The sequence below is a fragment of the Schistocerca americana genome, chromosome 3 (assembly GCF_021461395.2).
Source record: "Schistocerca americana isolate TAMUIC-IGC-003095 chromosome 3, iqSchAmer2.1, whole genome shotgun sequence".
Classification (NCBI taxonomy): Eukaryota; Metazoa; Arthropoda; class Insecta; order Orthoptera; family Acrididae; genus Schistocerca; species Schistocerca americana.
The window spans coordinates 619,801,215-619,945,393 of NC_060121.1; the positions used below are offsets into that span (position 1 = coordinate 619,801,215).

Consider the following 144,179-nt stretch of genomic DNA (forward strand, 5'->3'; position numbering starts at 1 on the left):
GCGATTATGTGGTTACTGTTCAGCGAGAATTTTACATTCGGCTCGAACTTGGTCTATAGGGTTCTGTTCCTGATAGAAAAAATATTCAAGTTTGGATATCAAACTTTAGAGCATCAGTTTCTGCAGTGATGATAAAATCTGCTACCCGACCTGGGACTGCAAAAAGGCAGGAAAATGCGGCGCGTTGGGGAGTGTCTGTTCAGCTTTCCTGGGATTGTCTGACAGGAGTGTAAGAAGTATCCTGTACAGACACCTTCACATGCACCCGCAGAAAGTGATGGTTACGCAAGAATTAAGCGAGGGAGGTTCTGAAATTCACTGAGCTCTGTGTGACGAAATTCATCAGAACGTTCCGTCTGGCGCTATATTGATTTCTTCTGATGCTCACTGCAGTTTCTCAGTTATTGTGAATAAACAAACTCTTCGCTACTGAGCAGCAAAAAACCCCCAGGAACTTCGTCAACGACCATTTCACAGCCGTCGTTCACAGTTTGTGAGCCGTTCCTGAATTTGGTGGGTGGGTTCCGTATTTTCTCGAAGAAGATGGGGTAACGGTAACGGTTAGTTCAAATTGATACTGCCATATGATAGAGACCTTCCTCTGACCTAACTTAAACCAGTTCGAAATGTTCAAATGTGTGTGAATTCTGCTGAAGTCGTCGGTCCCTAGCCTTACACACTACATAAACTAACTTACGATAAGAAGAACACACACACACACGCACACACACACACACACACACACACACACACACACACACACACACACACACACACACACACAGACACACACACACGAGTAAGGACTCGAACCTCCGGCGTGAGGGTAAACTAGTTCGTTGAGGATCATTAAGAGGAAGAAGTCTGGTTCCAGCAAGATGGAGCCACAGCTCACACTTCTAGGTATTCTCTTGAAATTTTGAGAGAGTTGTTTTCTGGACGTCTTTTCTCGTCGCATGTAGATATTGCCTGCCCTGAAGGCCAACTGATTTATTGGCTTGTGTATTTATTCTGTGAGGACACTTAAAGGCTCAGGTTTACCAACATCGCCCCACGCCCCACAACTGTGCAAGGACCTAAGGAGGCAACCACCCACGAAATGGCTGCCATTCCACCGGAAATGACACGAGTAACTACCGACAATTTTCGGGAATGTGTGTCAGCAGTTGAGGACGCCATTTACCAGACATAATTTTTACAACCAACTAATTTAAAATGGTGCAGTATTTGTTCGTTTATAAACATATTCTGAAATATGGGAGGTATTTTTGCGAGACGCTGTAGTAACCATTTTGTACAGACAAAAGATTATGCCGAAAAGAAATTAGACGTCCCGCAAGACTTGTAAGTTATGTGGGTTGCGTGCAAGTCAGGTGAAACGCAGTTCAGGTCTTCGGATACTTCTGAGTATAAAAGAATTTCATTTCATTTGTATGTATATATCGCTTCTACCTAGATAAACAACTATAATGAACTATATGAGACATTGACTGTGGGAAAACCGGAACAGAAGAGAATCCAAGCACCTGAGATGTGGTGCTACAGACGAATGTTGAAAATTAGGTGGACTGATAAGGTAAGGAATGAGGAGGTTCCGCGCAGAACTGGAGAGGAAAGGAACATGTGGAAAACAATGATAAGGAGAAGGGACAGGATGATAGGACATCTGTTAAGACATCAGGGAATGACTTCTATGGTCCTAGAGGGAGCTGTAGAGGGCAAAGGCAGTAGAGGAAGACAGAGGTTGGAATACATACAGCAAATAATGGAGGACGTACGCTGCAAGTGCTACTCTGAGATGAAGAGGTTAGCACAGGAGAGGAATTTGTGGCGAGCCGCATAAAACCAGTCAGAAGACTGAGGACAATAAAGAAAAACGCGATTGAAAGGAACTGTGACTGCGCAACTGTATGTTAAGGAGATTCTGGCGGAGATTCTGCCCCCTGATGCGGTACCTGTGATGCGACAGTATAGTGGTCCCGTTAGCTGCAGGATAATGCTCGCCCACAGATTCTCGTATCTCTATAAATTGAGTGCATGATACTGAGGTACGTCCATGGCCAGCAAGAACACCAGATCCACCCTGTGTGGGTCCGGTGCCAATTCCAACTGTCGTGAAGCAGCTTGCCACAGAGAGGATTATAGGACAGTACTGATTCAAGGAGAGAGTTGGTGCAACGTCGTACTGATAAGCTAGCTCTTATTGCCAAGTACTTCGTAAATTTTACTCGATTTTGCTGCCACCGAAATAACATTGCATTCCTTTCACTAAAATCTTTACGATTTACAATAATCGCCACCTCGAATAAATCACTCGAGCTTTCGATAGCTATCCCCCCCTTCTACATCTACATCTACATGATTACTCTGCAATTCACATTTAAGTGCTTGGCAGAGGGTTCATCGAACCACAATCATACTATCTCTCTACCATTCCACTCCCGAACAGCGCGCGGGAAAAACGAACACCTATACCTTTCTGTTCGAGCTCTGATTTCTCTTATTTTATGTTGATGATCATTCCTACCTATGTAGGTTCGGCTCAACAAAATATTTTCGCATTCGAAAGAGAAAGTTGGTGACTGAAATTTCGTAAATAGATCTCGCCTCGACGAAAAACGCCTTTGCTTTAATGACTTCCATCCCAACTCGCGTATCACATCTGCCACACTCTTTCCCCTATTACGTGATAATACAAAACGAGCTGCCCTTTTTTGCGCCCTCTCGATGTCCTCCGTCAATTCCAACTCGTAAGGATCCCACACCGTTCAGCAATATTCTAGCAGAGGACGAACAAGTGTGGTGTAAGCTGTCTCTTTAGTGGACTTGTTGCATCTTCTAAGTGTCCTGCCAATGAAACGCAACCTTTGGCTCGCCTTCCCCACAATATTATCTCTGTGGTCTTTCCAACTGAAGTTGTTTTTAATTTTAACACCCAGGTACTTAGTTGAATTGACAGCCTTGAGAATTGTACTATTTATCGAGTAATACAATTGCAACGGATTTCTTTTGGAACTCATGTGGATCACGTCACACTTTTCGTTATTTAGAGTCAACCGCCACCTGCCACACCATACAGCAATCTTTTCTAAATCGCTTTGCAACTGATACTGGTCTTCGGATGATCTTACTAGACGTTAAATTACAGCATCATCTGCGAACAACCTAAGAGGACTACTCAGATTGTCACCCAGGTCATTTATATAGATCAGGAACAGCAGAGGTCCCAGGACGCTTCCCTGGGGAACACCTGATATCACTTCAGTTTTACTCTACGATTTTCCGTCTATTACTACGGACTGCGACCTTCCTGACAGGAAATCACGAATCCAGTCGCACAACTGAGACGATACCCCATAGGCCCGCAGCTTGATTAGAAGTCGCTTGTGAGGAACGGTGTCAAAAGTTTTCCGAAATCAGGAGTTAAAATCACTGACTACCGGGGCTGGTAAGGTGTTCTGCTAATATAGATGTCATGGCAGCTTCATTGTGACCCATCCGCGGAAGGCTAGTTGGGTTTCTAAGGCTAGTTGGGTTTCTCCTGTCAGTTCCGTACCGCCGCGGGACCATGTGACGTGAGGTGGCACGAAGGGGCCTGTCCACGTTCCAAGCTGCCATTCCCTTGTCTCCACAAGCGTAAAGTCTTAAGCTTAGCTTTCGCTCAGTGTCCAAAGCCCGCCTTCTTGCCCGACTAAGTGTGTATATATACCTGGTGTCCTTTGTAATTGTTACTGTTTGTTCTAATTTCGGCCGCTTCTTTAATGACAGAATCCTAATGTGAATATTTTTTAGTCACAACTACCGTCTTTTCTGGTTGCCAATTTCTAGGCAATATTCAGCCACGGCCGACTTCTCAAGTTCACTTTTGGGTGTTCCACTATGTTTTTAATTTTTCTTTCAGGCAGTGTAGAAATCAAGTGTAATCACACAACCACTGTTAAACGCATGTGAGAGAGCACAAAGTTAGAGCGAGTTCACTGAAGGCCTCTACGAGGGGGAGGAGATACCTGATGGCTGCCGGTGTGGAAGAGATAGGGAAACCAGTATTAGAATGAGGGAGTTTAATAGAGCCCAGCAAGACTTGCGATCGCAGCAGAAGGGATAGCTAACGTTTAATCGGAATTCCTAAACTCGTGGGAACCAACCGATTATTCAGGTTGATTTCTGAAATATAGATGTAGATATATACCATCGGATGTTCGGAATAATATCATTCAAATAGCCCCGAATAAGCAAGGGCATACAAGCGTGAGAACTATCACACAATCAGCTTGACGATTAATGAAACTATGAATACTCCACAGAAGACTGGAACTGTAAAAACACCAGTGACACAGTTCTGACGATGCTGTTGATAATGCAAAAAGACGGAATATGATATGTTCCTAGGATTTTTCGATCGAGAAAAAGGGCTTGACAGTATGAAATGATACACGATATTCGATATTTTGATTAGAAGTAGGAGGAAGCTATAGGGAAAGACGGGCAGTAAACAACATGTACAAGGATCGATAGGAAAAAATAAGACTGGAAGAGAATGAAAGAAATGCTCAGATTAAGAGGGGTATAAGACAGGAATGCAGTCTTTCGCCTCCTACTGTTCAATTTGTACATCGAAGTAGCAAAGATGGACGTAAAAGAATGGTTCAAAGGAGGGACTGAAATTTAGGGAGAAAGGGTATCACTGTAATATTCGCTGGTGATGTTGCTATCCTGAGTGGAAGGGCAGAAGAATTACACAAGCTGTTGAATGGAATGAACACTCTAATGAGTACAGAATATGACTGAGAGCAAGCGGAAGAAATATTAGAGCTATGAAGAGTAGAAGCAACAAAAGTAGTGATAAACTTATCATAAAATTCGAAGACCGTGAAAGAGACGAAGTTAAAGAAATCTGTTACTCTGCATGTAAAATAACATACCTAGGATAAAGCAAGAAAGAAATAAAAAGTAGACTAGCAGAGGCAAAGAGGCATTCCTGGCCAAAAGGAAGCTACTATTATCAAATATCGGCCTCAGTTCGAAGCATTGCATTTTGAGGTAGTGAATCATAAACTGTGAGAAATTCGGAAAAAAGAGAATCGAAGCGTTTGAAATGTTGTATTACAGAAAGACGTTGGAAATTAGGTGAAATGCTAAGCAATGAAGACATACTCCATAGGAACGGTGGAAGGAGAAACACGCGGGAAAAAAGTGACAAGAAAATGCACAGAATGATAGAACATGTCTTAAGACAGCAGGAAATAATTTTCAGGATGCTAGAGGTACCTGTAGGGCGTAAAAATTGTAGGGGGAAACAGAAATTGGAATAAAGCAACAAATAATTGAGAATGTTGCAAGTTCTATTCTGAAATGACGATATTTGCACAAGAGATGAGTTCATCGCGAGCAGCATCAAACCAAACAACAGATTGAACACCCCCCCCCCCCCCCACAACGCCCGGCCCAAAAAATAAAAGGCTGACCAGGTATTCAATGTCATAGGAGGGCATAGAGCTCCTTTGAAACTGGGCACTCGTTGAAGGAAACTGAAAAATGAGATGCAGATGGCTTGACGGATTAGATTGCTTCTGTAACATTCTAATGCCTTATCAGATCTCTTTGATGGACACACACTCGGCCCTTCACTTTCGTATGACGTTCCAACTTTACTTTGTCCGCTCCAGGCAAGTGCTCTTCCAGTGTATAGAGTGTGACATTCACTCATTTATATGTGGCCATTTCTTGACACCAGGTCACGGGGACGTGAAGAATGAATGTCGGCTTATACTTGATATTACTCAGAATCAGTCTTGAACACAAATTAAGTGCTGTGAAATGCCTTGCCACAGCCTTCTCTTTTCAGATCTTACCATACTTAATGAAAATTCCACTCTCTTCCGCCTCATACATGTGACTCAGATACCTTGCGATCGATACCTCCAATCACATTGAAAGTTGCAACATGTTCATCATCTTCTTTATTCGCTGTTTTTCTGTGTTTATCACTCCATTGGTGCTTGTACCTTACTTCTAAAAATGTTAACTTGTATCTAAACACATCAAAAAAAGATTTGCATCACCTCGCTTCCGAGAGTTCCGCAACTTGTACCGAAAATTGGAATAGAGATCAATATAAACATCATTTCCGCCCTTTTTACTGCGCATGAAAACCACACATTGCATGTTGTACTACCATACAGCGAGACCTTCAGAGGTGGTAGTCCATATTGCTGTACACACAGGTACCTCTAATCCCCAGTAGCACGTCCTCTTGCATTGGTGCATGCCTATATTCGTCGTGGCATACTATCCACAAGTTCATCAAGCAACTGTTGGTCCAGACTGTCCCACTCCTCAACTGCGATTTGGCGTAGATCCCTCAGAGTGGTTGGTAGGTCACGTCTTCAATAAATAGACCTTTACAATCTATCCCAGCCATGTCGATAGGGTTCATGTCTGGAGAACATGCTGGCCACTCTAGTCGAGCGACTTCGTTATCCTGAACGAAGTCATCCACAAGATGTGCACGATGGGGGCGCGAATTGTCGTCCATGAAGACTAATGCCTCGCCAACATGCTACCGATATGGTTGCACTAACGGTCGCAGGATGGCATTCACGTATCATACAGCCGTTACGGCGCCTCCCATGACCACCAGCGGCGTACGTCGGGCCCACATAATGCCACCCAAATACAGCAGGGAACCTTCATCTTACTGCGCTCGTTTGACAGTGTCGCTAAAGCATTCAGCCTGACCGTGTTGCCTCCAAGCACGTCTCCGACTATTGTCTGGTTGAAGTCATATGTGACACTCGTCGGTTAAGAGATCATGATGCCAATCCTCAGCGGTCCATCGGGTATGTTGTAGGGCCTATCTGTACCACGCTGCATGGTATCATGGTTGCAAAGATGGAAAAGATGGACCTAGCCATGGACGTCAAGAGTGAAGCTGCGCATCATGCAGCCTGTTGCGTACATTTTGAGTCGTATCACGACGTCCTGTGTCTGCAAGAAAGCATTATTCAACATGGTGGCGTTGCTGACAGGGTTCCTCCGAGCCGTAATCCGTAGGTAGCAGTCATCCAATGCAGTAGTAGCTCTTGGGTGGCCAGAGCGAAGCACGTCATCGACAGTTTCTGTTCTCTGTATCTCCTCCATGTCCGAACAACGTCGCTTTGGTTTACTCCGAGACGCCTGGGCACTTCCCTTGTTGAGAGAGCCCTTCGGCTGAAAGTAACAATGAGAACGAGATCGAACCACGATATTGACCATCTAGGCATGGTTGAACTATAGATAACACGAGTCGTATATCTCCTTCCTGATGGAATTACTGGAAATGATCGGCTCTCGCACCCCCTTCGTCTAATATTCGCTGCACATGAATGGTTGTTTACAGCTTTGGGTTGGTTTACTGACATCTATGGACAGTCAAAGAGATTGTGTCTGTGATGCAATATCCACAGTGAACGTCTATCTTCAGGAGTTCTGGGAACCAGGGTGATACAAAACTTTTTTGATGTGTGTATATGCCTTTCCACGCTGCCTTAACTTCCATTTCTGAATGGTGGAAGCAAACGTCTTTCTTGCGACGTCGTTCACACATTGTTTTTCGATCCATGCAAGGGTGTTGCGGCTAGTTCTGCAAGAGTTACAGCAATTGATGTACTGACGTGAAGAACTGTTTCCTGTTATTTGCAGTGTACGCACCAGATTCTTCTGTGAATCTTAATGTATGTTCGTCTTGATCTGCGAGCGCCGTCCATTAACCGGAGCAGCGAATCTTGCCGCAACTACCAATCTACCACCGTTAGGTGTGCTGTCCTCTATGGATTCTGGATGACGGTTTGTTGCTGGGAACGTTGTTTTCACATTGAAACCACACTAATCCATACTAGGAAATGCCGGCCGGAGTGGCCGTGCAGTTCTAGGCGCTACAGTCTGGAACCGAGCGACCGCTACGGTCGCAGGTAAATCCTGCCTCGGGCATGGATGTGTGTGATGTCCTTAGGTTAGTTAGGTTTAATTAGTTGTAAGTTCTGCGGGACTGATGACCTCAGAAGTTAAGTCGCATAGTGCTCAGAGCCATACTAGGAAATATTACAAGATTAAACACAGGAAACAGGTTTACTTGTCTCAGGGCAGTTTAATAATTTGGAGCTGTTTTACGACGATAATGCATAGTTAATTTTCAGTACCTCTTACTGTAGTATTATAGGCTTTTCAAACGTGTCTCAAGAAGGGTGATATTTTAAAAACGTGTTGCAGTATGCTTCTTACAATATATTGTCGTCACCGACATTATCAATACACTCCCAAATGCTGAGAGGTCTATCAGCCAGTGTAGTTAATGCTCCTGTTTGCTGGAAGCTTAAACCTGCGCCCAAAATTTAATTTTCCACGGCGCACCATAACCAAGATTACGAGCCTCAATATATAGCGACCAGTCCTGCAACAGTCGGACTGCGGTGGGACGAATTCCAATCGTCTGCCTGATATTCGTTAGGCAATCTCGAGAAACAGCACCCACACCATCAAAGAGACAATAAAAGTTTGTGACGAGTAGGAAATGTTTTGCAGACTTCAAAACGCTGTGTGCTGTCTTGATGTTAATAATGTAAATAGCTTACGATTAGATATGAGAAGTACACACTACTTTATATGTAGGGCAACCGCTGCCGGAATGTTCCATGATTTGAATAAACAAGACTGCTGCGATTGTTACAATTCTTTATTGGAGACCACGACCTCTTTCGCAGATTAAATTTGCGTCTTCAGATGCTTCACTGTATACAAAGGTATAAAAAAAAAACCATCAGAAATGTAGCCATGCCAAGAAACGGACAAATAAAGGCGATAATATCAATATCTACTTACAACATTTATATCCGGGCATTTAAAACGTTTGACTCACGAATGTGCGAGCGTCTATGATAAATGTTTTGGGGGCTAAAGCCATCCCCAAACTAAACAAGAACGTAGTAAGAACGTCAAAGTGAGAAGGTAGTAGTATAAAAATAATTCATAGCAAAAATTGTTGAAATACTTAGCAAAAACGCCGCATTTGTTACGTTAAATGAGAAACAGTTGTCAATAGTGTCGCACTTTAGTTCCATTGTTGATAGGCTGCGGAGGAAACGTTGTTGTTGCCGGCGCAAACTAACCGCTATCTGTAGCGGGACCTACGCGGAAAGCCGCGCATATGCGGTGCCACAAACATTAAGTAATTAGATACCTTGACTGAAATGTTGGGGGCCGGCTGGACAATTTAAACTACCAAACTGCAATAATCGGCAACAATACACTTTGCTTATGAGTCGAGTCGAATAAGTCAGAATTACTGTTACAACTAATTTCAAAAGAATTCCCGATACTATCTAGGGTCCTATACGTTATATGTCAGCACTATCCAACACAGCGTCCTTACAGTTAATAAAATTGTTTTCACAAATGAAAAGCCTCTTACATGAATAAAACAGTGTGTGTTATTTCTGATTACTGCATTGTGATAATTTAAAATGTGCAGCCAGCTTCCAGCAATTCAATCAAGGTATTTAATTACCTAATGTTTGTGATTCCGAACAGGTGTGGCTTTCTTCTAAGGCCCCCCGCCAGATGGCGGTTAGCTGGCGCCGGCAGCAGAGACGCTTCCTCGCAAGGCCGTCTACAATGGAGGTAAAGTGTGACACTGTTGACAACTGTTTCTGTTTTAATGTTAGAAACGCGGTGTTTTTGCCAAGTATTTTAATTATTTTTCTCATAAATTATTTTAATAGCTACTACCCTCTCACCTTGACGTTCCCACTAGGTTCTTTTTTAAGTTGAGGATGGCCTTACCCCCCAATAATTTTATCATAGACGCTCGCATATTCTTGAGTCAGAAATTTTAAATCCCTGGGTATAAATGTTGGGAATAGTTTTATCTGGTTTACATGAACCTTTAATCTTCTGACTCTAAGCAGACATTAATATTATCGCCTTCATTTGTCCGTTTCTTGACATGGCTAAATTACTGATGTATTTTTATGCCTTTGTACACAATGAAGCATCTGAAGACGCAAATTTAATTTGCGAAAGAGGTCGTGTTCTCCAATAAGGAATTCTAGTAATAGCAGTAGTCTTGTTGATTCAAATCACGTATATCAGAAGTGTTGTTCTGCTGATAATACTATTTATTCATTCACTCATCAGTTTCATCAGGGATGGAAGTCGAAACAGCACCAGGCGGTATCTTCCGCGACTTTTCAGAGGCACAACGCAAATCACATTTTGTTACAAAAAATGACATTTATCGAGTTAACGATGTTTATCTTAAAAAATGCGGAAATTAAATGTAAAGCTCTCAAGTTTTTTGTTGAGTGAGTTCGTCGAAACGCCGTGGCGTTTCAGTTGAAAGTAGACTGCAGGAAGGGGAAATTTTTCTGATTGCGGAGAAATCTTTAACGCAGCTGCAAAAAATTCAGTATTGGCACCACTGTTATTTTCTATTTATGTCAATTATCTTCGATTTAAAAGACATACCTCAGATTTGGTCCATTTTACACATTGGAAAAGCAATAAAATCAATCAAACGTGCGCCAGGAAAGATTAAAGATTACGGCACAGGTGGCAAATCTGAATCATGGGTAAGAGTTAATAAGCATGACAAAATCTTCCAAAATTGTTGGGTGTGTTATTGAGCATAATTGAAAAAAACCCTTATAGTTTCTCAGACAGCTAAATTCAGCCACTAAAATGTTAGAAGAGGAAGCAGACCTCCATTATTATTCATTTAAACTGCCTCTAGCTCATAGAGAATAATTCTGCTAGAAAAATCTTTGATTACTTACCCACTGATATTAAATATATGTTAGATAACACAGCTTCTCGGTAACTCCTGCTATTTCGTAGAAACATTTTTGTTTAGAAACGTGTGTATTTTCAGCTTAAGAGTGTTAAATACTTAATTGTATTAATAACATAAATATTCTTTTCTGTTACGTGAACTTATCTTTAAATGGTAAATATGCTGTAAACTGACTCGTTCCTTGTCATTACGATATTTTTACGTTACTAGTATGTAGATCCATGCAAATAAGGGCCTGAGAAACCCTCTCACAACGAATGACATAAGGAAGTTGCAGACTGTCGAATGGTTAAGTGACAAGCGGTAGACGCAGAGGCGCTAGACGCTAGTGCGACATGGAAAGATTCAGCAACATTTTGAAAACTTTCCACTCACACTGGTAGCCACAGCAGTGAAAAAGAGCTGCCAGAAAGAATACAGAGAAGGTAAAAATAGTAATGATTTTAATACAACACTCATGGCTTACTGAGAAACTAAACAATCCTGTCTTATTGAAAGAAGAATGCTGATTCGACGCTGAGGGTGTGAGAAGAGTGCCAGGTAGTGAACTTTTACAGGCTGGTTTATAGGGAGTAGGACTACACTCAGAGATAGGGACTTCTCGCCTCAGACTCTACCAGCGATAATGGGCACCATGGGAGAGTACTGCTGACGCGTCTCGTCCAGGAAATCCCTTGCTGTCTGATGTCCAGTCACCTCTTACCCCTTGCCTGCCTGTACGACAAAGTTAAGTGTCACATTACCGGTAACACTCTGCCCCTGTTTGTTGGGTGTCATGCTTAACGCCATATGTAACGTTCCAAGTAACTAGCAACATTACACGCAGTTTCTGTCATTCTCCCATACGCTGCCCGTCGATGACACTGATGAGATGAGACATCTATAACAAAGTAGCTGTCGCAGAACGCTGGAGCAACGAAGTGTACCTAGCGACTGGAAAAAATTGCAGGCCATTCCCGTTCTCAAGAAGTCCCTTAGGACAAATGCACATAATTAGAGGGATGTATAGTTGACATCAGTTCGTTGTAGAACGATGGAAAATGTTTCATGCTCAAGAATTCGGTTGTTTTTGGAGAACGAAAATCTCCTCTATAAAAATTGACATGGATTCCGCAAACAGAGATCTTGCGAAACTCAGCTTACTCTGTTCTCCATGATATCCACAGCGCTGTAGACAACGGCGCTCAGGTTGATGCCGTGTTTCTTGACACGACTGACAACGTCCAGCACTGGACTGTGAAAATAAGTATTACCTGATTGAGTATCGGACCAAATTTGTGACTGATTTCAAGGCTTCAAAAATGGTTCAAACGGGTCTGAGCACTATGGGACTTAACATCTGAGGTCATCAGTCCCCTAGAACTTAGAACTACTTAAACCTAACCAACCTAAGGACATCACACACATCCATGCCCCAGGCAGGATTCGAACCTGCGACCGTAGTGGTCGCGCGGTTCCAGACTGAAGCGCCTAGAACCGCATGGCCACAACGGCCGGCTTCAAGGCTTCCTTGCTGACATAACTCAACACGTTGCCCTTAACGGAACGATATCGACGGATCTAAAGGCAATTTCCGGAGTGGCTCACGGAGACTTGATAGAACCGTTACTTACTGTTTACAGTGTATATAAATGATCTAGTAGGAAGCGTCAGGAGCTCTTTAAGACTGTTCGCAGCTGATAGGGTTGTCTATAGGAAAGTAGCAACGCCAGACAACAGTACTGATTTGCAGAATGATTTGCAGAGGACTAATGAATGATGAAGATCTCATTTGAACTAAGATTGAAGTACACGCGAGATGCCTAGTTGTTTCCACCAACCCGAGTGGAATGCATGACTGAATAATGATCATCAACCTGCAGTCTTCTGTAGTTCTCCCCTCCGCAGAAAACAGCACATAGGTCGCGAGTTCATTATCTTGAGGCTACAATAAAATGTTAGCAAGGAACTGTTACTGGTTAAATAATTAAATTTTGAACCGGTTTGTTTAAACGGGAAGCTGCTATTTTTCTTAGTAGCAGACTACTGTAAATTTATCGAACACTCTATGAATCAAAAATAATTTGCATTCTTCACACTTTCTCAGTGCATAAAAATAACAATGAACTGTGTGAGTGCATAATTACTATCACACTAGTTCTCAAATACATGTCCCAAAGACCGGAGACTGCTGTTGAGGATATTTGCCTGAAATTTTGATATCATTAATAATAATTTACAATCAGATCTTTTGTAAAACGAAAGTATGTATTTATTTCAACTGAATTTCTTATTTTGGCATAAACATTGTACACAAAACAGTATATTACTATAATTACAATATACACAGTATCTGATTTACAGCTGTAATGTACATAACTATTTCATAGGAAGAATATTACATGTTACAATTTACACACACATGTAAGGTGTGACAACAATATAGGATAGAAGTATATATTTTTATATGTATCATTTTTGTGGACAAGAGACAAGAATTACAATTTTCTATACAAAATTATACACTTTAGCTACAAATATTACTTCAATATTACTTAAATATGTATATATATATATATATATATATATATATATATATATATATATATATATATATATATATGTGTGTGTGTGTGTGTGTGTGTGTGTGTGTGTGTGTTATGTATTACATTACGTTTAATCACTGACACAATTAATGTTATAACTTGTTAATTGCATATCCTGTAATATCTAAATATAACACAGATCGAGTAATTATTTTACATATTAAATATCGTGCACTATCTAGACAATAAATTTAATAAACAATGACGTCACATTACATACTCGAATCATTACTTACACATCCTTCATGACATAGCGCAAAGTATGAAAATAGAGACAAAAGTTATTTATAGTGTTGCATTTATGACACACCCTATACATAAATTTGAAAATGAAATGATATAACACTGAAGGAAAATTTGGGGCTCAAAATTTCCCAAAAGTGTTAGCACTTCTGTGAGTACACACATAACTTCTCACTCGCAGATAGACATAAGTTACATATGACAGTTACGATGTAATGTATTTACACTTTATACTATTTAGAATTCATGTAAGCATAATTTCTTAATTCTGCTGAAGACACTCACTTCTATATGAATTTCATTCTTGTTCATATGAAGTAACCACATACACATTGAGTTAAAATAAATTATTTACTAAATATCAGAATTTATCTGAACAGCTAATGTGAAACCCAGTTGGAACTTCCATTACAAAAGTTTCTTTATTGTCGACAGAAAAGATGAAAATAGATATCCAAATATAACAGACTACTAAATAACATGATAACTTACTGTGCGCTTGTAAATTGTTTATCAGGTTGGGTAAAGAAATTCCAGTTGCTGCATATTAACATTTTTCTGCGATAAGTTTGATGCTTTGAAATATTTTTTAGATTTTAGCTGACACAAGTAATCTGAAACACAATCTAAATCAAAACAAGCTGAAGAAGTCAATGTAATTAGTGAAATTCCTTCACAGTCACACTTGGGAGAAAATTAGTGTTTTCACAGGTATAAATCGAACTTTTTATTTGATATTGAGTAACTATTTACTAACAGTACACAACAAGTATATATTTAAATAATTTGTAACATGTTGCACCTCAAATTTAGAATTTAAAAGTACATCCAGTTGGATGTTCTTCTGTTACACGAAAGACATCAGTATGACTCAGTCATTTGAAAATTGCTATACCTGTACATACAATGTCATTTATTCATAACAGTAATGACTAAATGCATCATATAACTAGCACCATCCTTCGTTGCAGTATTTATAACTAAACTGTTAACTGTTTAACTCTGACACACAAATCGGTAGATAATTAATTAAAGTACCAAATTATGTCAAGATAGCTAAGAAATCAATCATGTACTTCTAATAAAATTTCAGTCTATCATGTATTTCTAGAAGAGTAACTTTCTTCATACCGATATAAAAAAAAACATGAAATGAGCTTTGCTTATCTAACAAATACTGCACTACCATTCATTTAGATAAGAATATTGTTTCGTTTGGAAAAAGAATTTAGAATTTGGAATGAATGTTCATATTATTATCAATTCTCCAAGCATAGCTTGTTATCAACTGATTTTGTTTAATTATGCATAAGAAAACTTCCTTTGGTTTCTTGTGAAGAAATTCCCTAATGAAGTACTGTGAAATAACATAAATAAAAATAAAAATGGGTACTCATATTTGCAACAAACGGTAAGTAAGCATTATTTTCATAGAATGAAAGTCATGATAATGTATAAAAGGATGAGTATGGAGTAAATGATACGATACCGAAAAGAAACTGAGACAACAGGTAATTTTGCCAAGAAATATCGAAACGTCGTTTTGGAAGAGAGATAACTAGCATCCTTTAAGTCCCCCATTACGTCGTTTTAAGGCAACAACAAGTATTCAGTCAAAACATTTACACACTGGACGTAGTACAAAAGATACATTCACTTCTGTGAGTGTGTCCTCAATGATTGTACTAGCAATTGGTGGTGATAAAAGAATAAACCATCTTTCATTCTTATCGCCATAAAATGTATGCACTACATGCTATTTGAATTTAAAAATCAGGGATTTTCAAGATTATTAAAAAATTACAACTGCTGAATTAACAATCATCCACTCTTCATACGATGATAAAGAGAAAGTTATTGGAGCCCTAGATGGTCTGTTAACGAAAAGAAGAAGTTTCTGATTCAGTTGGAACGTTCAATTTAAAAACATTATCCAGGAGGCTTATTTGTCTTAACTGTGTTTAAAACAATGTTTCATAATTCGTAGTGTTGTGGTGCTATAACAATGGAGAGGAACACAATGATGGCTACTCTGTTCTATGATGACATAGAGATGGTTGACGATGATGGCAGTTATCATACAGAGTATTAACATTTACATTACTTAACAAACACTTCTTTATTTATTCAGAAATATGTTGTTTTTCATCTCGTTGTCAGCCGAAAAGTTCTAAAACTTGAAGCAAAGTTAAGAGTCAGATGACAGTCACTTACAAATTAACACCTTATTGAAATACTTAATAAAAGATTTATACGATCACTGTCTAAACAAGATTGTATAGCGAGAACTTGCTAAACTTCATAAAAAAATATGCTCTGAATTATTTGTTGTTATTATGGCGTTATGATGTGTAGAATTCTAAACATGCAATAGTTTCATCTTCTGCTGACAGGGTGCATGTAAATTAAGTGCGTAACTTTGACACGCTAACACGGTTGGTATGTGTTACATACACTGTTATTTGATTGACTTTGGTTATAAGCGAGTTAACATCAGAACAAGCTGATCGCACACGTCTCGATGACACTGTGAAAAATTTCTGCTCTGTGTTTTTCAAGTTTATAGTGATTTTTGTACCTGATTTAGTGTTTCAGATACTTGCTAGTCATTCACTGATGTATTGTATGAAATATTGGGAAAACTGTATACAAAACATAAAACAACAAATTCTGTTTCTGCGTGTTGCCTAGCTACTGTCGTGGGGTGACTGAGGACAAATAATTTCATAGTAGTTTTTATCACTTTCATGGACAACCGAGGTAGGTGATACAACAGTAAATGAATGAAATTTTTTTCCTGTTGGTTCTGCCTTACAATGAGATCACGAGGACTCGGAAAACGTTTTTTACTGAGCTAATGGTTCCGGCTGTGGTATTTGCAGCATGAATCTTAACGTAATAGAGGAATATGTTTGTACACCATCTTTAGAATAACTTGAATAATTCTTCCAGGCGTAGTAAAACTATGTAACTGAAACAAAGTTTTCCTGATTGCCAGAGCTGGCAGTGCGAGAGCAAACTCCTCGCGGGAAATTATCGCTCAAACACGTCCAGTGTCAAGGCGATACAGGCCACATTTTAAATTAATGTCTCCACTCACCAGTACACACGTACTCTACAGCGGCGTTTCTCTTTATATGGGGCGGGTGGCAACTTGTACGAAAACTACACCTTAGCCTAGTTATTGCTGTATGCGTGTCACGTTATAATAAAGATGGTGTTTCGTCTTGGCTTATCTTTTGTTTTGTGATCCCAAGCTTGTCTTGCGGTGTCCTCCATGCCGCTAGGAACATGAACAGCTCAGCGACTCGGACGCCGTCGCTTTTTATGTCCGGGCTGTGACTATCGGCGGCGTACGACTTGCACTTGACGTCCACCGCCGTCACTTAGCGTCGTGTGAGGGGGCCCAGCGGTGGACGCTGCAGCCGGGGCGACGACACATCACCTCCGCTGCGGATGCTGCTGCTGCTGATGTTGGTGATGGTGCTTATCTTTACCGGGTTTGCCCTGGGCATCGCGCCCCCGCCGGCAGCGGGCGCAAAGCCAGCAGCAAACCACAAACAAACATCATTTGAAGAGGATCCTGCGGAACGCCCTGCGGAAGTCCTTGTTGAAGATGGTGTAGATGACGGGGTTGAGCGCTGAGTTGGTGTAGCCGAGCCAGAAAGCGGTGGCGAATGCGCTGTCTGGAATGTCGCAGCCGGGACACAGTGGCAGCAGGATGTACAGGAAGAAGAAGGGCAGCCAGCAGGCGATGAAGGAGCCCATGATGAGGCCCAGGATGAGCGTGGCGCGCTTCTCCTTCTTCCGGGCCAGGCGGCGCTTCTCGCGCTCGGGGTCGCGCGGCTTCTGAGGCGCAACCACCTGCGGAAGACAACAAAAACATTATAAACATGTGCGCACTAAGTCGTATAGAGTGGTCCTAGTTAGGGAAAAATCGTTCTTAGGCAAGTTACCGGAAAGGATAAATAACAAATTACGATGTTGGCCATGCGGTTTGACTAGTGACGTAGTGAACATGCGACAAATAATTTGAACAACATGGAGATGGTGATGTCATATCATTACCGATACTTTGAATAATGAGCAACACATATAGTTTTGATTGCGAGAATTTACTGTATTTGGGAAAAAATAATTGGAATACGATTTAAAAAAACGACACACTAAGAAGTAATTATCCCAATGGGACAAAAATCTGTAGGTGTGACGTACATGTACAGATAAGCGAATGATTACAATTTCAGAAAAAAATGGATGATTTATTCAAAAGAATGAGCTTCACTAAGTGAGCAGTTAAACAACTCGTTGGTCCACCTCCAGCCCTTATGGAATCAGTTACTCGGCTTTGCATTGATTGATAAGAGTTGTTGGATGTCCTCCTGGGAGATATTGTGCCAAATTCTGTCCAACTGGCACGTGATATCGGCAAAATCCTGAGCTGGTTGGAGGCCCCTGCCCATAACACTCCAATCGTTCTCAACTGGAAAGAGATCTAGGTAGGGTTTGACAAGCGAGCAAACAAGCAGTAGAAATCCTGGCCGTGGGTGGGTGGGCATTATCTTGCTGAAATGTAAGCCGAAGACGGATTGCCGTGAAGGACAACAAAACGGGCCGTGGAATATCGTCGACGTACCTCTGTGCTTTAAGGGTGTCGCAGACGGTAACCAAACGGATTTTGCTATTTAAGAAATGGACCCTAGAACATCAGTCCTGGTTGCCGGGGCGTGTGATGGTGGGCATCAGTCAGGTTGGCATCCTGCCCCTGTCTGGGATGCCTCCATTTCTATCTTTGTCCTGGAATCTCGTTAACTGTAGTAGAATTGTATGCAGTGATGTGTCTCACTTCCAATTGAGTCACGATGACCAGAGAACACGTGTCTCTGGTGCGTAGGGAGCAGAGGTAAATCAACGAATTATTGACTTGCTCAATTTACGCAGCTCTTTCGCTTGAATAAATCGTCCAATTTTTTTTTGAAATTGTAATCATTATTTTGTCTGTACATCACATCTACCGATTTTCACCCAATTCGGATAATTCCTTCGTTGAGTGTCTTTCTTTTGTTTGAGTGTATTACGACCTATCAATATGTTTCATTAAATTAAAATACCATGTCACTTTTTCTGCCATTGTTTGAAGACTAGTTTCAGAAACTACTGTAGGCATTTTGAGACAATTTTCACTAACAGATACATTGATTCACAAAGCAGGTTTGTCTACATAATTCGTAGTTGCAGTAATGATGACTGAGTATTTATAGGGTTCTTCCATGACTAAGTTACAAACTTTCAGGGATGCTGGAGAAGAGTAAACTTATCAAGACGTAAGGCACCCTGGACCGGAAACGAACGAGTCGAAAGCTGTAAACGAAAATCGCTCTGATAGATCTTACAATGGACCTCGTCCACTGCAAGCTCTTTGCATTCCATGTTGAGGGAGGCTGCATTATTTACCAAAATATTTGCTCAAAACGTACGCCCTAACCCTCGCAATGCCCGAAGTGTGTGTGGTTGCGATTTTTTAGGAATTGTCAGAGTAATGCCCTTAGTACTCGCACATTATGTTGTTTTATCGGACTTCTAAAGGTGTACAAAGTTTGAAGTAAAGCTGTGCCCCCAACGTCTCCCCTTCTGAAAGTTACCAGTGCGAACCCGTCGCTACCCACACATAAGTAAGAGAAACATTTCCTAAAATGTAAACGAGTCGAGTATCGCGAAAACAAGCACTACAGCTGTGTTGGTCATCATGACACACAATACGAACACAGAAATAACCTGTCGTAAATAAATCATAGGTGGTATCGGAAAATACGCGTTGCCTATGTAGCTCAAGCGGAGACTCGCAAGAACCAACTGTGGAAAAGAAACCGAATCGAGTATCGCAGTACACACTACGAACTAAAAAATAATATTCATCGTAGAAAGAAATCGAGGTTAGAATCGAAAAATGTTTTCCAGCTATGTAGTTTAAGTTGAGATTGCCACACACACATACCGATATATGTATCAGTAGTAACTCGAAACAGCTGTCACAAAAGAATAATATATTTATTGGAAAGAAAACGAAACGAGTGTCATAAAGAAAATCTCCACCACGATAAACAGTCCGTGAGAGTTCGTAAGCTTCCACAGCCAGAGTCATCTGAATAAAATAATTCTGCGTGTTGGGCTGCTTCATTATGAAACACGAGATAAACTCAGCGGTTCCAGTCCAGCGGACGGCGTGTGTTCGCCAGCCAGCAGCACCACTTGACCCGGGTTGCGCAGCATAAACTGTGGTCACGCGAGAACTGCGGTCTGCTGTAACGCTTTGCTGCAGGAAACCACAACCCCTGTATACCAGCTGCCAATTTGCTGTTGCCTACCTATCACATACAGCACTGGCAAAATCCTGCCGATTCACTATTCCCAATCAACACCTACTAGAGTTGTCTTTCAATCACCTACCGCAACAGCGCAGGGAATAGCCTACTGCACAACCATCCCCAAACACAGCACTTCCCTTCAAATTTTACAATGACGTTCCTGATATGTAACGTCAGTAGCCGTCATATAACACAAATAGACAATTTATAGAGTAAGACTTACACCAGTATACGGCAGTCAACCGCCCTGAATAGGGCCGTTACAATCAAGTCAAAACTGGGAAACTCAGTTTACTCAGTTTAGTCTTTTATAATAGTGTGCCCCAACACACAAAATTATTTTATTCAAACGCAGGGCAGAATGTTATACCTTTGAAAACTTTTCAAACATTCATGTCTAGCCACCCCTGCAATAAAATATTAATACACGTGCTTATTCCAGTTTGAAATGACAGTGTTAACTTTTTCTTGCTGCAGTCTTTTTCTGAAATTAGAAAAATTGCTCTGGAAAAGTAAGTTTCTTTTTCCAAACGTTATACGCTATTCGATGGTACATCATGGTCAAGTACCTAGGAATAAACATTCTACTCAAATTTGCTGTAACTGAGAAAATCTTCGAAGGCCGCGGTGGTCTCGCGGTTCTAGGCGCGCAGTCCGGAACCGCGCGACTGCTACGGTCGCAGGTTAGAATCCTGCCTCGGGCATGGATGTGTTTGATGTCCTTAGGTTAGTTAGGTTTAAGTAGTTCTAAGTTATAGGGGACTGATGACCACAGCTGTTAAGTCCCATAGTGCTCAGAACCATTTTTTTTTAGAAAATCTTGTCGGTATGGTATTCAATAGTCAATGTGTTACATTAGTACTCCAATAAATATTAACAATGCGTAAGTGAAATGAAATTAATATAAGGTATTATGAAAACCAGTTACAAGTAAAAACATTTAGAAATAGTAGCTCATGGCACTTAATATAAATTTCCATTTTTAAGACAGCGCAAATACTTACGGCATTAAAGAAACTGAGTTCATTTGCACATATCACATGTTCCATGTTAGAAGACCATCAGTCTCAAGGTACAAGCTGGTGCACTGTCGCAATGCCCTCTTACTACCGCCTCATTTTTATTTATTCAGGATTGTCTGAGGCGTTAGGGTATAACATCCCGCTCAGCTTCTCTAATACTTGACGACTAGTAATTTACTAGATGAAACCCAACGAGACTTCGCCCAGCACCATAATAAAACTTCAACAACAATGTAAATGAAATGAGTGTACGACATTGTTGGACGGGAGGTCCCATGCGGGGAAGTCCGGCCGCCAGGTGCAAGTCTTACTGCTGTCGACACGACACTGGGCGAGTTGCACGCTGGTGACGAGGATGAAGTGAGGACGAGGACAACATAACATCCGGGCCACGAGCGGAGAAAATCTCCAATCCAGCCGGGAATCGAGACTGTGTCCGCTGCACGGAATGCAAACACGTTACCATCCAGCTAAGCAGACGGACTTCAGCTGCAATAAAAGTAACAGGCAGAAGGCGAGTATCACGCGTTTCTCAAATTTTACGTCTTTTGTAATGTTGACTAAGACAGCCATTTCTTTCCTCCGTGCCCACAGCGAGGGTTTCACTTCTAAGTGATGTGGCATTTGGCTTGCAGAAAACTAAGACATGAGCATCTGCGCACACAAGGATGAAGATTGACGGTAGCCACCAAAAATACTTTCTTAAGCAGGTTACAGTCAATGCCATCTCAAAATCCTTCGTGTTCAGATAAGCATATACCGAACGTCTTATTAGAATGGTAATAAGCCAATACGGTAAACACAAAAAATCGGCAACTCCTTGGGAATAAACAGCAATGTTTTTTGAATCACCGGTCTTCTGACTGGTTTGCGCCACATTACTAATTCCTCTCCTAGTCCAACCTTCTCGTCTCACAATAGCACTTGCACCCTACGTCTTCAATTGTTAGTTTGATGTATTCCGTTCTATAACTCCCACTCTTTTGACCCTCTACAGCTTCCTCTGTTTAGCGAAGGTTGTTCTACGCATATCTTATCATCCCGTCCCTTCATCTTGCCAATGTTTTCCAAATGTTTCTCTCTCCGCCAATTCTGCGGAAAACCTCTTTCTTTATCTCACCATTCCACCTAATATTCAACGTTCTTGTGAAACAAGAGATCTCAGACGCTTCGATTCTCTTTTGTTACGGTTTAACCAACTTATCACGTTTCACAAACATACAATGCTGTGCTAGAAACGTACAGTCTAGGAAATTTCTTTCCTAAATTAACGCCTATCTTTAATACAAGTGCACTTCTCTCTTTGCTTGAGCTAGTCTGATTTTCATGTTCTCCTACCTTCGTCCGTCAAGGCTTATAGAGTTATGCAAGAAATTTCAGTTATTAATAAGAAATACGCTATTCAAAAACCATGAAAGGAAAAAGGTTTCTTGGGAAAGGCCTGGATATGTGAGAATATTTCAGCTGGACATCTTGCTTACTCAGGAGATACTGAAATCATATGTAGGATTGTAAGGCGTACCCAGAAGCAGATACAGACTCAGATCACATCTTAGTTGTTATGAAGAACAGATTGGAGTTTAAGAGAAACGGCCAGAGGAATCGTTGTGGAAAGAATTGCGATACTGTAGTACTAAAGAATGATGAAGTACGTCTTACGTTTTCTAAGGCTATAGATAATGCGCTGATTATCACGACAAGTAGTTCAATGGAACAGGAATGAACATCTCTAAAAAGGGCAATTACAGAAGTAGAACAAATACGTAACTGAGACGAAGCAGTGGGTAACAGAAGAAATAATTCAACTGGTAAAGAGTAGAAAAATATTCAGGATGTTACAGGAATACAGGAAAGTGATTCACTAAGTAACGAAATTAAAAAGGCGTGCAGAAAAGCCAAGGAGAATCGACAGCAAGAAAAATGACAAGAAATTGGAAAACAAATTTTCCTTGGAAGTTTACACACTGCGTCTAGAAAAGTCAAAACAGTCTTCTCTGAAATTAAAAGAAAAGGTTTCGACATTAAAAACAGTACAAGAGAAACTGCACTTGAAGTCCTCTAGTGAGGGAGGAGTTGGTAAGTGCTAGGAGAAGAAATAGCAGTCAACAGGAAGCCATAGGCGATTCAGTATTAGATTTTAGGACTGCTTGGGAATAATTGCTATCAAATAAGCTGGAAGGCATTGATAATACTTCTTTGGAATTCCTAACGTAGTAGGGGAAGCGGAAGCCAAACGATTATTCAAGTTGGTTCGTAGAGACCGTGACTCTGGAGATACACCACAAGACCTTCACAAAAACGTCATCCACACAATTGTAAAGATAACAAGATAAGTGAACGATGTAACAAAAATCAGTATTATATTTAATGAATCCAAGTTTCTGAACATCAACAAAAGCAAAACGAGGATAATGGAATGTAGTCGAATTAAGTCGGGTGATGTTGAGGGTATTGGATTAGGAAATGAGACACTTAAAGTAGTATAGGAGTTTTGCTATTTGGGGAGCAAAATAAATGACGATGGTCGAAGTAGAGAGGATATAAAATGTAGACTGGCAATGGCAAGGAAAGCGTTTCTGAAGAAGAGAAATTTGTTAACATCGAGTATAGATTTAAGTGTCAGGAAGTCGTTTCTGAAAGTATTTGTATGGAGTGTAGCCATGTATGGAAGTGAAACATGGACGATAAATAGTTTAGACAAGAAGAGAATAGAAGCTTTCGAAATGTGGTGCTACAGAAGAATGCTGAAGATTAGATGGGTAGATCACATAACTAATGAGGAGGTGTTGAATAAGATTGGGAAGAAGAGAAGTTTGTGGCACAACTTGACTAGAAGAAGGGATCGGTTGGTAGGACATGTTCTGAGGCATCAAGGGATCACCAATTTAGTATTGGAAGGCAGCATGGACGGTAAAAATTGTAGAGGGAGACCAAGAGATGAATACACCGAGCAGATTCAGAAGGATGTAGGTCGTAGTAGGTACTGGGAGATGAAGAAGCTTGCACAGGATAGAGTAGCATGGAGAACTGCATCAAACCAGTCTCAGAACTGAAGACCACAACAACAACAAGTTTCTGACAAGACTGTTATAATGAACAGTGAAAAATAAAATTGAGGATATGTTAGATGACGATCTGTTTGACATTATGAATGATAAAGACACTAGAGAAGCAATTCTGACGGAGTGCTTGATGGCAAAAGAAATTCTTAAGAAAAAGTGGATTCAAGTGTTTGATAATGTAAACTAGTAGGATATATAATATAATATGTCCAAGAACAAACAGGGAATAGTAAGTATGGTAGACAAAGATGAAGTTTTCGGTTTAGAGGTATTCTGTCTGTCACTGGAACGCGAAGGCTTCAGGGACATATTTTCAACAGGCTTGCAGAAGAACTGGGAAAATCCAGTCATAAGCCCCGTGTAGTCAATCCAACTTGAAAGGTTTCGTTGTGGCACACTCATTCTGATCTGTATATAAATTCCTCGCAATAGTTCTGCAACTTGTTATTTACTCGTAGGCTATATCCTCTTACATGTTTTTCGTGTTTTATTAATTCCTTCATTTACAACCGCTGTAATTAGTATTCTGTAAACCAAATATTGACTCCTTTCAAGGCTAAGTAGATGTGATTGGCATGGTTGAACGGATACTGATAGTGATACAAATTAACAATTCAGGGCGCTGGGTGCTGGGCGCAAATACTACTGTGAGATACTGAGTTTGGCACAGGAGAGGACTGTTACTGCCGAAATTACATTCACCAAATACTCCTTTGCCATTGTAGCAGTCTTTTCTTATTATTTTTGTTATAATCATCATTACTATTAAATTTGTGTTGTGGCACTTGACTTACTGTCATTCGCCTTCTTGCTTCACAATACAATGTCGTTAAGTATGAATGACAATCACTTAATTTTCTACATTCTCTTAAATGCTCTTTGTTCATGATCGAAACAATCTTGTGACACAGTACACATTCTGGAAACAGCAGGTTGGTGATTTTATGCAGATAAGCGGCCGAACTATCAGGTGCTGTAGTCAAGCCCAATATGTTTACTGCAACTTTTCTTTGGCTGTCAGGGAATATCGAGTCGTCCACGAGTATTTTCCAGATCTTTTCCTCACCGACACGTTGTTGGATCATTGTAATTCCTCTTGAAATATCTTCATAATAATGCATTTCAGTGCAAAATCTGACCAGGTAGTTTCTCCAGTCTGGTTAATTTTTGCTGGAAAATCCGCTTTTGCATTACAATAGAAGGTACACAGAGATGATATCCACTGAACTACAATTGTCTCGTTCTTCTCTTGTATATATTTAATTATTTCTTCGATATCTTCAACTTGAACGATTTTGGATCTTATGTGTTGATAAATGCTATATTTCTGCTCTGGAATCACATAATGTAGTTGCTTCGTCGAATGTGTGTGAACAGTTGTTTAACTGATTTGCTGAAATTCTCTTGCCTTCAACTTCACCTTCAAAATATGAAAGGCGAGGACGTAAAGTTTAATAGAACGAGAAAATTTTGTTGTAACGCGTGCCAACGTTTCCTTCTTTTTCCATTCATGAAGCATCTGTGTAGATATGGAGCCACTGATCTTCAGGGCTTATGAGACATATTGCTTCCAGTGCAATAGCTCTCGTTATTAATCTAGTGGTTTCAATTTTTTTGGAATTAACCATTGTATCTAGCTGGCATTGCAACTGAAGAAGCAGAATTGACGTAACTGAGGAAATAATTTTTTAGCATCAGCTTTCGGTAGTCGATATTACGATCTTACGTCTTAATATTTTTGAGGAAGCTAATTTGTATTTTCAGCTAAGTACTATTATCGTTTCATTGATTTTTATATTTAGCCATTTAATATGATCGGGTGGATGAATCACTTTCTCACTATCAAGTAGTGCTAACCTTTGGAAACTCACTTCAATTTATTTGAAGAAATTTTTAATACGGCTGCTGGTAAAATTCTTTATTTACCTCACAAGTTTCCGTTGACTGGCCATCATCAGGTTCACAAAAGTATTCACAGCTTCATACTAAGCGAAATATAAAGTCATTAACGTCAAATGATAAAACCATGAATTAGACCATTTATCATGCAATGTAATATAAATTACATCGTCAGTCTATAAAAACGGTGGTAGGTAGAATACGTATTCATATTATAACTACAATAGGCGTGAACAGATTCGTAACAAGAAAATGGCTCTGAGCACTATGGGACTTATCTTCTAAGGTTATTAGTCCCCAGAACTTAGAACTACTTAAACCTAACTAACTTAAGGACATCACACACATCCATGCACGAGGCAAGATTCGAACCTGCGACCTTAGCGGTCGCGCGGTTCCATAGTGTAGCGCCTAGAACCGCTCGGCCACCCCGGACTTACACTTCAAGAGCGTTAACGCCGACTGCTGTTATAACATAAATAAGTACACTGTATAGCAAAGCTTTATATACTGACGATGTAATATATGTTATAATACGGTAACAGTGTCTAATTCAGGGTTGTATCATGTGAAGATAAATATTATATATATTTCACCTAACATTGAGGCTTTAAATAATTTTATGAAACTGATGATAGCAAAGAAAGAATTTTTCCCAGAAGCCCAAGGTGGTAATATATACGAGCTATGGGGCACCATCTCCTGAAAAAATATCGCCTTATAATCTAGTCAGAATTCAAATGTGTCTGGAAGTTTTTCCAAACTGTTGACATTTTTAGTATTCCCCGCAACAACTGCTTCGTTACCATATGTTAAAATTGATCTTTTGTGGTATTTTAGGTGAATTTGAGCACTGTCCTTGAACATCCCCATTTAATACGAGAAAATCTTTTCACTATGCAGCTTTCTCAGCGGTATAATTTATATGGATCTACTGACTTAATCTTTGGCACATGTACACCCCTTTTGTAGAAAGTTGCATCGTTAATACATATCGTTAAACGTACGAGAACGTGAAATAAGTAATGCAACACATTTTTTCCTCGGCCAGTTTCAGTAGAAAAATGCGTCGTTTGTTGTGGGACTTCCTGGAACATTCCCGTTGCAGCCCCTATAGTTTCATGAAGTTCCGACTGGTGGCGGAGCTGTACGTAGCCTTCAAAATGGCGTCTGTAACGGAGATGAGCTCCAGGCGGAGAGCTGGGACTGACTTTCTTTTGGCGGAAAACCAGAACATCGCAGGATTTATATGCAGTGAACAATACCTACGCGAGTCGCTGGGGGAGGCGTCAGTCATCACCACAACAAGATCGCGCCCACTTGTCTGATCTTCCACCTGCCGGACACAAACACTGTTGTGACTCATCTATTACTGGAACGTGCGGACACCCTCATTCGAGGGAATCGACGGATCATAAGCGCACACTTGGCTGCTGAACTGAATGTCTCGGCTCGTAGTGGTGACGCACTCGTCCAGCAGCGGGTTATTCATAGGTTTGCGTCCGCTGGATTCTAAGCTATGTAACAGAAGCCCGTAAAGAGCAACTTCCAACTGTTTGGCGCAGTGAAGGATGCACTCGGCGGGAAGCAAGGCATGGATGATGGGGAGGCTATTGATGCAGCGAGACGTTGGCTGCGACGCTGACCAGTAGAGAGGTACACTACCGGCTATTAAAATTGCTACACCAAGAAGAAATGCAGATGATAAACGTGTATTCATTAGACAAATATATTATACTAGAACTGACATGAGATTGCATTTTGAAGCAAATTTGGGTGCATAGATCCTGAGAAATCAGTACCCAGAACAACTACCTCTGGCTGTAATAACGGCCTTGATGCGCCTGGGCATCGAGTAAAACAGAGCTTGGATGGCGTGTACTGGTAATGCAGCTTCAACACGATACCACAGTTCATCAAGAGAAGTGACTGGCGTATTGTGACGAGCCAGTTGCTCGGATACCATTGACCAGACGTTTTCAGTTGGTGAGAGATCTGGAGAATGTGCTGGCCAGAGCAGCAGTTGTACATTTTCTGTATCCAAAAAGGACAGGACCTGCAACATGTGGTCGTCCATTATACTGCTGAAATGTAGTGTTTCGCAGCGATCGAATGAAGGGTAGAGCCACGGGTCGTAACACATCTGAAATGTAACGTCCACTGTTCAAAGAGCCGTCAGTGCGAACAAGAGGTGACCGAGACGTGTAACCAATGGCACCCCATACCATCACGCCGGGTGATACGCCAGTACGGCGATGACGAATACACGCTTCCAATGTGCGTTCACCGCGATGTCGCCAAACACGGATGCGACCATCATGATGCTGTAAACAGAACCTGGATGCATCCGAAAAAATGACGTTTTGTCGTTCGTGCACCCAGGTTCGTTGTTGAGTACACCATCACAGGCGCTGCTGTCTGTGATGCAGCGTCTAGGGTAACCGCAGTCATGGTCTCCGTGCCGATACTCCATGCTGCTGAAAATGTCGTGGAACTGTTAGTGCAGATGGTTGTTGTCTTGCAAACGTCCCCATCTGTTGACTCAGGGATCGAGACGTGGGTGCACGATCCGTTACAGCCATGCGGTTAAGATGCCTGTCGTCTCGACTGCTAGTGATACGAGGCCGTTGGGATCCAGCACGGCGTTCCGTATTACCCTCCTGAACCCACCAATTCCATATTCTGCTAACAGTCATTGGATCTCGACAAAAAGCGAGCAGCAATGTCGTGGTACGATAAACCGCAATCGCGATAGGCTACAATCCGCCCTTTATCAAAGTTGGAAACGTCATGGTATGCATTTCTCCTCCTTACACGAGGCATCACAACAACGTTTCACCAGGCAACGCCAGTCAACTGCTGTTTGTGTGTGAGAAATCGTTTGGAAACTTTCCTCATGTCAGCACGTTGTAGGTGTCGCCACCGGCGCCAACCTTGTGTGAATGCTCTGAAAAGCTAATCATTTGTATTTCACAGCATCTTCTTCCTGTCGGTTAAATTTCGCGTCTGTAGGAGGTCATCGTGGTGTAGCAATTTTAATCGCCAGTTGCGTATCATCCGGGCATACGGGCCCTTGCATTGCGTTGGCATAAGGCCGTGGCACTCAACGGAGATTATATTAAAAAGTAGGATTTTATAATGAAAAGAGTGGGAAATGGCATGGTGTACTGGAATTCGAATAAAATCAATCAGCTTTCAGAAAAAAAAAATGTATTGCATTACTTATCGAACGCCGCTCGTATTTTTCCGTCACTACTCACGTTTAGACGTGTTCAGTTATGATAGTAAGGTTTTCTTGCGCATTTCGTACAGAACTGAATTGTGTGAACGGCGAACCATTCAACACAACATGGCTAACAGCAAAGTCTGATGGGAAGGCAATACTTCTAGAACAGCCGGTAACACAAACCATATGTAGCCGTGAGGAAGGAGGGACCAGGGGGAAGGGTGTTTGCCCGCTATGCGGCGTCAGCCGCCGCGGGCATCCTACTGCTCTACTCACCTCGACGCCTGGCCTCTTGCCCGCCGCTTTGGACTTGCGGCCGCCGAAGATGGGCTCGCAGAGGCGCAGCTTGAGCGGCTTGACGACGGCGCAGCGGCTGATGACGCCCGAGTCCGAGCTGGAGGGGTCGAACTCGCTGACGAGGTCGGTGTCGATGCCGACGCTGGGCGCCCGGCAGCGCGCCACCACGTCGCCGTTCACCGACAGCGTCGAGCCGCTCAGCCGGCACGCCGACAGCCGCGACACCTGCCGGCCACACGAGGTGCGCGTGTCAGCTAACTGCAGCGTCCCGTCGGCAAGCACTCTCACCGGTACCATAATCCATACTAAGAGTCAACATTTGTGATGGCGAAGAATTCTCGGGCTTCCAGCCGGGTGGCGGTGTCTTCAAACTGCGACGTTTCGACGAGTAACGTACTCGTCATCTTCTGGCGAAGTGCCGAGACTTAGCGGATGGCCGTCCCTTTATACCTGCGGCGTGCCCCCCACCACCTGGCCGCGGGAGGCTGGATCCAGATGAACCGCCGGGCGGGGTGGAGGGGGAAGCGGGTGCGCCGTTCGTGTCTCCGTCAGAGCATTCCGGCCGCTTCTCGTGAGCTGGACGTTTCTTGGTGCGTTCCTGGCGTATTGCGGCTAATGCAGCATTCCAGGCCGCGCTCAGTTCACAAGATTCTCGTAGACCCGTATTTCTATTGATTCTTTAATGACCCTGTCCCAATAGCTCCCGGCTCGGCACAGCACCCTGGCGTTCTCCAAATGAAAGGTGTGGTTTTATTTGATGCTATGTTCCGCTATAGCAGATTTCTCTACCTGTCCAAGTCGGACATGCCTGTTGTGTTCCTCGCACCTTTTCGAGATGCAGCGCTGCGTTTGTCCAATGTACTGCACACCACAATCGCAGGCAATGCTGTATATACCAGGTGTGTTGCGTTTGAGTGGGTCTTTAGCTGAGCCCAGTAGCTCTTTCATCTTCGGCGGTGGTCGGAAGACGGTATTTATGTTTGATTTTCTCAGTAGCCTCCCGATTTTGGCTGATATGGGCCCCAAATATGGAAGAAAGGCGAGTCTCTTGTTAACTTCCTCTTCCTCTTCTTCCTCTTCCTGCAATTTGTCAGCCTGTCTCCTCTTGAAGGCCCTACCAATCTGTGTTTCACTGTACCCGTCGAAACGTCGCAGTTTGAAGAGACCGCCACCCGGCTGGAAGCCCGATAACTCTTCGCCAGCTGTATGCGACGGGAAAGCATACATTAACATTTTTGATGTTTCTATAATGATATTTACACTCTGCAGCGGAGTGTGTGTTGATAAGAAAGATCTTGGTAGCTTAAAACAGTGTGCCGGAGCGAGACTAGATCTCGGAATCGTTGCTTTTACGAGCAATTTGTCTATCAACTTAGCTGTCAAATCATGACCCTGGCTCCTTTCTCAGAACTGTAGTTCCGCCGTACCTCATCTCCTACCTCCCAAGTTTGCCTTGCATGCTAAAACGATTGTGGGTGAATTGTGTAGGATAGCTCAGTCGGTAGAGCAATTGCTCGCAAAAGGCAAGGATCAAAATGTTGAAATGTGTGTGAAATCTTATGGGACTTAGCTGCTAAAGTCATCAGTCCCTAAGCTTACACACTACTTAACCTAAATTATCCTAAGGACAAACACACACACCCATGCCCGAGGGAGGACTCCAACCTCCGCCGGGACCAGCCGCCCGGCAAGGATCCCGACTTCGAATATTGGCATGGCACACAATTTTAATCTGCCAGGAAGATTTTGCGTTTGATACTAATTACTGAAATTACGTCCAGTACTGTAATTTCTGCAGAACGAATCGAGAATGTGGGTGAAAGGTTGAAAATGATGCTGCTGAAACTGATTAGGACGATCTGCAACATAGGAGAGACACCAAGGCGACTTCCAGAAACGCGTCATAATTCCTAAACCAAAGAAGGTGGTAACTCTAAGAAGTGCACAGTACCAAAATTAAGCCCATTACGCATGCATTAAGAATCCTCAACAGATAATTCTTATGGGAGCTGAAGGTGGAGGGTAGAGTGAACAACAGTTTGTATTTACAAAAGGATTAGAAACAAGACAGGCGATTCTGGCACAAAGTCTATTTATAGAAAATAAAGCGGAGAGAAAAATAAACATGTAGGGTGTAATGGGTGTTACCTTAGATGTTTCTATACATGACTGAGTATGGTGTACTGATCAATATTACATCAGTATTAACGTCAATTACAGAATAATAATTATAGCTATTTTTAGGTTGGGAAGAGCAAGGTATTAATGTTTATTTTCCCCTGGGCAGCAAGTCAGCTGTTGCACTAAGTGATTAATGACTCCCTGGGGATAATTAGCCCTTCGGAGAAACCCGCTACCCCTCTCCCCCCAACCCCAACTCCATGTCCCACCCACCTCTCTGGGAAAAGTGATGCGGATCCCAGCGCCATTTTGATACCAAATAAATCGACTAATTGAACTGATCAATTAGTTAACCATTTTTCTCTGGGAAATGCCCATCCCATTGGAGGGCCGCGCTTCTCCCCACCCAACCTTCCTACTGGCGAAAAGCTCACAAATCGGTGGGAAATACCAGATTCCGTACTAAATTTGAATTTTGGCGATAAATTCATATGGTGATTATATAGTATTTCAGAGGACACAACAACAAATTACAATAATATACTCTTTATTTTTAGAAAATCAATTTGCGCATTGCTTTTGTGGAACGATGTAGAGTATCCGCTTTGTTTTATCATCTTTGGAATAGTGGCACAGTCTATGACATCACAGTGCAAAATGACCGACCCAGAACACGAGTTTAGTCTAACATCCCTTCGCCTACTGGCGGGACATTCCAAATTTGGTGGACAAATAAAAAAAAAAATTCTCTGGCTGTGAGTCATGGGAGTTGGGAAGGGATAGCTGCCAGCACTAGACAGTTCCGTCAGTAACTACTACATCCCTAGAGAGGACATATTCGCCATTCGTCCAGCAAAAGAGAATTGCTCCAGCCAGTCTACACAATAGCCATGTGTGGGAAGGATGCGTAATAGGCCTGGAAGCTACCATTCAAGCGCATGGGAGTAGCTTTTTGCTGATCTACAAGTTAATAGCAGGTGGGAGGGACATAACGATGGGTAACAGTATTAGAACAGCGACCTAATGTCCTAGTGCGGCTGCAAATCCCTGTCACTTATGTACAGGAATCCTGTATCATCACCACTGGAGAATGAAACACACCTATACCTACAGTATTTACGAGTTGCAAGTCACATCCTAGTTAACAGAAATATGGGAAATAGGACGTATGATATTTTTTACAAGTGTAGTGCTTATTATCTTACTTGAACACATCATCTCAAGAAGAAAAATTTTACCACTCACCTTCAGTCTAGTCCATGGCCATTTGACGAGTGTATAGTGTACCTGGCCGACTAGTCACAATATTTCTTTGTTAACTGCCACTCATGACGGGCTTAAGCTGCAATGTCCGATCACTGAACCTTTGTGACCACTGCTGCCGATGGCCATGGCACAATGCAAACAAGCAGACGCAACTTGTACTAATAGTTCTAACTGCAATTCCAACACCGACATAGGCTCTCCTGTTTAAAAAAAAACCACTTTACCCAATCAAAAAGGGGACATTGTTTTGTCAATAAACCTCGAATTCATTACTCGAAATGTAGATTCCTTCTTTTATACGACGTATTTTTTAAAAAAATGAAAAAATCGGAATATATACACGTTTCACATCACTAAAGTATCGTTACTTTGTGTAAAAATCCTATACAATACTAGGGCATAGGCTATATTTAATCTAAGTATGATCTCATCAGGTAGAAAATTTCTTATCAGCTTAATATCTGCCACAGCCTGCATTACAGGGCTAGAACATTAAAGTCAATTTTGGCTCATGATGGAGTGCCAAAAGCATAATGTACCTCTATCGCAGGGTGCCTCCTCACCTCGAAACTCTCTGAAACTAACCTCATCATCTACGAGGTAGCAGCACAGAGGAGTTGTAAATAAAAGGTTTATGTAACATAACACTTTATAAATTCGGTAATATAGCTGACTTTATTACGATGATCGTCTGTCTCTGTAGCTGTTACATTGAAATTCCATTAAAAGATCTCCCTCGCTTGCACCCACGCAGTGGCACCTCATTGATCGTGAGAGTCGCTTTGCATGGCGGATGACATTTTTCCTGCAGTCGGTTTACACTCACCAAATAACTGTTACAGACGTTTCCATGACGTCTGTGGAGGGTTTCTAGAGGCTAGGTAGTCACTTCATCTGATACCAAAATGAGTGGTAACTGTCGTCAAATAGCTTAGGGTATCAAACGCTAACTGCGTCCTGCCTCTCCGTTGCCTTGTTATGCTAATGGAAGTAAGTAACTTAGAAATCTGGTTTACTGCTCCCGAACTAATCCTGCTGAGATCCGGCGGTTTGGGGGCAGTGGAATGAGGTTTCACTCTCTTCTCCACCGGCGCGACGCCACTGCCGTCATCTCCGCCGCCTCCAGCGGGATCACTGTAAACAGCTACCACCAAGGCCATCGGGTTGCGAACCTTTGTCTGAAGATCAGGGCTGTACCTATCGTGGCCGACAAACCACCGCTCGCCCTATCGGACAGCTGATACTGATTCTAGACTCACTGAAGTTGTCCCATCCTTTCCACAAGGATTGGGTGATTCAATGTCACTTGGGGGAATTACCACGATGTTGAACAATGTGCTTCGCTTCAACCCTCTTGCAAACCAAAAAGTCCTGAGATTTTTTTAAATTTCCCCGGAAGACTAATCCAGCGAACAAAAGTAAAATACTTGTCTGTTCACCACCCCATCTCAAACGTGTATGAATCTGCAAATCTACGTCTCCCTCAGAATGCAGCGCTGTGGAAGTGTTCCTATTGGCTCCCGCCAAATGGGTGTGTTGGTGCTTCAATAAATCAATCTGGAATCCCCGGAGGTAGTGCAATGTTCTTTTTGAGCAACACTGCTGAGAACCGAGATTTGAAGCTGACTGCAGACGGATTCTACTGCTGGGAACATACATTTCACATACGGACAACAAAGATAAATCAGCTCTCATACGGAGGCATATAAATAGTGTTTTTCTCTCTGACCATATTTGTGAGTGGTTCAAAAATGGTTCAAATGGCTCTGAGCAATATGCGACTTAACATCTGACGTTATCAGTCCCCTGCAACTTAGAACTACTTAAACCTAACTAATCTAAGGACATCACACACGTCCATGCCCGAGGCAGGATTCGAACCTGCGACCGTAGCGTTTGTGAGTGGAATAGGATATGAAATGAGTAGTAGTAGTATAGGGTACCCTCCACCACGCACTACATGGTGGCTTGTGAGGTATGCTTATAGATGTAAAAGTACAGTCCTCCTATTAAGACGTCAGTGTATCCATTTGTAGGCACAGAAACCTCGTGGAAGTATGTGGTCTCTTGCTTATCGAGAGAACAAAAGGTGGAACTTCCACTGGTGATAGTAACTGTGCAGGAAACTTTGCATTAGATTTTAATTTTATCAGTGCAGTCACTTCGCGAGTCTTTTGTGAGAGACTGTAATATGTTTGCCATCAATATTTAGATGGAGCAGTATGGAACTCAGCTATCAAATTGCCTTCCGTCCGAGTATCGCTTACCTGACGTATTCCCACGAGTCCTCCAACATTTGAATACACCTAATTTCGACGAGTAAGAGGTGTCCCACGCCAACTCACATGCCCCTGCTAGTTATCTTGAAATCCCATCACGTTCCGACATCACTGTTCCATTGATCAAACGGCCGTCTACTAATCCACTAGTCACTGACTAGGTAGAGAGCTATCACAAAGTGAAAAACTGCACACGAACGTACGAGAGGAAATTCATAACCATGCAGAGTATACACAGACTGCAGAAAGAAATTCAGCAGCGTCACACCTACAATTAATCGAAACTGAATGACTGTCTATAATGTCCCCCAGTATATAACCTAATCTCCTTTCTCGTATTCCTTCGATTACTGCGCTAGAAATACGACAGTGTAATGGTGCCAGAGTCTTCGTTAACAGCGCAGTCTCTCTCTCTCACATGCTTTCTCTTCTCATTACTTTTCTAACATCCAACGAAGTAGAACTACAAAATAAAAAGTTCCCCTGTTAGAGAACTCGATAATGCTTAACCGCGTTTCTGTCTACTGATAAATCGAAAACAAATACCATCTGCGCTGCGCGTGGTAGCCTCGCGGTCTTAAGCGCCTTCCTACGGTTCGCACGCCTTCCCCGTCGGAGATTCGAGTCCTCCATCAGGCATAGGTGTGTGTGTTGTTCTTACATTAGTTTTAGTTAGATTAAGTAGTGCGTAAGCCTAGGGACCGATGACCTCAGCAGTTTGGTCCCACAGGAACTTACCACAAATTTCCAATTCTGTCTGCTTGTTGACATCAAGCGTGTGTGGTGATCTCTTCGAATAGATACGTTTGGTCCACTGTAGCAGGTTGGAAGACCTGCGTAATGTTTTGTCACCTGTACTGGAGGAAGAGCACTGGCCACAGATTGTCAATCACAACAGAAGGTTCTTGTGTTAGCGACGTTGCAGAGCATTTGCAAACAGGTCTCCGAAAGCGATGACCTGTAGGTGTAATCTTATTTTCCACAGTATTGGAGTAGCAGATGTCTCTATGTTCTGTTTTTGAACAGACCAAGAGCATTGATTCCTCATATTGGTGGCGCATATTGCGTCCAGGTATATCATCACGGTATTGTCCGCCCATGGTATCTGAGTGGTCAGCGCGACAGAATGTTATACCTAACGGCCAGGGTTCGATTCCCGGCTGGGTCAGAGATTTTCTCCGCTCAGGGACTGGGTGTTGTGTTGTCCTTATCATCCTCATTTCATCCTCATCGACACGCAAGTCGCCGAAGTAGCGTCAACTCGAAAGACTTGCACCAGGTGAACGGTCTACCCGACGGGAGGCCCTAGCCACACGGCATCACCGTATTGGCGTCCTAGTTGATGGTCATCCTGACCTCCAAATCTCTGGACCTGCGTCTATCTTTCTTATGACTTACAGTGCATAACCAAATGAGGAACAGGGGGTATACTGCAGGACTTAAACACACAGAGCACAGATAGTGAGCACCCCAAATTTTTGCCGTACACCTCAGTTTTACGTACTTACGACCAAGTTTCGTAATTTAATCAGGTTTTCCGTAACTTAATCGCATTTCACCCAAGTACTCGAGTTCCAAACCATCACTTTCGATATGACTTGTCATATCAACAATACATCTCACTATGTTGCTCTCGTGATGTTATCAGCCTTCTAGGCGCTCAGTCCGGAACCGCGCGACTGCTACGGTCGCAGGTTCGAATCCTGCTTCGGGCATGGATGTGTGTGATGTCCTTAGGTTAGTTAGGTTTAAGTAGTTCTACGTTCTGGGGGACTGATGACCGCAGATGTTAAGTCCCATAGTGGTCAGAGACATTTGAACCATTTTTTTTATTGTTATCAGCCATGACATTGCAGCATGATTCTCAATTTATGTATCACTGTTAAACCACCCCCAACGAAACCATTACTTTGTGAGAGCTATAGACATGTGTACATATCGTGAACCCTATTACACTGTCCCATAACACAAATACTGTTTCCTGAATGAGATTTTCACTCTACAGCGGAGTGTGCGCTGATATGAAACTTCCTGACAGATTAAAACTGTGTGCCGGACAGAGACTCGAACTCGGACCTTTGCCTTTCGCGGGCAAGTGCTCTACCAACTGAGCTACCCAAGCACGACTCACGCCCCGTCCTCAAAGCTTTACTTCTGCCAGTAGCTCGTCTCCTACCTTCCAAACTTGACAGAAGCTCCCCTGCAGACATTGCAGAACTAGCACTCCTGAAAGAAAGGATACTGCGGAGACATGGCTTAGCCACAGCCTGGGGGGTGTTTCCAGAATGAGATTTTCACTCTGCAGACAGGAGACGAGGTACTGGCAGAAGTAAAGCTGTGAGGACGGGGCGTGAGTCGTGCTTGGGCAACTCAGTTGGTAGAGCACTTGCCCGCGAAAGGCAAAGGTCCCTAACTCGAATCTCGGTCCGGCACACAGTTTTAATCTGCCAGGAAGTTTCACAAATACTGTACCTTATTGTATAAATGGGGCATCAGCAGTGAGAAGATGCAAAAATTTCGTTCCTTAGCCAAATCAATTTATAAATTCGCTAAGATTTTATTATGGTTACTCATCTCACCCTTTGTGGTTGAGGGTCACAAAGTATTCTCGCATTCGTGAATCCTTAGCAAAACTCTAAACGGTTTCTCTATGCATCTTGTAACTCTTCTTCTGTCTTTAACCAAACGTCCGTGCAGCATTGGCTCTGATATAGTTCGAAACTGACTAGATACAGTAGGGAACTATACACAGTACGTTAGACGTCTCATGAATGAAATCAGAACGTGCTGAGTTTCACGGAATCAGAACATTTCGAACATACTCCAGACCTACTGCCGGTAAGCCCATCTTCAGACACCACACCAGACATATTGCAGGTGGATCCACCTTCAAACCCTCTCCTGGACGTAACGCGTCATTGATCCACCCCGAACATTATCCCGACCATAACACGTGGTGGATCCACCTTCCAACCTTCTCTCGGCAGTGACATGTGGTAGTTCTACTTCTGTACCCTACCCCTGTTGCCATGATGCATGGTGGATCTACCTTCAAACTCTCCCCAGCCATAACACCTGGTGGATTCACCTCCTACTGTATCCAGGCCATAACGTGTGGTGGATTCGCCTGCAGACCCTGTCCCGACAGTATCCCATGATGGATCTAACTTTGAGCCCTATCCGTGACGTAACGGACGGTGGATCCACCAAGGAGCTGTATTTGACCCTCTCCTGAACCTATCCCGTGCCTTGGGGGTCTCCACGTGAAAGTGATGCAAACACACATACAGAAAAATGGCGCAGCTTCGTTAGGTGTTGGCAACCGTACTACATTTACAAGGAATTTTAGAATAAGTTGCGAGAAGTGATATGAAGATTACATGAGCAGAAGTGACATAAAATTGATGAAATTACGAAAATTGGCGGAAAATAGGTATAATTTACGGGAAAGCCTAAATGCTGGAAAATTAAGGGAGGATGTGGGCGTACTTACTTGTCTGCTTGATGCAGGAAAATTCTTGTAATGGGAACCTGTATATGATAGCAGGACGAATACGAGAAAAAGTTAAAATGGAAGCAATGGGAACCAGGGAAAACAATCGCTTATCGTTGGCAGTCGTCAGACTACTGGAATAGACTGTTTAACTCGGATGACCAACAAATGTGGAGAAATAATTTTATATATGTCGGATGACAAGCCCAGATGTAGCCATAAAGTTATAGGTAAACACGATATAGATTTCTATAACGTGGTCGGACATGTGACAGTGATAAATTTTGTTCTCCTTAACTAAAAAGCATTGTATTACCAGCTTGTATATTGCAGGACTGCAATATACAGCTATAGATGGGATCATATGTTTAACCCTGTGCAAGACTGTTCAAGCGTTTTAAGCTCTGACAAACAGTATTTACAATGTGCTTCTCTGTACTCTCTACCAGTGACAACCATGCGGTGTCAGCTAAAAAATACCATACAAAACAGTTGCTGCATGATTTTTAGCAACATGTTGCAGTATGTCTGTTTTGGTTACGGGATTACATGTAAGTTGACTACTGTGTTGGATGCTTCCATAGAGAAGAGAATCATCTGACATGGATTGGCGTTATAGGCTGGTAGAAAGTGGATGGACTAATCGGTTGCGATGGGAGGGGTTATAACAAGGTGGGATCTAATGGTGATGACAGATTCTAAAGAGAGTGAGTGCGAGAGAGAGAGAGAGTCAGATGTTGTGGTAAGTCATTTATCGCACATTTAGCATTTTTTACAGTGTTCTCTCAAGCTGTAGCAGTTGTGTGGTACAACCTGCATCTGACCCAGATACAACTGCGTAATCTGTATCTGGCTTAGAGCGTTACGTATCTGCAATCGTTAACACCAAACCTCCGCATATCATAGTCAGCAGAGGACTTCCAACCCATGTGTGATGAATCACATCCACCAAAGCGATCGAAAACCTACTTCAGCACTCTCCTCTAGATGAACGAAGATGCAAAGTACTACATTTCCCTGCCACATCTTGGACATCAATCGAGTCGTCAGTTACATCTCTGCAATTATTCTAAGTCATTAACAGGTGTTCGTGAGGTGCTGCAATCCCTATGTATACATTTGCTTGAACAATGCTGTGTGTAGAACAGATTACGTAATTTCACATGCCAAACAATGCTGCTATGAATTTATCTATTTCCTCATAAAACATCGTTGTTTCATGCATTTTTCCGTCGCTGACGATAATTTTATGGGACTGATGTGTGGACAGCATAATTTCCAAATCATAATAGGATGTGAACACTGAGTACTGCAACTTCCGTGAAACTATGTCTTTTTTTTTCCTTAGTGTAGAAAGTAGTAGTTTTATCATCTTAAAATTTCTCGCCATAGTGAGTGGGATAGAAAATTTGCAAACTGAATGTGTGTCGGATGTTGGAAATATATTTCCTGCATTGGGGTATTAACAGCGTTGAACTCCAAGTGACTAATATATTGCAACCACACGGTTTTCACATTATGCATATTTAAGTGCAGTACTGTGTCGCCTTAGGAGTGTGTGTTTATGTTCTATGATAATTTCTATCTTTTGAGTACCTTCTTTGTATAATACCCAAACAATATAACTGAATAGATAGCACAAGTGATTTACATAAAATGTGTAAAACTCTTTCCATGTGGAGTTCCATCATGCAAAACCATATGTTTCTTCTTCTTCGTAGCTGTCTGTTATAGCACCACAATAGTCTAAAAAAAAAAAGGTTCAAATGGCTGTGTGAGCACTATTGGATTAAACATCTGAGGTCTTCAGTCCCTCAGTCCCCTAGACTTAGAACTATTCAAACCTAACAAACCTAAGGTCATCACACACATCCATGCCCGTGGCACGACTCGAATCTGCGACCGTAGCAGCCGCGTGGTTCCGGACTGAAGCGCCTAGACCCGCTCGGCCACCGCGGCCGGCTACTCACAAATGTATCAGACTCATATCTACTATATACCAATAAGGAGTGCTAATATCTTCAGCATGCAAACGTCCAGAGGGATCATGTGTAATTGGGTGTGTGACATGAATAACATTGGTACAGAACACTCTTCGCTGAATAGCGTCAGCCGGTTGTGGCGCTTTGGATCATACGTTATGCTCTGTCTGAAGGCAAAATATCAAAGTGTATTGGTTATGTGGAACTCAACTAGCCTTATTCCTTCGCGAAATGTCTAATGTCATTTGTACAGTTCCCTCCAACTTCTGGTCAGTTCCAAATTAAATTGGAGACAATGTTACAGGGAGGTTTGGTTTAAGACAGATGAACACTTACAAGACGCAAGGAGGGACAACTATGGTTTTGCTCAGGATCCTTGAATGCGAAAATACTTTGTGACCGCCATCAACATAGGGAGAGATGGGTAACCATAATAAAATCTTATGGAATTTAAAAAGCGTTTTGGTTAAAGAACGTAGTTTTTGCACCTCCTCTCTTTTGATGGTTATTTGCTGCACTAATGGTTCAAATGGCTCTGAGCACTATGGGACTTAACATCTATGGTCATCAGTCCCCTAGAACGTAGAACTACTTAAACCTAACTAACCTAAGGACATCACACACATCCATGCCCAAGGCAGGATTCAAATCTGCGACCGTAGCGGTCCCGCGATTCCAGACTGTAGTGCCTAGAACCACTCGGCCACTCAGGGCGGCCCATGTGCACGTGAATATAGCACTCAAAACAATTATTTGGCAATGACACATAAATTGAGAACCATGATGCATAGTCATTGGCTGATAGCACCACGATATCGACGTGATAAGAAGTTTTGTTGACGTGAGAAGTCGACGAGAGCTGTGGTTTGGAACTCGAGTGAGTGGGTAAAATGAGTTTAAATTATAGAATACCTGACGAAATTACGAAAATTGATGGAAAATACGTAAAACTGAGATATATGACCAAAAATTTGGATGAATGAGGATACTTACATGCTCGCCTGGATGTGCGAAAATCTTTCTATTTCTCCACAGGTGCGATTAACAACTGATGGTGCGTACTATCCATGCTATTCCTGCAGAATACCCCTTGTTAACGAGCATTTCGCTCTCATTTAAGTATATATCCGAAAGAGTCAGACTTCAGAAATTGTGAAACGAACCCTGTCGTCCAGGACTGGATGGCACAAAAGGCGCAGATTCACCTAGATATGGGGAAACTCACAGGCGTCTATTGTCTATTGAGACCTAAGCGCTGTAGTGTGCGAGGGAGACAGACGAGAACCTACGCCATAGGGAAACCCAGTAGAAGGCTTTTATGTCCAAGGAGACGTAGCAGTGTTAAATAGGCGGACTTAAGATAGGCCATAAAGGGAAACATTCATGAAAACTAGTTAATTCCGAAGTAGTGCAGGGAATCAAGCCACAGTAATTTTAATCTGCCATCCTCCATAAATTTTTATTCTGATCCCAAATGAAACTTGAATTTTGTCGTATCTGTAATAGTTTAGGATTTACTGTTAAAGTGAAATTAACAAGTTTTGTAACAAAGACCTGAATGCTAAAATCTGAACGCTTTGATCAATCTTAACGATCGACATTTCATATGGAAGCGCATCATTAAAATAACACATTGTAAATATCAAATATGCAACTTAATTTGTTTAAAATAAGTAGTAAATTTAAATTATCAGTATTTTCAGTTAGGCATCAGATCATCATTTTATACAGACAAAACGCATTGAACGATGACAGCATGACACCTTATTGAATCATTAGGCAATGTAATATTTTTTGTAAAATTTAGTGCATAATAGTTACTTTTGTTCTTTATTTATTTATCAGAAAGCACATTGGTGCAAGGCTACTGGCCTGACACTCAAAGTTAAGATGGAAATTGTATTGGTCTTTTGTAAAAGAGTTTAACGTTTATTATGTAATGGGTATTAATGTCGCTTTATTTAGAACGTGAAAGTGATCAAGCTTTGATCATTTAAGTATGTTAAAATGTAAAGTAATGTAGAATAAACCGTAGCCAATCAGATGGACGGCTACAGGAAAGGGAACTGCGCTAGTCAGTTGAGCGAAGATGTTCAGCGCGCGGGAAACGCGGTCGGAGACGGGCACAGGGCATTTCTGGTCGAGATACGAAAGGGGACAGTTCGGATGGAGACGCGAAAACGGACAGTTCGGCTGGAGACACCAAAGTGAACAGTTCGGATGCAGACGCGAAAGCGGACGGTCGGTCTTTAGGCACCTCGGAAGTGAAACGTCTTGGAAAATTTCGCGTTGTGTGGTATCGAGGGACTTGGCGGTGAGCAGCCGTGCGCTTGGTGTGAACTCCAACTTTTCGTGAAGATAAGGAAGTGGAATGTTATATTAACTTTGTACTTCGCAAACTTGCCATCAGCCAGAAAATTTAACCAAATGGTCACAAGTGTCTAATTTAGTGCGTGTAATGCGACATGTGCGGTTCAACCCCTTGACGAGTTTGAGCCAAGACAATTCGACGGAGAGGAACCGCATGTGAGCCCGAACATCTAAGGGATGTTATGCATTGTAAACCATAAAAATGAATGACGCAGTTTTAAGAGATTTGGAGGTGAGGATAATCATCTTCGAGGACACGATGGTTTCTATAGAGAGACAATCAGCAGAAGAAGTTCTTCTTCTTCTTCTTTCGATTTCGGCCATCTTTGGACCACGTTCAACAATTCACTTGCCCGGCTTTTTGATCTTTTTTTCTCTCTTCCCAATATTTCCTCATCATTTTCGAGTGGTTCCTCCTCCGCTCTTCCGACCATTTCCTGTTATTATTCTTTAGTTTCGTTTCTTCTGGAAAACACTTAATTTCGTTCACTATTTGTCTAAACTTTTCCCTGTCCCTGATTGACTCACGGGTGACATTAAAATAGGCCAAATCCTTTTTCACCATCTGTATCCATTTATTGTTGGTTTTTTCGTTCCTGTTACTATGTTCAAACACTTTTCTTGTTAGTCTGTTTCCATCCATCCTCGACAGGTGACCATAAAACGTTAGTCTGCGTTTACGCATTGCCTCACTCACTTTCTCAATAGTTTTGTATATTTCCTTATTACTCTTTAGCTTGTACTCTTCTCCAATCTTTCTCGGTCCTAATATTTTTCTCAAAATTTTCCTTTCTTTCTTTTCCATGTTTTCTATTTCCCCCTTTTTGTTAAGAGTTAGGCACTCCGATGCATACAGGCATTCTGGTCTAATGACAGTTTTATAATTTCTTAATTTAGCTTGAATCGAAATGTTTTTTTTTGTTATATATGTCTTTGGTTTTTTGAAAAGCAAATTCCATTTTCCTTGCTCTCGCCTGGTTTGCACTCTTGTCTAAACCATTCACTTGAATTATTTCACCTAAATACTTAAATTTTTCTACTCTCTTAATATTGCCGTATTTAGTAATAAGATTTTTCTTGTTATTTCTATGATTAGACATATACACGGTTTTTTCAAATGAAATCTGCAGTCCAGCTCTGGCCGAAACTTCTTGTAGTTTCTCCAGGTAGTTCTGAGCTATTTCTTCGTTTTCTGTAACTATTGCCAGATCGTCTGCAAAAGCTAAACAGTCCACTTCTATTTTTTCTTTTTTTGTTCCAATTCTGATGTCATTCTTGGTGCCTTTGAGTTCTTCTTTCCATATTCTCAATATCTTTTCCAGTACGCAGTTGAAGAGGATTGGGGATAAACCATCACCTTGTCTAACACCTGTTTTAATTTCGAACTTCCTTGAAATTTCACCCATAAATTTAACTTTGGCCTTACTGTTTGTTAGCGTCTGTTTGATAATTTGAATTGTTTTCTTATCGACCCCAAATTCTTCCAATACTTTCAGTAATGTTTCTCTATCTACCGAGTCGTATGCTTTTTTGAAATCTACAAATACTATTGCAAATCTCTGGCCTCTTGAGATTCTGTAACGAATTAGTGTTTTCAGGTTAAACATTTGTTCAACACAGGATCTACCTTGTCTAAAACCTGCTTGATATTCACCTATTTTTTTATCCAGAACTGGCTCCACGATTTGAAGTAATTTCCTTGACAAAATTTTGTATCCTACTGGTAGTAGCGAGATCCCTCTATAATTATTAACATTCATCTTATCCCCCTTTTTGTGTAGTGGGTGTATCAGGGCACACTGCCAGTCTTCAGGAATTCTTTCTTCGTCCCAGATCTTCTTAAACATATGTTCCAAAACCTGTGGGAGGTTGGTATCCATTATTTTTAGGATTTCTGGTACTATGGAGTCTTCACCTGGGGCTTTATTGTTTTTTAGACTGTGTATTATGTGTTTTATTTCTTCAGCGTCTGGAGGTTTTGACTCGGTATTAGTATTTCGGTGGTTTTCAAAACTCATTTTATCTTTGGGTGGTTCACAATTTAGTAGATTCTCGAAATATTTTGCTAATATTTCACAATTAGTCTTGTTTGTCAAACCTAGCTTGTTCTCTTCATCTTTAAAACATAAATTTGGGGATTGGTATTTGGTTAGCTGTTTTCTAAAAGTTTTGTAGAAATCTCTAGAATTATTTCTTTTAAAGTCTTCCTCAATCTGTTCTAGGTTATCCTGAAATTGTCTTCTTTTTTTATTACGGAAAAGCTTGGCTGTTTCTCTTCTCTGGATTTTAAAATTGTCAAGATCTTGAGGATCTTTTGTGGAGTTCCATTTCTGCCACAATTTCTGTCTCTTCTCCAGGTTCTCATCACATTCATTGTCCCACCATGGATGTCTTCTTACTCTTTTCACGAGACAATTTTCTTTTGCTATTTCAACTATTTCGTTTTTGATCTCCTCCCATCCCGCTTCCTTATTTATTGTGGATATGCCATCGCTATCTTTGTGCAATGCTCTTTGAAACCGTTGTTTAATTTCTTCATTTTTTAAAGTTTCTGTGTTATATTTTGGAATTTTGTAAAAGGTTTTTTTCTCTTTTCGAAATGGGAGTGGTCTGAATTTAATCGTAGTCAAATAGTGGTCTGAATCAACATCAAGGCTTTTCAGCACTTTAGTGTTTTGAATTTCTTCTTGACAATGAAGTGAGATAGCCACATGGTCAATTTGGAATTCTCCGAGAAGTGGATTTGGTGATCTCCATGTTTTAGTTTTTCGGCTCAGCTTTTTGAAATGTGTTGTCATTATTTTCAAGTTGAAATGCCTACATACCTCTATAAGCCTTTCTCCATTTTTTGAAGTTCTTTTGTGACCTGGGAAGAGGCCTACTGTTCCATGGTATTTTTTCTCCCTTCCTATTTGTGCGTTAAAATCGCCTACTAACATTTTTATGTTCTTCTTTGAGCATCTATCCAGTTCCATTTCAAGTATCTCCCAAAATTCTTCAACTTTCTCCGGGTTATTTTTGTTGTCCTGGTTTATGGGTGCATGACAGTTGATTATAGAGTATCCTTTGTTTTTACATTTAATCTCAAGAATGGATAGTCTCTCAGAACTCGAGTAGAAGTTAGTAACTGAATCTAAAATTGAGTGATGTACCAGAAATGCTGTTCCCAGGTATGGCATTTGTTTCATTAAGATTTTAACTGGTTTTCCTTTAAATAAACGATAGTTTTCAAAATCTAAAGCAGTTTCATCTAAAAACCTTGTTTCTTGTAATGCACATATCAAAATTTCTTTCTGGTTCAGCTTTTCAATCAATAATTTCAGTTTTCCTACTTTAATTAGAGAGTTTACATTTAGGGTTGCAAACATAGTTGCTTTCTTAAATTTCAGTGTTGAGGGCTGCATACATGTTGGTTGGGGTCCTCCAAAATCCTTTGACCCCTTTGCATTGTTTCTACGAACAACGGAGGATTTGCCATTCGGTCTACCTCTTGGAGTAGTGTCTATCTTTGACGACGTTCCCATCATGCTTTGCAGTAATTGTTGGATAATAAATTGGGGGATCGGGTTGCCCCAAATCCGAAATTAAAACCAAGGTAGTAAGCCCTGGAGTTAGCTCTTCCGCTCTCTCTGCCGTTGGGAAATTGTTCCTCTTCCGCCATTGAGACCGTTGGCTGTTTGTTTTCTCGATTAATACGAGTAAGAGAAAACACTCTTCCATGAGTTGTGGCTATAAATGGATGAACTGCCATATTAATAGGTAGACAATATTTGCCCTCTATTTATATTTGTATACCTCGCAAGGAATCGTATGGTGCAGGGAGGAGTGTTCCCTGTACCACTGTGAGTCATTTCATTTCCTATTCCACTCGCAAATAGGTCGCGGTAGAGAAATACTGTCTGTAATCCTATGTATGCACGAAAATTTGTCGTATGCTATCTTCATGGTCGTACACAAAATGGATCTTGTGGCATTAGAATCCTTGTGCTGTCACCTTCAAATGTCAGTTCTTAATATTGTTCCTCATTAGCATTAGCTCCACGAATTCCAGTTTGAGTTCTCGACATATCTGTCGACTTATTTGAGGAGAGCCAGTAGCAACGCCGGCCGAAGTGGCCGTGCGGTTCTAGGCGCTACAGTCTGCAGCCGAGCGACTGCTACGGTCGCAGGTTCGAATCTTGCCTCGGGCATGGATGTGTGTGATGTCCTTAGGTTCGTTAGGTTTAATTAGTTCTAAGTTCTAGGCGACTGATGACCTCAGAAGTTAAGTCGCATAGTGCTCAGAGCCATTTGAACCATCTGAACCAGTAGCAACGCTTCTGCAGGGCTACATTCTAAGAGAAACTTAGGTCTGCAGACCCATACACGCTTGTGATGAGGCGGTCAGAAGGCAGGTATTTTTCTATTGCTCACTGTTTCATCCTTTCTGGGATATTGCGAAATCACATCTCTAAACGTTCCAGTGGTAGGAGGGATGAGGGAAAGCATATTGCTCAACATCCTCGTATTTATGTCAACGACATCTAAGCGTCCAGTCCTTCTGAGACTGGTAGGATAACGTTTAAGAGTGTGGAATCATTAACAGCTGGCCGTATGGCGAACAGATGTTGTCGGTCGGGAATGTTACAGGCCTGACGCTCCGGCAGAAGTTCGCTACGTAGTAGCAGAAGTGGCAGCTGGTCACACGCGACTTGGCGGCGGCGGCGGAGATAGAGGCAGAGGTGACGCAATGGTGGAGAATATAGTGAAACGTCCTACTGCCCCCATAGACGGGCATGTCTCAGCAGGATTCGATTTTTCAGCAGTATACCAGGATTCCAAATGATTTAGCCCGCCGTTGTGGACGAGCGATTCTAGGCGCTTCAGTCCGGAACCGCACTACTGCTAAGGCCGTAGGTTCGAATCCTGCCTCGGGCATGGATGTCTGTGATGACCTTAGGTTAGTTAGGTTTAAGTAGTTCTAACTCTAGGGGACTGATGACCTCAGATGCTAAGTCCCATAGTTCACAGAGCCATCTGATCCATCTAAATGACTTACTTCTACAAGCATGACAAGGCAACTGAGAGTCAGAACATCATTAGCATTTCTTCTGGTAAACCTTGCGGGATGTAAGGTCGTGGTCCATGAAACTCTTCAGCTCCTAACGTTTCGTCCAGTGCTTCGCTGGACCACGACCTTACATCCCGCAAGGTTTACCAGAAGATATGTCATCCGGTCGTGAAAGCCTTCATACTATGATCATTAGCATTACATATCTTCAGATACTGATGACGGTTACCACCCATTTTTGTATCAGAGGAAGTGACTACCTAGCCTGCAGGCAGACTCCATGGACATCAAGGATATGTCTGTAATGACTACCTGGTGAGTGTAGTCTGACTGTATGGAAAAATGCAGAGGGACTTTCACAATCAATTTAATTAATTAATCAATCAATTTGATATCAATGAAGAGCCGTTGGGTGGATGGAAGCAAGGGTGGGAATACTACAGATATGGTTCGTGAGTTGGACTGGTGATAAGGCATTTACTCATTGTGCCAAGATCTTTTAAAGGAACTTCAATCTCCCCACTACACAGGGGGAGTTGACCATCGTAACGAAATTAATTATTTTACCGAATTTATAAAGCGATATCTAGCATAAAACTGATAATTAAAATTCCTCTGTGCTGCTAACTTTCGAGACATCGTAGATGATGAGGCATTTGATTACTTTAAGGGAGTCCATTGGTGAGAAGGCATCCTGTGATAGAGGTAGAACATTCTCTTAGCACTCCGTTATGTGCCAAAGTTTTGTTTTATATTCTAGTCCTGTGATGCAGAACGTGGCAGATATTAAGCCGATAAGAACAAATTTTTCTACCTGATGTGAGAATACTGATATGAAATATAGCCTATGCCATAGTATTGCACAGAATTATCACCCCAGGGAACAATATATTAGAGATGTGAAGATGTGTGTATGGTCAGATTCCTTCTATTTCGAAAATAACTTGTATAAAAGGGAGTAATCTAAATTTTGTGTGAGAAATTTAAGGTGTATTGACAAATCAGCATCCCTGATTTGGATTGGGTACAGCGGGGCGGAACTGCAGTTAGAATTAAATGTCCAAGATGCTTCTGCTTGTCTCACTTTGTGCCGCAGCTATTGGCAGGAATGGTCACAAGAGATTGGCAACTGGAAGCCACGGCTTAAGCCTGTAGCGAATGGCGGTTGCAAAGAAAATTTCTGCTGACCAGTCTTCAGGTACACAATACTCTTAGTAGATGGCTATGGACTAGACTGAAGGTGACTGGAAAGATTTTTCTTCTTGAGATGCTGTGTTCAAGTAAGATAGTAAGGAGTACATCTGTAAAAAATACCATTCGTCGTGTTTCCCATATTTCCTTTTGCTTGGATGAGACTTGCAATTTGTAAATAGGTGTAAGTGTGTTTCATTCCCCAATGATGTTGCTACAGAAGTCCTGTATATAAGAGGCAGGGATTTATAGCCACGCCGGGACAGTGGGTCGTTGTTCTGACGTTACCCTTCCTTATGTCCTTCCCAGCAGCTATTCACTTGTAGGCCGACAGGAGGTTACTCCCTTGCACTCCAGTGTTGGCTTGCTGCCCTATTATCTTTCCCACATAGAATTACTGGCTAGACTGGTTGGAGCAACTCTTTACTACTAGACTAATAGAGAAAACGTCCTCTCAGCATCCAGCAGTTGTTGATTAAACTGGATAGAACTGCTGTCTAGTTCTCAATAATAACGTTTCACAGCCAAAGGGATTTTCCCGCAAAATTTTGAATTTACCACCAACAGGAGGAGCAGGGGAGCTAGACTGCACCAGTATTCTGGGTTGGATATCTTCGAATGTGATTTAATGAACTGTGTCAGTATCCTGAAGATGGTAAAATAAAGGAAGTACCTTACATCCTTGCAAACCATTGATGTGCAAATTTATTTTCTATGGTAAAGAATATGCACTCCGCAAAACCATTTATTTAGCATATGAATTTAACACCAAAATTTGAATTCATCACTTATAGTTTCCCGCCGATTTGTGAACGTTCCGCCAGTAGTGAGGTGGGGAGGGAATAGAAGGCGCCCTCTGATAGGCTGGGGATTTCCCAGAGGGAATGGGGGTAATTAATTGATCAAGTAAATTAATTATTCAGTTGATTTGGTATCAAAAGTGCGCTGGGATGGCATCCCTTTTTCCAAAGGGGTTGGTAGGGGGAGAGACGGAGGAGTTCTCAGAAGGACAGTTGGTCATAAACCACTTAGGAGAACAATAGGCTTAGAGGAAGGGAGGGGAAATGTTAGTTTAATTGATCTGATAAACAAGCACCCGATCTTCACCGATGAGGACTGGCGCTACATGACTGACCAAGCAGTCATGTACATCCAGGCAACAGACGCCGCCAGTGGACTTCTCCCGCCCGAAGAAAATAGAATTCGGGCAGCCAGGAAGCAGCAAGAAAAAGAAAAAGAAGAATAAGAAGCCGCTGGAATGAGCCGGCAGATAATTCTTCATCTACAGAAACCAGAGGCCAATCCTAACCGAGAAGAAAAACATTCCCAACAGAGAGGATTCAGGAGGAACAGATTATCCAAGCTTAAACTCCTATACCTCGGGCTAAGGCAGGCCCGTCAATATAGTGAGTGAGTGAGTAAGTGAGTCAGCACAGCATTCGTCAGGAACCACCTTAAGATGGGAGCGGGTGCGTCTGCCGAAATACTGTGGAGAAATTACGACGATATCCGGTCAGATACTCGAGAACTGTTCAAATTGGAAATATGCCGGGAAAACTCCAGATCGATTTTATTCACCATGTTGAATTTTGGTTGTTAATGTTAGACCTCTAAAATAATATTTGCACAACTCCGAAGAGAGAGTAATATTTGTTACGTTTACCTATGTAAATAATTATTGGTTTCATTTATCGTTTTTCAAGATTTGGGGGCAAACACATCTGGCACTCCCTGTGTGTGTATGTAGATGAAGGACGGTGGCTTGGCAGCGTGGTGGATTTCATTATTTACGGTAGTCGACCTTTGCTGCTGAGCCTTCCAGTTAAGTTACGTACACCGAAAGCGAGTCGGCAGAAGTGCAGAGCTGCGCTGCTTACCCTGAGGGTGTCCTTGGCGGGCGCCTGCAGGTAGCAGGTGGCAGAGGCCTGGCCGCCGTCGGCCGCGGAGTCTCCGTTGTCGGGCGCGTTGTCGCTGATGCTGAGGTCGGACGCGAGGTCGCACGTCACGATGGGGATGGCGACGGGCGCCGAGGCGGGCTGCGCGATCGTGGCGATGCCGCCGCCGCCCCCGCCGCCCCCTTGCTCCAGCGTCACGCCGCCCTGCACCACCAGGCCGCGCTGCGGAGACGCGCCGCTGCCGCCAGCACCTGCAAACGACGTACCCGCTGGTGACTCCTGCCACACTTTAACAATACAACCGTCGACGTCGCTAGATAATATGTCCTTATTTATATCGACGTTTCAGCATCTGCCATCATCAGATGTCAAAAAACCTTGAGCTTGCGAAACAATATTTATTGTCATGTGGAATAATCGGGTCTACTGCCGGATGTTTGTGTCGCTCTGGCACAATATTTCGGCCACGTAACTCGTTGCCTTCTTCAGGTGCTACCTGAAGAAGGCAACGAGTTACGTGGACGAAATATTGTGCCAGAGCGACACAAACATCCGGCAGTAGACCCGATTATTCCACATGTCAAGATCTCGCCGGGAAAGCCGGAAGAGTTACAATATTTATTGTGTCTCACTGTTTAGAGTCACAAAACGCGTGGGTGTTTTCAGCACCTTACTAAATGCAAATAAGTAAGAGGGCGAGTTGCTAGGAGTTGAAGGAATCCAGGTTGCAAGGCTGTCAATTCAACTAAGTACCTGGGTGTGAAAATTACGAACAACTTAAGTTGGAAAGACTACATAGATAATATTGTGGGGAACGCGAGCCAAAGGTTGCGTTTCATTGGCAGGACACTGAGAAGATGCAACAAGTCCACTAAAGAGACAGCTTACACTACACTCCTTCGTCCTCTGTTAGAATATTGCTACGCGGTGTGGGATCCTTACCAGGTGGGATTGACGGAGGACATCGAAAGGGTGCAAAAAAGGGCAGCTCGTTTTGTATTATCACGTAATAGGGGAGAGAGTGTGGCAGATATGATACACGAGCTGGGATGGAAGTCATTAAAGCAAAGACGTTTCTCGTCGCGGCGAGATCTATTTACGAAATTTCAGTCACCAACTTTCTCTTCCGAATGCGAAAATATTTTGTTGAGCCCAACCTACATAGGTAGGAATGATCATCAAAATAAAATAAGAGAAATCAGAGCTCGAACAGAAAGGTTTAGGTGTTCGTTTTTCCCGCGCGCTGTGCGGGAGTGGAATGGTAGGGAGATAGTATGATTGTGGTTCGATGAACCCACTGCCAAGCACTTAAATGTGAATTGCAGAGTAATCATGTAGATGAAATATGCGGTGCGACACACTGTTAGAGAGAAGGATTATTATTCAAGAAACACATAGTACAATGATATTACTTATCTTCAGTAGTTTGTAGGACTGCAGCTATGAACTCGTAACATGAAATACCATGAACTAATACAACGTATTCACAGGGACTAAGCCCGATGGGCCCTCCTCAGAGAATCAATGCAAGCATTACAGAACTGACTGAGGGCCGATTATGAAAGTGCGTCTGCCTAGGTTGAAATCTAGCTAAGAAGTGCACAAGGCACACACCAGTTCAGTCGAGCTGCACAGCCCGCTAGAGTGCGCTGTGCTCGGCAGACGACGAGGTGCCAACCTTGTGTTAGCGCGGCGTTGTTGTAGTATCTGTGGCAATGATACTACAATATTCATCCCCAGTACTAATTTCAATGTATTAATTATGATGCTGAACATCGTTTAGCAAGGACATAAGCTGAAGAAATGAATTAAATTTTTTGCCACAGGTAAGACTTGTAGCCAGGTGTCCTGATTAATAGACAGATACGCTAACCACGACACCACTGTAATATTCTGGGAGAAACAGCTGCACGGACCTCCCCAAGCCAATGCGTTCCCTACCAGTACTTCAATTAACTCCTTCAACTCCCGTTAGGGCGTTGGACTTGTGCAGTCCTTGCAGGTCTGTTAGCGACACTGCTACGGTAGTGTGATGGTTAACACGTCTGCCCAGTAAACAGCACACCTGGGCTCAAGTCCCAACTCTGGCAAAAATTTTAATTCATTGCTTCAGCTTCCGTCCTAGTCAAAGATAAAGTTGACACTCATATGTCTGCAGGAAATAGTAATTCTATCAGATCAGCTGCTTAACAAGATAATCATAAAAAACTTCGAACTTTCAAAACAAGTTTTAGTTACAATATCAATAATAATTTTCTTATGTCTGAGGATACGTGATTCTTTGGAAATTTGTGGCAAGTTCCTATTGGACCAAACTGCTGATTTATCGGTCCCTAGGCTTACACAGTAATTATTCTAACTGAAACTAACTTAAGCTATGGATAACACGCACACCCATGCCCGAGGGAGGACTCGAACCTCCCACGGGGGAGCCACGCGAACCGTGACAAGGTGGCCGAGACCGAGCTGCTACCCCGGCCGGCGATGATAGCTGCACATGCCGAAACTTTGTAACACAAAAAGAAATTTTATTTAGCGATGTAGATGGTTTTATTAATAAAATATTCATGACAATCATGCGGGAAATTTGTTTTCATTATTAACCTGCCACGTGCAATGGATGAGCTTCACTAAGAGCTGCAGTTTGGGTAATAACGTTAATTTTCATCAAACAGAGGACTATACCAATTCTTCCGACAACGCAATCTTGACCATGAGAAAGCATATGGTCACAGAAGGCATTCCGATCTTCCATTCAATCCCAGACGAAAGTTGACGACAAAGATTTCTGAGTACAGTACCATGACATAATGTAATAAAAAAAAAAAAAAAAAAACAATTGGCCAAGCACTAGTAGGACTCGCACTCGGAGGGTCCCGTAAAAGCTTAATTACGTATATTGTTAGTTCATACATCCCAGGAATAGAGAATATCGACCATTTTTCTCTGTTACTGATGTCAACATTTGGAAGATACTTGTTCTGGGAACTCCCAGACTTCCGAGAATGTTTTAATTTTAAGTTTTTTGCGTAATTTTGTATTTGCTATTGTTATTTTTCATTTACTTTATTAATTCCGGAGTGCTATGCTAATTAACAACACCAGTTACTTTTTGTGCAATGTAATCACAAATTAACAATTTTCGGATTTTTCCTTTTCTGGTATTGTGAAATCTTCTTTCTTGCCAACTTCTGTGAATCCCGATCAACAGGAACTATCGTACTGGCTTTGATGAGTAAGTTCGCGTGTTTCAAACAATATGACATAAATGGCCACATCATATGACTGCATTGACTTGGAAGCTTAAATTTTTTACATCTTTAAAGGAAGATAAGCCTTGGTATGTGACATAAATTTCATCTTTCAACTTCCTGACGAGAAGGGGTCTTATGAGACGGACAGACAGACAGTCGCATAACAAATGGTAAATAAATCCTTTTTCGTGGAATATAAGTATAAATTAGAAATATTCGGATTTTTTCTTTTTTTTTACTGTGAATCCTCGCTTCTTTTCAAATATCGTGATTCTAGGCCAATGAGAAATACCTTACAGGTGTTGATGAGTGAATATGCTTGATTCAGAATATTTGGCGTAAATGACCACATCCTTCGCGTTCATTGTCTTAGAAGCTTAAAAGCTTAATGTCGCCAACGGACCATACACCTTAGCATGTGACATAAATTTGAACGTGGTACACCTACCCATTCGTGAGAAAAGGGGGTCTTAACAGTCGGACAGACAGACAGACAGATAACAAACTGATCCTATAAGATTTCCACTTCTACCGATTGAGGTACGGAACATTAACTATGACACTGTACCACACTCATAACACTTTTATATCAATTGACTTTGACTGCGGAAGCCTACGCAATCATATCGAGACGAATGACTATCAGTAAATTAAATGTGCCTTATTGTATGCCTTCGACCCAACTGCCTATTATTTATAACCATAAATAACTCCGATTCCCGCATGACAATCAGTACAGGTGTGCCTCAAGTCTCAACCCTTTCTCCACTCTTGTGTATCCTTTAACATGGCCAATATGCCTAACTCCTCTCCATTTACCTCGTTCTGTATACAAACGGCAACGTCTTCTGGACCATAAACTCCACCAATCCCACTACTCTTCTCAACTCCATGTCTAACAGTTTCCCTGCTGTTGCAACCAGTTTCTGATCAAACCCACACCTTCTATGATTTGAGCAATAATTACAGTAATTATAAGACGAGAATTCCGCAGCTGCGTCCTAATGACTTCTAACTTACAATCGCACTGTCTTTTTAAGCAACAGACTAGAACACCCTCAACTGTATTCTAAAGTGAAAACCATTTCTATGTTGTGGCATCAGCTGCAGGCAAGACTTCGCAACAAGGCAATGGGTGTCCAGGCATCTCTTTGAAGAAATCCTGCATCTGACTAGCAAAAGTAATGCAGGTATGACATTCTGCAAAGCAGAAGTCTACCACAGCACTGGGTCGGTGATGCCATGGGGCAACGCTGCACTTCTACAACTGTGTACGTGATGGGACATGGGCTCCTGTCATACCACAGCTGGACCTGCGAGTAAAAACATCTACATTGATGGACTTCCAACTTCCGCCAGCACCATTATAATCTCCACACTGTTTTAGAAACCCTATCGAGGTTTTCCTGTTTAAAAATCTTTAACATCGCCGCATATGTGAAATGACTACGGTGTACATTAGATATTAGAGATGAAGTTTTGAAGCACGGTGTCTTTTAGTTTTTGCGCAGTTTAGTGTATAATGTACAACTTTTTACTGAGAAGAGTTCTTCCTCATGAATTTTGTTTTACAGTCGATGCAGATGTTCATAATGCACTTTTCACTTTTAAATGGCAGCCATCAGATCTGATCTTTGGAAGAGTTCCATTATTTAACACCAAACTGACGTCACTAACTCAGGTTAATTACTGTTTCCTCGTCTTAGGGCTGAAGGTTTAACATCATGAATAGTTCGGAAATTCTTACTGAGTGAGCCTACTGCTTTGGCACAGAACGATGAAATGGAGTATTCTAATTCATAAAAATTATTAACGTCGGTTTCATTCACAGTTTCACTCGCTTAGGGCGTTTGGTAGTCCTTGTTCCTTACTCGACATGAAAAAAACAACTATGGGTTTCCCAGTGGGCAATGGAGCGATTCATTGTGATAATTGGTAGAACAGCCTGGAAAATAAACCGACTGATCAGCAAACAGACTGAAGTGAGAGATGTAATTGCGGTTGTAATGATAGTGAAATGTAGATGGGAGGGACATGTAGCTAGATGCATGCATAACAGATGGTCGAAGAAAATTCAGTGTTATATTACAAGTCACGTGATGAGATCGAGGCTTTCACGTGATGTAAGGCGAGCAGACGAGATTAAACAACAAAAGGAACGTGGACGAGATTCACGGAAGAGGCCTTTTCCAGCAAAGGATCTCGACCTGTTGATGACGTGTTAAAAATGAACAAAACCCAAAGACGTGTCGATGATGGACAAATCCCAAAGACGTATCTGACAGTAAAAAAATTTCCTTAGAGAATATAGCAGGTCACTTCATTCCTTCACGACATACAGCTCAGCAGTCTTTATAATCAATCATTTTCGTAGTCGTTTGGTAATTTATTTCTTATAGTCCTTCATACCAAAATATTACGGAGGCAACGTTGCAACTTTCTAAAGATTAACACGTTGTACAAATCCAATATTTTCATTTTTCTTCATTACACTGAAGTAGTATGAAATTACGACGAAGGAAATAAAATATTTGCTGTTCCTGTTCTATTGACTGAAAGTGAACAAGGTACCCCTGAAACTTCATTTGGAAAGTCACTCGAACCTAATCAGCTGATATAATCCAATTTTTTCTGCCACTGTTATTCTGATTAAAAGTTAACAGAGTTTATACACTCGATGCGTCGTTAACTGGATCGGGTGATCAGTTTTAGGCAGGCCACATAATGCACACAAATCCGATCTACTTGGTAAATCGATTGGCTTTCCGAACAAGCAAATGGTGTTTTGGGATTACCTTGTATACTTCCCTCTTAGCTTATTTACTTTTCTTGAAATAGTAAGCTTTTTTGACGGGTACCGCGAGATTTCTAACAAATAAAATTGTCATTTGCGACAAGTTAAAGAATATTACAGTACACAAATCAGAAAAATAAGTTCAAATGTTAAAAGGTCTGAAGATAGAAATCCTTGTACTGTGTTGAGCAGGAATTAATGATGTGAAACTTTTGTAAGAGGTCAAATATTTTTGGTCAGGCAGTATGATGTAAATTTTCGATTGGGTTTTGCCCTAGGGAAGTAGGTAAAAGAGTGAGTTACTCAGATTAACATACTGATGCATTTATTCTTCTGCGGTCAGAAATGAAAACAATGGCAGGCACAACTCTAAACGCTTAGATGGAAACACTGCAAGCTCATGATAAAATTTATAAACGTATAGATAAACTGAGGAACAGATAAAATAAACGAGACACGGTGAAAAATCACATGGAAGGTAGTAGCCCTAAAACAGAGCGGAAAACATAGCACTGTTATTGGAAAATTATCTCATTCAGAAAACAACGAAAGGGGCCACAAGCTCTGGGAATTCTGAGATACGTTTTCTCAGACTGTTGCGATCATCGCTTTAAAAAAATCGCTAGAAAACGTTCTCTTGCAAAGACTTGTGTGTTGTACAGAGTGTATACAATGTTCACTACCACCCACTGCCAACGACCCAAATTGTATGTGTGCTTCTGGGGGATTGGAAAGAAAACAACTGATTAAAATCCGTTGTTAACTTTCGAATGCATGGTAATGAAACGGCGATATTCATAACAGAGAATTATGTATAAAAGTGGCTTGTGTTTAACAGGATATAATGAGGCTATATTATACTAGGTGTTTCACAATTCCTGCAACAGTCTCATTAATGCTGTAGAGAGGATTTATTAGATACAAATTTGACAACAACCCATGCATGGAAATATTTTGTTTCGATGCAAAATAGTCAGATCCACAAGAATGTTTACGTCATAATTTTAAATGCAACGTCCGAAGCGACATCTCTGATAGTGGTCTCCAATTTGTAATCTGTTGTGCAAAATATCTGAAATGTCACGACGCAGCGTACCCTTTCAAACCATCCAAAGGGACCAAAGCTTTCATAAGGGGCTGCTGTTAAAATTCTGAGAAAGTCACAGACATTCGTTGCGAAGTGGGTCAAACGATATTTAGATGTTGGATGATTTACCGGAGAGAGGGCTAAGGTCCAGGCTATAATCGATAACGGTGGGGATTGGATAACTATAAGGTAAGAGTGCAGTTAGTAATAACATGTATTTCAATGTAAATATATAATTATAATAGTGCCTTTTAATTCATACAGATAACGGCGTACACTTCTCTGTGGAACTGACTGTAAGTTTTAAGATCGGTCCATTCTCATATCTACCGCTTAACGGTAGACCACTAAATGAAAATTTAAAAATGTTACCGACTAAAGAAAGGTCATAAAACGGACTTGTTGGAATAATGGGAGATATCTTCACATCACAAAAGTATGAAGACAAGGTATTAAATGCAAAAAATGGCAGGGAAATCAGGGAATTTCTTCCAATACTTTGATAGTATGCTCAGATAAAAACAGTGGTACAAGGAAAGAAGTGCCTTTGTGAATACTGTACGTATAAGAAAATAATGATCCAAATGTTTAAGATAAATATTCACTACACGAAAGAATATTATAACATGCCTTGCGAACACTATGTAAAAATATCTTTCGTCACTGTTTTATTTCCATACGTTTGCTATTCACGTTGTGTACTGTGCACAGATAGTTGTGTGCGACGTTTATACGTGTGAATTTCTGCACAAGTTGAGCACAAGGAAATTGTAAGCAGTAGTTTTTCCGAATTCGCCACTAAGTCTATATAAAGATCATTAAATAGTTAACAATTGGACGTGTATTTATACATTACAGTAGAGTCAAGAGAACAATGCAGCGTTTTACACATCGGAAACATCAAGAATAAATGGCATACCACTCGGAAAATGCAGCTGAATATGGGAATCATTTGCCGCAACGTATAGTGAGAAGTATGAATAAATAGAAAATCGTGAATGGTAACAGACAAAGAAAATTTATAAACATACTCATTGTTTCTTCCGTTGTAAGCTGTCACCAACCATTTTTATCGGATAAAATCAGATTCAGCGAGTTAACACTCTTGAATGTGCTAATGAAAATCATCTCTCGTATTCTCTATAAGCAACAGCGTTTCTATTACAAAACGTATGCAGAAATGATTTATCGTCGTGCTCGAAGTTAGTAAATGTATTTGGTGTACCGGTACTTCAACAAGACAGTAAAATTGGCCAACAATCCTCAAACATAGCCACAGCTGAAAATTCTATTAAGTAAAGTCAAGCATTGCTTTACTACTCGATCTTGAAAACAAAAATAACAATCGATAAATAAATTAACGATAACTATAATAACAACATGGGAAAAAACTTGTCTTTATAACCAGCTGTATAACTATTACTAAAAATTTCGACACATATTATATGAAACGTTGAGAATTAATATGTACTACTTCCTCCCAAAATTTTTACTGTTGCTTCTAAAACACCCACTGTACACAAACATTGCTGTATGCAGTAAGGTGACATCAAACTTGGAGCGGTACTTCGCGGCTGTCTGAGCGGAACTTATTGATACTCACATATAAGACCAGTTTACCGTCTCCGAAACCTAATCTTCTCACTGTACTCCCAGATAAATTCAGTGCAGTCTTTCCAAGTGGCTGAACGCAGTGCGTAGTCTTTTAAGGAGAGAAATCGCCGAAAGTGACAGGTACTTAACAGACTCGTGTCTGTGTTATACCGACTAGTAAAACTACCTAAGGAATACTCTTAGATTTTGATCTGGTTTTGAATACGTTGTAGTGCAGAGCAAAATAAGAGACATCTTTTTGTTATACATGCGCAACGGCCATTAAAGGGATGAAACATGCCCTTGAAGGAAACTGAGTCTAATATTTCTGAGTGAATATGACTGAAACGGTAACAATTATAAAAAAAGGTTAAAATAAAAGTTCTAGGGTGTTAAATCTACGTTACAACAGTGCACACAGATACGTATAAAAAGTCTCCTCCCCCCTCTATTTTGTTTTTCATTTCGGCATTTCACTAATAACAAAACGTATAGCATCATTAATACCAAATTCTCCCATATATGATGAAGTGGTATTCCAAAGACAAATAAGCTAGAAGTATCTCTATGTCACTGAACACGCGTCTCACACGTGTCCACTCCAATGCTAGTTGTCATGCTCGGTGTTGCCCAGGTAAAAATATTCCAAATACTTATTCTTCATATATCGTTCTGTATAAGTCTTTTAATGCTATGGAATATAAAAGAGCTTTGGTTTTGTTTGTGTTTTCTTTTTACATTTGGTGTAACTTTTGTTTTAAATCTGTAGCCTTTCCAGATTTAATTACGTTACAATTGAATTTGTTTCTACATTATTGTTGTATAATTATTGGAAATCTGTACATTGATGGGGAGGTGCAGAATTGTTTGGGTCAAAAAATGCTGAATGTTCTTCAATTTTGGGCACCAAGTCCATAGGACAGTCGCAATTTCATGACAGGAACGGAAAGGAAAAGACAATGTCGGTGAACCCAAAAAAATTTTGGATTTACTACGTAAAAAGATTCAGCAGCCACAATGCAATGTGAAAACTACAATCACTAGTGAAGAAATTACTTCTGTTTAAGATGCTGCTAATAATAACGTATTTATGGGAAGTCACCCTAAGGTTTGATGACGAAAGGATAATTACAAATCCTATTCTGATTGAAGAATATCATAAGACGTATTATGAAGAAACGTTAAAAAATGATAAAAAACCAAATCGTGTCATCATTTTAAACGAAAAAAATTTTACTGAGTTAGTCCATTTCGTCGATTGTTCACACCAACTGGACACAATTTTACGGAGACGGTACCACGGAATGTTGTCTCTGTAAGTTTTGTTCAATTAATGTGTATGATCTAAAAACGGTGATTTACTTTCGTTGAAACTAGTAATCATTCTGTATTTTTGTGCGATCAAATAAACTTATGTTACAACCGTGATCAGAAGCTGAAATTTCCTCTAGTACTGCTGACAATGTCAGATAATCATTATAGATTTGAAACTTAAAACATACAAAGAGAAAGGTCACAAAGAGAGAAGATAAAAATGGGAATCGCAAACTGCTACAAGTGGGATGAGAAATGAAAAGGAATTTCCATTTACATATTAGATACATTTCAAATTTCCGTGGAGAAGTCAGTAGCGGTACATGATCTGGATATAAAGAGGTGGGATTTGCATGGATTGGACGATGGTACTTTATGACAAAGTATTTTGTTCAAGTCTTCTTCATAATTGATTCATAATTTTAAAGTAAGACACCGGATTGTTTCAAGGAAAATCAATACTCATAATGGAAGCGCGAATAGCAAATAAAAGAGAGTCGAGGGGGAAAGCTTAAGGGTTTGTGGAGACTGTGAAATCTAAAAGTGTGCAAGTCCGACCAGTCAGGTTTTAATTTTGAAATACATGGACGACGAACGTTATTATTCAGAGGAACAGCAAAAGTTGCAATTCTGAATCTTTTAACATACAATTATTCAGTGCAACCCCTTATATCTGCAAGCGGAGAGTTTATGTCCCCGTTCTCAGAGACTTGAACAAAAAAATGGCAATTTTGGACCAAAAGTTGAAAACTATTTGCACAAAGCAGATAATATCCTCGTGTTCGCCTCTACATCCGGTAAAATGGGATTGGGGCGTGTAAGGAAATGTTTATCAGGCTTATATACGTAATACAAATGAAAAATCTGTCTTATGTTTAGGTTCATGGACCGGGCAAGAGAAAAATATATTTTAACGATTCCTGTCTGAACGACCACTATGTATCAACACTGGACTTCGAAAAAAAAATGTTTATTTGGAGAAATTTGGGTGCACCATTCTTACAGTAAAAACCATTGAACTTTCATTAGAAGGTTTTTTTTTTTTTTTTTTTTTTTTTTTTTACATCCGTCACCATTTCAACGGTATTCATTCAGAAATATTAAACTTAATTTTTTTGGAGGTGTGTGTCACCTCTTTAACGGCCGTATGGATGCGCGTACTTTTCTCTTATTTTGCCCTATACTACATCATATTGAAAGCCGATCAGAATCGAATCGTATCTCTTGAGTAGATTTACTAGTAAGTCTACATCTTCAAGTACGTCTCTCTATCCTCTATTGGGAAAAAATGCCTTAAGGCTCAAATTAATATCTGTATGGAATCAATCGCGAGGGATTTTAAGATTTCTGTATATATGAAAGCCATGGATATCTCAGATGATGACGTGAAATGGGAACACTATCTGGAAGGAAAATATTAAGAATTTTTTATTGTGGCGTCAGTGTGTTAACTGGTTTAATACGATATTACATGGTTTCCTCTCTATTTCCAGCCTCTTCATATCAAAGAAGAACTTTCGCGCATCGTTATCAATTAGAGATATTCCAGTCTTCCCCGACAGTTTTCATCCTCTGCGACTCTTTCCAGGAGCACGCTCATGTCCTATTATCCTGTCCCATCTTACAGCAAGTGTTTTTCTTGACAAGTCTGCGATTAATCTCCTCATTTATTCTCATACGGGCGCATTTAAATTTCATCAAATTTCTGTAACACAAAATATCCAACGCTTAGAATCTTCTTTTACAGTTTTCCCACCGACCGTGATTCACTTCCATACAAAACTGTGCTCCAGACGTACATATTTAGAATTTTCTTCCTCAAATTATGGCTACCTTTTGGTACTAGTGAACTTTCTTCAGTCATCAATGCTCTATTTACCTGTGCTAGATAGCTTCATTTAGCCTAATTGCTTCGCATGATAGGGTTATTTTTCAGGATTCTTTCACTTCATATGCTTTATTGTCCACGATTTTCATGCTTAATTTATCTGAGTTCTTCTGATTACCTTCGCATTTCTTTGGTTTACTCTCAGACCATATTTCGTGATCATTCGACGGTTCATTACATTCACTCTTACTTTTATCGAGGATAGAATGTCATCATTGGATCTCATCACTGATATTCTTTCATATTGATATTTAATATCTCTCCTGAAAATTTCTGTCATTGCTTTTGTAATGTGCAAGTTGAACAGTCGGGGAGAAAGGCTGGATGCCTGCCTTACGCCATTTTTAATCCGACCTCTTGTGAAGCTACTACTGAAGTCCAATGTAATTCTTTTCCCATTTATTTGTTTTTTATTTTCGTTTCTCATACAAAAAATGTTCAAATGTGTGTTAAATCTTATGGGACTTAACTGCTAAGGTCATCAGTCCCTAAGCTTACACACCACTTAACCCAAATTGTCTTAAGGACAAACACACATACACACGCCCGAAGGAGGACTCGAACCTCCGCCGAGACCAGCCGCACAGTCCATGACTGCAGCGCCTGAGACCGCTCTGCTACTCATACAAGACAACCACAATCGTGCAGGTTTTCTGTTTCTTGTTCTGTACGTCCAGCGACTTCCGTCTATGGCATTTTTCATTTTCTGTTGTTATTTGGTCAAACATTTATTAAGATGTTTCTAAAATACGAAGGGCGTTCAATGAGTAATTCAACACATTTATTATCTCGGCCAGTTTCGGTTGAAAAAATGTGGAATTTGCTACGGGACATTGTGGAATATTCCCGCTTCAGTCCTTATAGCTTCGTGAAGTTACAACAGATGGCGGCGGTATATGTAGCGTTGGAAAGGCTGTTAGGAAATGAGATGCGTTCCAAGCAGAGAGCTGTCACTGAGTTTCTTTTGGCAGAAAATCAGAGCATCATAGGTATTCATAGGCGCTTCCAGGATGTCTATAGAAACCTGACAGCGAACAAAAGCACCATGAGTCCTTGGGAGAGGCATCTGTCATCATCGCAACAAGGTCGCGCAAGCCTGTCCGATCTTCCGCACGCCGGCCGGCCGCACGCAGCTGTGATTCCTACAACATTGAAACGTGCGGACACACTCATTGAAGGTGATCGGCGGATCTCAAACAAACACCTCTCTGCAGGACGGGACGTCTCAGTTGGTAGCGCTGACATACTCATCCATCAGAACACAGAGAAAACAACGAAGGACCATCTTTTTCTTGAGGCTCACCGTGACAGTTTTTTGTCGAACATCGTCAAAGGCTGTTAAACATGAGTTCATCACTTCGAACCGGAAACAAAACAGTAATTCATGGATTGCGTCACATCGCCTCTCGTCCGAAGAAAAAGTTCAAAGTCCCTCCTTCAGCCGGTGAAGGCATGGGGACGGTCTTCTTGGACTCCGAAGTGGTTACTGTGTTTGCAACCCTCCATCATTGTGCAAGGATCACCTCTGAAGTGTATTGTGCTACCATCGGGAAACTGAATAAACGACTTCAGCGATTCGTCACCATAGAAATGCAAACGAACTTCTCCTTCTCCATGACAACGCAAGGCCTCATACAAGAGTTCACAAAACTTCATTGGACTGTTCTTCCTCATCCATCCTACAGCTTGGATCTCTCACCTTCCTACTTCCCATCTGTTCGGCCAAATAAAAGATGCACTCCACTGCAAGCTTTTTTTTTTTTTTTTTTTTTTTGTGGTTTTAGGGCGCAAAACTTCTATGGTCATTAGCGCCCACTACTGCAAGCTGTACGTGGGTACGTGGATGATGAGGAGGTTATTGATGCAGACAGGAAAAAAAAAAAAAACAGAGTCTCCGACGTTGACTAGTAGAGAGGTACAACGCGAGCATACAGGCCTTCTCATTAAGGTGCCGTAAGGTGATTACGTCGAAAAGTATGGTTTTGTAGCCAAAAGAGTGGCGAATAATACAGAGTATTGCAATTCTGAACAGAAGTACCCTGTTTTCAGAAAAGCAAGTGTTGCATTACTTATTGACGACCCTTCGTATTTCTATGTGCATTAAATAGTACATTAATGTAAAATTCTAATTAATGTAACACGCTACGAGAGAGACGAGCTTCAAAATGTAGGCGATAGGCCTCTACGCGCAGTGACGGGAACAGTTACTGACCTTTTTTCTTCACAAGGGCGTATCATTTGTTGCCAGACCTCCTCCCTCTCCCCTCGTTGACTTCCACCCCTGTCAGTTTTCGCTACTGTTTTCTATACGCGCATATACAAATTTTGCACCTAAGCGACCCTCGCGGCCACCGCCTCTTGGTGCCCGAAGCGGCCGCTGTTAATTGCGATACGTCCTGTGTAGAAATCATACGGCTGTGGCACCCTCTGGCAACCCAAGCGGCGAACGACGGCTTGCGTCGCTTTCGCCTGAAACATGCCCTGTGTAGTAGTAACAAGGATGTGGAGGGAAGTGGCGAGACTGATTACTGTTGCGCTTGACTAAGGAAATGGCGCGTTTATACCAACAACTTTAGCCTGTGTATTCGGTATACAACGCAAAATATTTTCTATGTATATCGCGGACTGTGGAGATGAAATACACGACAGTAATCCCAAAAGAAAGGTCTTATATTTTTTTATAAGTACAGAACACTGTTTGTGTGGCAGTTGGTCACACTGTTGGGAAGAGTGCTTCACGCGATGTGTGTAAACATGCGCACGCCGCGCTGAGGCTCTCAGTCTTGGCTTGGCAGCCATAGAGAATGGAGGTCCCGTTGGATGTAACTGCCAAGTGCGAATTGAGCGCAGTTGTTCGGTTCGTGAACGCAAAGGACACTGCGCCAGTTGGAATCCATCGGCAATTGATGGAACTGTATGGGGAGTCGTGCATGGATGTCAAAAATGTTAGTAAGTGGTGTAGAGAGTTTGCAGCTGGTCGGACCGAAATTCACGACGAACAAAGGAGCGGGAGACCATCAATTTCTGAGGAGACAGTGTTGAAGGTGGAGCAAAGCATCTGTGAAGATAGGTGGATCACCCTGGATGATCTCTGCATGTTGGTTCCTGAGGTTTCTGGAAGCACCGCTCACAGAATTTTAACGGAAACATTGAACTAACGGAAGGTGTGCGCAAGTGGGTCCCACGCCTGCTGACTGAGGACCATATGCGGCCACGAGTTGATGCTTCCCGCGCAGTTCTTCACCGCCTTGCAGCCGAACAGCACAACTTTCTAGTCTCCAGTGTCACGGGTGACGAAACATGGGCATATCACTTTACACTTGAGACAAAGCAACAATCACGCCAGTTGGGGCATCCTTCTTCGCCAAAGCCGCGGACCTGGCGGCAAGCTGGTATGACATGGGCATACAAAAACTGCCACAGAGTCTACAAAAATGCATCAACAGAAATGGTGATTATGTCGAAAAATAGCTAAATGTTCAAGACGTAAACCATTGTAGAAATAAACAGGTCTATGTACTTATAAAAAAATAGAAGACCGTACTTTTGGGGCTACCCTCGTAGGTACACTTCCGGAAATGACTGATGTACAATAAAGAAGTTTCGGGCATACATTTGTCCAAGTGACACATTTAAGTTATTAACATTGCAACATCATAAGTTAATTTAAGCGCGAGATAATCCATTGCAAATGCGCAATAGTGGTGCATTAATAATGGTGTAACCGACAGAATCTTGAGTGCAAGCGTGTAAACGTGCATGGATTGAGTTCCACAGTTGCCGGATGTCATTTTGCGTGAGGAATTCCATGCCTGTTGAACTTGGTCTGTCAATACAGGGACAGTTAATGCCGTTTGTGGATGACGCTGGAGTTGTCGTCTGACGATATCCCATACGTGCTCGATTGTATATATGTTTGGTGGTCTAGTAGGCGAAGACAAATTATGGACACTCTGTAGAGAACGTTGTTACAACACCGGTGTGTCGGCTAGCGTTATCCTATTTACTTTATTCTCGAGTCAGAAACATACAAATTTACAGCAGCCATACACATCAGTATATATATATATATATATATATATATATATATATATATATATATATATATTGTATTGATATTACATATGCCAAGTACTTTGCAACACCAAGGCGCTTGGAGTGGCTTGCAAGAGATCAATCTTCGTGCAGGATGTAGGGCAAAAAAGGCACTGGAGCATGTGGCTTGTGGTTTGTTCTTGTCCACAATCACAGGACGTATCTTCTGTTATGAAGCCCCATCTCTTCAGGTTGTCTCTGGATCGTCCAACTCCTGATCGTAATCTGTTTAAAGATTTCCACACCAGCCAGCTCTCGTTGTGTCCAGGTGGTAGTTCTTCAGCTTCTGGCGTCTGAAGGTGAGGCGTCGACGTCTTCCATAACTCCAGCCTTGCCTCCTCTGGTGAAATGGTGAGCTTCTCGGATGTTCTCAGGAAGCTCTTTCGCGATCTCAGCCGTTGCTGTGGTGGATTATGTCCGTGTAGTGGGTGCGCACTGTCCTGTTCCACTTTCAGTCTCTCCTTGTTGGCAGCCACTGTTCTGCGTACCCATGGTGGCGCTATTGCACCCAGGCAGTGTAGCTTATTAGTTGGGGTAGGTCTTAAACAACCTGTGGTCAACCTGCAGGTTTCGTTGGGAGCAATGTCTACTTGTCTGGCATGAGATGACCCTTACCAGACTGGAGAAGCATATTCAGCAGTAGAAAAGCACAGTGCCATTGCAGAACAGCGAATAATTTGTGGATGTGATCCCCACTGTGTCCCCACTAGTTTACGAATTAGGTTGTTTCGAGAGGAAATTTTCATTTTGGTGTTCTTGCAGTGAGTTTTGAATGTCAGAGCTCTATCGAGAGTGATTCCCAAGTATTTAGGTGCGTGATGATGCTGGAGTTGGATGCCTGACCATGTAATATGTAGCTCACGATTAGCTTCCCTGTTCCTTAAATGAAACGTCGAATAGATGTGCAGAACTATAGACCTATATCTCTATCAGTTGTAGAATTTTGGAACACGTATTATGTTCGAGTATAATGACTTTTCAGGAGACTAGAAATCCACTCTGTAGGAATCAGCATGGGTTTCGAAAAAGACGATCGTGTGAAACCCAGCTCGCGCTATTCGTCCACGAGACTCAGACACGGGTTCACAGGTAGATGCCGTGTTTCTTGACTTCCGCAAGGCGTTCGATACAATTTCCCACAGTCGTTTAATGAACAAAGTAAGAGCATATGGACTATCAGACCCATTGTGTGATTCGATTGAAGAGTTCCTAGATGACAGAACGCAGCATGTCATTCTCAATGGAGAGAAGTGTTCCGAAGTGAGAGTGATTTCAGGTGTGCCGCAGGGAAGTGTAATAGGACCTTTACTATTCACAATATACATAAATGACATTGTGGATGACATCGGAAGTTCACTGAGGCTTTTTGCGGATGATGCTGTGGTATATCGAGAGGTTGTAACAATGGAAAATTTACTGAAATGCAGGAGTATCTGCAGCGAATTGACGCATGGTGCAGGGAATGGCAATTGAATCTCAATGTAGACAAGTGTAATGTGCTGCGAATACATAGACAGAAAGATCCCTTATCATTTAGCTACAATATAGCAGGTCAGCAACTGGAAGCAGTTAATTCCATAAATTATCTGGGAGTACGCATTAGGAGTGATTTAAAATGGAATGATCATTTAAAGTTGATCGTCGGTAAAGCAGATGCCAGACTGAGATTCATTGGAAGAATCCTAAGGAAATGCAATCCGAAAACAAAGGAAGTAGGTTACAGTACGCTTGTTCGCCCACTGCTTGAATACTGCTCAGCGGATAGGGTAGACAGAAGAGATAGAGAAGATCTAACGGAGAGCAGCGCACTTCGTTACAGGATCATTTAGTAATCGCGAAAGCGTTACGGAGATGATAGATAAACTCCAGTGGAAGACTCTGCAGGAGAGACGCTCAGTAGCTCGGTACGGGCTTTTGTTGAAGATTTGAGAACATAGCTTCACCGAGGAGTCAAGCAGTATATTGCTCCCTCCTACGTACATCTCGCGAAGAGACCATGAGGATAAAATCAGAGAGATTAGAGCCCACACAGAGGCATACCGACAACCTTCTTTCCACGAACAATACGAGACTGGAATAGAAGGGAGAACCGATAGAGGTACTCAAGGTACCCTTCGCCACACGCCGTCAGGTGGCTGGCGGAGTGTGGATGTAGATGTAGAAAGGCACTCATTCGAAGGGTTTGGTCTGAGTTGGTTCCGATTGTAGTAGCTTGACAGTGTTCTAAGTGCTGTTGTCAGGTTTCTTTCCAATCTTTCAAAGCAGGAGCTGTTCACGAATAGCAGCACAACAGGTGCAATCTCGAGATTGACGTAGAAAGTTGCTGCCGTGATGCGTGTTATAACCACGACAGTGCTCCTCCAACGAAATCGCACCCCAGACTATAGCTCCAGGCGTAGGTCCGGTGTGTCCAGCACGCAGACAGGTCCACTGCAGGCCTTCAACTGGCCTCCTTGCAATCAACTCGAAGCCATTACTGGCACCGAGGCGGAACCAACTCAACGGACCTGCCTTCCAGTGAACTATCAATTGACACAACTAAAATCGTAAATGGTGGTGGTGGAGTTGATGTAATGCACGCTACAGGGCAACTGGTTCGGAGTTGTGCTTGAAGTAACCGATTTGTAATGGTTCGTTGTCACTGTATGCCAACTGCTGCTCAAATTGCTGCTGCAGGTGCAGCACTATAGACCAGATCCATACGATGAATATGATGATAGCCCGCATCTCGTGGTCGTGCGGTAGCGTTCTCGCTTCCCACGCCCGGGTTCCCGGGTTCGATTCCCGGCGGGGTCAGGGATTTTCTCTGCCTCGTGATGGCTGGGTGTTGTGTGCTGTCCTTAGGTTAGTTAGGTTTAAGTAGTTCTAAGTTCTAGGGGACTTATGACCACAGCAGTTGAGTCCCATAGTGCTCAGAGCCATTTGAACCATTTGAACCAATATGATGGTATTCCGTCTCTGTCGTCCCACGTCACTGTCCGGAGCCAGGTCTTCTTGCGACCGTACATTCTTCTGATCACTGTGGCTATATTCCTGCCAAGTCGTTCTGCAATATCGCAGAAGGAACATCCAGTTTCTCGTAGCCCTGTTACACGACCTCGTTGAAACTCAGTGAGTTGTTGACGTCCTTGTCGTCTGAAGGGTATTGTTGACTAACATCGACTCACCAACTAACTATCGCTCACGACCGATACTGTGTGTATTTTAAGGCAAGTCAGATTTTAATCAACACAATAGCACTACTAGCGTCACTCTTATGTGACTGGCGGTAATTCTGACTCGATATCATCTTATATATGTAGAAACAGGCCTACCAGTCTCCGTTTACGTCGCATAACGTGTTCCACGTGTTGCGAATTTTTCCCATCAATGTATATAGAAGTGTTTCATGTTGTGCGCTACCATCTCACAAAATAATTGGAAAATTTCAGTGTTTTGACAGTGTAGTAATGTGTTTTAGGTGCATAGAGCGGACTGTGAACCTGCTGGAGGTATAAACAAAGCGATTCCCGTTACAAGCTATATTAACGTGAAACCTACAAAATTGGAATTGTAAAGAGACAAGTTAACCAAACTGACTGCTTTTGACACACAGGACGGACTGTGAAGTTAAAGTACAAGTATGCTTGATAAAAAAGTTTCATGAGCATCGTACCATTTGATAATGTGCAAATTTTACCGGAGAAACCAATGTTACATTATAACGCTGTACGATACTCAGAAAACTTTTGTCAATTGACTCTGGGCGCGGAAGCCTGCACAATTATACAAATACGTTCCTTGTCATGGGCTAATATGTCGGAAAGTGCTCCAAAAACTACGATGTTCGCACAGTCGAGTTATATGTTTACAATGTGGACTGTTTTCGACATTTAGTAAGTGCCCTGAACAATAAATACACATAACCGACTAAAGGTATATCAACTAACGAGGAGGCTGTAAACAACTCGTTTATTACTGACTCGCATTAGAAATCGTAATTTTCAAGAGATCAGTAACAACAGCAATTCTGAATAACGATTACACTTCTAGTTTATGGGCCGCCATCAAAACAAAAAGACGTATGTAATAAACGTATCATATTTTTACTGAAATTACTTTTACGAATTGTTACCTCATTTATGCAACTCAAATCTCTGGCACTTCAAATCATGCTTTCTGTAATTTAAAAAAATTAAACAAAAACTAATTTCTTTTATTAAATAATTTTTCGTGGCAAAACAATATATATTAACAAACACTTTCTCTACTGGCATTTCTTTCATTCCTGTAGCATTTGTGTGTGCTATACATTTACCTGCAGTGATATAAAATTTTTCATTTTGTTCATTTTCATTACAAATAAATGTGAATTTTGAGTATTTGTGAGCGTTATTCCATCTTTTGTACATTTAATCAATTTGCATGTAGAATTATGTGGTTTTGTGCACTTTGCTAGTAAAAAGTGGCCGTCGTTTAGCGTCCACCGTTCAGCCAGTAGCCTACGACCGGTCAGGAAAGAGAAGGTGGATTTTCATTGGTGAAAACTGAAACCCAAGTGAAACACTTGTATCTTATAGATGCGTGTTGGCGGGAGTTTGTTTACATTTCAGAACTCATCATAGTATGGTATTCCATAATCATGATTAGACCTTACCTGTTTCAGAGATCGTAACTATTTCTGTCGTGTTTCAGTCTTGCTTTCGTTATCAAGCGTAATGTTATAACTGCCTCTCCGGTCCTCTTATCTTTCCGAAAGGGAGACTGCTCTTCTAACAGACCCTCAACTTTCTTACCCAACTTCGTTATACCGTTCTTGTTGTCAACATGGATGATTGAGTTGTTAAGTTAATTTTGCCATACTTCTCACACTGATTTGTTCTGTTACCTCCGGGAGTGTGTGGATAACTTTTCTCCGACTGATGCCGTATTTCCAATCTTAAAGACCTTAAATAGTAACCTGAAACGACAATAGACTTTCAAATTAACTGACGACGAAGGAGAAGAAAAATAATAGGGAATTAGGTATCTCAAACTTTTGTCTTACATGATAGGTTAGAAATAAAACGTCGTGAAAATGACGATACACATATTGTTTTTCTTTATTTTATTGATCCTTTTACTTTCTTAATTTAGAGAGCCAATAGTTGGAAAAGTTTATCATGTATGTTGTTCAGTTTTATGAGAATGACTAATCTTAATATATTTAGTGGAAATAATACTGTTTGTAATTATTTTTAAGCAGGGTTATAAATATGAAGATTCTCAAGAAGCCTGTTGAAAACAGGTAGATCACATGTTGGCGGGATAAATACGGTACGCCATTTTGTATCAGTCCAGATGAGCATCTGAATATATAAACAATGAGTTATTTCCACCTGTTAATGCATACTATCTTGTATCTGTTTGTAAGGGTAGCTAGCGTTGGTACTCTTTCTTGAGGTACATCGAGAGCTGTCAGTAATTTCGCTCTTGGGTGTTTCTCCCCCTTTATTTGCACATCAACTGTTGAAACCAACCGTATTTTAGCCACTAACGAGGAAGCACGTATTTTGTTTGGCAGGTGGCGAAGAAACGTTGCTACCATGACGTACTCAATGGCGGGGAGGAGAGGGGACTGAATGGCAGCTGCTCCTCCAAAAAAATTGTTTTCACAAACCCAACTCCAGTCTTTCCCTCTACGTAGGTGGACGTATCAGTTTTCAGTCTGAATAAAGGCGGGATATGTTATGATTAATGAGTAGTAGCAAGATTACTCAGAATAGAGACGCTAAAATCTCAGAACTACTTCATCATTCACTGTGAAAATTATGTAAGTTGGTGCGCCTCTCACCCCCTCCTCAACCCACACATATAACAAACTTTCTGTATATGCTCTTGATTACACCAACAATCAGAAATTGTGTTATGTACTCATCAACGAAAATAACGTGGAATTTTGTTTTGTACGATCAGTTTTTCTATAATACAAGGCGATTCTTGAAGAGGGAAAGCTTGCTTTGTATATTAAAAACGCTCGTAAATCTACAAATAGTAGCTACCAGTAATATAACTGGGTAGTGGAGCATATCTGCCTTGCTTCCTTTCTAAAAATCCGGATCACCCAATATGGATTTTAATCACTTTTTACGCTTCATTATTTCGCTAACTTGCGATTAACTGGAATTATACTAGGCGTTAGACCCTTTACTGAGGTGTTATGTAATGTGAATGAAATCAGTTTCGTCCTATGTTAAATCGCAACCTTAGGAAGCTGTTCCAGCTATTATCACCTGCGGGAGACTTCTGACTACCGTCATTGACGCGATGTACGTACTTCGAGGACGAAGGAGCGTTACACAGCACTAAGAGACGCGTCAAAACTATGCACTTGCAAACAAGCGGTCTCTGGCTACACTCGGCGGGTCTGATCCACCGCAGGAATGTAGTCTTGGACTGAAATGAAACGAGGGTGATAGGCAGTTAAGACACGGAGGGAAAAGTAACTTTTCAGATGTGATGCTACGAGAAAATGAGGAAGATTAGATGGGTAAATCGGATAACTAGTGAGGATGTACTGAATCGAATTAGGAAGAAAGAAATGGTAACACAATTTGACTAAAACAAGCGATTAGTTGATAGTATGCATCCTGAGGCATCATGGGATCGGTAGTTTGGTGATGGATATAGGTGTGGGGTAAAAATTGCAAAGGGAGACCAAGGCTTGACTAGACTAAGCAGGTTGGCTTAGTTGTGTAGAGACTGACAGACTGTAGTGGAGAGCAGCATGAAACTAGTCTACAGGCTGAAGCAAACATCAGCAAAGATGGCTAATTTTTGAGTGTCACTATAAAAGGAAATGCTCTCGCTCACTGACTGACCAGTCATCGCCCAGCCGAAATCGCTAGGATAGAAACTTAAACTTGAAGTTTGGAGAAAGTGTTGAACTTACACTGCAGGCATCTTTTAATAAGGGATTTTTCGGAGCTCCGCCGCTAAGTGGGTGAAATAGGGGATGAGATGATTTTTGAATACATGTCGATATTAACTCAGTTTTGAAGCGAAACTACGAAAATTGATATTTGGTGTTTCGGTCAGAAATAAATAAAACTACGTGTTTCAAAAAGGGGTGGAATAATGGGTGAAATTTTGTAATTGAAAATAAATCATTGTTAAAGAACTAGTAAAATAGTTTTAAAACAATATTTTTGAAGATGGGTATTTGACTACATAGTTAGAAATAAAACATACTTGTTTCAGTGTTTTTTTTTGGTAATTCGGCTCCTAAGGGTACATAACGCGGCCTTACTGATTCACTGACCCACATAGCCTAGTGCAAGACGCTAAGAAGATAAATTCGAAATTTGGGGAGGGAATAGATCTTATACTGCAGGTGTCGTTGAACAAGAGATTTTTCGAAATTTTGCCCCTAAAGAGGTTAAGTAGTGGATCAAAGGTCTTATGAAAATATGTTTGTATTAAGAGTAATGGAAACTTGAACTTTGGCGAGGGTGTTGGTCTTGTAAAGTGGGAATCGTTTAAGAAGGGATTTTTCAAAACCCCATACATAATGGTATGAAATGAGTGAAATTTTTATAAAAAATATATTGCTATTAAGGTTACTTTGAAGCTATCAATACGGAAACTGATGTTTGTTTTTACAGTGTTTGCACAGCGTATTGATTTACAACAACACAATTCAATTAATGAAAATAAATTGTGTTGGCCAAACAGTGAACGCGTGGAGGAGCGGGCGTTAAGCTTGTTTCCTGTAAAGTATAAAACAAAATATGCATTATTACTGCAAATTTCCTTTACTTTACGTCAATGGTGGCTAATTTTTTGTCGTCAAACTACCGGTTTCGGTCTATAATGACCATCTTCAGGTCTCTTTTATTATTATTTTTGTGTTAATGTGTACACAAATTGCATGGTAATGTGTATTTCAGTCAAAAGAAAACACATTTCTCTTTGTTTGCCTATATCTCGTTTTGCTGAATTATCTGCCTCCCAGGTAAAACCTAAGCCCTCCCGTGTATTAATTAATCAAAAGTCAGTGAGTCACCTCATGGCCAAAGGTAGAAGCTACACGATATATGCAAGATGATTAGATGCGAATCTCGGAAAGGCAAGTTTTGAAGTGCCGTTTCTAATATGTTGGTCGGAGAAAGAGGCACCAAATCGAAGGAGACAAAGAGAACCCACGTAATCAAGGGAAATGCTTTTTCATGTTATGGATACGACCAATGTCTTGTGTCCTTTAGTATTTGGCACATCAGTGGCCATACAAGACGAACAATGGGACACTTACGTATAAGAAAAGGCACCACTGAACGCTAATAAGGATATCTGAAAAAGGAAATTACCTTAAAATTAAATTTATCCCGTAAATCATTCTTGAGAATTGCCTCTCTGCAATTAAAGAATCAATTTTGTGAGCGGAATAAATTTTACCGTCCCTTCCTAGCAGGAGTCAGCTCGGCGTCAGCGGTTTTGCAACAACTCGGCGAAAGTCGGAGCCGCCGTGAGAGGGACATCCGTTAGGAAGAATGCTGAATTCGCTCTGCACTGATGTAATTATGGAACTTGTTGCTTAAAAAAAATTAATGGGGCAGTTAATTCACCTCGTCTGTGAAGGAGGGTGTTTCAACATTTTATGGCCTACGTATGGGGCGTTCTTAATCGCCACCACTAAAAAGTGACGACAAGAGGGAAAATTCATCTACCTTTTTCAACAGCTCCTATGATTAGCAATAGCATCAAGACAGCGGAAGGCCGACGAACGTTTCTTTTGTCAGCAACACAAAGTCACCATATTTTTACCATCCAGCCTATGTTCCCTCTAGAGACGCGACGAATTTAGTACAACAGTGATTAACAGATGGGATTGGTAGTTGAGTGAATCACGATCCAAATCCATCTCTTGACGTAATTTCCCAAGGAAAATCTTGTTGTAAATTCCAGTTCCAGCGAGCCTCAATCGCCGGAAAGATGTGAGATCCCTGGTACGTGGACGCGGCAGGTGCTTAGAAAGACTGTGTGGTAGGGCATAGAAACTGCACAACTCATAATAATGGTCACTCGTTAGACAAATAGATTTTCAGCCACGTCAGTTATCTCTGTCCAGCAAAACGTGTCGTTTTAACTTCAGTATTGACATGATGCAAACCTTCTTCCTTCTCGAGCTGCTGTAGGACTAACAACTTTGGAAAGAGTGTTTCGAATGAAACTTGCAGTAACTGCCGAAGAGTTCGCTGACGGGAATTAACTCATAAAGTGACGAAGAGCTCCAGGTCAGGATATTTTTACAGAATAAAAGTGGCGCTATTTTCCACTTCGAGGAATGAAATGTAAGTGAAAATATCCCACGTACCGAAACTGTGAGACCCACGTTTCGAACACCTAGATACTTTTAACAGAAGCTCAGACGCTCTGCGACGGTTTTGAATGACGTTTTCCCTATCTCTGCCATAGGGAAGAGGATTATGGATGCCCTCAATAGGTAAAGAGCGCACTACATGCAGGAGGCGACTGTACTAGCGTAGCGGAGTACGTGTGGCACGCATATGTGAATTTTTGAAGATAAGAGAAATCCCGCTACACACACGACAATACGTTCTGATTGCAGACAGGAAGGAATATTATCTCCATTAATTAAAGAGAATAACATTCGCCGTGGCAGGCTGGAGAAAGAAAATGTATTTTTTAACTGCACGTGTGTCTGTGGGAGAGTCCCGTAACTACTTGCTCTTATGAACGTCAGGAATACTTCCACAGTATTTGTACGTGCACGGAAGTGCACAGTACCAGCATGTTCGAAAAATACACATTGAATGGAATTCTCAAACAAATGAAAATATATTGAGGTGTTGAAATGCTGGTAAAATAGAGTGAGCGTCCAATTTGTCGCGTTAGCTCTTTTATTATAGTCGCTCAAAGACGTAATATTGTTTGCAATGTTCCAAAAAGCGGCACGCGAAAATGCGATTTTTTAGCGAGTCATATCGCTGGTTATGTTGATCAGAAAGAAAAGGAATCAAGTGTTTTGGACAACCCCTGACCGAATGACCATTTGTATACCTATCGGAAGAAGGACCATGCTATATCTTACTGGACAGGGTCAAAATTTAAACATTATACATTTCCTCCAATAGGCAAATTGAGCAAATCGTTTGGTTCTTCTGCATTAGGTGTGGTTTAGGGTCGACCTGCGGCGGCTAACAAAAGCACCAATTAGTTATTGGTGGCCCTAGAAAGGCACGAAAACCCATGATTTTTGAGTACTTAAGTACCAATTATGGGGATGGCCACTTTAATTCCTACTCATGTCAGGTCGTTAAAAATTTTACAGTATGGTCTCAAAATGCTATTATCGGGGAACTTCGGAAATTTTTTTAAATGTCATTATCCGTTACCAAAATCCAGACGTTCAAAATTACCGTACTTACGCAAGAAAATAAAAGAAAGAAAAAACGGTTTTAGCCATTTTTGCACCGTGGGCCGCAATTGTCTAAATAACTAACAACATCAAATAGCTGAAATTTTAGCTGTACATTCTGTCGACGCTAATCTTGAGATGCCATTTTCTCGTTTTAAAAAAAATATATACATAATCAAGATACAATGAAAAGCCATGATTTTGGTACTAAGGTACCAATTGTGGGGATAGCCACTTCTATAATACTTATTATGCGATATCATCGAAATTTTTACTATATGCTCTTAAGATGATGTTCTCGGGGAACCTTGAAACTTTTTTCGTTATCATTACCCGTTACCAAGATTCAGAAGTCCACTTATTTCTAGGGTTCTGACGTCACTAAACTATGTTGTTAGTATTTTTTCACCGATAAAACCTTATGACGCACTGTCTCTGTATAATGGCCACTTCAAGCCTATACAGATATGCCCAAAGTGATACTCTAGTGACAAAAAATGGTCTTAATTTGCCTGAAAGAACTAAAAATAACTGCCAAAAATTACGTAAAAATGGAAAGACTGAAAATTCAGTAAAATATTTCTAATAACATTTCCACTCTTTTAAGTTTCAAATCACAAGCAGGGTATTTTTAATGAACTGCGATCGATGATCAAAGTATCCACAAAAATGTAAGGCAAACGATTTTCTGTTAGCCTTCGTAATGCCTTACTTATTTGTTGTTGATTATGTGTCAAAGTTTATAGTGTGTCCAAGTGTATAAATAAAGTGTCAAAAATTTACTAACGTACAGAATTCGTTTTATATAAGTTGCACAACCCCCTGTAGCAGGGAAAAGAAGGCAACTAGTGCGAAAATTCTCCCTTGGGAGCACAAGAAAGGTAATTAAGTTTCTTTTTAAAACACTCCGGCAGAAAATTTGGGAACCAGTTGCCTAAATCCCTACCCACCTTTCACACAAAATTCTGTCATTTTTTTGGTGCGAAAGACCAACAGAGAGTCAGTGACGATAGAAGAGGGAGGAGACAGTGCCGTTGGGAGAGAAAGAGACAGGTGACAATGAAGGTGAGAGATAGAAACCGACAGTGGAAGAAAAACAAAGATGAATAAAGACAATAGCATTGAGAGTCAGAGAGAAGATACTGAAGATGAGTAAGAGACAGTGACAGTAAAAGAGAAAGAGAGATGGATGGAGACAGAAGCAGTGGAAGCAAAGTGGAGGGGAAACAGTGGAAACGAAAAATACAGATGAGTGGAGACCATACATAGGCTCCAAGACTTAGAGCGTCTGGCTCCTCCCAAACCGGCGAACTTTAACGAGTAGGTACAGGAGAGGGCACTTTTTGGACCTAAATTTTATAGTATAGGGGGATCTCCTAGAATTTTTGAGCTGATGAGTTATGGTGGCGACAGTGGCAATGGGAAAGTACCACAAACGTATACAGTGTAAGCGAGAAAGCAGACAATGGCAGTGCGATATATTATAAATCAATAGGAGAAAAGAAGAGGGCAATGAGACAGGGGACCCAAATAGAGAGTGGCAGTGAAAGGGAGATGCTGAGTATGAAAGCTTGACTACAAAATGATACTGGGTAAAAGGATTCAGAATGTTTTGTGTTAAAAAATTCGAATATGTTCGCATGCCAAAATTTTGGTTGAGAAACGTGGAATGAGGATTGAAGCAACTGGTCTCTAACTTTTCTGTCCTTTAAAAAGGGAAATATTTGCTTTCCTTATACCGTTGATTCTACCAAACGGTAAATAAAAAACTTTCTGTTCATCTTAGTGCTCCATTTTCGTCTTAGTGCACTTGGAGTCTCATTGCTGTTTAAAAACGCTGTACTGCAGCATTGGAACTCAATACGACAACTTACAACGAGATAGCGAGAAGAAGAAGATTCTGCTTTCTTTTAAGTTATTTGATTTAGTAATTTTAAAGGGTTTTTGAAACAGAAATATTCTGAGAAAAAGTTTCATGTGTAGTAGCCAATGATACGGGAGCAGATTAGGTGCAACCGTCTTGAAATAAATGTGCGGAATTTCCTAAGGTGACGGGGGCTGACTGTCGGAAGCATCTACCAAACCATTCGAATTCTAAGAAAGCTCTTTCACGGAACAGTCAATGAAACTATCAAATTGATTTACAAAACCTGATTGTATTGTTTCGGCGCTTCAAAGCGGATTAAATACTATTTGAGCAATAATGTTGCATCGTATGTAAAAAAAAAAAAATGCCGTAAATTTTGAGGTTCGATAGTGAACGAAAAGGTGAACCTTGCTGAAGTTGTGAGGAGCAGTTTAACTGCGTGTACGTGAAATGTTCTGTTGAAGGAATGTTCAGTAGACATAATAAAGTCAGAAGCGATAGTCCGAACCAAACACAAAAGAAATTAGGAGTGGATTAACCTAAAATCAAAGCATATAGCATCCAGTCGACAGCAGGAAGTTCGTCTTACTAATTATCAGATTGCATAGTATTCATATAACGGGCAAATCGAACATGACAACAGCATCTGGATTCTGCAATAAAAGATATTTGGTTGAGCAGTGTACCAGGAAGGAGTCAATACTTAGTGAAGTATTGGATCATATGCGCCACAAGTACAAATCACAACCACGGTATTTGCTATCTGCGCAACGATCAGCTCTCTTCGTTCAGAGATGAAGATTTTCTCTATCTCTATTCAGTAAACTGCCTAATCACCAGTTGGATGATCTACTTGATAGTCTCTCAAGATTGTTTTTGCAAAATTCACCCGTGATGCGGTCAGATGTCTATAAGGTTTCATTTTTGCTGTTAAGTTAATCAATTAAAACACCATACTGACTCATTTAATAAATGAGTAAATCGGTTGGGACAATTGGTACGCAAGTTATGAGCGGCACCTCCTGCTGCTAGAACTGCGAGGACAGTAGCTTTCACGACACTACTTCGCGTCGTTTATATTTCAAGCGGTTAGGATTGCAATGTTCAGTGGTAGTATTCTAATCATATGGTGATAAGCCATACATAACCTTTCCTGTTGAAACAGACAGTATCCTTTTGATTGTTCATTAGAGTATCATGAAAATATTGACGTAAATCAGGTAAGCACTTTTCGGGAATTTTGCTAACAACTCTCCCATTTTGTATATATATATATATATATATATATATATATATATATATATATATATATATATATATATATATATATATACGAAGCTTATAGTAGTTCAAATGTTTATTAGAACAGCGTCTAACATTTGGAAGTAAATCACTCAAGAACTTCTCGAGATTTTTTGTAATAACGCTTCCATTTTATGTGGTGTATATGTACTTGCAGTATATAAAATGTACATTAAAATATGTTGCCTACGTCCGTCCCAACATTTATTGGAGTGTCGTATAAATAATTCGAGGTAAATAGGTCAAAAACTGTTCGGGACTTCTGCTGAAATATTTTCTCTATACGTATATTATTATATACAAAGTTATCAACATATATTGCAAAATATGACATGTCCGTCCGAACCTTTGTAAGAGGACTTGTAAAAATTTGAAATAAATCCTTCTAGAACTTTTCGATGTTTTTGTCGACAAAGTTTTCTTAACACTATATAAATATACATACCACACACATTAAAAAATTGTAGTCTATGTCCGTCTGAACGTTTAATGGAGTATCGTGTAAAAATCAGACGTTAATCGGCCAAGAACTTTTCAGAAGTTTTGAAAACAATGTGAAAAATGTCTTCGGACAGTAGTATACGTCTTAAAAATGTATTTGTGTAATACATATATATTTTTTTAAATGTACCCTATCTCTATCCGAAGGTTTATTAGAGTATTGCCCAAAAATTTTGAAGTAACTCGCTCAAGTACTTTAGGAGATTTTTGGTAACCACAGTAACTAACAACTTGTCTTTATGTGGTAGCATACTTCTAAATTTGAGATTATCCTTTGCAAGAATTGTCATGGATGTCATGTGTTGCCTGATGACATCTGAAGAACAACACTACCTGTCTCGTTAGAACATCAACAGATAAATTTCCTATGTAGTATTACCGGAAATATAAAGGTGTGCACCGCGCGACCGCTACGGTCGCAGCTTCGAATCCTGCCTCGGGCATGGATGTGTGTGATGTCCTTAGGTTAGTTAGGTTTAAGTAGTTCTAAGGTCTAGGGGACTGATGATCGCAGGTGTTAAGTCCCATAGTGCTCAGAGCCATTTTTTTTTTATAAAGGTGTGCAAATATTAAGGACAAAAATTACTTTTTATGAAGTGCGATTGGTAAGAAATATAACTCAAGGAAGCTTGGAAAATGCATAGATTTTAACTACTATACTACAGTACAGAAAGTAATTAAAGGAAACGCATGATGAGACGAAAAGAAATGACATTTATATTCAATGACCGCGAGTTGTGATGGTCCCAGGAACATTACTAAAGGTGATATGTGTTTCTTAATACGGTGCGTGATCGCCCCAGACAGCAACGCATGCACTGCAACGTGCTCTCTTTCTGGGCACAAGGTTGAGATAAGTTGATGTGGTTGGGCAGCGATTCCTTTACCAGCGCCGGATGATCGTTGGTACGTAAGGACATGTTGCAATACGTCACCCCAACGCATCCCACACATCCCAGACGGGATATAACTCGGGGAAACGAGCAGGTCCGAATATCCTCTGGCTGCTAGAGCCCGTCCGCCTGCGCTGTTGTATGCGGTCGCGGAATGTCATCCACACAAATGAAGAAAGGGTGGACGCAAGCCTGGAGAGACACACTTGGGGAAGAAATTCAATGTCACAATAACATTGACCGGTGAGTGTAGCGTGTTCAGAGATTTGGGTGTCTTGGATGTTAGTGCGCTCGTGCAACATTATGCCTCCCAACACCGTAATACCTTAACCACAAAAACTATCATGCTCGATGTGGTAGTGGATGCAGTGTGTATCTTTATACGGCGAGAGGTGAGAAAACGTTGATTTCTATCAGCAGACCCCTGGTTTTACCGGCACTATTTATGGGTATTATTATATTCCTTATCAGAGCATCTTTTCCAAGAAATACGAAATACTTTCTTTAATAGTTCTTAGCAACACTCACTGTATTTTCTTCTTACCCTTTCATTCCTGATTTGAAATTTCTGCATTCCTATTTGCATCCCAGGAGCTGACGTTTCACGGCATCTCATAATGCTGTATTTTCCTAGTCTTCTTCTGTTCATATTATGATACCTGCATCTTCGTGTGCGTCCTCTAGTCCTTTCACTCGCAATTATTTTTTCAGCTTGTCCGCAACTCGTGGCCTAGTGGCTAACGTTGCTGCCTCGGGATCACGGGGTCCCGGGTTCGACAGCCGGCCGGGTTGGGGATTTTCTCTGCCCGGGGACTGGGTGTTTGTGTTATCGTCCTCCTCATCATCATTCGTGACAGTGACTAAATTAGACTGAGTAAAGAAATTGAACTGTGTGAAAAATTGGGATTTGTATGGGCGCTGATGACCGCGCAGTTGAGCACCCAACAAAACCAAACATTGTCATCGTCATTCTTTCAGCTTAATAAATTTTTACTTTGAGTGAAAGAGAAATTGATCAGTCCATAGTTACTCTTTGGGTTTATATGCGTTTGATCTTCGCACATTTCACGCTTAAGTAAAAAATAATTCGCATCACAAAATGACAATCTACTTTGAACGCTGTACAGATATTAGACAAATTGTTTCTGTGGTAGGTTGATTTCGTGTACTTAGGATCGCTGAAGCGGATTACGGCAATTGAACGGATTTGTGTGTGTCTTAGTGGTATACTGCCAACGGCCTTGCCGCAGTGGTAACACCGGTTCCCGTCAGATCACCGAAGTTAAAAGCTGTCGGGCTGGGCTGGCACTTGGATGGGTGCCCATCCGGTCTGTCGAGTGCTGTTGGCATGCGGGGTGCACTCAGCCTTTCTGAGGCAAACTGAGGAGCTACTTGATCGAGAAGTAGCGACTGCGGTCTCGTAAACTGACATACGGCCGGGAGAGCGGTGTGCTGGCCACATGCCCCTCCATATCCGCATTTGGTGACGCCTGTAGGCTGAGGATGACACGGCGGAGTGGTATACTACCAGGTTTCGTGTAAATACACTCCTGGAAATGGAAAAAGAACACATTGACACCGGTGTGTCAGACCCACCATACTTGCTCCGGACACTGCGAGAGGGCTGTACAAGCAATGATCACACGCACGGCACAGCGGACACACCAGGAACCGCGGTGTTGGCCGTCGAATGGCGCTAGCTGCGCAGCATTTGTGCACCGCCGCCGTCAGTGTCAGCCAGTTTGCCGTGCCATACGGAGCTCCATCGCAGTCTTTAACACTGGTAGCATGCCACGACAGCGTGGACGTGAACCGCATGTGCAGTTGACGGACTTTGAGCGAGGGCGTATAGTGGGCATGCGGGAGGCCGGGTGGACGTACCGCCGAATTGCTCAACACGTGGGGCGTGAGGTCTCCACAGTACATCGATGTTGTCGCCAGTGGTCGGCGGAAGGTGCACGTGCCCGTCGACCTGGGACCGGACCGCAGCGACGCGCGGATGCACGCCAAGACCGTAGGATCCTACGCAGTGCCGTAGGGGACCGCACCGCCACTTCCCAGCAAATAAGGGACACTGTTGCTCCTGGGGTATCGGCGAGGACCATTCGCAACCGTCTCCATGAAGCTGGGCTACGGTCCCGCACACCGTTAGGCCGTCTTCCGCTCACGCCCCAACATCGTGCAGCCCGCCTCCAGCGGTGTCGCGACAGGCGTGAATGGAGGGACGAATGGAGACGTGTCGTCTTCAGCGATGGGAGTCGCTTCTGCCTTGGTGCCAATGATGGTCGTATGCGTGTTTGGCGCCGTGCAGGTGAGCGCTACAATCAGAACTGCATACGACCGAGGCACACAGGGCCAACACCCGGCATCATGGTGTGGGGAGCGATCTCCTACACTGGCCGTACACCACTGGTGATCGTCGAGGGGACACTGAATAGTGCACGGTACATCCAAACCGTCATCGAACCCATCGTTCTACCATTCCTAGACCGGCAAGGGAACTTGCTGTTCCAACAGGACAATGCACGTCCGCATGTATCCCGTGCCACCCAACGTGCTCTAGAAGGTGTAAGTCAACTACCCTGGCCAGCAAGATCTCCGGATCTGTCCCCCATTGAGCATGTTTGGGACTGGATGAAGCGTCGTCTCACGCGGTCTGCACGTCCAGCACGAACGCTGGTCCAACTGAGGCGCCAGGTGGAAATGGCATGGCAAGCCGTTCCACAGGACTACATGCAGCATCTCTACGATCGTCTCCATGGGAGAATAGCAGCCTGCATTGCTGCGAAAGGTGGATATACACTGTACTAGTGCCGACATTGTGCATGCTCTGTTGCCTGTGTCTATGTGCCTGTGGTTCTGTCAGTGTGATCATGTGATGTATCTGACCCCAGGAATGTGTCAATAAAGTTTCCCCTTCCTGGGACAATGAATTCACGGTGTTCTTATTTCAATTTCCAGGAGTGTATTTGGCAAGATCAGTCCATGGTCTGTGAGGATCATTCTGCATTCACCTAATAGACTTTCAGAATGATGTCTACCTGGCTGTCATAACAGACATTTGCATACTGACCAATATTATTTAAAAATATGTAATTAGGTCGTATTAACTCCGAGGGTGTTGGTGTGACTGCTACCCTGAATGAAGAGACCAGCACGCGAAAGAAAACCGTGACTCGCAGCATCTAACTAGTCAGAAGACATATAACCTCCACCCTCCGCTCCCCCCCCCCCCCCCCCCAAGTCGAACTACGGTTCTCGTCCCTCCTTGCACTAACATCTCTGCGAAACATTTGAGGCATTATAACTTATTTACAATCATTCCCATCCACCTACAAAAAAAAATCACCCAAACCTCTCTCTGTCTCTCTGTCTCTCTCCCTCTCTCTCTCTCTCTCTCTCTCTTTCCCCTCTCCCTCTGCCTCCCTCTCCCACAAACACATACACACACGATTACGAGAAAGACTTCATTCACCGATTAGTAACACGAACAACGAAGGGCTACAAAGAAAACAAATGAATAGACAACATGCAGAGTGCGGACAACTTGAAACTACAGAAGTTTTAAGAAAGTGAGTTGAAGTGTAAATAAAACCAAGGGATCTTAAGAAAAAATGGATTCCAAAACGGCGAAGAACTGCTGAGGGTGAATGCAGCCGAGTTTATTCAGACCTCAACTTCCACTACCAACGAAGTCCAAAGTAGTGGTTTCCAGAATATGTAAACAAGAGGCAAAAGACCATAAGCAAATTCTACGACAATTCTAAAATGAAATACTATAAGTACCCTACACACACCAAAATGTATAACATATAATGAATTTCTATTTAGAGAATGATTATGAATGATGCTTTATAATTGGAAGCGAAATGCATGTGCTGAAAAATATTCTTTATCTGCAGTAAGCTTAAGACGGATAATCCAATGATAATTGAGCTCGAGGATTATTTGGCTTTACATTATTAATCTGTGAGAGAAGAGACCAGACAATTCTCAAAAATTGTGTTGTGGCCTTCAGTCCAAAGACTGGTTTTATGCAGCTTTCATGCTACTCTACCGTGTGCGAGCCTTTTCATCTCCGAGTAACTACTGCAACCTACGTCTTTCTTATTCTGCTTACTGTGTTCATCTCTTGGTCTCCCTCTACTGTTTTACCTCCCGCACTTCCCTGCAATACTAAACTGGTGATCCCTTGATGTCTCAGAATGTGTCCCATCAACCGATCCCTTCTTTTGGTCGATTTGTGCCACAAATTTCTTGTCTCGTCTGTTCTCTTCAGTACTTCCTGATTAGTCAGGTGGTCGACCCTTATAATCTTCAGCATTCTTCTGTAACACCACTTTCCGAAAGTTTATGTTCTCTTTCCGTCCAAGCTGTTCATCTTCCATGTTTTACTTCCATACATAGCAACACTTCAGGCAAATACCTTCAGCAAAGATTACCTAACACTTAATCTATATTCGATGTTTACATAGTTCTCCATTTCGGAAATGTTTTTCTTGGAACTGCCAATCTACATTTCATATCCTCTCTACTTCGGCCATCATCAGTTATTTTGCTGCCCCAATAGCAAAAATCGTCTACTGCTGTAAGTGTCTCGTTTGATAATCTGATTCCCTTAGCATCACCTGATTTAATACGATTACAATCCATTATTCATCTTACATCCTCATTTCACGACACTGTCCACTCCGTTCAACTTCTTTTCCAAGTTCTTTGCTTTCTCTAACATAATTACGACCTCATGGGCAAACCTGTTACACAGTTTTCTTTGAGTTCCTTTAGTGCTTGTTCATTATACATATTGAATAACATCAGGGCTGGGATACAACCCTGTCTGAATCCCTTTTCACTCGTGGGGACAATAGCTATTGGATCAGACCAGGTTGAGGAAGTAGGTTTGTAGACATTTGTAATCGCCGTATTCTCTATTTGTACAGATGTGGCAAAGAAATAATGGTATTCCGAGGTCGGGGTTACGTTGTACTGACATATGTCGTTTTTAATATATGTGGCAATTCCGTACTGGACATGGTGATGTGTTGCCAGTACATACGACACCATTTGGAAGGAAGATCTTTTATTAAAACTGATCAAGGTGGTCCCCTGTGTGAAGATATCAACTTCAATTGAAATATGCTAAGTAACAGACTAATTCAAGTTTACTCAGAAAACAGCAGAAGCCGATTCCGAAAATTGAGTAATGGTCTACCACAAGGTTCAGTCCTCTCTCCAGCACTTTTCAATTTATACACTCATGATCTGCCCAACACACTGTCCTGCAAATTCGTATATGCGGATGATATCAACCTCACTGTTAAACGCACTAATTTTGCAGAAGAAAATGTCCTCAACCATGACCTTGTACTCCTGGATGAATACTTTAAGAAAACCCTCACAATTGTGAGATATCTACTTTTCACCTGGACAACAGGCTCTCAAATTATCAACCAAGAGTCAATTTTAGAGGGGAAGCATTTCGATTCAATGGCACGCCTGCATATCTGGGTATGACTTTGGAAAGGACCTTAACATATAAGAGCCAATAACGTAAATCTGCTGCAATACTGAAGAGCCGTAATAACCTTCTTCAGCGTCTAGCTGGTACATCATGGGGAGCGGACGCCAACACATTGAGAACATCTGCTCTAGCCCTCGTCTGTTCCTCAGCAGAGTACTGCTCTGCAGTATGGCTAAATAGCTGCCATACTCACCTTGTGGACATTCAACTTCGTCACACTATGTGTATCACATCTGGAACATTACTTGCTGCTCCAGTCCAATGGCTGCCGGTGTTGCGTAACACACCACCTCCTCACATCAGAAGGCAAAAACATCTTGGTCATCTGTGGTCAAGAATACTGAATAACTCGTCACTCCAAATTTACGAATACGTGAGACAGCTAGAATCATCCAGATTGAAGTCCCGTAAACCGGCATGTAAAACGGCCACGGAATTATTAAGCAACCATTTCGACCCCAAAGACAGCTGGCGGAAAGAATGGACATCTTCTACTCCACAGGGCATCTTGAAAGTAGAAGATCCAACAGTAAGGCTCAATGGTTTCAGCTTGCCAAGATACACCTGGGGCAGGCTTAACCGTTTCAGATGTGGTGTGGGAAGAAGAGTTTCGATTCTTCATAAATAGGGTTGGGTGGACTCCCCATACTGTGACTTTGCTGACGTTCTACAAACAATGAAGCATATGGCAGTGGACTGCCCCCTCCATGCCTTCCCTGGACGTCTAATGGATTCGAACCTGGTTACTTCCGAAGTGGTGGATTGCATCAATGGCTTAGATATAAAGATCTGAACTGTGTTTTAATGTGTCTGTGGTACTGTATTTTATGTGTTATTGTGATTGTTATGTATCATATGCTAAATGATGAAATGTCCCTTTTCAACCACAGCCTCCCTTTCATGCCCCTCGACTGCAACGAATGTGCTCTAGTTTCTGGACAAGCTATAAATTGCGTATTTTACCTCTGATACCTTCAGAATTTCAAAGAGAGTTTTCCAGTCAATTTCGTCACAAGGTTTCTCTAAGACTACAAATGCTATAAATGTAGATTTGCCTTCACGTAACCTGTATTCTAAGAAAAGTTGGAGGGTCAGTATTGCCTTGCGTGCTCCTACATTTCTCCGGAATCCAAACTGATCTTCCCGAGGTCAGCTTCTACCAGTTTTTCAATTCGTCTGTAAAGAATTCGTGTTAGTATTTTGCGACCATTATTTATTAAACTGATAGTTCGGTAATTTTCACAACTGTCAGTAACTACTTTCCTTGGAATTGAAATTATTATATTTTCTTTGAAATCTGAGTGCATTTCCCCTGTGTCATACATTCATACATCCTGCACACCAGATGGAAGAGTTTTGTCATGGCTGCCTTTCCCAAGGTTATCAGTAGTTCTGATGGAATGTTGTCTACCCCTGGGGACTTGTTTCGAGTTAGATCTTTCAGATCTTCGTCAAGTTCTTCTCGCAGTATTTCTCATCTCATCTTCACCTACGTCCACTTCTGTTTATATAAAATTGATTTCAAGTTCAGCTCCCTTGTGTACACAATCTATATACCTTTTTGCCTTTCTGCTTTCCCTTCTTTGCTTAGAACTGATTAACCATCTGAGCTGTTGATATTCATACAGCTGCTTCTATTTTTCCCGAAGCATCTCTAATTTTCCTGTAGGCGGTAACTATTTTTTCCTAGTGAAATGCGCTTCTAGATCCTGACGTTTGTCGTCTAGCCACTCCTGCATAGAAAATCCGCTCTTCCTGTCAATCTCTTTTTTTAAACGTTTGTATTTCCTTTCACCTGCTTCATTTTCTGCATTTTTAAATTTCCTCCTTTCATCAGTTACATTCAATCTCTTGTGTTATCCAAGGATTTCTACTAGGCTTTCTCTTCTTATCTATTTGAGCATCTACGGCCCTTCACTATTTCATCTTTAAAACGTACCCATTCTTCTGTTGCATTCCTTTCCCTGTTCTAGTCAACCGTTACATACCATTCGTGAGTTTACAGGGAAATATACGCTACTTAACACAAAGCCGCGCGGAGTGGCCCTGCGTTAGAAGCGCCATGTCACGGAGTCCGCGGTCAGACCCGCCGGAGGTTCGAGTCCACCCTCGGGCATTGGTGCATGTGTTGTTCTTAGCATAAGTTAGTGTAAGTTAGTTTAAGTAGCGTGTTAGTCTAGGGACCGATGACCTCAGCAGTTTGGTCCCTTAGAAATTCACAGACATTTGAAAATATAACACAAAATTTGGTTAACAAAAAAAAAAAAAGGATTAAATTTAACGGAATGGATGGGAGTGTTTTGTACCAAATAATTATTGGGAAATATATAGTAAAAGGGCCGACAGATGTCTAGTGCGAAGGAAGCACGCATATAAAGAACGGAGACATCTGGTCGGAGGATGCTAATCAAATTTTTACTCAGTAAATTGCTTATTTGGCGTATATTACAGACACAGAATTGCGAAGGATGATTGTGACGTTTTGCAAATTGACTCATAGTTGTATGGTAGTGAAACATAGTAGATGTGAAAATTAGAGAAAACGATGGTGCTGAGATTTGGAACGTATTGCTAAAGAAATTATAGTAGAAAGAATGGAGAGCAAAGAAGATTGCGAAATAAGGGTCTGGGTTGATGTATGTGTGTTATAACCTTCAGAGTTTTTCGAAACATGGTCTGATTATGCTGGTGAATCTGGGATAGCACAATACACTTATATTCTAATCTTCCACTATTTGATTTGGTCGTTATATTCCACGTTCAATTGAGCGGACAGTCGTGTAGATGACTGAAGACATCGTTTTGTAACTATGAAGTCGACAATATTTTATGCTTATCAACAGCCAGCTTAAAGTTGATTTTAATATGTAAAATAAGTATCACAGTGCGTGTTAGCGGTTCAGAGAGATACATATAGAGGAAAATCCTTGTAAGGTAAAAATAAAGCAGAAACCGAATATTTTGTGCATTCTGGGAAGTAGATGAAAAAGTGGAACAAGATTGGAAGAAATGTGCACTATGGTGGGAAGGACTGTGAATCAGAAGCATATCATTACGTCCAAGAAGCGACTCTCACAATTTGTTCCGATACATAAAATAGAGACTGAGAGGAAACTGTAGCAGTAGTTAATACGCCATGGTGTCATGAAGTCGATGCTTACAACAAAGCAGCAGAGGATCCATAAGACAAGGAGTCTGTAGGGGTTTGAGAAACCCTTGAATTACGAAATAACAGAAATCGATCTTAACCGCTGACAGCGTACATTGAGCTTCTAAACTAACAACTATTCGAGATCCTCGTATATTGACAGGTGGTATTGATTCACTGTTTAATACTTTAGTGTAATTCGTTAGTTAGTTACATCCATAGGTCATTTGAACGATTCTTTTGTAGAACTGATGTGGAATGCGTCAGTTTACACGATATGTAAATATGATTAGTGTTAAGATTAATGAACACATTATTATTTTTAGTACTACTCGTACAACTGCTCTTAATTTTTTAAAAGGCTACCAGTTCTTTAGTAGAAAATTGACAATGGACTAGATGTAGTTTCCTAGAAGAAATGATCTTAAATTAGGTTTAAAACTTGCTTCGCTCTCTTCAGACATTTTACATTATTAAACAAACGATGAAAAATTTTTGTTGTTGCATACTGAATTCCTTTCTGCATCACTGCCAGGTTCAGCAGTGGGTAATACAGGTCATTTTTCCCTCTAGTGCTGAAGGTGTTGATATAATTGTGATGGATTATTAACGACAGATGAAGGAGCAGACGTAAGTAGCAAAGTCAGTTCCTTACCCCTTCACAAAGTCAAACTAGAACTTTGAACACATATTTTCGTTCCCAAGGATGAGCAGAGGTTACTACCTATCGTGTAAATGATTCATCTGTATGCATGAACGTAGTTAGTATGCTCTCTTGTACGAATTCGAGAATGTAGGGAAGAGCCAGCCAGGGGCATCCGACCATTAGTCTTGTTGCGGCGCTACTGATTGTATATTAATATTCATGTGCTGGTCATCGCTAAAGCTGTCACATTAACAGGCGTGTATTTACGTAATACATGGAACACAGTTAAAATGGTAAGTTATGCACGGACTGTGCCAATACCAATTAAGTGCGTTTCGCGCTATTGTGTTATTTATTGCATAGGTTAGAAGTGGCGCGTGCAGAGACAGATTCAGCCTTACACACAGCTGCACGTTAATAACTGAATTCTCGAAGCACTAGCGTTACAAATATGTCGCTGCTTTAATGTGCGCGCTACCAGTGTTATTTCCAGATAGAAGAGCCATACTACATCAAAGACAAATGCAAACTCTGTACCGACGCGTAATGAATTTCAGAATGTACGGGGAAGCGAGAGCATCTGAAACTTAGATTCAAGCTCAAATAGAAAATAATTACAAGGATTTTAAGGCTAGGAAAACAGATTTCGTTTTTTTCTGCCGTATGAGCAAGACAGGCAAGTATATATATTATCCTACGAGAAAACATCCCGTTAAACAGTGTCTTTGTTTTCCACTACAGCAGCACTGTTAGCAGAGTTGTAGTGAAGAAGAGGAATTGGTCACTTACAATCATGAGAACCTAGAAAGAGGACTTTTAAAAATACAGTAATATACGTAAAAGACCTTCTCTCTTGATCTTCGATTTGGTAACATACAGTTATAAATACTTTCTACACACCTGATGCATGGAGCTGTTTGTTGTAACATTACTGAACTTCGTCGTCAGCTTGGTGAACTTCCGAAGAAATGCTACAGATACAGTACTTAGGTATTTATGTTCCAAGATACAATGGAAACCATGTAAGTAATAAAATTATGAACTCTAAAGATTCAAATTTGTAATAAATGACGATGACTGCACCTGATTAAGGTGAACGTTCGGATACGTAATGTTCATTGAATTGTTCACTGCAATACAGTCCGTGACATGTGCACCAAATCTCAAAGTACTTCACACTGATGACGGGGTACTCAAAGGCTAGCTCTGTGAAATTCAAGTACCTACAGTGATAGTAATACTGCCGTGGAATGTAGCTATCGTAATTTACCCATGCGCCGTGGCTCGTACACACACACAAACACACACACACGCGCGCACACACACACACACACACACACACACACACACACACACACACACACACACACATGCACGCACAGACAACGGTATACAAATTTCGTCCGAGTGTCATTGATTTAGTCGTACCGTTTAATTAATCAGGGAGCTGTAGTCCAGGATGAGGGAAATTTTGTAATATTAACGATTTGAACGCTACAGCTGATGCTTTACTTATAAGAACAGCAGAGCGTCGGTTGCACGAATTGGATTCATGGAATTTCCAGTCGGGCTGACACTTGGTGACGTATGGACGCCGAACCTGGGCCCCTTGTCTTTCGGTTGCAATTTTGAATCTACTCTATGCATTCGAATAAACCAGTAACTGCTTCATCAAATGCCCTTCTTACCGACAGGGACTGCAAATTGATATTTACCAGGCTTGATGCTACTCGGAAAGAAGCTGAAAACGCTGCGTTTAGGACAAAAGTATATCAGCATCTGTCTACTGAAAAATCATAGTACTCGTATTAAAAAAAAACTACGCAAGACTTCCAACATTACTAGTCGTATTACCTTTCTCAGTATTTATTGTTATACAGGATTTTCAAAAGAAATAGTAAATACTTTAGGTGCGTTTACTACAAACGTAAACATCAGTCACCGGTAGGCGTGGGGCCTCTTACCACTTGACGACGGCTGCCAGTCGTTTCTGCCAATAGGTTCGAACCCGATGGTGCCGTTGCTTCCTTACTCAATTTATTATAAGTAAATGCTAATTCGAATAGAACAGTCTATATAACATGCGTCCAGTTTTTTTTATTGACTACAGAGACACCTTTGTCAAATGCAGCCCAAACACATGCTCAGAATGAAACTGATTAAGGTCAGAGCTGATTTTCATAATTTTTTTTTTTTTGACATCAACTTTTTTTGATATCACTACATATACTTCTTCAGAGGTAGCCTTTTGGCGTTCTTTTATAAGCGCAGCATTATTCATAACTCTAGTGATCAATTCTTCCTTTAATTTTTCTTTATAGAATTCCTCTTTAAATCATCCCCACAGCAAAATCTAAACGAATAAGACTCAGAGGCTTACGGAAAAGAAGCCGTTTCTGCCACACGATTCCAGAGAATGTCAGATTTTATTGTTGCTTCACCTGCCGGCTGGAATGAGCAGAGGCCCCTTCATGTTTACGAGAAATAACCATCAATATAGCCAAATGAGCGTCTATCAATAGTGCTGGAAGATCGTTTTTAAGGATAGATAACGGGAAACTGAAAGACGACACGATAGGACAACAGGCGTAATAAACTGATAGTCTATCGCCCATGGTGCAGGTATAGCGTCTTTCAGTACTAATCAGATCACACAACCGCTTAAATTCTGATTAATAGTAATCAGCATTGGTGGCCGAAGGCTTCTGGCATAAGAAGTCACCCCCATTCTGCCGACGGCCTTGTCAGAGAGGGCGGAGGAGCGGAGAGAGGTTCAGCACACTCTCCTGTCCTTGAGGTGCGAAACTTTCGCTCAAGGCTGAAGAATCAGCAATGATCAAAGGCATGAGGATGCAGAAGGCAATAGAAACCACTGCATTAAAGACACACAAACACCTCGCTTCTCAACTGGACTTTTCTGTTGCTAGTGCCGACACACTCATCCACCAGCTGGGGTTCAAATGGCTCTGAGCACTATGGGACCTAACATCTATGGTCATCAGTCCCCTAGAACTTAGAACTACTTAAACCTAACTAACCTAAGGACATCACACAACACCCAATCATCACAAGGCAGAGAAAAATCCCTGACGCGGCAGGGAATCGAACCCGGGAACCCGGGCGCGGGAAGCGAGAACGCTACGGCACGACCACGAGCTGCGGACCAGTTGGGGTTCCTCACCGCCTGAGAGAAGATCATAAGGAGCATCATGATATGTATTCGCAGTGCGAATATGAACTTTCAGCTGCTTACTGTAATGACGACGATGAAAATTTGTGCTGGACCGGGACTCAAAGCCGTATTTCCCGCTTGTCGCAAACTGTCGTCTTACCATTAGGCTATCGGAGCAAGTCTTACTGCAAGACCCAAAGTTCCGCATGTCATTGTCCACGCGTCTACAACCAGAACTCGTACGTCCATTACGTATAATTCTGTGCAGCAGAGATATTTTAACTGAAAGTTCGTTGCAGATACGATACTGAAGCGCCTGTGTTGTTCATAACTACGACGCAATGTTCCATCGGATATGCATGCATATGTCATCAACCGCGCGTCTAAAATTAGCATTCGTATATCCGTTATGTATATTCCCTTACAAGAGAGACATTTCAACTGAATGTCGCTTGTACGTTACCGGCGGATAAATACGGTATTGCAGTTCCTCTGATGTTCGTAACTACGATGTAATGTTTCTTCAGTCGTGCGTGCATTTACGAAGCAACATTACGTTGTACCTTTGAACAACAGAGGCACTGCAATATCGTATTTATCTGCCGATACCAGGCAAGCGACTTCCAGTTAAATGTCTCCCCCGTACAGAAATATACTATATAAGGAATGTACGTGCGCTAATTGTGGAAACAGGCTTCAAGACGTATGGAAGTGGCCGCGAGGCGTGCTCAGGTGACTTAATGGTAAGATGACCACTGGCAATAAGCGGGAAATACGGGTTCGAGGCCCGCTACGGTGTACATTTTCACTGATGTCATTCCAGTATACAGCTGATGATTGATCATATTCACAGCTACGAATACATTTCATGGTTTCATAACGGCTATAGTCGACACAGTGCCTGTTCCTTCGAACATGCATGTAGGTTCGAAGGAACATTGCATCGTACTTATGTACAACAGAAGAACTGCAATATCGTATAAAGAGCATCTGTTTGGCCCAATGAACAATGCTGTACGTGGATGATGGGGAGATTATTGATGCGGCAAGACTTTGGCTTCAACGTCGACCAGTAGAGTGATACCATAGAGCCACTCCCAGTAAAGCAGCGTAGGCCTGTCGAACTGAACGGAGATTATGCATAAGGACAGGGTTTTGTAGGCAGAAGAGTGGGGAATAATACGGTGTAATGGAATTCTGAATAAATCGGACCTGCGTTTAGAAAATAATGTGTTGTATTACTCATTGAAGGCCCGACGTGCGTGTGCTTGTCGAAAAACGTGAATAGTAATGCCTACTAGTTCATCCACTCTCTGTTCTTTGTATACATTCCGATAAAATATTAATGCTCTGCACAGTATGTCTCACGTAGCTTAGAGAAGACGAAAATCTGGTACTCTGCGGTCAGGAAATCGTATTCCCTGCTCTCTACAAACAGCAGCGTTTCCATTACAGAATCAGTACTCGAATACCATATGGCGATACTTGGCATTTGTAAATAAATGCGTCACGCTTGAACGATACAGTAGTATTGGTTAACAAACCAGTCACAACCACAGATGACGAATTCGGTTACTTAAATTCAAGCACAATTTCACAACTTGGACTTCAAAACAATAATGACAATCGATAAGTAAATGCATAGCACTTGGAGTACCTACACGCGAAATGAAATGTATATCTCTGCGATATAAAAATTGTACACATGTTACACGTAGTACTGTCACATCCCTGAATATTTGCAATTCCTCCTGAAACAGCGTGTATTAACCCTCCAACTGTGGATGATTTACCGATTTTTCCTTACGACATCGCGGGAATTTTTTTATTCGATAATATAGTTGTGAGGATAGAATTACAGAAATGTAACAAGAAAACTAGAGGCATACTTCAAGGTCGATTTTTGACATTTAACGTAAATTAAATGTAAAAGCAGAAAAAATGTATTGCGAAATTTTCTGTACGTTGTTTTTCTTAAAGTAAGGTATTATAAACAAGCTGTGGAATACGATTACAAAACTGCTGCCACGAGAAGTTATATATGCGTGTCAGTGAGACAGGAGAACGTATCAAAAGCGACTCCCGCTGTTTTCCATGGGAAAATAGCACACTCTGATGTTGCTGAGCAGTAGAAAAAAGTTGACGAGAAGATAGCAGCCTGCGATGCTTCAGAGCAACGGAAAAGGATTCGCCGGGAATATCGTGACCTCCTACGTTCAGAAAGAGCAACAATTACGTCCAAGGTGATATTCGCGTACTCCGCGAGATAGTCTGGCAAGAGCTGAATTATACGTCCTCGTCGCCAGCGCTGGTGGGTTAAAGCTCTCCATGACATTAACAAGGGAAAGCGACGACGTTCAGGTCACGGATTTACTTAAAACGTTGTATACTTTTTGTAGACCATTAGGACAACATAATATGCAAGAAGTACGGCGCATTGCTTAGGCAATTTCGAGAAGATCACAAGAGAGTTTTACGCGTCAGTGATGTAATGGGTAGTTGGCGTTCATGCTGCGTAATCGGTGGATCGCTAGATCGAGCCCAGACTGTGCTTTCTTTTTAATTTATATTTTTTAAACACTCTTGCAGTTGCGGTCTTCAGTCTGGGAACTGGTTTGAAGCAGCTCTCCAAACTACTCTGTCCTGTGTGAGCCTCTTCACCTCCGAATACTACTGCCACTCACATCCTTCTCATCTCTTTGTCTCTCTCTTAAGGATTTTAACTCCTCCCTCTCCCTTCCCCACTTCCCTTCTGTACTAAACTGGTGATCTTTTGATATCTTACAATGTGGCCTATCAGCCGATCCCTGCTTTTCGTCAAGTTACGTTGCAACTTTCATGTCTACCCAGTTCTATTCAGTACCGCCGCATTAGTTACGTGATCTACCCACCTAATTTTCACCTTTCTTTTGTAGCACCATATTTCAAAAGTTACTTTTCTCATTTTCTCTAAACTGTTTATTGCCATGTTTCACTTCCTAACAGTCAAATCTATATTCGATGTTAACAAATTTCTCTTATACAGAAATGGTTTTCTTGTCATTGCCAGTCTATGTTTTATGTCCTTTCAACTTCGGCTGTCATCAGGTGTCTTGCTGCTCGAATAGGAAGACTCATCTACTACTTTTAGTGTCTCGTTTCCTACGCTAATTCCCTCAGCATCACCTGTTTTAATTCGGCTACATTGGTAATATGTAAATATCTTAACTGAAATTTAATACAATGACTTACAATACGACAGAATATGAGGGTAATTTACAATTAATCGTCTCATGTGCTTTAGACTTGACAAGATACAGGATGATATTTTTCACACATAAACGGAAAACATAATTTGAAAATGCATCTACTACATCGAGTGAATGTAATTTTCCTCCGAGCACAAGGAATCTCCAGCTGGCTGACATCATGAAAAATTTTTCTTTCTTCTGACAAATTGGATGCAAATCGTGCGTGACGAAACATTTTCGTAAATGTATCTGCTGAAAATTGGCGATGTACTATTGAACGTATTTTAATGGCATCTTCACGAGAAGCAATTTCTTGTTCATTGTTAATCAAATAGGAACAAGTCTGAAGGCGCTTGATAAAGTTTTTACCTAGCCTACACAAATAAAACTCATGTAATACTTTTTGTAATAATACAAATTAGTAAACAACCAAGTACCATTGTAAATTCAATAAAAATTAATGCAAATACACCAGTATTTTCATCGTACTACCAAATGAGATATGTATGAAATAACAGAACTAGTGTTGAAAAATATAAAGTAAAAGAAATGTTAGTGGGACTCAATCCACTGAGCCACCCATTAAGGAACTTGAGCGCTATCCACTCGACAGCCACCAGTTCGTGTTCATGGTTGCCAGGCACCACTCCATCATTGACGTGTAAAACTTCTCTTGCGATTTTCTCGAATTCGCCTAAGTGGTACACCTTACCACATGCACATTATGCTGTCCTAATGGACACTAAAAGTGTGCAAAGTTTGAAGTAAATCTGTGACCCGAACTTCTACTTCCAGGATAATTACCTATAAACTTACTAACACTTAGGTAACTGGGCTTAATGACAGCACAAGGGCAGGTGTAATACCTAACACTACAATAAACTGATTATTCGTAAATAAAACTCGATCAATGCTGTTTTGTTTTAAATAACGGACCACCAGAAAGATCTGTATTATTTTTTCAGTATCTGTAGATTTGAAACTCGAACAACACTGTTTCCTTTTCAGTAATGATCACTGCACAGGTTCGTATTACGGAGCACTACCTGCAGCTTTGAAACAGTGCTCAAATCGATAGTTCACATCCTGAATTTTCGATTACATTCACAGATCCTATCTTCATCAACACCATTCGTGACAATACCTTACTGCAGATCCCATCAACAGAATACACTACCAGTTCAAACATTTCTGAAAGATTACAAACAAAAATTCCTTTGGCGTGAAGGTCATCAGAAATCGAACACTAATACAGTTGGATAAGGTAAGGCATCAAGTTATCACTAATAAATAACATACAAGTGGTATATAAAGTCACAAATTTACATGTTCATTTTTCCTGATTGGAGTAAAAACAAATTAGAAAGGCGACTTAAGGTCGAGCAAGGTAGGAAAATGTGCACGCAAACATCACATAAAACATCAGTATAAACATTTATATCTGATAACTAGAACAAATTCCTGCAACGCATTGCATTAAACATGAGCAAACACAACTGATGCAGTACGTTATTATATTAATCATTAATGACATGATTCATGCTTCCTAAAAACATTGACTGTGATTAACGAAACTAAATGAGCTGTGTTCCACCACTTCACATTGCAAGGTGGCGTTTAGCTATAGATGTAGACACAGACCAATGTAAGCTAATGGCGACTCACTTTCGGGTATTTATGCACAATCGAAGACCTCTAAGCAAATAAATTCTATCATAAATCTTTGTTAAGTGTTTCATCAATTGTAATTGTTGGTAGACAGAGGTTTTTCATATGACTATCACTATAGCAGATGACCTGTTGTTGTTGTTGTGGTCTTCAGTCCTGATACTGGTTTGATGCAGCTCTCCATGCTACTCTATCCTGTGCAAGCTTCTTCACCTCCCAGTACTTACTGCAACCTACATCCTTCTGACTTTGTTTAGTGTATTCATCTCTTGGTGTCCCTCTACGATTTTTACCCTCCACGCTGCCCTCCAATGCTAAATTTGTGATCCCTTGATGCCTCAGAACATGTCCGACCAAACGGTCCCTTCTTCTAGTCAAGTTGTGCCACAAACGCCTCTTCTCTCCAATTCTATTCAATACCTCCTTATTAGTTATATGATCTACCAATCTAATCTTCAGCATTCTTGTGTAGCACCACATTTCGAAAGCTTCTATTCTCTTCTTGTCCAAACTAGTTATCGTCCATATTTTCACTTCCACACATGGCTACACTCCATACAAATACTTTGAGAAACGACTTCCTGACACTTAAATCTATACTCGATGTTAACAAATTTCTCTTCTTCAGAAACACTTTCCTTGCCATTGCCAGTCTACATTTGATATCCTCTCTACTTCGACCATCATCAGTTATTTTGCTCCACAAACAGCAAAACTCTGACATTAAAATCGGGTGGCGATGGTGGCAATACATAGAAAAAAAATCAGAACTTTTGTTTCTATACTGGACGACTGTAGTATTGCTGGCAATTCTTGTGGTTGTCGAAGAAGAACCAACTGTCGAACTGTCTGACGCGGTAAGCAACATGATTAGTAGGAGAGCAATATTCTTAGAAAACAAACTGATTACTGGCCACTGGGTTACCTGCATACAGATGGCAGCGATGGAGAGGTGTCATTAGATGCCTGATCTCTCTCCAACATCCCCTTCTTCTAAGCCAATATATGTATATTTTGCTGCATCTATCACAGCCCAGAACCAGATGTTAAAACGAAACAGCCAATCATTTTGTACGACGGAGCCGGCCATGCAGCTCTCTTTAGGCTACTTGGCTTACAAACACGGCAGTTGTTCGATATTTGTACCAAAGTAAACTAGCACTTTAAATAAACTAAAAATGTATGCATGACTTGTCAAAATAAGTACAGATATTAGAACTAATTTTTAAAGTATAAGATACACTTTGTGCCAGCTGCGATTTCTTTCGTTTTACCCACTTGGCACAAGGTACAATTGAACTTCGCATTATGTATCACAACGTATTTTCCATGTCTAAATTGTCTATATCCTTCATCAAAAATCCGCCTTAGTTCGACTACAATCTAGACACCATATGCCAGATTCCGATGATCTCAGGACGAAATATATATATACTGATCGAAAACTGTCGCCCCAGTGCGGGAATCCACAAAATTCTGAATACAGTGCACCTGCCATATGTTAATTAAAAAAACTTCTCGTGCCTTTTATTTCCTGCAATAGTAATTTTGTTGTCAATGCACATCCTCTTGGAGGTAGTTATCCCACACGTTTAAAAGTCTGCAAATGACTTTTCTGTTGCTAGATGCACTATGACAATGCCACCACATTTAGATACGATATGAACATCCTATTTAAATGGATCTTAATTGGAAAGAGGGTACATAAATATATTTTTCGTGTAAGCTTTGTTGCAGAAAGGACCAGTGTATCCATTGTAATCTGTGAGTACTCCAATTTGCTGCCAATTTCCATGGGTATTTCCAGTAAATGCTAATAACTTGTGTTCCCCAGTCATACAACGATTTTCTTTATACAATGTTTAAAGTAATTTGCATGCTGTCCTTGCTTATTTGCAATGCATTGTTCTTTTTCCAGTAGCAGTTTATATTCTTCCTTCTAGAAATAGTTCTCCTGCTTATGTTTTTTTTTCATTTACTTTGACGTCTCCTGTCACCAATTCTCTTTTGTGTCAATGTAACTCGTTAAATGTAATTCTGCATTAAGAGTGGTGTAAATCTGACACACTGCTTCCTTTTCTCTTATGACCTGTGGAATAACAAAACGTGAGTACCAGTCTTAATCTGGCAGTACCTATATTTGACAGTACAGTTGCGAACAACATCTTGGTTTGAGGAAACAAGTGTTTCTGATTTTAATACAAAAAAAGGAAGATCAGGATTTAACAATCGTCGATATCGATGTGATCAGAGTTTAACTTAGCAAAGTGCTTCTGTAATATACTTATATCAGAGAAGATTGTTTTAACAAGTTCCGCATAGCTGATACGTAAATAATTAAAAGTACAGGTCGACAGAGTACAGTTTATAATCTTTTCTCACTCATGAATGTCTGGATCGTTTGTTTGTACTCCAGTCACATTTTGCGAACAATTTTGTTGAACACTTTTAAACACGACGCAGCATCTGTAATTTAAGCTATCAAATAGTCTATACCACGTAGAAACAGTTAACACAAAGTACAACAGTGCATTATATAAATACCGTGTGTTGTGGTTTAATACACTTAGACATTCCCCTACAATGTCAAATCCACCATCCACATTAATGAATCATATCTTCCAGAAGATGACTGGCAGGTGCCCAGTTGAAATACCGTGCGAAGTATTGAACGACGACCGGCTGCAAGCCCGAAATTTGATTGAACAGTCAATTCGCCGGGAAAATTTTAAAATTCACAACACGCATCTTGGGTTGTATCAATTCAAACGACTGTCATTCGGGTGTGCATCCGCCCCTGCATTGTTTCAGCAATATCTACAAACTGTTTGTGCGTCGGTCCCTACTGCAGCAAATTATCTGGACGATACTGTGATCTCCGGAAAGACGGAAGAAGAACATTTGGCCAATCTCAGAACACTATTTCAGGTCTTGCGACAAAATGGTGTTCGCTTGCGGAAGGACAAATGTGTGTTTTTTGCTCGTGATTTGCCATACCTGGGACATGTACTCGATGCCCAAGGCATACATCCCAGTCCCCATACAAGACTTGCCTTCGCCGCAGAATTTGAAGCAGCTACAGAGTGTGCTGGGAAAAATTAATTACTATAACAGATATGTGCCACATGCCTCTTCCATTTCAGCTCCGCTTCATCGCTTACGCTGTAAAGGTGTTCCGTTCGTCTGGACGACGGAATGCGAACGCGCCTTTCGCCAGTTGAAATCGGCGTTGCTTTCCAATACTTGCCTTACGCCATTCGATCCCTAAAAGCCCCTTTTGTTGATGGTGGATGCATCGGATTTCAGGATCGGTGCTGTGCTTGTGCACAAAAATGGATCGCACGATCGCCCTATTGCCTTTGCGTCCAAATTGCTCTTGTCGGCGCAAAGACATTATTCACAGATCGAGAAAGAGAAGCATTGGCTCTCGTATTTGGTGCTACAAAGTTTCATGATTTCTTGTATGGTCATCACTTTACCATAATCACAGACCACAAACCTTTGACATCGCTTTTTCATCCGACCAAGCCTGTACCTCCACGTACAGCGCAGAAATTCATTCGCTGGTCTATTTTCCTCTTGCAGCACCGCTACGACATCTTGTATCGGTCCACTGCTAAGCACGGAAACGCTGATGCGTTGTCCCGCTTGCCTGTTGCTGAGGATAGGGCATTCGATTCCTCCGAACTTGCTTGCATGTTCATTGATGCGGAAACCGATGACGTGGTCGAATCGTTTCCGATTGATTTGCGTCGTGTAGCTACAGCCACAGCTGCCTACCCTGTCCTTGCTACTGTTCTGCGTTTTGTTGCTACGCAATGGCCCTTGTCAAAGTCACGGATCGGGGATCCGTTGGTTCGCCGATTTTTTGCTCACCAGGAGAGACTTTTTGTACGACATGGTGTTTTGCTGTTGAGTTCTGATAATGATCAGTCCAGAGTCGTGGTACCACGTTCGTTACAGTCCTCTGTCTTACAGCTTCTCCACCAAGGACATTGGGGTATAGTGAGAACGAAACAACTTGCTCGTCAGCACTGTACTTGGTTCGGAATCGATGCCGCGATTACGAATATGTGCTTTCTTGCATTGTGTGTGCCCAACAACAATCAGCACCACCGCGGAAATTCTTTGCATGGCCAAAAGCCACTTCCCCTTGGCAACGCTTACACATCGATTTTGCTGGTCCATTCTGGAATGCTCGATGGTTGGTTGTGGTAGATTCATTCAGTAATTTTCCTTTTGTTGTCCGGATGTCTTCCACGACGTCATCTGCCACCATCCAAGCGTTATCTGCAATCTTTTTCATTGAAGGCCTTCCACAGACTATTGTTTCCGACAATCGTGTTCAACATCTGACGTCCGCGCCGTTTTCGCCACAGTCAAACGGTGCCCCTGATCGATTGGTCAGGACTTTCAAGTCACAGATGTTGAAGTTAAAAGAGTCGCATTCTCGGGAGGGCGCGTTATTGCTCTTTTCGTCCTCGTATCGCTCTCAGCCCCGAGATGGTCGCTCGCCGGCTGAGTTGCTCCACGGTCGACCTCCATCGAACCTTGATGTCTTTGCTACATCCGCCGCATCAGGTTCCTGTGCAGCGGCAGACACCTGCTTTTGCCCCAGGCGACGTTGTCTACTACCGCCACTACCGAGGTTCAAGGCGTTGGCTCGAAGGGCGCATTCTTCGCTGCGTCGGAGGCGCTATGTATCTGGTTTTGGGGGCCTCTGGTGAGGTGCGCCTCTGTCGTCGCACGGGATCTGCCGCTCTCCGCCTGCTTTCAGCGACGGTGCCGTCCGGTCAGCGCCCTCAGCCCCAGGTGTTACCGACGCTGCCTTCCATTTTGCCCCATGGCGACGCGCCGCCGCCACCGCCGCCGCCGCTTGTTCTCCCGCCGGCGACGCCCACCGTGGACGCGTCGCTGCAACCGCCGGGCGCCTCCCTGGGTCAGGCGCCGCCGATCGCTTCCCGTGACCAGTTGTCCTCCGACATGGAACTCTTGCCCGCTCCGGACTATCTGTTGTCTTCGCCCGTCGGGTGCCCCGGCCCGATGGAGGTCAACCCTTCGGCCCCTCCTGTCTCTCTGCGGGCGCATACACCGCATGTTGGCGTGCACCCTGGAGCAGGTTTTCAGGCGTTTCCTAGCTTCCCGCGGTCCGAATGGCAGGGTGCGGGCGGCACAGCCTCGCCTGTTGTTAGGCTCCCCACCTCGTCGCATACGTCACCATGGAGTCCTCCCCACGGCGGGCGGAAGCCTTATGCCACAACCGTACGCCGATTTGCGGGGGAGGAATGTGATGTCACCGCCAGACACCACACTTGCTGGGTGGTAGCCTTTAAATCGGCCGCGGTCCGTAAGTATACGTCGGACCCGCGTGTCGCCAATATCAGTGACTGCAGACCGAGCGCCGCCACACGGCAGGTCTAGAGAGACTTCCTAGCACTCGCCCCAGTTGTACAGCCAACTTTGCTAGCGATGGTTCACTGCCTACTTACGTTCTCATTTGGCGAGATGATAGTTTAGCATAGCCTTCAGCTACGTCATTTGCTACGACCTAGCAAGGCACCATTATCAGATACCATTGATATTGTAAATCATGTATCGTCAAGACCGACGTTCATCATTAATGGGTTAAAGTTAAGTATTCCACCAGCTACGTCCGTTTTTCTAAATTCTAATTTCCTTGTCTTGTTCCAGACCTCACGCCAGCCTGCGTGAGCTAAAGCGCGTGCATTTCGGCCTCATCTAGTAACACGGTGTTGGCTCTCCTGCCAACCACAACAGTAACTGTCCGTGTTATAAGATTTGCACCGCATAACAATGAACCCACATTGATGTCTTGGCCACCTCATTCGCTTGACATGAACTCGAGTGAAATCATACGGAATGAGGTTTATTATTCAAGTAAATAAATTTCTTCTTCATAAATCAAATTTATTTGGCAAGAAATATAAAAACAGGTATCAGATTTATAATATTCTTATCACTATTATCAGAACCCAGCTCCCCCACGTCACCGACCCGTAACTTATGGCACTGCGCGACCTGTGCATAGACGTCTGGTACCCGTACGTCCAGAAATCCACCAAAGACTTCGTTCCGTGACTCGCTGAATAGCTGCTGTATTGCTTCCGAAAGGAAGACCAAACCTCTTTTGAGCGGATTGTTATACTGCCTTGGCTTATCTGTGTAACTGCAGTTGAATAGCCACCACTGACTTCAAGCACAGTAACACTAGGATCTGGTCAAAGAAAAGTCGATTTAAATAAATTACTATCAGCAATATCACTAACGATGTACCTCTTACACTGAGGTGGCAAATGTCCTGGGATACCTCCTAATATAGTGTCAGACCTCATGTTGCCCTGCGTAGCGCAGCTACTCAACTTGTCGTGGTCTCAACAATTTGCTGGAAGTTCCCTGCAGAAATATTGAGCCATGCTGCCTCTATAGCTGTCCATAATTACGAAAGTGTTGCTGGTGCAGGATTTTGTGCATGAACTGATCTGTCGATTATGTCTAATAAATGTCAGGCGGAATTCATGTCGAGTGATATGCGTAGCCAAATCATTCGCTCAAACTGTCCAGAATGTTCTTCAAATCAATGGTGAACAATTGTGGCCCAGTGACATGGCGCATCGTCACTAACAAAAACGAAGTCCATCATTGTTTGCAAACCTGAAGCCCACGAATGGCTGAAAATGGGCTCCAAGTAACCGAAGATAACCATTTACAGACGATGATCGGTTCACATGGATCAGAGTGAGCCGGTTAGCTGATCGCCATAGTTTATCTTTCCTATTTACGACTAGTGAACTTTCGTCACAGAGGTTAGTGAGCACAGAGGAGAGTCTTTGGAGGCGTATGCAGTAGAGAGTTACGCCTTGGTTGTCAATGCGAACGGTGATGCTGTGGGTTTTGGATTGGCTTGCCACGTGATAGCATGTAGGTTGCACTGTGTGTGTGCTTTTAGAGGAAAGAAGCGGCCTGTATGAGGAAGTAAACACGCTCCGTTGGAGAGGAACGCCGCTGTTTGTGGAGGTTTCAGTACGGGCTGTTGGCACGGTGCAACGTGCTAGTTCCAACCCATAAGAAATTACGAAATGATGGCCTCGGTGTTTGTGTGAGAGGCACAGGCGGAATTCGTTAGAGGCTATCCATTCCCCTTTTGCTAGATCAGTGTTGACAGCAGCAGGCTCCTGCTACGGTGAGAACAGTTATTATTTGCTTCCGCAGACTACTACGAAGGTGTGGGCCGCCTTCTCAAGATTCTTCCGCTATCGCCAGCCGTTCTGGTTAGTCGTTACGCAATTTGAATTGCCTGACCGTACTTACTGATCTGTGTCGGCTCAATCTTCCCCTCCCTATATTGAGATATTTTTACTCTGTTTCTTTAACACTTTCACAGAGAGAGTGATTGCTGTGTACGTTTCGTCTGGCGCCTTGGCATCTCACGTATGTTTGTTTAATTGGCCGCTGCGGCCACCAACTTGTATTTCAGTAACAAAATATTTCCTTGCGGCACCTACTTATTAATGTGGGGCCAGCATAATTCAGTTTAGGTTCTCATTTCTGTTATTGTATTTGTTAGTACCGGATGGTAACAGAACGTTGTAGTCTGTTGTAGACTTGTGGACACTCCCACCGCCATTTGTATACGAGCTTATCGGTAACCTATGAATGTTGTCACCTCAGTTTTTAACACTTGAAGGCCTGATTATCGGAAATTCTCTCAAAATCAAATCTAATTTTCAAACTATATCAGTCCGGACATTATTACAACCTCAACTTACGTGGTTCTACTGCGTTGCACAAAGATGTTTCGCAGATAAATTCCATAAAATTGGAAACAATAAAAGTTTGAATACTGGCGGCTGGAAACTGGAAAGAAACATAGTCAAACGTATTACAAGCTGTAGAAAGTGAAAGTAATGAAGTGACTGTCGAAGGTGTAGTGGATAAAATATTAGAGTACAAACTCTAAGATCCGGAGTCAAACCTTCTGTCGGTCCTGCAGTTTTTTCTGTTGACATCTATGTTATCTCTATTAATATGAAAAACACCCAGTTGTGCCCTTTCTTGCAGTTCACGTTAAACGGTAAACTCCCCAGTAAGTTACTGCTTCAGTCAGTGTATAGGTCGAAGATAGACAAGAGCTTACCACATACACTAGGACCACATCTGGTAACATGGTTATCTTCAAACCAATCTTGTGGTCGACAATGGTTTTACTAATTAATGAAGACGGCACTGACCTAAAAATGAATATTTGTATACGGGCTTAGTGAATAAGTTCGTAGCGCTTTCTCATACGTTTAATAAACACAAGAGATACACATAACTGAGACTTTAGTCATCGATAATACAGTCTTTTTCACTATTTATAACAGTTTACCAACGCTAGGGTAACTTTTCGATTCAGTGACTGTAGAAATCACGTTGTTTTGAGGCGAATAACTTGTCGAGCCACGTTCGGAGCGCATTTTCACCCGGAATGGAAATTGCTTGAAGGCTGTTCGACAGAAAGCGGAAAAGGTGAAAATGTGAGGGCGCAAGATCACGTAAATAACGTGGGTGCGGAATGATTTCCTAAACCAACTCCTATAAAGTGTTTTTTGTCAGCGTAGCAGAATGCGGGTGGGTGTTACCGTGGACTGGCATCACTTCACGCTGTCTTCCAGGTCGTTGTTCTTGGTCTGCGCTCAGAAGACGTCTCAGTTGTTAACAATAAATGTCAGCAGTGACGGTTACACAAATGGTTCAAATGGCTCTGAGCACTATGGGACTTAACTTCTGAGGTCGTCAGTCCCCTAGAACTTAGAACTACTTAAACCTAACTAACCTAAGGACATCACACACATCCATGCCCGAGGCAGGATTAGAACCTGCGACTGTAGCGGTCGCGCGATTCCAGACTGAAGCGCCTAGAACCGCTCGGCCACAGGGGGCGGCGCGGTTAGACATAGGGGAAGAAATTCGTACCACACTACATGGTCGCTGTTCCTCCAGATAACATTATCTTTTGTGGATGCGCGCAGCACTTTGTACGGGGAGTTTCTGCTTTTGTTTGGGCTCAACCAGTCGTTTATTTTCCTAATGTTAGCATAAAGACATCTCGTTAGCAGTAACGATACAAGGCAGGAATGGTCAGTGTTGTTCAAGAGCCAATTGATGACGACCAAGCAGATGCACTTGTGGGCACCCGCTGATTTCTGTGTTTTTGGTTTAGAACATGCAGTATCCGTAAACCCGATTTTTGAAAGTTCCATATTGCATGCAAATGTCGCGCGATGCTGGACTGTTCACGATGCATCACGTCTGTAGTTCTCGCATACACTGACGTCGATCATTGTAGATTAATGTGACACAACAATCTTCATCAAACGCCGATGGTCTTCCTGGACGTGGAGAGTCACTAGTGTCAAAACGATGCTCCTTGAAACTAGAAAACCATTTCCTTACAGAGCTCTGTCCAATGGCGTTATCTCCGTACAAGGCTCAAATGTTTCTGGCTGGTTACACAACCGTTACCTCTCAATTGAACTCAAACAGGAGAACATGCCACAAAAATTCCGATTTCTCCACTCTGTACTCCATTTTATAGCGTCCGTCCACAGCTCCGCTGAATATAACCAAATGACAAAATGACACAATATGTAATCTCAAGCAGCAACAGTGAGCTACAAGTAGAAAACGACAAGCCATGAATAAACCTATAGCAATTGGAATATCAACATGCAAAACAAAAACGCTAGGAACTTACCCACCATCCTAATAAAATAATTACCCACTTATAAGTATTACTGTATAGTTTTCGAGACAATACTCTTGCCCGCTAAGAAAAAAGTACATATTCTGGACAAAGATGCTGAAGAGAATATAGTCCCGTTTTTAATCAGAAGCCGAATAATTAATTTTGAAAAGAACTGTAAGTGGATCTATCGCGTATATAATTAAGGAAGCATTTGTGATATTTCGCGAATGTTTTGTCAGACGATTTGAAAACCAAATCAGGATCTGCCTTACGCATTAGAGGGAGTGGTGGTAGTCGATGCTGGGTGAGCAGAGTGACACGCTTCGGCAAAGTGTCATTCCACTTTTACAGCTTTTGAATACAAATGAAAGGCAGACAAACCAAAACAGAATCATATGAGCTTTAGAATGGAGTTTGACTCCTATTTTTAACTTCAGTATTCTTGACAGTCATCTGATATCGCCTGGTAAAATAACATAAAAATAACAGACGCTATATGTATTGTTTTAGCATACGGCAATTGAGCAACTAATAATAGCAAATCTGTATGAAATACACTAATATAAAAGGTACAAAAATCCTCTATAGCTCTACGTAATTCAGACGAGAGCGCGAGCTAAAATAAAAGCTACTGGTGATGGTAAAACTTTGCTGAAAAAGAGTTGTGCGCACGTATTTACTACGTAACGAACTGCTTTGTAAGTCCTTGGACTAAAGACAAAACCTTAATTGAAATTTTCTTCCGCCGTTAATGACTTCTTCATATGCAGCATTATTTCTTTTACATTTCGCCGTTCAGTTTCCCTCTGTGATAGAAAAACTAATTCTGTAAATGTGTACTCCTACAATAAATCAAGAAATGAAGAGGAAGAAGAAACAAAACTTAGACATCTCGAAGAGGTCCAGAATAAATGGAATTCGCCAAACTCTGACATTTTCTTAACACACTGACAAAAATACAGGAACAAAGAAATACAGTTGGCGGTGTGATGCGTCACCATTGTACCGATTCGTTTGTAAATACATCTTACCGTTCCTTCAGTTTCAACACTCTTCGCTGCTACCCCAAACGAAAACGTTTCTTGTCACGGATAAGCTGTTCGTAAGCAAACGTCACTTTATATTGCTACAAAAAGTATTGAGTACTTTGTACACTTCACTACATTCGACTCGATTGTGATATACGTTTTTCTTCAACGTTCGACAGCAGCGTCACTACTGAAACCCACGATGTATTAAAACATCAGATGTGAATAAAATAAGTTTTCATTGTTGAGCTTTGTTTAGAGAATCATAAATTAGTATCCCACAAAAAACTCAATTCCTGACATAGGTAAAGTTACTTGCATCATTAATGTACATACTTGTTTTGCTATTGTCATCAGCATTACATCGAAATCGATATCTCAGATTTATAAAGAACCTGGAGTTGCCCATTCTGTGATTAGCCTCGTCTCGTATTTCTATGAGCAATGTAATGAGAGACACGTAACACGCAGTAACACCTCTTTCACACTTCACCATAATGCGATGACCCGTCCAGGCATCCGTAGAACACAAATGAATCCCAAAGGCTTTGGGGAATTACCGTGATATATGACAATTTGTGCGCAACTCACGAAGACTGGTCTCATTTTGTTTCATGGTACTTCCATATCGGTCGATCGTTTCAAAAATGTGACCAATATAATTGAAGTATGGCAATTTGTATTGACAGTAAATCTTAGTATAGTATAGTATCGTTCTCATGGGCTGCTCCTCAAATTATTCCTACACAATTCGGAAGCGATGAGGTGTTGTAGGTGCAGATCGCTGAAAATTAAGGGGTCTAATGAGAAATGAGGTCCTACAGAGAATTGGTAAGGAAAGAAAAATATGCACAACACTAACCGTAGCAAGGAGTAAGGTGACAGGCCATATGTTAATACATCAGGGAATAACTTGCTTTAAATTAGAGGGAGCTGTCGAGGGTAAAAACTTTAGGTGAAGACTGGCATTTGAAGTATGTATACCACAGATAAATGATGGTTTGAGATTGGAGCATATCGTACAACACATAAATGATGGCCTTGGGTGTAGGTCCTTCTCTGAGACTGACACAAAAGAAGTTAACGTGGAGGGCCGCGTCGGACCATTTGGAGGAGTGATGAAAAACAAAACAAGCTGCATTGTAATCGTGTACACCCTCCTATAGTCCACAGTGTTCGATGGTGACAATTACGAACATCAACACTTCGTGGTCATCATTGTCTGGCAGTCTGTCCTTACCTTTAAGTTTTCCAGATGTATGTCAGTCAGTGTAAATCACTGAAGGAGAGCGGAAATTCCTGTTAAAAAACAGGAACGCGACACGCGGTCAAAAAAAGTACGAAATCTGTGTTAGTGGAACATTAGGCGAAATACGGCCAAGACACTGATTTCAACAGCATAGGTGTAATATAGCAAAGGAAAGCAACACTTATGGAAAGGAAGTCCAAAAAAAAAAAAAAAAAAAAAAAAAAAGATTTACAAGAAAGACTTCAGTTTCAGTAGACAAGTTGGCTACAGGCTTCCAGTTTTGTGGCTGCCCGTCAAACAGAAAGTTTGAATGGAACACAGACTACGACCAGGAAGCCATCTGTGCATCATGACCATAATAAACGTTTCCCCTCTCTCTTCCTCTGATTTTTCGCTTTCTATCCATTGGAAATGGCCACCGATATAACTCAGAAGAATTTTATCCAGTAACCCCACTTCTTCAGAATAAGCGCGAGGAAACTCCCTTTCGTAAGCGTACATGACACTGGTCTTTGGCACTTCTCAGCCAACCGGAAACATCAGAAGACCATTAAGGACATCTTAGCACAGTGGTCGAAACATCCACTGTGTAAGAAGAAACTCATCGGCAACATGAAGCGGTCTGACAGTCTAAAAAATTTTACCTTTAATGTAAAACAAGTTTACCTCAATTAACGGCGTTGACATCACTAAAGTCAAACATCTTTAGTTCAGATTAAAGACCATCCCTTGAAGGTCTAACTTCTTTCTATTTACGTGAAACGATCAAATATTCCACTCGCCGACACGATAGGAGCATTATGTAATTCAGAGGTTATAGAATGTACATGGAAAACACCACTGTTTACAGTGTATGACCCGTTCTTAAAACAGATCTGCAGTCAACACATTGCCAAATATATAAATTAGCTATTTGCTAATTGAATTTTCTCTCATTTTAAGCTGACAATGGAAATCCTATTGCCAAATAATCTGTGGGACTAACTTTACAACTGACACTTTGCACCTGGACTCCTATTAAATGTGTTTATTTATTTACAACTGCGATTTTGGGCTATATGCCATTCTAAAGAGATAGTATATTCATTCCTCTTGAGGTCATTATTCTCGTGGCAGCCTGGCTGGAGTGTGAATGAAACACGTAATAATGATTAACAATCGGTCGATGTCCTCTTAACAGGAATGATAACTCGTCAGCCGACTTCATAATGACTGTTACTTGAAAATAGCACAACAGCTCAAATTCGCTACTGTAAATAAGTACACACATCTAATAAGAGTCCGAGAGGAAAATATTATTTATAATAATGTGGAGGATTATGGATGCCAATAAACAGAAAACACTCGTAGTTGGAAGAACTAACTGAAATAAAATTATGTAATTTATGGGAGACGGGGACACATTTGTTCAGGGACCACGTATAAGCAGAGCACTTTTGTCAAGAACCATTCTTGTTAGAGCGACAGTGGAAGATCAGTACAGTCATCTACTGAGGGCCCCCACAAACTTTACGGCACCATCTGAGCGTACGTCTTCACGCGAAGAGCTTAGTTGTGTTTTTGTGCAATGTGAGCAAATTTTGTTACCCAAATATTGAAGGTGCTATGGAGGGTATCTTTGGCTGGTCCCGACGGAGGTTCGAGTCCTCCCTCGAGCATGAATGTGTGTGTGTTTGTCCTTAGGTTAATTTACGTTACGTAGTGTGTAAGCTTAGGGACTGGTGACCTTAGCAGTTAAGTCTCATAAGATTTCACACACATTTTTGAGGGTACCTTTTAGAATTTAGAGTAAATAAACAGAAGATAATTCTGCTTTACATGGTAGATTAGTATAATTCGAAAGCCTGAAAGTTGCTACTGTAGTTTCGAAACTAATGCAAACATGGCGATGGAGACGTTTACGCATGTGTGTTTCGACAGGCTTACGCACTATTTTGTATTTCTATCCTAACGGATACCCCACTGGAGGAAACTTTAAGGCAACACCAATTGGAAACGCAGTGTAAAGCAATGATGGTACACGAGAACAAAAGGTAGCTAAAAATGCTGTATGAATCTAATGAATCTCAAACAAAAAGCATTAATACTATGAGAGCGAGGACTGATAAGGGCAAGAAATTGCGAATAGCAAGCACATGTGTTCTTTAGTATTCTGGCCAATGGCGGGTTTTCATATGGTAATTCTCCATGCGCTCCTGTTTTCTGCCATCTACATTACTACTCTCCAATTTACAATTAAATGCCTGGCAGAGGGTTCATCGAACCACCTTGGAGCTGTTACTCTACCATTTCGCTCTCTAGCAGCGAGTGCGGAAAGAATGTAAATCTTTCTGTAGAAGCTCTGATTTAGTTTATTTTATTACGATGATGATTTCTTCCATCTAGGTTGGCGGCAATAAAATATCTTCACATTCATAGGAGAATGTTGGTGATTGAAATTTCGTGAAAAGATCTCGCCGTAAAGCAAAACGCCTTTGTTTTAACGACTGCCAATCTCAACTCGATTATTATACTCGCGACACTTTCTCCCTTATTTCGCGGCAATATACGTAAAACGCGCTGCCCTTCTTTTTGGATATTTTCGATGTCCACCATCAATCCTATCTGGTGAGAATCTCTCAACGTACAACAGTACTCTAGCAGAGGACAAAAAACGCAGTGTGTACAGACTCTTTAGTGGACCTGTTGCATCTGCAAAGTGTTCTGCCAATAAAACGCAGTCTTTGTTTTGCCTTCCCCACAACTTTATCTATATGGTCGTTCCAGCTTAAGTTATTCGTAATTGTGTTTTCTAAGTATTTACTGGAGCTGACAGTCTTTAAATTTGTGTGATTTATTGTGTAAACGAAATTTAACAGAATCCTTTATGTACTTATGTGTATGACCTCACACTTTCCCTAATTGGGAGACAACTGGCACTTTTCTTAACATTTAAATATCATGTCTACATCATTTTGCAATTGGTTTTGAATTTCCGATGGTTTTACTAGAGGGTAAATGTCAGCATCATCTGCAAACAATCTGAGAGGGTTGCTCATATTGTGTCCTATAACACTTCTTTGACGGATACCAGATTTTCTCTCGTGTTTCAATCATTGACTTCCAACCAGTTACTACCAACTGTGAGCTTTCCGACGGAAAATCACGAATACAATCGTACAGCTGAAGCAATACTCTATAGCCATGCAATTTTATTAGAAGTCTCTTGTGTGAAACAGTGTCAGGAGCCTTCTGGAAATCTAGAAATATGGAATCAGTTTGAGGTGCCCTTTCAACAGCATGCCCTGTCGATAGCACTCATTACATCGTGCGAATAATGAGCTAGATGTGTTTCATAAGAACGATATTTTCTTAATCTTTGCTTACTGTGTGTCAATAGACCGTTATCTTCGACATAAGTCTTCATGCTCGAACACAGCGTATGCTCAAAAATCCTACTGTAAAGCGACGTCAGTGATACGGGTCTGTAATTCAGCGGATTACACCTATGGACGGAGGTAGGCAATGGCAAACCACCTCCACTAGGACCTTGCCTAGTACGGCGGTGCGGGTCTCTCGCATCGTTCCCCTACGCTCTGTCAAGGAGTATGGGACTGCATCATCACCACCATCATCACTCTTATGGAGTACCGTTGCTAGTTGTGCGACTGAATTCGTGATTTATTGTTCGTAGTGATTGACGAGAAGTCATTTAGTGAAAGAGAAGTGATACCTGCATTTTCCTAAAGAAGTCTTATATGCCACCTACTGTTCTTAATGTACGTGCATTGATTAATACACAGAGCAGCTGTCTTTGTTTGAAGATGATACTGTCGTTTACCTTTTAGAATCATCAGAATAGCAACACGACATGAAAAACGAGTTTTACAAGTATCTGTACGGTGCGAGAGTGGAAAATTCCCTAATAAATAGGAAGTGTTAGGTCCTTCATATGAGTACTAAGAAGAATCTAATAATTCGCCGTCACACAATAACTCACGCAAATTTCAAGGCAATCGATTCCCCTCAACATCTAGTGATTTAAAACAACGAAAAATTTTAGAACTATCAGATTGAATATGATGTGGGGAAGAGGAAACAAAAACAGTCTTTTATTAAAAGAACACTTAGAAAACGAAACAAATCTACCAAAGTGACTGCCTACACTACGCCTGTGCGTTCTCTTCTGCAGTAGCGCTGGGCGGTATGTGATCCTTAGCACGTAGGACCAGCGGAGGACATCGAAAGAGTTCAAAGGATAGATCGTTTGTATTATCGCAACATGGGGGAGAGTGCTTCACAGGTGTGGTAAGCTAGTTAGGGTGGCAGTTGTTAGACAGTTTTCCGTTGTGGAGATATCTTTTCGTGAAGTTACAAGGCCCGACAATGTCCTCCAAATGTGAACATCTTTTGTTGACTTCAACCTACATAGGGAGAAATGATCATCACAATAAAATATGCGAAATACGAGGGTTGTCCAGCAAGTAAGTTCCGATCGGTCACGAAATGGAAACCACTGGAAAAATCCAGTAAAGCTTTGCACAGACGTGTTGGGCAGTGTCTCTAATACGTCCGTCGATCGTGTCGCGTCGCTCTTTTCAGTTTTGAGCGAACAGTGAGCACGTAAAGATCCGTAGGGAATAGCATCTACCGCCAAGTATGAGGGCCTGATTAGAGAGTTCGCCTGTATCATGCAGCCCACATAACACAACCGCCGAGCAGTTCCTTCTTCATGCCAATTCTCGGCCACACACTGCAGAGGCAACGATGATGCTCCTGCAGCGTTTCCGGTGAGAAGTGTTTATCACCAGCAATACAGTCCGTAATTGGCTCCCCTTGAGTCTCATTTCTGCTCACAGGAACCGCTGGCTATGAAGACAAAATTTTTCCACAGACAACGAGCTGCAGACCAGAGCAGATAACTGGCCGAAATCACCGGCGGCTGCTTTTTACGACGAGGATATTGGAAAGTTCATACAACACTACGACAACACTCGAATCTGGAGTGGCCTCTATGTAGAGAAGTACGTGGAAGGTGTACCTAACTTTTGCAAATATAACGTTTCTTGTTTTCACTGTGGTTTCCATTTCGCGACCGACCGGAACTTACTTTCAGGACAATCCTCGTAAATGCTCGCAGTGAAACATATTGGCACGTTTCATTCGGGAGTGGAATATTCTAGAAATATTCTGAAAGTGGTAATATGAACCCTGTACCAAATACTTAAGTGTGAGAGCTCACACTCTGCAGAGTAGTCATGTCATTGTATAGGTACGCATGAAGTCCTACAATAGAATACAGATACGCGGCCGAGTCATATTAATGCGATCACCGCCTACGTTTGACCTCAACGTGTAGTCAACACCGCCAGCAGTGGAGGGCATATATGTGTATCGGGGGATTCGGAAAGTAGTTGTCGCTGTCGTAATGTGGAAACGAAGCTCGTATTTATTCAACGTCCAAAATAGCCTTCGGGCCAAGGGTGGGTGCATTTAGAAAACGGTTAGTTTTTAAATTTTACGCGTGCCGTTCTGGTTTAAGTGCACCCTGCATGACAAGATGGCGTTGTCCAAACCCAGCCCCGAGGTAACCGTGGTGCACGACGGGCCATATACGACAAGGGTGAAGAACGGCTGCGGAGCCGTGGACGGGCGAACAAACGTGCAATAGTTGAGCAACTGACGACCCTTAATCAAGGACCTGCTGACCGTGTCTTCTGCACGACGCCTGGATCATGTATCCATTATGGCTACTACCCTTCGGCGACGAAGGCTGGAATTTGTATGTCACTACTGCAACTGGACGTCCACTGAGTGACGACTGGTAGTCTTTTGAGTTGTATGTATGACGTTTCATGCACCATCGCACATGGCCGTTGGCGTTTACAGCGTAAAACGTCTTAAAGCCTACTCCCTGCAACAATCGTCGGATAGGTCCAGGCCTGAGGGCATTCTATGGCTGATACTGGAACCCACAGTGGATCAACATAAGTGCCCAACTATCCTTGGGAACCACATCCAAACTATAGGTAGTTAATTTTTTTCTCGGTACGATGGCATCTACCAGCAGGACCACGCAATGTATCACACATCTCGCAGTGTACGTGCGTGGTTTCGCAGAACACCAGGACGAGTTACCGTAGTCGCTCGGCCATCGAACACATTTAAATCCAATCGAGAAGCTGCTTAGGGTGTTCGCGCCGTGGATCCTCAACTGAGAAACTTGGTGCAGTTGATCAACGCACTATAGTGGCCAAGGCTCCAACTTCTCGCCAGTATCATCCAGAACTTCATTGACTTCCTGCATTCTCGCAATGGTAGGGCTGCAAAAGTAGGTTATTTAGGCTCGTGACAGGTAGTCACATTTATGTGATTGGACACTGTAAATTAAATAGATATTATATATCGAACTACATCTAACGGTCGCTCAGAAGTCCGTTGCAGCATCCCCCGCATCCCATACCTATTCCTGCCAATAGGAAGAGTTAGTAGATACTCTTTCTTCCCAAACGGCTAGTGGGTAGAGAGACAAAGAGTACGCACCGGCGGCGGAGGCAGCCGTGGCCTCGGTGTCTGCGCCGGCGCCGGGCGAGGCGGGCGTCGTGGTGAAGGAGGTGCACTTGTCGTCGGGCGGTGGTCGCCGCGGCGGCTTGCGGATGCCGCGGCGCGCGCGCGCTTTGGCCGCGTAGTAGATGCGGATGTAGACGAACACCATGATGCAGCTCGGGATGTAGAACGAGCCCAGCGCCGAGTACAGCACGTAGCCAATATCGTTGCTCAGCTGCAACAAGCAAAAGCACCAGCCTGTGTCATTCGCCTGTATGCAATAACGTCACTGAAAAGTATAGCATGTGATAAAAGTTTGCAGTTAGGTCCAGAGAAAAACCTTCCTTCATAAATCCCAGTGTAAAATTGTAGATACACTGCAGCACGCGTATTCCAATACACAGATATGTAAACAGGCAGAATTTGACGCTGCGGTCTGCAACGCCTTTGGTTGTTTGCGGATGACGCTGTCGTTTATCGACTAATAAAGTCATCAGAAGATAAAAAAACTGCAAAACGATTTACAAAAAGTATCTGAATGGTACGAAAAATGACAGTTGACCCTAAATAACGAAAAGTGTGATGTCATCCACATGAGTGCTAAAAGGAACTCGTTTACACGATAAATCAGTCTAATCTAAAATCTAATCTAAAAGCCGTAAATTAAACTAAATACCTAGGTATTACAATTACGAACAACTTAAATTGGAAAGAACACACAGAAAATGTTGTGGGGAATACTAACGAAAGACTGCGTTTTATTGGCAGGACACTTAGGAAATGTAACAGACCTACTAAGGAGACTGCCTACACTACGCTTCTCCGTCCTCTTTTAGAATACTGCTTCGTGGTGTGGGATCCTTACCAGGTAGGACTGACGGAGTACATCGAAAAAGTTCAAAGAAAGGCAACACGTTTTGCATTATCGCGAAATATGGGAGAGACTGTCACAGAAATAATAAAGGATTTGGGCTGGAAATCATTAAAAGAAAGGGGTATTTCCTTGCGACGGAATCTTCTCACGAAATTCCAATCACCAACTTTCTCCTCCGAATGCGAACGTATTTTGTTGACACCGACCTACATAGGGCGGAACGATCACCACGATAAAATAAGGGAAATCAGAGCTTGTACGGAAAGATATAGGTGTTCATTTTTTCCGCGCGCTATACGAGATTAGAATAATAGAGAATTGTGAAGGTGGTTCGATGAAACCTCTGCCAGGCACTTAAATGTGATTTGCAGAGTACCCATGTAGATGTAGATTAGACAATAAGTGTCTGGTGCAGTTTCTACATCGCTTACGACTGCTGGAAGGGCTTGTTACTAAGATGTAAGTGAGTTCGAACGTTGTGTTATAGTCGGCGCACGACCGACGGGACACAACATCTCCGTGGTAACAATGAAGTGGGGATTTTCGCGTGCGATTTTTTCACGAGTGTACCGTGAATATTAGGAATGCGATAAACACAAAATCTCCGACATCGCTGCGGCCGGAAAAAAATCCTGCAAGAACGGGACGAACGACGACTGAAGATAATCACTCAACATGACAGAAATGCAATCCTAAATAGCTGCAGGTTTCAACGCTAAGCCATCAACAAGTGTCGGCGTGCGAAACATTCGACGAAACATCATCGATATGGGGTTCCGGAGCCAAAGGCCTACTCCTGTACTCTTGATGACTGCACGACACAAAGCTTTACGCTTTGCCTGGGAACGTCAACACCGACATTTGACTGTTGATGACTGGAAACATGTTGCCTGGTCGGACGAGTCTCGTTTCAAATTGTATCCAGCGGCTGGACTTGTACAAGTATGGAGACAATCTCATGAATGCATGGACTCTGCATGTCAGCAGGGGAGTTTTCAAGCTGGTGGAGCCACTGTAATGATGTGGGGTGCGTGTAGTAGAAATGATTTGGGACCCCTGATGCGTCTAGATACAACTTTGACAGGTGACACGTACGTAAGTCTCCTGTCTGATCACTTGCATCCATTAATGTCTATTGTGATTTCGACGGACTTGAACAATTCCACTAGGACAATGCGACACCCCCACGCCCAGAACTGCTATAGAGTGGATTCAGGAACACTCTTCTGAGTTCAAACACGTCCACTGGCCACCCAACTCCCCAGACATGAATATTATTGAGCATATCTGGGATGCCTTGCAATGTGCTGTTCAGAAGAGATCTCCATCCCCTTTTACGGATTAATGGACAGCCCTGCAGGATTCATGGTACCAGTTCCCTCCAGCAATACTTCAGACATTAGTTGATTCCATGCCGCATTGTGTTGCGGGACTTACGTGCGCGCAGGTGCCCTAGACGATGTTAGGCAGGTGTACCAGTTTCTTTGGCTCTTCATTGTAGAAAGACTATAAGAAGAATACAAGTGGTGGGTATATTCATAAAGTTTTAATTGTTACTAAATTGTGATCTTCGGTGCGAAGACTGGTTTGATGCAGCTCTCCATGCTATTGCACCCTGTGCAAGCCTCTTAATCTCCGAATAATTATTGCAGTCTACATCCTGCTGAATCTGCTTACTGTGTTGTTTTCCCTCTATGATTTCTACTCGCCACGCTTCCTTCCGATACTAAACTGGTGATCCTTTGATATCTCAGAACGTGTCATACCAGTCGATTCCTTCTTTTAGTCGAGTTGTGTCAAACTCTATTTCTCCTTAGTCATTAGTTATTTGATATGCCCATCAAATCGTCAGTATTCTTCTGTAACGCCATATTTTAGAAACTTCTGCTCTCGTCTTGACTGAAGTGTTTATAGTCTACCTTTCACTTCCCTTACCAGGCTACACTCCAGGCAAGTATCTTCCGAAAAGACTTCCTATCACTTAAACTGTATATGTATTTACTCAATTCCAACACCGTGTTGGTATGAGGATTGGTTCAAATGGTTCAAATGGCTCTGAGCACTATGGGACTTAACATCCATGGTCATCAATCCCCTAGAACTTAGAACTACTTAAACCTAACTAACCTAAGGACATTACACAACACCCAGTCATCACGAGGCAGAGAAAATCCTTGACCCCGCCGGGAATCGAACCCGGTAACCCGGGCGTAGGTAGCGAGAACGCTACCGTACGACCTTAGTATGAGGACCAGCAACTCAAAGTACGGGGTGTTCAGAAATTCCCATTACAAACTTCTAGGACTTGAAGAGAGGAGTGAGTACAGAAGAGTTTGAATATGAACCCATGTTAGGAAAGCTACCGTTTCCGTTCTGCGACAGTTTCAATTCAGGTCTTTAACTCAAACAATTCTCCTAGAACAGTTGATTTAGTTATGGCACAGTAACATGGCGCAGTATCAGGTACCAATCCAAAGGAAATATAACGAAACGTTAAATTAATACTTACTCAAATTTGTCTTTATTGAAAATTTAGCATTACTTTCTGTACGTACCGTGCACTGAGTTGTTTTAGAATAATATAAACATGTAATCTTTAAGTGTTAACACAAACAGATGTGTTTGTTTGATAAATGGTTCTTTCATTCGAACTGTTACCTACAGTTGTACTGCGTCGCACCTAACTGATTTCTTCAAGCACCGAGCGAGGTGGCGCAATGGTTAGACACTTGACTCGCATTCGGGAGGACGACGGTTCAATCCCGCATCCGGCCATCCTGAATTAGGTTTTCCGTGATTTCCCTAAATCGCTCCGGGCAAATGCCGGGATGGTTCCTTTCAAAGGGCACGGCCGACTCCCTTCCCCGTCCTTCCCTAACCCGATGAGACCGATGACCTCGCTATCTGGTCTCCTTCCACAGAACCAACCAACTATTTCCTCAAGCAGATGTGGATGAGTTAAACATCTGAACTAAAACCATTACAAAACGGAACGGTACGCTTCCGAACATGTGTTTCTATTCAAAATATTATGTGCTCACTCCCCTCTATAAGTCCAAGATATTTGTAACGGGAATTTGCGAACAGCCTGGATTTGTAATGTATTTAAGTACAAAAATTTTTTTGCTCTTTTTAAAAGAATTATTCATGTTTCAGTAAAGAATACGGCGTATAACATGTCACTAATTTACAAAACAGTGCGACAGTATCTGAGACCTTTATCAATATAACACGTATGTTTTTAGTTGTAACATAACGATTTCTGAGAGACGAAGGATATGGACACATAATAAACAACAGCAAGCGCCTCTAAAGTTTTACGTATAAACAACTGAAGACTCCTAGCAAATTTTAAATGCATGTCGACAATCGTAATACGGTCAACTAACACTTTTAATACTGTTATGATGTAAAAAAATGTATTATGTACAGTAAAACATTACAAATGCAGGTATGTCATAAAAAAATTATTGCGCGGCTGTATTCTGTGCATGCGAAATGTGTGGAAACGTTGTATTTCATGTTTCGTTAATGACATTGTGCTTTCTAATGTAGATAATGGTTTGAGAATGAACAAAAGTATTCGAAACTATTCAGTAATAAAAACATTTTTTCTAACTCTGACGGAAACCTTAGTTAATAAATTACTTAAATCTGTACCCGATGTTAATATTCGAAGTATTCGAAACTCTTCAGTAATAAAAACATTTTTTCCAACCCTGACAGAAACCCTAGTTAATAAATTACTTAAATCTGTATTCCATGTTAATATTCGAAGTTAACAAATTTCTATTCTTGAGAAACGCTTTTCTTTCCAGTGCCGGTCTCCATTGTATATCCTCTCTAATTTGGCCGTAATCAGTTATTATACTGCCCAAATAGCAAGACTCATCTACTATATTTAGTGTCTCGGGTCCAAGGTAATTCCCTTGGCATCACCAGATTTCATTCGAACTACATTCCATAGTCCTTGTTCTGCTTTTGTTAACGTACATCTTTTTCAATTCGCTGTCCATTACGTTGAACTGCTCTTCCAAGTCCTTTGCCATCTTTACAGAATTAAAACGTCATGGGCAAAGCTCGACGGTTTTGTTTCTTCTCCCAGAACTTTAATCCCTTTTCCAAATTTTTGTTTGGTTTCCCTTACTACTTGTTCAGTGTACAATTTTGATAATACCTGGGTAGATTACAACCCTATCTCATGCTCTTCTTAACCACTGATTCCCTTTCATACTCTTCGACTTTTATAACTTCCGTCTGGTTTACTAGTTGTAAGCAGACTTTCGTTCCCTTGTTACCTTCTGTATTTCCAAAGCGTTTTCCAGTCAACTTTCTCAAAAGCTTCCTCCAAGAACACAAATACTATAAACGTAGCTTTGCCTTTCCATAACCTATCTTCTATGAAGTCGTAGGATCAATACCGTCTCGTAAGTTACTACATTTCTGCGTAATCCAAACTGATCTCCCCAGAGGTCGGCTTCTACCACTTTTTCTATTCTTATGTAAAGAATTCGCTTAGTATTTTGCAATCATGAGTTATTGAACTAATAGTTCCGTAATATTCATGCCTGTCAGCACCTTCTTTCTTTGGAATTGGAATTATTTCATTCTTACTGACTTGGAAGAGCAGTTGAACGGAATGGACAGTGTCTTGAAAGGAGGATATAAAATGAACATCACCAAAAGCAAAACGAGAATAATGGAATGTAGTCGAATTAAGACGGGTGATGGTGAGGGAATTAGATTAGGACATGAGGCACTTAAAGTAGTAAAGGAGTTTTGCTATTTGGAGAGCAAAATAACTGATGATGGTCGAAGGAGAGAGGATATAAAATGTTGACTGTCAATCGCAAGGAAAGCGTTTCCGAAGAAGAGAAATTTGTTAATATCGAGTATAGATTTAAGTGTCAAGAAGTCGTTTCTGAAAGTATTTGTATGGAGTGTAACCACCTATGGAAGTGAAACATGGACGATAAATAGTTTGGACAAGAAGAGAATAGAAGCTTTCGAAATGTTGTGCTACGGAAGAATGCTGAAGATTAGATGGGTAGATCAGATAACTAATGAGGAGGTATTGAATAGGATTGAGGAGAACAGAAGTTTGTGGCACAACATGACTAGAAGAAGGGATCGGTTGGTAGGGCATACTCTGAGACATCAAGGGATCACCAATTTAGTATTGGAGGGAAGCGTGGAGAGTTAAAATCGTAGAGGGAGACCAAGAGAAGAATAAACTAAGCAGATTCAGAAGGATGTAGGTTGCAGTAGGTACTGGGAGATGAAGAAGCTTGCACAGGATAGAGTAGCATGGAGAACTGCATCAAACCAGTCTCAGGACTGAAAACCACAACAACAACAACTTAATCCTAATGGCATTTGGCCTATCTCACACATTTTGCTCTACTTGCGGAGCAGTTTTGTCATGGCTAGCCCTCCCACGGCTGTCAGAAGTTCTGACGGAATATCGTATACTCCAGGGGCTTTTGTTTCGATTTGGGTGTTGCATTGATTTGTCAAGTTCTTCTCGCAGTGTGATTCGTTCCATGTGAGATTTATCTACGTCCTCTTTGTTTTCCGTGTTACTGCCTTTAAGTCCAGTTGCCTTGTGTAGCTCCTCTATATTCTCCTTCAACGTTTACAGCTTTCCCGCACTTGCTTAGTGCTGGTTTTCTACTTGAGAGTTTGAAAAGTTTTAATTGTCATCCGGAAAAAAATAATATTACATGATGGTTTTTTTTTATTTTCTGGTCACAGTACCGCACCAGGCCGCTAGAGCAGCCGCAAGAAAGTGGCGCAGATTGCCGATAAAACGGAATATCGTTCTGTTCTTCATTTTCTACGTTCACAGGGTGAGGGGGAGCACTGGAAAATTCACGCTGAGTTGGCGGAAATTTACAGCAACAATGTACCTTCATACGACACGGTAGATAAATGCCATAGACGCTTCTAGTGTGGGGAAACAAGTATCAACAACGAAGGACAAAGAGCCAGATCATGTTGAATGAAATAATTTTCGGTATTGGGCCACTTCATTATAAACTATTGGATCAACTGAATTTCCATCGACTTGCTGCGATCCAATTCAGGGCGATCCAAGCCGGAACAGTGTGGTTCAAGTGAACCGCCCTGAAAAGGATGTAATGACGTGGCCCAATACTCAAAATTGTTTTATTTAAAATGATACCGGGCATGGAAGCCTACCGTCTCAGATCATGTTTCTATTAAGAACTGGGAATCGCAACAGAAGTGAATAACCTGCTGCACGTAGTGACAACACAGTCGAGACCTTAAAGAAGATATAAAAATCAGTTATGTATCAGTTTTCAACATTTTTCACGACATTAGAATCATCACATCCGCCGCCCGCTGGGTTCTACAACTGCTAACATACATTCAAAAAGACTGCCGAATCAAGGCGCCATCGCAAATGCGGTGTGACAAAAAAAAAATAGAAATGACTTCCTTAGCAGCCTATTTACCACGGAAGATCGCTGGATGAGTCGCTGAACAAAGGAGTAAAGCAAGAAAACGATATATGGATTCACCACCGCCGAAGACCCAACCACCATCGGGTAAGATGAATATTTTTGGAAATCCTACGATGAGGGCACAACACATTATCCGAGTTAGGAGAAAATCATCACAGGTGCATTCCACAGAATTGTCTGACGAGGTTACGGTTTACCCTCAAGACGAAGCGTCGCTGGAAACTGGGCAAGAGTGTGCTTTCACCACAATGCACAACTTATACTACACAGCACGAAACATAGCGGCTACTTCTTTGAGCTATCAAATATGGTCTGACTATTATGTTCTTCCGACATGGCATGAAGTGACTTCTTTCTCTTTCCTCGTATGAAGAATCCATTATGTGGCAGACATTTACAGACTGACGTCGAGAAGGTGTACCATAAGTAACGCTTCCTTAACAGGGAAAATGGAGACATCGTCAACCACGGTATCCCCAAAGTCACATATAGCTGGAAAAATGTGTCTCACCGGAGGATGAATGTACAGAAAAGTACTAATACTGTCATCAAACGTCATGGTCACAGTCTCGTTTTATTCTAGACCTTAATTAAAACCTAATGATTACCCCTTGCACAACAACAAGACCGCCAACGTCTCTCGAAATTTCATTTCCGTGTTACCGTGTATTACACAGAGAGCCATTCGGTCATTATCTGTTGAGGAGTGTCCGGACACACTATGTAACGGGAAACAGAGCACTAAATTTCACGAGAGGCGGTTCCGTCAGTCTACAACGAGGTGGCGAGTAACGTGTTATTAGTAGAGATGCAGTAACAGCAAAATAGGGTGTTCAAAAGAGCTGTCACTTCGAACGCGGACTGATCACTGTATTTCCAACAGGGTCATTTCAACCTTCGGCCTTCTAATGCTGCCGGAGTTGTCTGCTGGTGACGTAACTGTGAAGTAGAATCGTGAAATAATAACCATAGTAAAACCCGGGCCAGGAAGACCTCACTGGAACATTGCGTAGGCTGGCTGCAGAAAATCGCATGAAACGTTGAGTTAGAATGTGATAGCAGTGGTGCAATAGTCCAGCTAGCACAGTAAACAAGTTTTTTATTTTTTTTAAATATTTTTAAAATTTTTTAAAGCAAGTCTTGCCATCCTGCCCTTTCACTTGTCAGTGTTTTTCGTACTGTGCGTTCCTTTTCATCGCCGAGTCTGCGGAGAATCGCCTTATTCCTTAGTTTTGCCGTCATGTTCAGTGCCAACAGTAAAATACGGAGGAAATGGTGTTACCGTATGGGGGTTTTCCTCGTGGACGCATTTTACGGTATTGTGTGCTGTGTACGGTAGAGTAACAGTTTATTGTCGGTGATTATATCGGCTTCACAGTGCATCCTGTCTTAAAGTAGCATCAACGAGCCAAAGGTATGTGTACGATAACATTCCTGAAGTGGACTAGCCTGCCTAGGCTCCCGACATGAACCCTAAGGAACACCTTTGCGACGAGTTAGAACGTCGACTTCTCCCTACGCCCGAGCATTCAACTAGCGGCTTCGGCTCTTGAGGAAGACGACAGACAAACATTCCTACAGATATTCACACACCAAACTGAAAGTGTCTTTAGCACAGTTCAAGCCATCATAAATGCATAAAAGGAAGGAAGGCAGATCAGTTGACAGCGAGGTCATTAAAAACAAAGCACAACATCGCGTTAGGAAAGGAAGGGAAAGAACTCGGCCATGTCCATTCAAAGGAAGCATGCCGGCATTTACCTTCAGTGATTTAGGGGGAGCCCTGGAAACATAAATCTGGATGTTCAGGGGCTGTGGGAGAGAAGGGGATTGGGGAATTTGAACCGTCGTCCTCTAGAATTCTAGTCCGGTGTGTTAAGCAATGCGCCTGTTCGTCTCGGTATCCGCGGATTCAGTGAGGCAGAAGCTGACCGAAGGAACCCGTGTTCGATTCCCGGCCTCGTCCCTCATTTTCTCCGCTCGAGGACTGGGTGTCAAGTTGTCCTTACCGTCGTATCGCCATAACCGACACGAAAATCGCCTGCATGGCGTCACATGACATGTCTCAGAATACTTTCTGACCCTAATGAATTTCTGAATTCACGTCACACATTGTCGTATCGTTTTCCATTGCTGAGCTGAGTGTGCAGGCACGTCCCGAAAGCCAATGAATAAATAATATTATTAATAATAAAGTATTGCGCAACATCGCTCGGTCGTGAGGGTGAAGGCTGGACACACTCCATAATAGTGTCCATTAATGGATGTCCAGATATTTTGAGAAGATAGAGTATATCATTTATCATAATCTCGGGCAACAGGCCAAACCAGTGCGTACAGTCACAGTGGAAACGCGATTTTCACTGTATGAAGTACATAGCGACTGCGGAACCGAAAATAAATAAGTTTTATTCTTTAATGAAATGTAAACAACTTCTCCGTTTGTAACTTTATAAAAAAAAAGTTAATTTCTCCGTTTGTCTTACCAGCATGTATTAAAGAGACTGAATATTGCGAGTAAGAATACTTGGATTCGGTAGATAGACGAGGACATCAAGGCTAGCAACGACAGTGACGCTAATCAGGGGTAGTACGCTACGCACTTACTCAGATCTCTTACCTCTTAGTTTCAGGGTGTTTGTGTTCAGCCACAAGAACTGCACAAGGCTCCAGAAACTGAAATAACACTCGTACAGATCTGTTACGCATTTCGGAATAAGGCAGTAGATAAATACTCTTAACGATTGCCTTATCATGCAAATTAAATGGAATTACTTGGAAAAATATCAAATAGACAAAATTTCATTTTATTAACTTTTAAAAAATATATAATACTGTTTTATGTATTCAACGAGCAAATAAAAATTATACCTATCTAGATTGTTGCTGTTGTCAATTATGGAAATAGTATTGCAGTGGTCGGTCCGTCAAAGACTTTAGGAATATCTAAATTTGCCGTGTCCCAATTTTCCCAATTACATTTACTTCAAAACATGTATTGCAAAGGAATCAAACATTCATAAAAGTGAATTTACTTTTTCTACGTTAGCAGGAAGGGCTAATATGGCACAAGACGTTCCACAGGAGATATCTGAATAGCCATTTTACTAAGAGAGGATGTCGCCATTGTTAATGTAATCAAAAGCAAGCAGTTGGCCTTCACAAGGCTGCAATGCAGCGTCTTTTGTGAGCACGAATTATACCTATCTAGATTGTTGCTGTTGTCAATTATGGAAATATTATTGCAGTGGTCGGTCCGTCAAAGACTTTAGGAATATCTAAATTTGCCGTGTCCCAATTTTCCCAATTACATTTACTTCAAAACATGTATTGCAAAGGAAGCAAACATTCATAAAAGTGAATTTACTTTTTCTACGTTAGCAGGAAGGGCTAATATGGCACAAGACGTTCCACAGGAGATATCTGAATAGCCATTTTACTAAGAGAGGATGTCGCCATTGTTAATGTAATCAAAAGCAAGCAGTTGGCCTTCACAAGGCTGCAATGCAGCGTCTTTTGTGAGCACGAACGCATAGAGCGAAGGTTACCCTCTGGTTATTGCCACTAATTGTAATAACACAAGAGAGTTTAATTAAACCTTTTAGTACGGTGAGATGCCGACGTTAAACGGTATCGCGAGGCGAAACGATTAGTGTTGTAGCGTAAACAAACGCAATACTCTGCAATCGGTGAAATTACTTGTACATCTTTTATGTCTTTCTTCTTTATTCTTCCACTAATTTACTTGTACATTTTTAGGTCTTTCTTCTTTCTTTTTCCACTAGCGAAAACGTGGCTTATATATATTTCCTATTACTCATATTACAGGTTTGGAGCCGCTTAGCGTCCTTTCTAGGAGAAGAAATAAGCTATCCTCTCAGATATTAATGTTTACCTATGTCTACTGTCTTTGTCTGTACCAGCTTTCACAGTTTGTTATGAAATTCAAGAGCTGATTTCACGTATTTATACATATTTGCCGATACGCTTAATTACAAAATTTCTGCCTATATAGCTGCCACATTTGAAACTGTATCAGTCGACTTCCCGTAACTTTATTTTCTATAATATAGAAATAAAGCACATTTTCTTACAAAATTGTCATTAAACCGATTTGGGTTTATTCGTAGAGTAGACGTGGTGATGGTACCTTACTGAAAACTTTAAGACCACGAATAGTTGTGCCTCCTTACGTTGTGTTGACTCCTACAAATTCCTTTAACAGGTTACCTCTGTCATCTACCGCATCTGATTGAGTGTTAATGTCATTCATTGTATCGTTATTTTCTTTTCCTTTTATGTCTATACCGTCGATTTGGAGGTTACCTGTCTAGGATTTTTGAGGGGGGAGGGGGGAGAGGGGAGAAGGGGGAAGGGCACGGGAGAACACGTACATACCCTCCCCCACACAGACAGCTGTATTAGTTTAGTACCAGTTGGAAGAAAGTCGGAAAATTATAATGACTGGTATCAACTTCCCGTCAAATGTCCAAACCACGTATTCGCCGCTATTCCCTTGAAACTGAAAATGCCAGATGGATCTACGTGCAAAAAGGATTCCAGCAGAGTTGTAGCTGCAATACACAGTGCTTTTCTCTATTGTTACCACTCAATGTACAAACTACTAACAAGATGAACGTGTAACGTACTGAAATGTGTTGAAATGTTACCTGCCCTACAATCATATACACTGAAGAACCAAAGAAACTGGAACACCTACCTAATATCGTGTAGAGGCCCCGCGAACACGCAGAAGGGCCGCAACACGACGTGGCATGGACTAGACTAACTGAAATAGTGCTGTAGGGTATTGACACCATGAATCCTGCAGAGCTGTCTATAAATTCGTAAGAGTACGGGAGTGTGGAGATCTCTTATGAACAGCATGTTGCAAGGCATCCCAGAAATACCCAATAATGTCCATGCCTGGGTTGTCTGGTGGCCAGTGCAGGTCTTTACACTGAGAGGAGTGTTTCTGGAGTCATTCCGTAGCAATTCAGGAGTGTCTCATTGTCTTACTGGAGTTGCCCAAGACCGTCGGAATGTACAAAGGAAATGAATGGATGCAGGTGAACAGACAGGATGCTTACGTACGTGCCATATGTCACAGTCGTATCTAGACGTATCAGACATCCCATATTACTCCAATTACACAAGGCCGACACCATTAAAGAGCCTCCATCGGCTTGAACAGTCCCCTGCTGACATGCAGGGACCATGGATTCATGAGGCTGCCTCCCCACGCGTACACGTTCATCCGCTCGATACAGTTTTAAACGATACTCGTCCGACCAGGCAATAAGTTTCCAGTAATCAACAGTCCAACGTCGGTGTTGACGGGTCCAGGCGAGGCGATAGGCTTTGTGTCGTCCAGTTACCAAGGGTACACGAGTGGACTTTCGGCTCCGGATGCCCATGTCAATGATGTTTCGTGATTCGCACGCTGACACTTGTTGACGATGGCCCAGCTGTGAAATCTGCAGCAATTTGCGGAAGGATTTCACTTCTGTCACGTTGATCGATTCTCTTCAGTCGTCGTTGGTCTTGTTCAAATGCCTCTGAGCACTATGGGAGGTCATCAGTCCTCTAGAACTTAGAACCACTTAAACCTAACTATCCTAAGGACATCACACACATTCATGCCAGAGGCAGGATTCGAACCTGCAAACGTAGCGGTCACGCGGTTCCAGGCTGAAGCGCCTAGAACCGCTCGGCTACACCTGCCGGCGGTTGATCCTGTTCTTGTAATATCTTTTTCCTTCCGCAGCAAAGACTTGATGTTTTACCGGATTCCTGATATTCATGGTTCACTTGTGAAATGGTCGTAAGGGATAATTTCCACTTCATCGCTGCCGCGGAGATGCTGCTTCCCATCGCTCGTACGGCGGCTATAACACCATGTTCAGTCACTTAAATGTTGATAACCTGCCATTGTAGCAGCAGTTAACGATCTAACAAGTGCGCCAGATACTTGTTGCCTTATATAGGCTTTGCCGACCGCAGCACCGTATTCTGCCTGTTTACATATCTCTGTAGTTGACTACGCATTCCTATACCAGTTCTTTTGGCGCTTCAGTGCAGTATACAGGGTGTGAAGAGAACAAGTCGTCTCTATTGGTGACTAAAAGCGGTGTACTGAACAATATTAAATCGGTATTTTCGCCATTTGCGTACTAAAAAGTATAGCTATTGCAAGTCATATGATTTTAGGTTGGTTAACACCTCCAAATACTTGTGGTAAGACCAAGATATTAATTTTTCCAGGGCTGCGAGTCACATGTTACAGGGTGGACGCGTAAACGCAAAACGGTTAGTCTATACTGATAGGGGTAGTACTCTTAGTGTTGCCGTTAAGACCGTGCGGGGGAAAAGTCAAGTAATGAGTAAACTGACGTGTTTTTGGGAGACTGTTCGAAGCAGAGACAAAACAACAAATAGATTGACGCATATACATACTAACGTATGACGTATAAAAATGTATGACTTTATAGATGTTAAGACCTGCATACAAAAATATACACTCCCCACAGTTACGTACGTTGCTAGTACTAGGCAGTAGGTTTGGTGATTAACAAATTTCTTAATGAGATTTTGTTGGACGTCGTGCTTCGTTTGCTTCTCCACTTCCCTTTCCACAAAACTAAAATCACTTTCTCCCCTTACCTCTTCAAGCTCAGATGCTGGCTATAACTGTTGCCTGTGATCCGTCTGAGCACTTACCTGCTTCATTCCGCAATGAAGACACGTTACGGCGACGAATACAGAGCAGAACATTTATTATAGTTATTCGTGCGGTGCGATTCATCCTTCCTGTTATTATGTTAATAGAATTACACCCTATGCATTATCGCCAACAATTTAACGAACGAAAATATGGAACCCAGCGCAAACTCAACTTTGGATTTATATGAAATGATAATGCAGTAAGGAACGAAATTTTTAGCGCTGAAGTGTCCTCATCAAATCGATTAAAAATAAAGTTGCCACTTATTAATGGCGAAGTAAAATCATATTCCAAAATGTGTAGGATAAATCAGTTCCTTATTTGCTTCTCCCTCGCTAAATCAACTAGATTTACCTAATTGGCAATTGCCGTGGACCACTTTTTTCGTGAATTTTCTTTACTGCTACATAGCGTACCACATAAATGAAATTAATTCAGTACATCCATCAGTACCCTCCCCCCCCCCCCCCCCACATTTATAACACCAAATATCGCGTGCTATTTATTAGCTTTTCAGCGTTGTAAATATTTCTGAAACCCCCCGGCGTGCCTCGGACTATATTTGAGCGCAACTTATTCTCTTGTGCTTTTGGTGATAAGGTCAAAGTCATCACCAGATGATGATAAACAGATGCTTCGACCTAATATGGCACACCCCCAAGCGTTAGTAATTCCTACATGTTTTCTTCTACGCTTACTTCAATTTGCGTAGATACTTGTAGTGAAAGGAGACGATACTAGAAAGAGGATGTCTGATAAAATCTGCAAAATTTTGAGAACCTACGTTCTGAAACGATTCAAGAAATTGTAAAGTCTCCCAAAATCCTTATCGCATAGTGAATACGGAGGTAAAAGCATTTGAATTCTGCTGCACAGCGAGCTCCCAACAACATCTCTTCGTAAATGGGGGAAAAGTGCAGCTTGCACGATACGCACCCTCCTCCATACGCCATGCTGCTGCATTCAACGTCCAGGTGTAGTTGTAGAGACCGTTCTGGAAGTGTATATTCGTAAAAAACTCTGTTTTGTTTCCGGAATGTGGCTACCATGCTGCATGTGAAGTTTTCGCTAAAACATTACACGAACTCTGCATGTTCCTTAATTTCGAATTTTTAAACCATGTGTCAACTTACTTCACTCGCAAGCTACCTGTTGAGAAATTTACTGGCAACTGTAATAGCAGTCCCTCCCGTTTTCCGCCAGTTGTTCAGACTGTGACTTACGTTTTCATCTCTGTTTTTTATTTCTGTTTCAGTGGCATAAAGTGAATCTCATTTCGTTGCCATGTCAGCACCTTCGAGCAGTCTACAGTGAATTTAAACTGCATACCATTTCGGCGCGCAGTTTCTACCCTGCATTCGGACACAAACACTGTGAAATGGCATGTCACTCCTTCGACTTGTTGCAGTTTGAATCGTCAATCAACAGTGTACGTAAATAGAAGTATTGTAGCGATGCCGTCGTTTTTAATGTGTTATGCAGACGAAAAACCGACTTCAGCATATATTGCTGAAAGTAGAGCAAAGCCATCAACTACCGTATGCTTTTCTATACAATGTCTGTCCTGAAATTATTACAATATTTTTCTTTGTATCTAACAGACGTCTGCAGAAAATATCATTTTCTTAAGCAATAAATGGAATACCATCATTTGCATAGAAGATGTTACAAAAATCATTAAATAAAAATGATAGAAAATAACAATTCTGTTCTTGTTCTGGAGACTAATCACTGCACTAGTGCAAACTTACATATAATCCTGCGTCAGGTGATCGCTATTAAATAATTATTTTACATAATCGTTGACGTGAAAACTGCTCTGTACAGAGAACCTGTTTTTTGCCAGATCTTTCTAGCAGGCAAGTGGTGATCAGGTGAACCACACGCTGAGTTGCAGACCCGTCAGTCTAATCAAAAGATATACTTAGGGTACCATACCAATAATACCACGAAATTATATCTGCGATAGATTATGATAGAGTTCGAATAAAAAAAGGGGTAATATAATAAATAACTAATATACATTCGTTTTGTCTAGTTAGAGGCGATCGTTGAAATTATGGAGATAACAGAGACAGAGTACAGCGAAAGAGATTACTGGAATTTGACAGTATTTACAAGAATCGCAGTACATGAAATAGGGGAGGGGAGGCATTAATGAAGGAAGAGAGTGAGATTGGTTGCAGTCTATCTCAGACGTTATTATATTTGTGCACTCAGCAAGCTGCGAAGGCAGCCAAGGAGATATTTGGTAAAGGAATTGAAGTTCATGGAAAACAAATAATAAACCTGATGTTTGTTGGAGATACTGTAATTCTGTCAGAGCAGTTGAACTGAGTGGATAGTGCCCTGAAAAGTTAGTATAGCGAGGAACATCAATAAATGTAAAAGAAAAGGAATAAAATGTAGTCGAATTACATCAAGTGATGCACAGGGATCTATATTAGGAAATAAGACACTTGAAGTAGTAGATAACTTTTATTATTTGGGCATGAAAATAACGTAATAAGGCACGCGAAGTAGTAGATCTGTTTTGTTATTTGGACAGCAAAAAACTAACGATGACTGAAATATAAAAGATATAAAATGCAGCGTGGTAATAGCAATGAAAGTGTTTCTGGAACAGTAAAAAAATGGCAAAATAAAACATAATTTTAAATATTAGGTAATCTTCCGAAAGGATTTGTTTGGAGTACAGCTAGTACGGAAGTAAACGTGTATTATGACAATTCATACTGGAAGAAAAAAATGGTTCAAATGGCTCTGAGGACTATGGGACTTGACTACTGAGGTCATCAGTCCCCTATAACTTAGAACTACTTAAACCTAACTAACCTAAGGACATCACACACATCCATGCCCGAGGCAGGATTCGAACTTGCGACTGCAGCGGTCGCGCGGTTCCAGACTACAGCGCCTAGAACCGCTCGGCCACTCCGGCCGGCACCATACTGGAAGAGACTGTATGCGTTTGAAATGCTGTGGTACAGAAGAATTCAGAAAAATAGATCAGGTAGCAAATAAAGAGGTGCTGAACGTAATCCGGGAGAAAAGAAATTTTAGCGCAACTTGAATAATGAGAGCGTATTGGCAGTTAGAACACATCCTGAGACGTCGAAAATCATGAATTCTTGAAGGAGGTCACAGTTTGAGTATAGTAAGCAGGTTCAAATGACTGTAGAAAGTAGTTATGCAGAAATGAACAGTTGGCACAGGACAGACTAACGAGGAGAATTAGCCTTTACACCGAAAACAACAGCAACAGCAAAAACAACAACAACGATAGAAATCACGGTTTGCCATAGCCGCTATATGGTAAACTTGACATGTGGTGCCACATCTGGTGAGGTGATAAAAATCATGGGATACCTCCTAACGTCATGTCGGATATTCTCGGCGTCGACACAACTAGTCGTTGGGAGTCCTCTGTATACTGTCTTTAGAGCCGTCCGTAATTCCGACGGTGTTCCGATGCAGGATTTTGTGAACGAACTAACTCCTCGATTATCGATTTGAATGGGCAGATTATTCACTCGAACTGTGCAGAATGTTCTTGAAACCAATCACGAACAGTTGTGCCCCACTGACCTGACGCATTGTTAGCTGGGTACACGAAATCCCTGAATGGTTCAAAATGGTCTCCAAGTAGTGTAAAATAACCGTGTGTAGTCAACGATAGATTCAATTTGACCACAGGACCCATACTACTCCATGTAAATACAGCCCACACTTGTACAGTGCCTTGTTGACAACTTCGTGGAGTCTGTGCCAAGCACGAACACTACTAGTTGTTAGCAGGTGAAATCTCGACGCATGTGATCAGGCCACGGTTTTCCAGTCGTCTAGATCCAACTGATATGGTCACGAGCCCAGGAGAGGCACTGCAATCGATGTCGCTTTCTAGGAAAGTCACTCACGTCGGTCGTCTGGCGCCATAGCCCATTAACGTCAAATTTCGCCGCACTGTCCTAACTTATGAGTTCCTCGTACGTCTCGCATTGATTTCTGTGGTTATTTCACGCAGTGCTGCTAATATGTTAGTACTTAAAACTCAACACAAAGACAGTTGCTCTCCGTCGTTAACTGAAGGCCGTTGGCCACTGCATCGTTCTTGGTGAGAGATGCTGCCTGAAATTTGGTAATCTCAGCGAACTCTTGTTAATGTAAATGTCGCAGTATTGAATTTCCTCACGTTTTCTGAAGTGGAGTATCCCAATCGTCTAGCTACACCTACCGAAATTATGGATTCCCGTCATGCGGTCATAATCACATGTACCACCTGTGTACAAATGGGAGTTCCGTCAATGCACTGCCCTTTTATACTTCGTCTACACGATACTGTCTCCATTTCTGCATGTACATATCGCGGTCCCATGACCTCTGTCACCCCACTGTATATAAAAAAAGGATAAATAAATGAGGAAATGCGAATCATTGCAACGTGAAAAAATTGTTCCCGATCTACTCGTACAGTGATTGCCTTGTAGATCAGATCCCCTAAATACGTTGTTGGTCAGACTAGCACGCAAAATATATACAGTTCCCTTTACGAGGGTTTCACAAGCGCTTAGTACATCGGGCAGAATTACCACTCAACTCACATAGCAGACCACGAACGTCAGATAATACAAAAGCCATTGTCCTGCTATATTTAGACTTCATTTTCTTTCGATTTACTGAGATAAATTGCTTTCAGCACATTCGTCGATGATTTTGAAGGATCGTGGCCCGGAAAATTCAGCATTAGCTGTAGTGGTCGCTATAGGATTCCTACAGGTTTCAGTCACCAGTTATCTGACTGGTTTCATCCAACCTGCCTGAACTTGCCCTCTTATACCAACTTACTAATCTGAGAACAGCACATGTTTTGCATATGCACTATGTGTTCGAAAGCATCCAGACACCTGGCTGAACGTGATTTACAAGTTCGCGGCGCCCTCCATCGGTAATGCCGGAATTCAGTATGATGTTGGTCCTCCTTAGCCTTGATGAGGGAGCAGCTTCCACTCTCGTAGGCATACGTTCAGTCAGGTGCTGGAAGGTTTCTTGGGGAATGGCAGTAAATTCTTCACGGAGTGCTGCACTGAGGGGAGTTATCGATGTCGGTCGGTGAGGCCTGGTACGAAATCGGCGTTCCAAAACATTCCAATGGTGTTCTATAGAATTCAGGTCAGGACTCTGTGCAGGCCAGTCCATTACAGGGATGTTATTGTCGTACAACCACTCCGCCACAGACCGTGCATTATGAAAAGGTGCCCGATCGTGTTGAAAGATGCAATCGCCATCCGCTAATTGCTCTTCAGCAGTGAGGACCAAGAAGGTGCTTAAAACATCAATGTAGGCCTGTGCTGTGATAGTGCCACGCAAAACAACAACGGGTGCTAGCCCTCTCCATGAAAAATACGACCACACTGTTAACACCACGCCATCGAATTTTACTGTTGACACCACACAGGCATGACGTTCTCCGGGGATTCGCCTTACCCACACTCTGTCATCGGATCGCCACATTGTGTACCATGATTCGTCACTCCACACAACGTTTTTCCACTGTTCAGTTGTCTAATGTTTACGCTCCTTACATCAAGCGAGGGATCGTTTGGCATTTACCGGCGTGAAATGTGGCTTATGAGCAGCCACTTGACCTTGAAATCCAAGATTTCCAGCTCTCGCCTAACTGTCATAGTACATGCAGTTCATCCTGATGCAGTTTGGAATTCCTGTTTGATGGTCTCTTCAACTGTCGGCGGTCTCTGTCAGTCAAAAATGGTTCAAATGGCTCTGAGCACTATGGGACTTAACATCTTAGGTCATCAGTCCCCTAGAACTTAGAACTAATTAAACCTAACTAACCTAAGGACATCACACAACACCCAGCCATCACGAGGCAGAGAAAATCCCTGACCCCGCCGGGAATCGAACCCGGGAACCCGGGCGTGGGAAGCGAGAACACTACCGCACGACCGCGAGATGCGGGCCTCTGTCAGTCAACAGACGAGGTCGGCCTGTACGCTTTTGTGCTGTACGTATCCCTTCACATCTCCACTTCACTGTCATATCGGAAACAGTGGACCTAGGAATGTTTAGGAGTGTGAAAATCTCGCGTACAAACGTATGACACAAGTGACACCCAATCACCTGACCACGTTCGAAGTCCGTGAGTTCCGGGGAGCGCCCCATTCTGCTCTTTCACGATGCCTAATGACTACTGAGGTCGCGGTAGGTGGCAGATCGAAGCACCTAATATAAATAACGTATGTTTTTTGTGGAGGAATCCGGATAGCTCTGATCACATGGTGTATTCCTTCTCTCACTGACCTTATAGAGGACTTCATTTAAATGGTGTCAGTCTACTTAATTTATGGCGTAACTGTAACATCACATCTCAATTGCTCTAATTCTCCTCTTTTCATTATTTCCCACAGTCTGTTGTTCACTTCCATACAATGCTATGATCCAAACCTAATTTCTCAGCATTTTTTGGCTCCGCTTGAGTCTAATAGACTTTTGCAGCGAGGAATGCTACCTTTCTCTTTCAGAGTCTTTTTCTATATGCTCCCTCACTCTTCCGTCATTAGCAACTATGTTCGGAGGTAGAAGAATGCCTTTACTTCATCAACTTCATGGTCTACAGGTTTTATGTTAAAATCTATCCAAGTTTATTGCTAATCTCCTTAATTTGGTCCTCATTTCGTTTACTCTCAGTCCATATCGTCCCGTCTTCGTCGAGAACAGCAATGTCATCGGAGAATCTTATCACAGATATTCTTTTACCCTGAATTTTTATCCCTCTTCTGAAACTTTCTTTGACCTCTTTTGCCTCTTCTACAGGTTGAGAAACAGGGGCGGTGGGGGGTGTTTCTTTGTGTCTTGGACTCCACCAATGTTAAGCATATCCGTCATGGGCGCTGGGGAACACTATGACTGTATGTAAGGTAAAATGCAGGTAACCGCACTGACTCAGATGAAAATGTCTGTTTATTTCCATAATATTTTTCGAGAAATATGAGTCTCATGTTCAAACGGGGCATGCAGAAGTTATAAATGTACTTTTGTTCATCACATCTTTCAACATAAAGACATTGTCTGATAACAAAAGTGAAACACCGAAAATGGAAGGAGGAAGCGAAATGAAACTTCAGAGGTTCAGAGGGTATGTCGTGTTATTTCGGTGATCGCAATATCGAGTAGATTTACAAAGATCTTGGCACTATGAACCCAATTATCGGTATTACGTTGCACACACTCTGATATGGATGCATGTAGTGATTCACTTGAGAAGGGTTTCATAAATCCGTTATACTTCCCCGAGACAAGTTGGCTGACAATTGTTGTAAGTGGACCTCGATATGAAGGATACTGGAACTTCAAAATGGTTCAAATGGCTCTGAGCACTATGGGACTTAACACCTGAGGTCATCAGTCTCCTAAAACTTAGAACTACTTAAACCTAACTAACCTAAGGACATCACATACAGCCATGCCTGAAGCAGGATTCGAACCTGCGACCGTAGCAGTCGCGTGGTTCCGGATACTGGAACTGAGACAGAGTTAAAATTCGAGCTGGGTACACATATATTGTATCAGGGCAGATATGAGGAACCTGGATGGTCACGGGAATACCTCACCATCAAGCAGACAATTCATGGAAGCACGTTGAGAGAGGATGGATCACTTTTAGACAGTGTCGTCAACACTCTTTGTGAACAGACATGGCGACCATTAAAATTCCCCGTTTTTCACGTTCACTATCGAGAGAGCTGTCAGGTGGTGTCACCCTTCTTCCAGCATAGATTTTTGGGAAGCCTCAGGCCCTCTAAACAGTTTCAGAAGGAACGTAACATTTATGGCGGCTCTGAAATGATCAGTGTTGGGACAGAAGAGCAATTCTCTCAGTTTAGCCGTAGCCCTTGGTCAGTCATGCTGTAACGTTCAGGACTTCCAGATAATGATGTCAATGATAAATGTGTTGTTCGCTTTAGAGCTATACTGAAACTCAAAACACGACTCCTAAAATGGCCATGGGGGCACAATGTCTTTGCGAGTCAATGATTGGCTGCTTCTCCTGAAATGAGAAAATACAGGGCGAGTCAAAAGTCCTTGGATACCTTCATAAGTTGGAAGATTGAAGGGAAATTTGAAATGTGATGATGGGAACATAGGTTTGACGTGGGACCACAACTTTTGGAGTGAATGTTATTGTCCCTTTAATCTTCCAACTTATGTAGGTGTCGAAGGACTTTTGACTCACCCTGTATTGTTCACTCTGATTGGGATTGGCGTATGACTAGAGCAGACGAGTTAGAGAGGAGGTAGGGAGCTCGTGAAGTTTTGTGATTAGTACTAAATCCTTGAGGGGGCGGTTGAAGGAGTGCTTTTGTGGAGTTTACAGAGGTTTGACAGAAATGAGGAGAAGCCTGGTCTTCCGACTGAGACTCCAGTCTGGTCTTCTGACTCAGACTCCGGTCTGGAGAGGATTCTGGTCTTTTATTACGAGTGGGTTGCTCTTGGGACACTTGTCCTGAGAGTTACTTCACACTAACATTGATTTTGACTGGGGAGCCTGCTGCGAGGACTTGTAACAGGTCTGCCGCCTTGACATTTGATCTACTTGTGTGCACTGCCATATAAATAGGTCCATGGTGTGACTGGTGAGTGGGAGTGTCACACGCTGGAATCTGCCGAGATTTAAGGGCTCTGTTAGAGAGTAATTGCGACCCGTCTAATAGATGGCTAGCCAAGAATCTGCTTATTTCGTCCCCACGATAACGAATTACAGGCACCGCACATCGCTGCACTGCAGACACTTGAACCGCAACCATCTCCTGAGACAGCTCTTCACATCGAGGAATGGGTACAGTATTGCTGCTCCAGCTTGTTATGCAAACAGAATCACAGTCTCGCCACTTGTTCTCAGCAGTACCAACATTGTATAACTTCTGTGTATAATAAATCCATCAAAGTCTATTCAATGTTAGATAATTTCAGACTGCGTTATCCTTAGTTTGAGTCAGAGTAAATAGTTCAACCAAACAAACCTTAGTCTTTGCCACCCTGTCACCACCCAGTGGAGTGTTAACTATTTTTCGCGTCTATTTGTGTCCCTGACATTTCATGTTCTATTTGTCATCACGTTACGTTATTGTTTTTCCTATTATTTTCATCAATAAACTTGTGCCATAACTTTTATAAAACATCACTGACGTGTTTATATATTAATCACCCATCTACAACTGACTAAAATAATGACGGGGCCATCACTTCATTGATATTATTTCAGCACTTAAGGTCATGTAAAATTTGATAAATGTGACATCCTCAAATGCAGGTTAACAACACCAAACACAGTGAATTTAGCATTTTCATTTGCCATGTAGTTAAGTGGAAGGCTCACTAGTTACAAGTGATTGCTGTCAGGGAATAAAGTCATAGTCACCTGTAGCCTTTCAAAACACAGCGCAAATCCAGTGTAGTCTTGCAACGTACCAAGTGTGGACGAGAATCGTTTCCTCGAAAAATGGCACCATGGTACAGTTACATGAAAAGCAGCAAATCAGGAGACAGAATGTCCTTGACGTACCATTCTAAATGTATAAGAAGATGGTACCTGTTCTTTCGGACAAGAACAGATATCATTGGTGACCATGCAGCTCGTTAGCATGAAATTACAATGAAGTGAATACCCCTGGATGCATAAAGGCGTTGATACCAGCCAACGGGGACAGTTGAAAATGTGTGCCCCGACCGGGACTCGAACCCGGGATCTGCTTCTTACATGGCAGACACTGAGCCACGTAGGACACAGAGGACAGTGCAACTGCAGGGACTTATCTCTGGCACGCCTCCCGTGACACCCACATTCGCAACTTATTGTCCTGCACTATATTCATAGTACCCCTGCCCATTATACTCATTACTTCCGGCTTTACTGCCGATTCCCGTAAGAGTTTGGGCACTGTTTGTGCATCTGCACAGCAGAAGATGGTCAAATGGCCGGTGTATATATATGCAGATGGTATCTGTTCTTTCGGACAGGCACCATGGTACAGTTACACAGAAAGCAGCAAATCAGGAGGCAGAGCGTCCGTGACGTAGCATTCTGCCGTCAGACTTCCCGTCACTACCAGTCGTGACTTGAAGTCATACCAGATTGCTCCCCACTCCATGTCGCAAAGAGTAGCTCTGCTCTACCTTTCCAGATCAATGGAAGAGTGGGGCCTGTCCCTATGTCGCCGTCACGCTCGCCGATGATAATCATCTATGGTACTGGAGAATTGCTGTTCATCGTTGCACGCGATGGGATGGCAGTCGTAAGCAATTCATTCTTTCTGGTTTTTATTCGAAACTCAGTCGTTAGTACTGTGATGCTAACGGCAGCCTACTCGTGGGAATGTAATTCCCTAGTCCGTCTGCGACTAGTCGCGACCAGTGGTACAGGATAACAGAGAACGCTGCAATTACACTACCTGTAGTGAGATGTCAAGCACAGGTGTGAAGGGGTTACGATGTGCTTAGCAAACCTCCCTTCTGGTGGTCAGATGTGACTGACCCCAGAAACTAGACGATGAGTATATTTCCCCTTATGTTCCCATGCAGTCAAGTATTGCGACACTATTAGATCCGAATGTCCCACAAATATAGATGTTGCATGATTCGGCAAGCCCTCCGAAAGGAAACCCATAATGAGGCTCCTTTCAAATTCATTCAGGTGCTGATAATGGTTTCTCACACTTGACGTTACTAACGACATTTCTACACCTTAACAGGCCTGGTAACAACACTAAACCAACAACGCTAATGCACTCTGGTGGCCATTCCAACTGTTACACAGAATTGCAAGTGTAATAATTTACATTTCCGCAGATGTTGTGTATGTCTACAAAGTTACATTTAATTTCTACCATGTCTTGTGGATGCTTCACTTTTTTTGTCAGGCTGTGTATGTAACTTACGCATACCCCGCCCGGAGGTAAACCGCAAAACGCTCGGAACAAGTTTATGGACATAAATATTTACCAAATCACTGCTCACAGTTCTTTGTAATTATAAGCAATTCCAGATTATTGTTGTTCTACCAGCTACTATTTTTTCTGAATAGATGTACCTTCGGCCTTTATTTAATTTACATTTAAGTCATAATTTAAATACACCGGCAGTGTCTTACTACGGACGAAATTAAGATTGATTTGAGAAGCTAAAAAGTCGAAAGGCCAGACAACTTAAGGTGATGCAGAAACTAATCTTAAAGTGCTCCACCAATTGCTAAAGAAAATCTAGCACGAAGAGGATTCCGCAGAGTAATGGAAAATTGGTTGATGGTTAAGTTCCCAAACAGGTACATGTGTGCGACTGCAACAAATTGGCCAGGTATTAACTGATGTCAGTGGCTTGATGGTACAGCTTCCAAAAAAGGAAATGTGTGGGATTGTAACAACTGCCGTGGTGTTACTTGCCGTCAGTGTCTAGTAAAGTCGTGCACAGAATGAGCTTGAATAGAATTTAAGACTTCCTTGAAAATCGACTACGAAATGAACAGACCAATTTCGGGCACAAATCCATTTCTGTCGACCTCATTGATAATCGTAGGATCATCATAGAGCAAAGTAAAGAATTCTAAGGAACCACATACCTGGCATTCATTCAGTCCAAAAAGCCCTTCGATCCTGTTGGACGTCAAGCATTTTGTCAGGCGTTGCCGAAGTATAGTATACCACAGAAAATCTTATACATCATAATCAGGATGACTACAAATGGCGTATGTTCCACAATGGACTTCTCACAGAGCCAAGAGTGGTAACAACCGAAGACCGGCACGGAAGTATGTTGTTACCAACACTTCCTCTGCTAGTCCTTGACTCAGTTATGAGAAGAGGAACCGGAGAATATGGACTTAGCATAAGACGTAGTTTTATCAGCTCAAAGACTGAAAGATATGAAGGATAAATGAAATTCTCTGCCGGCCGCGGTGGCCGTGCGGTTCTAGGCGCTGCAGTCCGGAATCGC

General features: G+C 41.8%; 1 protein-coding gene and 1 pseudogene across 1 annotated transcript; one reads left to right on the top strand and one right to left on the bottom strand.

Moving 5' to 3' along the window:
• Positions 1-17,220: 17,220 nt before the first annotated feature.
• LOC124606259 (alpha-2B adrenergic receptor-like) lies at positions 17,221-118,322 on the bottom strand. Its single transcript, XM_047138236.1, has 6 exons — positions 118,084-118,322; positions 108,199-108,204; positions 51,154-51,409; positions 29,504-29,749; positions 24,799-24,831; positions 17,221-17,517 (listed from the first exon to the last, which is right to left on the bottom strand). Exons 1-6 carry the CDS (start codon positions 118,257-118,259, stop codon positions 17,221-17,223), a joined length of 1,014 nt encoding a protein of 337 aa, XP_046994192.1. The 5' UTR covers positions 118,260-118,322.
• Positions 83,387-83,504, top strand: LOC124608964 (annotated as a pseudogene).
• Positions 118,323-144,179: the final 25,857 nt, after the last annotated feature.

Excerpts from the sequence above, each read along its gene's own strand:
- LOC124606259 (XM_047138236.1), bottom strand. The coding sequence starts at position 118,259 with ATGGTGTTCGTCTACATCCGCATCTACTACGCGGCCAAAGCGCGCGCG. Across the intron at positions 29,750-51,153 it reads CCGCCAAGGACACCCTCAGG|GTGTCGCGGCTGTCGGCGTG; the intron begins GTAAGCAGCGCA and ends TGTGGCCGGCAG. Across the intron at positions 17,518-24,798 it reads CAAAGGAGTATTTGGTGAAT|GTGGTTGCGCCTCAGAAGCC; the intron begins GTAATTTCGGCA and ends TGTCTTCCGCAG.